Raw genomic sequence first — 133,834 nt, 5'->3', positions numbered from 1 at the left:
ATAATATATCTAATTCTACCATACCCCAACATTAAAAAGGGGGTACAGTACCCACTAGTAGATAATCTGTTATACCATGTTACATTTTTCTCACATTTGATAGTTGCATCCTCACATTGTGCAGTTCCAACATCACATGTGACAGTTCTTTTGTCACATTCGGTGGTTCCTTTACTTTTTTCTCACACTTGATGGTTTCATCCTCACATTGTGTAGTTCCAACGTCACATGAGACAATTCTTTTATCACATTCGGTGGTTCCCTTTTTTTTCTCACATTTAATAGTTTCATCCTCACATTATGCAATTCCAACATCAAATATGATTGTATTTTGTCACATTCGATAGTTCCTTTATTTTTTTTCTTACATTTGACGGTTTAATCTTTACATTGTGCAATTCTAACATCACATATAACTGTTTTTTTGTCACATTTGGTGGTTCCCTTTTTTTTTTTTTTTTCTCGCATTTGATGGTTCTATTGTTACATTAGGCAATACTAACATCACATCTGTCTGTTCTTTTGTTATATTCAATTGTACTTTTTTTTTCCCTCACATTTGATAGTTCCATTATCACACTGTGCAGTACCAGTATCACTTCTGACAGTATTTTTGTCACAGTCGGTGGTATCCTAATTTTTTTCTCATATTTGACAGTCCTATTGTCACATTGAGCAGTACTAATATCACATATGACCGTACTTTTGTCACATTCAATGGTTTTTTTTTTTTTACTTACATTTGACAGTTTTATCTTCATATTAAGTCATACCAACATTACATATGAGCGCAGCCAACCCAACCCAACGCCACTGAATTACCTAATAATCGACAAATATATATAACAAAAATACTCCTAAAGTTTCTAAAATTCCAAAATACCCTTAAATATACTAAAATTACTAAAATGCATTCAAACAATTAAAAATTACCAAAATAACCTTGAAACTCTCAAAAATTATTGGGATATCGTTAAAACTTAAAAAATGACTGAAATGACCCTAAAATCTAAAAAATAACTAAAATACCCTTTAAACCTAAAAAATAATCAAAATACCCATAGATACTAAAAAAATTGACCTAAATGACCATGAAACCTAAAAAATGACCGAAATGACCTTGTAACTTAAAAAGTGACAATAATGCCCTTAGAACCTAAAAAACAACCGTAATGCACCTTAAACCTAAAAAATTACCGAAATATCCATAGAACCTTTAAAATTACCGAAATGACCCTAAAACCTTAAAAAAAATTGAAATACTCTTGAAACCTACAAAATACTCCATTAAACTTGAAATGACCAAAATACCTCCAAAACCCTCAACAATTACTAGAATACCCTTAGAACCTAAAAATGATTAAAATACCTTTAGAACCTAAAAAATGACCAAATGACCCTAAAACCTAAAAAAAAAATTGTCTAAAATTACTATAAACATTAAAAAAAATTATCAAAGATAACCAAACAACCTAAAACAATGACCAAAATACCTCCGAAACCCTTTAAAATTACTAGAAGGCCCTTAGAACCTAAAAAATAACTTAATGACATTGAAACCTAAAAAATGACCCTGTAACTTAAAAAATTACTTAAATACGCTTAGAAACTAAAAAAATGACCTTACTTTTGTCACATTTGGTGGTACTCTAATTTTTTTCTCATATTTGATAGTTTCATTGTCACATTGGGTAGTACCAACATTATATCTGATTGTACTTTTGTCACATTTGGTGGTACCATTATTCTTTTCTCACATTTGATAGTTCTAACGTCACATTGGGTAGTACCAAATCATATATAATCATACTTTTGTTATATTCAATAGTTATATTATTTTCTTCTCATAAAAAAAAATAGTTCTATTATTTTTAATCACATTAGGCGGTACCAACATCACATATGACTGTACTTTTGTCGATTTATAACAATCTTGGTAATAATTAAAATGTTAACAATGAATTTTCCCAAATAGTTATAAACTTGAAAATTAACAAAAATACCTGGAAATTAAGGATTTCAAAAAATATTCCTAAAAATATATAGAATTACTAAAATATCCCAATGCCTCAAATATTACCAAAATACATTTTTAAACTTTCAAAATTAATAATAAAAAAAAAACACTAAAAATGAACAAAGTGTGCTAAAATACCTAGAATGATTAAAATACTAAATATTATGAAAATTCCATAATAGCATCAAAACCACTCAATTTGGCCATGTTAGAGTGATATCTTGGATTTTTTTTAATTTTTAATTTTTTTTATAGTGATTGTAAAGATATTTTGATCATTTTAGAAGTTTTCAAGACAACTTAGTGATTTTTGATATCTCATGGGTATTTTAATCAAACACATCTCAGCTTTTTTGGTGTCTTTATGGTATTAAATTTACTCAATGAAATAAAAAAGGTGACCCAAAGCAAACGTTATTTGTGAGGAAACATTTGGTACTCTCAATGATTCCAAAGAAGCTATATTTAAACCATACAATGATGTAACTGTGAACTCTAAAGAAGAAGAAAAAATTGAAACCTAAAACAATTTAGGCCTCAATGTGTTTTCTTGAAGAACTTGAAATTGAAACCTAAAACAAATCTAGGCCTTAGAGCGTGTTCTTAAAGAACTTGATAACCCCTATAAGAGGGAAAGGGGTTGTAAAATTGAGAAGCAAATAAATTATGCATTCTAATTAATGAAAATAGCTAATGATATTCTTGTCAGGAAATAACAAAATGAAGCAACCAACCAAAAGCAAAAACACATCAAACCAGCAGCAAGATATAACAACATATCAAAATAATTTTAGATTTCAAAGTCTGCCAAAATGCAATGTATCAATAGTTAACAATTACATTCAATATATCTGCAACAATTTTCTCATCAACTACTTGGTAATTTTACAAATAAAGATCATAGTTGTAGCCAATTAGCTCAAATAGTTGCTCAAAAGCCATAGAAACTTATTGAGATTTGACTAAATCCTTTCTACCATACCTACATTTGTGGATTGAAGAAGGGTTCTTGCCAACCGCTCATTACAATAGCAATTTTAAAAAAAATTCATAGCTGTAGCATTTTCCTCCTTTTAATAGATATTAAAAAAAAAAAATAGATCTAAAATCTAAAAATAAAAAATAAAAAATAAAAAAAAAAACATCCCAAAAAATTAGCCCAACCACAATAATTACTTTTGTCCACAAAAAAAAATCAGCTGGAATTATCTTGGTTTCTTCCATAAATATTTGAATATATCAATTAAATTCCTATGTATCTCCCTTGGTAGCTCCCATCATGTTCAGGGCATACTGCCCTGTAAAATAACATAGTTGATGTCACTTTCTTGATGTTTATATTTTTCTAATTAACATTAATGTGTGAGATTAATAGGGATATATTATTTATTTATATTTATTGATATATATATATATATATTTTAGGATATACTTTACATAATCTGGGTTTTAACTATTGTTGTTTCCCTTTTGTATTGCTGAATTGTTTTTATTTTTTATTTTTTTCCCCCTTTTGGTTTCACTGGGTTGCTAGGAACAAAACTCAAAAGCTTCAATTTTTCTATTATTCTTTTTGGTTCCTAGTAGGTGAGAGAATAAGTAATTGTATATATGCAAACTTGCTTGGCCTATGGTGGTTTATTATATCTGGCTTCAAAGAAATGCGCTTGTATGTAGCAGCAATGTAAAGTTTGAGGAGGCTATCCTACTTTTGATTAGAAGAGAGATTAAGGCATAGGTTGAGTTTGTAATGAGAATGAAATATTTGTTAGTGATCTTATGTTGTAATTCTTTCGAAGAGAGGGAGGGGGGTAGCATATCACTATCTTGTATGATAGCCATAATTGAAGGTTTTTAGTTTGATTATTTGTAAGTTTGGTTTCAATTGCTAACTATTTAGTTGTTGCTTGCTCTGTTTGTATAGTTTGTTTCTCAACCTACAAAATCAAGTCAACAATTAAGGATACAATTGATTTGATTTTGAAATTTGAAGGATGAGATTGACACAATTAATAGTCGTGGGACCCTTATTTTAAAATTTGAAGAACAAAAGTGACAATTAAATTTGTAGGGACAAAATTGACCCACACTTTTTTATTGTTCACATTGCTCATATAATTACCTTTTTTGCTATTTACTGTCTTTTCATTTTTGGTTTTACTATTGAGAACTTCTAGATTTGGACAAAATGTGCAAGACAATGCAACTCTTGACCTGAGATATGTCATTCAATAATCAAGGTTTAGATCCTTTATGAGTTAAAAGACAGAGGTGATTGACATTTCTATATGGTGTGCAATTGTGTGTGTGTGTGTGTGTATATATATATATATATATATTTTTTTTTTTTTGCTTCTTTTTTGTCAATTTTATAGTTGCTTTTATATGGTCTTGATATTGTTGGGCTAAGATAGCTTGACCCTAGTTAATGAATTTAATTATCCAAGTTGGTTAATTAGGTTAAATGCAAATTATGGAGGCACTAACAAATTACCAATTAAACTGAATGCAGCGAAAATTAAATTGACACAGTGATTTGTTGACAAATGGAGAAAACCTCTCGCAAGGCAAAAATCTCACCGAGTGATTTTAAGGTCATCACTTCTAAGAATTCACTAATCAACAATCAATTGGTTACAAGTATAAGGAATCTTATCATTACCCAAGCCTATCCCGAAATACTAACCTACAGTTAAAACCTTTTCTCCAATACCCAATTGGATTTGATCTTGTAGTAGCATTCTTATCTTTGTTGCACAAATCTCCAATTTGTGACTAACCATTTTGCATAGATCCCAATACGTGACTAACTCCAGCAACTTGAATGGATATTGTTTGTGACGACTTTTAAAATAAGCCTTATATATGTCTAGGGTTGACTAACTCCAGCAACTTGAATGGATGTTTTTGGCTATAAAGTTTTTCACTTCATTAACAATGAAGATCAGGAAGCACTTGGTTACAAAACCCTATGGTGTACAAACGCAGTAGTTTCTCACAGAGAAAATAAAGCTCTTAATCTCTGTTTTCATTTTATCACGGCTCTTAAAATAAGCCTTATATATATCTAGAGTTGTGAGAAAAGAAACTCTAAACAAATACATCAACATGGGCCAAAATTCAAATCTAGAAATTCTGAATTTGTAAAGCTCGATAGATCGAGTTGGTGTCGAGCTTGCCCAGTAAATTTCGATAAATGTCATCTATCGAGCTCTCTGTCGAGTTTCAGTAAAACAAATTTTCTTCACTTATTTCTTAAATCAATCTTTATGTCTTTAATATAACCACATGTTGTGTATTAAACTCAACTTAAATATACTCAAATTACAAATAAAGTGCGTTTTAACAAAGGATTAACCAATTATATATAAAATATGACCCTAACAGATATTAGATTCAATGATGAGACAATTTATGTTTCAGGTTCAACTCTTGGAGACCAAAATGCAATAGCTCTATCAAGGTAGGTTGAATGATTTAATGCTCAGAATGGTAAAATCTAACGTACTATTAAATGTTAATCTAAAGGTTTGGCTTTACTGTGTCATTTTTCTTTTTAGGTTGTTTAAAGTGTTCATTGCAGTTTAATGTCATAATTTTTGTTCAATGCTCTCCACGTCCTGGTTTGGATGCTTTGCAGAGATCTCCATTCTCATTTCTTGACTGAGGATGAAGTTGAAGAGTCATAGTAACTTGATAACTTGGCTATAAGACGCAACAGGTGCCTTGTTTCCAAGGAAGTGCTGATGAAGATGATTTATATAGTTAGGTTTTATATGTATTAAATCTTTAGTGACAAGTCTGTTGAACTTAATGTGGGGGGTAAAAACTCTTGAATAAACATTTGGACTTTGGGCCTGATTGGCTGGTATCAGTTTGTTTTGATCAGGGCCTTTAGGCCCACAAGTCAGTTTGTACTGTAAAGGTCCGAGAAGGTGTCCGAGGAGGTATGTCTCATCGGATAGGCCCAGCAATGACCCTGGGACTTGCTAAACGGGTTAGAGGCAGAATTCTGGAAAAACTGATGGGTAAGAGGGTGATCCAAGCACCCTTTAGAAGCAAGGATGTGAGAGAAATATCTGAGAAAAAGGCTGCTACCTCCGCATTAAAGACCCTGCATCTACCTCTCTGGCCGCATTAATGGGGAAGTGACCTATGAATAGTAGAATTCAACCTCCCTACTATTGTTTGAAGACTTCAAGAAGGCGGTGGATGGGACAAGTATCCAAGGAAAAGATTTGTACGACACGTGGATAAACCAGTGAAGAAGAAGAAGTTTATAAGGAGAAGAGAGAGGAAAAAGAGGGGGATCTGCACCTCCTGCTGAGAAAAAGAGGAACTAAGGATTGTAAACGTTGGCATAGAAAGAGAACATTTATACAACTCGTCCTCGGCTCACGTCCGAGGAGGTCTTTTTGTCATATTCGTTTATTATTTGCACAGATAGTGGCACTCTAGCCTGTTAATTAAACTTCCTACATCCCGAACCTAGATTTCAAATCCATACTCTACAAATTTTATTACATAAGGCTCATTGGGGTTGAGCCCAACATTTGTTTTTGAGTCCGGGTACAATTGTGCGCTTACACTTAATGTATGCCTTTTTGGGTCACAATGGGACAGGGCTTTCGTGTCCCCCGTTATTGCATTTGCCATCTGGTTTTCAGTTCTCAAACATTGTCATTTATGGATGAAAACTTAAGTAATGAATTGGAAAAAAAAAAAAGAAATCTATGGGCCTAATAGGCTACAAATGTTCAAATTTATGCATGGTTATTTTTACTACTACTACTTCTAGGTAACCCTAATGTGGCATGGAATTTTTCTTTTTAGGTAGGTCTAGTTCAATAAACAAAGCCAAGTTTTATGATTGCTTAAAGCGTAATTTGATATTGTCTTACGACTCTAGGTCACTAGGTGCACCCCATAACTCTGGGTTAAACATAATTAGATTTTATCTTTTTGAATCCAATTATGATATAGATAATTGGATAGTATAGGTATGAGTTTTCATAATAACTCGTGATAGAATTTCAATTTTAATTAATAACAATCAAATCTAAATTATATAAAATTCCCCCACCCTTTACCATTCATTTCAATAATTCTATGAATAAGTTTTTAATTTGGCTTATGTTTAAAAAAAAAAAAAAAGACATTTGTGATTCATTTATCAAAAATGGGTTTTACAAAATTCCTTTTATTGATCAATTCTTTCTAAATATTTAGTTTGACCTCATTTACTATTGATCTTGCATATGATGGAAGATCACCATGTATCTATCTATCTATATAACAAAATTTGGTTTTAATAATTGATTTATAATTAGTCTTTTATTTAAAAATTTCTAGTACACGACTTTTGTTTGATTAGTTATGTTTATGACCAAAAGCATTATACTTCAATTAGTGGTAATAGAAAAACCCATACATGACAATCAATTTTGTCTCAAACAAGGGTATATGCGTTTCTAGTTGACTACAATTAGTCTACAACTTATGATAGAATCATTAAAAATAAGTTTTAAAAAATTATTAAAAAAAAATACAAAGTTGATGTTCACTTATGATAGTCGTATTTTTTATTATCAAACCAAGACATTAATCGATTTTTGGAGCGAGAATTAAACTCCAAATTGTCCACTTCTAATGACTGTGCTTTTAAGAATCAAACCAAGACATCAATTAGGCCTCGTTTGGGAGGAAGGAATGGAATGGAATGAAAATGAATGAAAAGAATAATTTTAGAATATTCTTCCCTTCTCTTGTTTAGGAGTTTTAATGGAAGGAATAAGTCTATTCCCTTGTTTGAGAGTTTAAAGTGAGAGGGAATGAAATGGGTAGGAGGGAACACTCATTCCTCTCTATTCCCTTAAAACCTCAAATTTTCATTCTCCCCAAAATTGAGAGGAATGGGAGGGAATGAAATTAGATTTTAATGAATTTTTTACTAAAACTCCCAAAATACCCTCATATATTCAATAATTTATTTTAAAATAGGGATCTAATAGGAATATTGTCATAAAATGATTTCATTCCATTCCCTCCATGTTACTCCAAAACAAAATTACTTACATTCCATTCATTTTCATTAATTTACATTCTTTTATTTTAAAACATCCAATCTAGGTTACTTAATTCTATTTCATTCCATTCATTTCTCTTACTTAAATACATTTCATTCCCTTTTCTTATGAACTCCCAAATAGAGGGTTAGTGTTTGGTAGGCAAGAATTAAACTTCAGATTATTTAACAATTAAAGACTTAACTAGTTGAGATAACTGAAATTCACACAAGTTAATTATATATATATATATATATATATATATTTTTTTTTTTTTTTTTTTCTCTTTTCTTTTCTTTGAGATTACGGATTACCCCACAACCAGAAGCTCAACTTATTTATTAAAGTAATTAAAAAAAGATTAATATAATTAGTTACTAATATTATTACAATTTGGAAGCAAAATTGTACACATAAAATATTCTCTACACACTCAATTTCTCCAAATTGGCCCTAGAGAGCCCCTTAACCTCAACAGCCAACCTCTCTTCCCCAAGCCTCCTCAACCCTTTACTCAAAACCTTAACCACATACTCATCCGCCTCAAAAGTGGACCCCCACCCACTCCTCTTCATCATCTCGTAAATCCTGACCGTCGATTCCCTCCTATCAGCACCAATCACCGCCTTGATCAACCTGATGAGCCCCTTGTCGTCACACTGGATCCCACCCCCCCCACAATCTATCTCCAAGTCATAAATCAGACGGTCGAGATCTTCCACCATTCTGTTCCTGGCGAGAGCGGCGGCCACGTCGGCGTAGAGGGACAAGTCCGGGTTGTGATATTCAGATCGGACGGCGGAGAAGGCGTGGAGAGCGAGGGCGCAGTGGTCTTGGCGTAGGAGCTCGCGTAGGGTAGCGAGGAGGTCGGCTTTGAGGAGGCGGGAGAGGATGGGGGAGTAATCGGGTGTGGTGGAGGAGGACTTGTGAGCTCGCTTGAGAGTTTGGATGGCGTTGATGGCTTCGATGCTTAGGATGCGGCCTTTCATGAGGGGCCCACGGTTGGAGCGTGGACCGCAGCGTATGGCAACGTAGGCGGTAGTGGTTGTGGCTCCTGTGGGTCTGGGTCTGGGTCTGGTGGTGTAAAGTGGGTTAACGGGTTTGAGGAGGAAGGGGAGGTTTTGGTAGAGAGTGGAAGAAGCCATGAGTTGAGTTCACTGAAATGGAGTCTCGGGGAGTGACCTTTGGACTTGGACTGTCTGCCTTTGGATGGGATAAGACATAAGTGAGTAAACCTGGCCAAACGGGTGGGGCGGGTTGGGTTGGGTCGGGTTGTTTTCACATGATTTTTTAATAAATACAGAAGAACATGGATTTGTCATTTGGTAACTCATGCTCTAAATTAGTGATTATGAGATTCATTATTTTGAACTTACTACTCGTGTCAACAAAAACACAAGTTTCACTTTTTCACAATATCAACGTTCCAAAATATAAAGTAAAATTACAAATGCATAATTAGATGGCTAATTTGGCAAAGAATAAAAACATATAAAAAATTTGCAATCTTGGAAAATAATTTCATGATCTAATATCTTGAAAAGTAATATAATAGTTGTGTTTAATTTTAAATGTAATTTAGTTGACACTATGTTTCAATTTGAGTATATACATCAATTTGGTATATTTATATATGATTTTTTATATATAAATATCATGTCATTGTTAAGTAATACAAGTTTTAAGAAATATCATCTTTTATTTTGAAAATTATTTTCAAAAGTCGCTTATTTTGGCTAGGGAATGTTAAAAAATAGATTTAAGCCTCCATAATTTATGCCAATTTTATTAATATACTTCGACTTCACTCTTTTCACATTTATGAATGATTTTCATACATATTTTTAATTTCAAATATAGTTTGAACCTACAGAGTCCTCTTTTGATGATTGTACTCTTTATCATCAGATCAAAACACTAATTAATTTTTGGTGTAAGTCAAATATATGTTTATATATATATATATATATATATATATATATATATATATATATATATAGTTCCAACCTAAAACATCCGTTTTTGATGATTATACTATTTATCATCAAATCAAGACACAAATCAATTTTTGGAGTAGGCAATAATTAAACCCCAAATCTTTTATGCCAATTTTATTAATATACTTCGATTTCACTCTTTTCACATTTATGAATGCTTTTCATACATATTTTTAATTTCAAATATAGTTTTTTTTTGTATATATAGTTTCAACCTATAGCGTCTGCTTTTGATGATTGTACTCTTTATCACCAGCTCAAGACACCAATCAATGTTTGGTGTAAGCCAAATATGTCTTTTTTTTTTTTAATATAGTTTTAACTTAAAGTGCCCGCTTTTGATGATTGTACTATTTATCATCAAATCAAAGCACAAATCAATTTTTGGAGTAGGAGACGATTGAACTCCAGATCTTTTATTCAATTATTAGAGATTTTACCAGTTGAGCTAACTAGAACTCATATACATTTTTAAATCTATTGTAACCAATTTATCTTAGCTTGTACGTTGTCATTTGATATTTAAAAATGTTTACTTATTGCATTATTCAAGTAAGAAGAATGCCTTAATCATTCATCTTTCAATTCGTTTGCATGCAACTAGATAAATGTCTCAATTGTTTTTCTTGAGACCATTGTATTTGAATATATATATATATATATATATATATATATATATATATATATATATATATATATATATATATATAAGAAATTTGATTTTTTTTTAAATAATGATCATGGGCATTATTTTGTCAATTAAGTTTGAGTTGTGCATTGTAAAGCCCACAACAAACAAATAAATCAACCATGTCTTAATTTTCTTAATTTTTAGCATATATTTTTTTATAGGGTTAGGTAATGGGTTAGCGTGGTCGGGTCGAGTTAATGTGCAAAAAAATGGGTTAGGTAACGAGTCAATCCATTTTTGCTTTGGGTCAACAAATTTGGGTTTAGGTCAGGTCAGCAAATTCCAACTTGTTTTTCCAAGTATACATAAGAGTAAATAAATAAATAAATAAATAAATATATATATATATATATATATATATGCAAGCATTTTTAAAATATTAGTGAGGATGTAATTACAGATAACCCACTTGAGATTAAGTATGTTTTTACATTGGCTACCCATGGTTCAAAATTTGGCACTTTACCCACCTAAGGTAAGTTCTATTAGACTTCCGTAACCTACACATTTCCATTAGAAAAAACATAACATAAAACATATTAAAAAGCTAGTGTTTAAAATTTTGCATAAATGGATAAGATCAAATTTTAAATAAATATTTTGATATTTCAACAAGAAGATTCAATAAAAGAAAACTTGTATTATATACAAAAACTTCATACGAAGCATTAAAAAGTTTAAACAAATAAAACCCAAGTGAGACAATACAGAGAGAAAGTGGATTGCATTCAAATATCAGACTATTCCTTACCTATCGATTCTATCTCAAATGTTTTGTATATTGTTTTTGGACCTGTTCCGATTTTTTACATTGGAACATAACATTTCAGTACCAACTTATTTTAATGTACCACCAAAGTTCTATATATTACAAAATTTATATACCAAAGTCTACATAACATAATACTATATAATATCAAATTATTAATTCAAAATTAAATAATATACATTGTTAATATCATCATTATATATAATATAATATTGGGTAAAATATTATATATTTTGGTCTCCAAATTTTGGTAAAAAATCAATTTTCATCCTTAAACTTTACAAAATGTTCTAAAAGTTAAAGAATCTTGTTAAAATCCATAAAAATCTTATTAAAACTAAAGAATGTTGTTGAAATTCATAAAAATGTATCATAAAAATTTAAAGAACATGCAGATTCTACAATTTTGTTTTTGGATAAGTGCAGAAACTACTCATTTGTTGTCCTTGTATGAAGAAAATTTATCAAATGGGGTAATATTTTCATTTAATGACTCGCACAAGTAAAATCTCAAAGCAAAATGTTAGAGTTACAAATTATTTCACAACATTTTTTATAAATGGTTGATGAGGTAAGTAATTATTGGTAAGTGAAAAAAAATGATATTAATAGTGTTTCCAAGTGAAAACTAATAAGAATTATTCACAAAAACAGTTTGTAAAAATATTATTAAAAAATTTGTGACTATTGCATAATTCAAGATCAAAGTGGGAAAGGTTGGGACATTTTCTCGAAGATGTGTCTAATACGGGGAAAAAAAGGAATCCCCACAGTAACTTAGGTAGAATCGGGTTGATGATAGGTTTTGGTTTTCAGACCTAAACTGAACCGTACGATCCGACCCAGTTAACCATGAACCTCTCACCAATCCAGTTCTTTTAACCCTACAAACCGTTCTACGCATAACAAGCATGAAACTGTTCGAACCGTAGTTGAACCGCTTGGGTCTGAAAACCGTCCACAGTTTTGACGGTTCAAATCAAAGCATTAAAAAAATTTGTCGAACCTCCTTCTTCTTGCGTGTCTCTCTATTACTCTTTGCATTCTTTCTCTTTCCACTCTCGGATCTTCCATTTCGTGTCTCTTCATAAAGTTTGGATCTTTTTCCTCAAGTGATAGAGAAGAGAGGGCAAGATGAAATAGAGAAAAATGAAAGAAGTTGTTGACAAAAAAGAAAAAGGAAGAAGGAAGAAAAGAACAAAACAGAAATTCATAAGCACACGGCGGAGAATGCTCAAGTGAAGAGAAGAAAAGAAATTCAAAGTTGGCATCTAAAACTTTCAAAAAAAGAAGTAAAAAGAAGTTTTGAACCGTAAAATGCCAACTTTGAAGCACTTTGCGTGGAGGATGTGCTGCCAACGCATTCTTCGAAGTTGAGCACCTTCATTTTATATTAATACTCTTTACTTTTCTTTATTTGCTTTATTGGTCTGTCCTCCCACCAAAACAAGAGACTCCTTACTCCTTTTTTTTTTTTTTTTTTGGAGAAAGTAAACAAGAGACTCCTTGGCTAGGAAAAAAATATCCCAGACATAATAATGGGTTAAAAATTTAAGACTATCATACTTTTTTTTAAAAATAAAATTTGAATATTTATTTATGTTTGCTTAAAATTTCAAATTTCTTGTTTTGTAAAGCAGATTTTTATATTTATTTGGTCTATTTTGGTCAAATTTTTAAATTTATTTATATAAAATAATTATTATATTAATTATGATGTCATCAAAGTTCGACCTCGGTTTGATCTCAATCCGACTTTAAAAACCTTGAACCTCTTCCTTTTACGATCTTTTAAACGGCTTGGGTTTGAAAACCATTGTACTCTCATTGGAATTCATACACGAACGTGGCCTTATAACTTGTTACACAGTATACCTACAAAGGAGATAATTTTTGTGCTGATTGACTCATAAATCAGAGCATGAACCATGATTTCGATATATAATTCTCCATTGACATATTTAAATTTCTATTTGTTTTGATTTTTCAGGAGTTGCTTAGAAATATAGAATGTTGTAGTCTGTGTCTGACTGTCTGAGAGTTTTGCCAAAGAGATAAAGGAAAGTTGATTAAAAAGTGAAAAGGAGCAACAAAAAAAAGAAGATTACAAAGAAAAATGCGTCGACAGCAGGATTCGAACCTGCGCAGGCAAAGCCCAACAGATTTCGAGTCTGTCTCCTTAACCACTCGGACATATCGACAACTTTTGTAGGGTCTTCTCAGTATTTATATTTAACCTATGTTATAGAATTACTTTAATATTTTAAAATTATATTTTCGGGGCCTACATGATTTTAATACATACTCTACTACTACTACAGTGCTACCCTTATACCCGTGAATTGGGCTCTGAATAAATATAAAATCAAAAGTGGGCTTCTAATTAAACAAGTAGACAATTCATGAATGCTCCAATATGAGTATAGTTCTTTTATGGATCTTATGACATAGTACCTATGCTATGCGGCCTTGTAAATTTCAGTGCAATAGGGCCCAATTATTTATGATCCTCAAAGTTGTGGACCAACAGGCTTTCCTTTCACACAAGGCATGCGAGCTCGTTAGTATTCAAGCAGGGTCATAATATTTGCTGCTAGGGAGTGAACGCTAGCTACCTTAGGCTTTAGAACATAAGCTAGAATGGTGTAATAATACCCACATGTTTACTGCTTAAAGATTCTACGTGACATTATTGATTAGATGACAAAATATTCACATAGATGGTATCTGTTTCCTTAATTTCTCGAGCAGGGAAGAGTGACAGTTGGACTTGGAGGTGTGTTACTGTTTTTAGTCCAAGGCTATTTGTCATACTACTTATTGTATAGTTATAATGTTAAGTCTTTCAAAACAAGAGGAACTATTAGCAATTAAAGCAATGTCCATTAGTCCTCTCATGTTCTAATACATATCACTAGCAACAATGTATTCCCTGTAATTGGTAGCTCATATTCAATGAATTGGATTGATCTTTGATTGATCTTATCATGAAAATTTGATCTTGATTGGCCTCAATAACTTCCACCAAGTAAGTTTTCACTTGTAGTTGAGTAGAGGCATCTCAGATTCCATCTTAATGTTTGTAGAAACATGATAAGGACCATATCAATCTCTTCCTTTTGTGATGTAAAAGCAATAAGGATGGTTGCATATAGGAACAACAATGGTTGTCAACCTTCTCCTATGCTGTTTACTGGAGAGCGGTAAGAAATAAAATAAATAGAGCTGCCCTCATGATGGACAACATGGTGTTAGCTAAGAGTACACTATCAGATTTTCCCTCAATTTTATGTGTTTTTTGAGGCCAAAATGGCAGACAACAACATGGAACTTTGGCAATAGAGCGTTCATGTGTCAATGTATGCTGTGGCTTAAAACAAGCAGCAGCAGCTAGCATGTGATGACTTGAGGGGAAATTAGTCAATTGTATATATGAGCAAAATCAAATGAAGTTTGTCTACATGCTGCAATTCAATATGGATGCTGCTGGTTTAATTTCTGAGATTAGTTAGCAGTATACTTAATGACCTGTTGAAGGAAGGAGCCAGAAGGCTTCAAGTTGCAATTAATCAACTAGCACCACTTGCAAATATATTTCACGTGTGCTATTTGGATATGAATTCTCAGCTTGATCAACAGTGCAACCATGATATGTGGTTTAAATTCAGGGCTCATACATGCCATAACTTGCTTTCTCAATGTGCTATGATTCTTTTCACATCATATCTGTTAAGCATTAAGGAATACACATAATATCTCATATAAATTCTGACCACTTCACATGTTTCTTGTAGGTGAGTCTTTTTGATGATTATGTTGCAATACCTGATTGGGAAAACAATCAATAAGAAATCTATAACTGATTTCCATTTTCTTGCACATCCCCTAATCTCCTAAATTTGTGGCAAGGTGTATATCCTAAGCATTATGACAGAAACTTTAGATGCCATATTTTAATGTTGATCTCCATTATTATTGCTAGTTATAATGCAGCATTGAGGTAATGCTCCAAGTATGATGCTTTTGTCAAAGAAATACTTTCTTCAATAGCATCATTGCTATTTATACATAATATTCCGTATGCAATACTTTCTCCCATACCATCAATGCTATTTATACTTAATATTTCGTATGCAATCTTAATTCCAATTGTGTTCAGCAATACCAAGCACTTCCATTATTCATCAAAGTGAAAAGCCTACGTCTTTAAAGTGATTGGCAGCTCAATGCCCAACATTATTTGTATTGATAATCAATCGATTATATTGGGAAAATTCGGTACTCATGAACATCTTATTCTATGGCATCATTTTTCTTTTTGACACTCTTAATTTGCAACGTAAGATTCGAAAACTATCTCTGCTGAGCATTTTCACAATTACTTGATAGAAGGGGAATAGGTTTTTTCTTTTAAGATAAAGAATCAAAGCTGCTTTTGAAGGTTCACTCAACAAAGCTAGCTCCTAGCCATTTTTGTCCTTTCTTTTTGACAGGGAAACTAGCTTTTAGTCAAGCCAATATAGCTGAATAATATTATTCAATAACTTTTAATACGTGTCACCTAACCGCTGAAGGTTAGGAAGAAGTGTGCTTTATGAAAAAGATCTCCCTGACATACCGTGCAAAATACCAAATTCTGTTTCTATTCACAGTTCTTACATATCATTCCAAATTTGCAGACATTTCTGAAAAAGTTAAACCTTTAAACCCAAATGGTATTTTATAAAAGTATTTTTATTTACTGCAAAACTTAGTACAGTTCTTTAGATAGCTGTTGCAAATTGAATGTCTCTCATTGGCTTTGAGAAAAAGCTCATGTAGGTTCCCATATATTAATCAAGCGCGCGATAAAATTCAGGATAGACCAGCTCAATTTGCTTAGTGTAATTTGGTCCTTTTTCTTTTTGCATGACACATTGGAAACCACAGTGTTGACTCCTTGAATGAGAGTCTCAAGTCATGTATACCTTTGATAACCATAGTAGAGGGACAAGAACAAATTGAAGGTAATCCTAATCTAATTTCTTAAACACAACATCTGATTTGGATCAATCCATGTATCCATCAATACTCTGAGGAATTCAGATGTCAAAAGTCTGTCTATTTCAGGGCAAATGACTAACCATACAGCAAAACATTAGGAGAGAATTGACAAGAATGAACTAGAAATTATTTTTTTGCAACACTTCATCAATTGTAACTAAAGATCCATCCAAATTTTAAGCCTTGCAAAGGATTTAGGTATTTCCAAGGCCGGCTCAACAAATTTGGGGCCTTAGGCGAAAATTTTAAGTAGATCATTTTTTAAACTTTAAAGTCTAAACCTGCACAAATAAAAATTAATTTATTACATGGTTCAATAAATTAGTATCAATATAATAGAAATGAGTTAATATAATATACATCAAATTATTAATTAGTGTGATAATTTATAATAATTGATAAAGTAAGAATTTGCATTAAAAAAAAAAGATGTGATAACCTATTAATTAGTGTGAGCCATGTGGGGGTCAGCTGTGAAGTCGGTAGTGTAAAGTATGGGCTTAGCTTAAGGCCTTGTGATGTGTTACGGGTTGTGGACAAGACTACACAGTACACATAGTACTGTGCAGTCTTGTCCTATCAAGTTGTGTGCACTATTATTGTGTAGTATTCTGCATTTTAAGATACAATGTGACATTTTTAATGCATTTTATTGACCAATAGAAGTACTTAAAAAAATTTTTGTAATTAAAAAATATATAAATATATTATATATATATATTATTTTTTTTACAAGTAGAGACCTTTTTTTTATTTGGAGGCTTTAGGCGATTGCATCAATTACATCTATTGTTTAGCCGGCCTTGGACTTACTTATTTCTAATAAGTATTTTGCACAAAAATAAAAAAGGAAAAAGATTGATTAGAGTATTGTTCTGATTCATAACTCTTCTATATAGTTCATCACTATCCAAGCTCATTAGTTTACCCCTAGTCTATCTATAATGATTGGCCTCAACTCACAGGAACAAATCCTAGGCCTCACCACCTAGAATCTTCCTGCAAACCCTAGGCTTCACCACCTACGGGTGTTTGGCATTACCGCCAAACAAAGCGAACAAAGGAGGGGACAAATTCTCAACTCATCATAAAATTATTCTTATTCCAATTTTACTACTTTTCACCAATACAAGAGTATAATTAAATAGGTTTTAGGGATTATTCTAACATGAAAAACATCTAATCAAATTCCTTAAAACCCTCAATATTAAAACCAAAAATAATTTTACATTCAAAAATAAAATCTTAGATGATTTTAATGCTCCCTGCATCAGTATAGTGATGTACTGATATGTTATTGAATCACTGTAATGTTAAATCTATATCAATTTATTAAACAGCCTGTCATACAGATAAACAAACAATCAGAATGTAGTCCGACCTACTGACATGTACATGCCAGTTTGTGGTTTAGCCTGCTTGATATGCTTGGCCATGGTTTTCATCCTTAATTTGTTGCAACATTATTAGGTTTCCATCATTATCATTTATCAGAGAAGCATACCTTAATGAATAAACATGTCATTTTAATCACACTGGCGCTTGTGCTTTGAGGAATGTTTTTCTTTATCTTGTTGCTCATTGATTGATCACATCAGATGAGCAAGATACTCTTTATCTTTCAACAAGGGCAACTAAATATGAAATGCATGACAGTATAATATGAATTGTACAGCAATGCTTAGTATCTAAAAAACTATAGGTCCTCTTTTGGACCCTACTGAGTACTGCCTACCATCATGTTGTTTAGCTACTAGCCAAAAGACCCCCCAAAAAAAATGTGAGGCCAGGTCTTGCTAATGATCTGTGTTGGAGTGTTCCAATGTCAAGGATTCTACACAGTTTGGTATCTCCCAATAATTCATGTTCTGACAATACAAAGCAAAACCAGATGAAATATATATTTATATATATATGATCAATCAATCCTGTGGATTTCATTGATGTTGTTAATTAGGACTCAAAATGGCTAGGTGGAAAATTTCCATTTTGGGTTTGGTAAGGATGTGGCCTTCATGTCCAAGTTCATAATCTCAATGTAAGGCGGCCACACAGAGTTTGTATAATTACTCATTGACTTGATGAATATATTCATATAAAACTTCAAGTATGGTGTGCTGCTGTGCTGTATACTTGAAACCTTGTTCTTACTAGCTCCTCAAAGTTTGGGTTCAAGCTTGACTTTACCGTCAAACATTTGTTATATTATATTATAATCGGGAAAGCTCTCTTTAACTCTCAAATTGCAATCAAGCAAGAAATATTCCATTTGATTTTCTTGATAAAGTTACTAATTAGTCAAATTCTAAAGTGAAATGGATATCATCATATAAGCAACAAACCCATTAAATGTTTGCAAACCGCCGACTAAAAAAACTATAGAAGAAGTTGTACTAATTTTTTTTTTAATTTTTAATTTAAAAAAAATGAGTTCCATGTGCTTTGAAACCAAATGGGGCTTCAAAACTATAATCCCCCATGTTAAGATAATTGTGGTTGATATGATATACGCATCTTAATGGAATAGAAGCACCTTATCCAACGGTGTGGATCAGGTTTAATTGGTCCATCAAAGTTTGGTGGACCACACATCTTTAATCTTTAGGGAAAAGTGAGAGTCAGAATGTTGAAGATGAACACCGTGACAAAATAGAATTGGATATTGAGGAGCAAGTCGTATCCCTTTCTTATCAGGTAGCTGCAACTTGTGCTCCCACTGTAGCAATGGTGCGCGGCAAGTGGGACCCTTTTACTATGTATCACACACTCTTAAAGCATATATGATCCAGATGAATATTGATGTGAATTGGACATGAGCAAAATGGTGAAACAAAAAAGAGAATAAAGAGAACTTTTTTTTTTTGTGGTAATGAAAAGAAATTTTTAGCAATGTACTCTTTTTTCTTTTTTTTTTCCCCGGGGTTTTGAGTGGGATTGGTTCCACTGATGGACACCGCGTGACAACTCTAGTTAAGGCCTTTTTGGGACCCACCAACCATCCATCTCATGGCAAGTACTTTGTCAATTGGACCCACTTCATAGATGGTCCCTCACTTCCTTGACTATGCTCATAGTCAAATAAAACTGCAATGTTTTCCATAATTAAAAAAAAAAAGAAAAAAAGAAAAACTAAATTATATGCTCTTAAAAATGAAATTGTTGTATTTACTATTTACTATTTAGCATATGATTTAAAAACCAAATTAATTATTTTTAAATGTCTTGAACTTGCTTAGCACTAGCCCAAACTATATGAGTGCTTATCAAATTTTACCACAAAAAAAAAAGTGAAAAATTCATCTTTAATTTTAATTAAAGAGTAACATTAGTCCCACAAATTCTTTCTTATTTCAAAATTTCTTTTCCTATAATTTTTAACCTTTTTTTTGAGAATTCTTCCATTTACTCTTCTACCTCATCTGAGTAATATTTTAATTAGTATTGTGTTACTCTTCTTTGACAGGAAAATATGTAACATAAGTTTAGCTGGAACCTCCTCCATTTATAAGTTTTAGATAGAGGGTGTTGTCGTGGGTTTAAAAACTATTGAGTACATGTGTAACTTATCAATAAAATAATTTTTTTTAAAAGAAAGAATATTATTCATTTAACCATCCACGTAAGCAAAAGTTTTAATGGAAGTAGAGGTTTCAATTAGTTATAATATTTGTTTATATTTAATAATAAAAATTTTATTTCCTTAATATATTTAAAATTTAAAATTTAGGCAACTCCACACACATTGATGTAACCATATATAATAGCTTGTCATCATGTAAATCCCAAGCATGTAAACTAATGTGTTGACCAATAAATCTTTAAATTAAAAGGTGTCCAATTAATATTATCCAACATTCCCAACTAATAATTTTGTACCACAAGTTTTAATTTTAAGCTGCAATATTATAAGGTTTTGCCATGTGACATATTCCTTGAGAATGTAATAGAATAAGTTTTATTTCATTCATACTTCGGGTGGATTTTTCTTTTTTAAAATTGAATAATTTCTTAAGAAAGTTTGGCATGGTGTTGCATATATTCCAACTTTAAGGGATGAGTACTATTTATACAATCCTTTAAGGAAATTGGTGTATTTTACTATTTTAATAAAAATGAGGGGGTGTTAAAATCCATTGCAAAAATTTAGCATGTGTGCAAAATTTAGACCAAAGAAAAGTGTAAACCTAGATAGAGTTCACTGGCAAGTAGCTTGGAATTGGATAGCCACCAATAGTTGCTACAAGTAGATTATATTACTTATCCCCTAAATAAGTAAAAACTAAAAAGAAGACTGGTGCAATAAATATATTATTAAAACAAGTGTCTCGAACAAGTAGTTTTGCCAGTGGAATTTTTCACGTGAATACACATATAATGAGAGAAATATCTGACTTATCAAAGTGGTACTGAGTATTTATTTCCCTCTAAAGTTTAAATTCTCAATTATCTTTTTTTTAAAAAAAAAAAAAATTCTTTGCTCAAAAAGATGAATTTTCTTAATTGTAGATTGATGTTCATTCTTTTATTTAAAATTATTGAGCAACTGGGATTAGTAGGTCATTGATGCATATTTTAGTTTGGTTGTTGGGAAATAGAAAAAGAGAGAATTATAGGAGAATCTAAATGCTAAAATTAATTAGTTCTAGCCTTCTCTTTTTCTCAATATCCTCAAGTTCTATATAGTCATCAGCTGCACCAAAAAAAGCATAGAATTCCCATACATTTTGGAAACCAATCAATTAATGATCGAGTACAACATGAAGCAAAATACTCAAATGAAGAAGGTGAATCTTCTTGAAGGACTGTGTATTTAAGGACTGATGAAAATTTTCTCTCTAATAGAGAAGTCTTATCTATAATAATAATAATAATAATAATAATAATAATATAAAATTTTTATCTATTAAGAAATTCATATAGGAAAAGAGAAAGTTAACTCTATGTTATAATCTTAATAATATGAAAAATCATCTTCCAACTTTGTCCAAAATGGCATACCGAAACAAAGTTGTCATTTGTCAATAATGAATTTTCAAAGGAAAGAAAAAAAAAAAAAACAATAATAATAATAAATGAAACTGATAAGAAGGACATTTGCATTTTTATTTATCAAAATGATATTTGTATTCTTGAGTAGGCATGAAACATGTTTATTTACACCAATCACTATATCATGCAATTTTTGATTTTGTAAATCATATAGTATGATCAAATCACTACACGTTACTTTTGAATCTTATCACCTTTATATTTAATCTCTAAATATAACACTTACAAATCTAACAAGGAAAATTACTGAGATACTGGAGTAAACTAATAACAAATTAGTAATATTTTTTTTTCATGAATAAGAAATTTTCATTAAAACAACAAAAAAATTACAATAAGTTTTAGCAACTCGAAACAAATAGCAAATAAAAGCTGCAAACATGCCGTTGAAACATGCCGTGGGGGTGACTTCTTGTTTCCTTGCTGAGCTTTGGGCCCTCTGTGATGGTTTGAATCTCTGTCTTAGCCGTAACTTCACTGCCGTTGAAATTGAGATAGATGCTAAGTCTATTGTGGATGCTTTGAGTAACCCGAATTATGCCAATTTATTTGTATCCTCTCTTATTGATGACTGCAAGTGCCTAATTTCACAGATTCCCCAGATGCGTTTTAGACATTGTTACCGTGAGACGAATAGATGTGTGGATGCTTTAACCCATAAGGGTGGCTGTCTAGCCGCTGATTTTGTTATCTTTGATAGTCCGCCTGTGAACATCACTAATTTATTAGATTTTGATCTTAGTGGGTTGTATCTAAACAGGCTTTGTCCTGAGATGTTGTTTTCTTTTTAGTTTAATGCAATTTCCTCTTAACCAAAAAATAAAATAAAATAAAATAAAAGCTGCAAACCTTTCTAGCACATAATTACACAACAAGTTCCCTGAATAATCAGTAATAACAGTTTGTAAACCAGAGCACAAATAAAGGTGATTAAGTAACAAACACGCTCTGAAATAGCTAAGCTACAACACAACATACACAACATACACAACATACACAATACAATTTCCTATAGATACCTTGCTAGAAATAAAGATATATGCTCTCCATTTAATTTCATTCCCATTGCAAGCTAAAAAATCTGCAATTATTTCTCTATCTCCAGATATGATACACAATAGTTGAACAGTAGTTGCAATAATTAAGTATTCTTAATATTAGTGTTAAGTATTTTCAATTATTTGTGTTATTCTGATAAATGGGTTTGAAAAGACATTGATAATGATTTGATATATATTAAAGTCTTAAATGATGGGTGGCTTGAACTAGATTCCCCTTCTTTTTTTTTTTTTTTGAGACGTGTTGAAGTCCACATTTTAAATCTGTCTTAGCTTTGCTCTGTCAAAGTACAGAGCAGCAGTTAATTATAGATGATAGGCTTGAGGTATTTAAGGAGGTGCTGGTGTCCTAATTTCCTTATCTCACTCTTCTATTTTGAATAGTATTTTAGTCCTATACATATGTTCCCTCTTCTTCCCATCTCTTTTATATTGAAGTTGATTAATTAAGGTACTTTTTTGTTCTCCCAGAATAAAAGTTCAAAGAACACTTTTTGTAAATGACACTTGTTTAAGGTTTGGTTGAATGCTTTATTATTCTTATTTTTTCTAGTGTTCGCTGCAAAAAATTTCTTTTTCTTCTTGTTAATGAGAATGGTAATTAAATTTTTGGTCTTGTTTAATGTGAATTGCTAGCTTAAAAAAAAAAGTATTCTTAATATTGCAATGTGTTAGGACATATATAATTCATGTTAGGAACGTATGTTATCATGTATTGGCTAATCCTTTGACAAAACGCACTTTACTTATAATTGGGTAGATCTAGGATGTGTTTAATGCTTCAAAAAACAAAATTTCAAGTTCAATTTTTGAAGCCATGCAAATCTGTCCAAGAAACAAGTAATGAAGAGCTGGTTTTTAAAGCTCGACAGCTAGTATCTATCGAGATTTAAAAAGTTGTATAAACCTGAATCTCGACAGCTGCTCGACAGATAGGGTATTTATCGAAAATTATGAAAATCAGATTTTCAGCTCTGATTTCATTTCAATCCGTGAGTATGTGTTTAAGTTTTTTTTTCTCACAACCCTAAACATATATAAGGAGTATTTTAAAGGCCGTCACAATGAGCACAATTGCACAAGTGTGAAGTAAAGTGTTGTTCATGCAAATTGTGACTGAAAACCTAGTTTGCCCTAGTTCATCTTTCTCTTGACGAAGTTGCTGTGTTTGTACACCGTAGGGTTTTGTGACCAAGCAATTTCGTGATCTTCATTGTGTGATGAACTGAAGAACTTTACAGCCAACATCCTTTACAAGTTAGTGATCAAGTCGCGTACTGTGATCCGTGCATCTATTGGTTAGTCACGTACTGGGAGCCGTGTATTAAAATGAGAGATTGTCACTACTGAACAAGTCCAATTGGGTATTAGGGTAAGGGTTCAACTATAGGTTGATATAAAGTACTGTGATTCCTTTACTTGTAACCGCTTGTTGTGATAATAGTGAATTCTCAAGAGTGGTAACCTTAAAATCACTCGGTGGGGTTTTTGCCTTGGAAGTTTTCCCCATTAAAAAACAAATCACATTGTCAAATTTATTTTATACTGCATTTTATTTTAGTTGGTGATTTGTTTGCGCTGCCATGTACATTGCATGTTAATTTGATTAATTAATAAACTTGGTTAGTTAATCAATTAATTCATCACAATGGGTCAATACATTTTTGGCCTTTCAAGTGGTATTAGAGCAGGCATACTCTGATTAGGTTTTAATCTTTGCTCTGTGATCCATTGACCCCTGTTTGTTATGGATAGAGGAGAGTCACTTATTATACCTCCTTTGTTTGATGGTACTAACTATGCATACTAGAAAGTATGCATGAGAGCTTTTTTGCAATCTTTAGATGAGAAAGTGTGGCAAGCTGTGGAGATAGACTGGACCAAGCCGAATGATGTGTTGGCCGATTGAGATGATGTTAAGATCAAGATGGCAAACTTCAACAGCAGGGTATTGAATGCCTTATTCAATGCAGTCACAAATGAAGAGTTCAAAAAGATATCCTCCACCGAAACTGCAAAGGAAGCATAGATCATTCTCCAAACAACCTATGAGGGAACAAATGCTATCAAGGACTCTAAGTTTCAGAGGCTCACTACTAGCTTCGAAGAGATTAAGATGGAGGAGGATAAGTCATTTGATGAGTTCTATGCCAAGCTCAAGGACATAGTAAACTCAGCTTTTAATCTTGGAAAAATCATTCTTGAATCCAAGATTGTGAGAAATGTACTCAAATCTCTACCCGAGAGATTTCACACCAAGATCATGCTATTGAGGAATTAAAGGACATTGACAAGATTCCTCTGACTGAGCTGGTTGACAATCTGCAAACCTATAAATTGGGTTTGACAAGGATTGGAAAATTAAGGAAGGGCAAGAGCATGTCACTGAAGGTCAAGAATAGTGACACGGATGATCTGTCGAATGATAAAAATACTAAAAATGAAGTCTTACATCACCAAGAAATTCAAGAAGTTCGTGAAGAAAGCCAATGCGACGGGCTTCAACAAGGATCATAGGCAATCTAGTTCTTCTCAGTCGAAGCGCCAAGACAAAGGGAAGAATGACGCTAGGGATGGTGGTCAGTACATTGTTCCCTTAGGACCTAAGTGTTTTAGGTGTCGAGGCTTCAGTCACATAAAACAAGAGTGTCCTACTTATCTCAAGTCCATCGGGAAGAGCAAGGCACTTGCTGCTACTTTAAGCGACACCAAACATGAGGATGATGGAATCCTAAATGCCTCCATTGTTGCCCACCAATCATGAAATGACATCTGTATGCTTTGGTATAGTAAAAGTGCAATGTCAAAAGTTTAACATAATTGAGTATTTCTTTTCTCTCTTTTATATGCCTATGCATGATATGCTTAAAGGAAAATATGCAAAGAAAAATTAAAGCAAAAAGAATCAAAATGTTTTAAAATATGATTGCAAGCATGTATTCTAGAAGATGTGGGAGTTATAGGCTGTATCTCGAAGATGATAGTCCCCATCAAGCAATTATGATAATGTGTGAGTTAAATTGATTTACTTATATCTCAAATCGTCATAACATACAGAGACTAATGCAATCTTGCGATGTTTTTCACACAGAACATGCAGTATTCTTTACTACTTTTGATACATGTGCAGGTACAATGTGATTTGGCCATCACAAGGTATACTTGTGTTAGTGTATGCCCACTAAACTGTCTTGACTTGTTTTTGAAAAATAAAATTGGTTAGACATGTTTAGTTTGTATGTGTGTGTGTATGTGTGCTTTGGATCTAAATACATGTCATTCTTCTTGATTGAGATATGTTTTTTAGGGCTAAAATTGTTGTTTGGATCTTTGGTTGAGTAGCATACTTGATTGCATTCTTATCTGTGTTTTTCTCTTCCTTGAAAAATTGTTTTAAAGTAATCTCGATAGCTTCTCAATAGCTCCTCAATCCATCGAGAAAGTTTATGTCTTCTCGATAGATGCTCGATAGCTTCTCGATCCATTGAGCCTCTTTGCTGTGGAAACCTTGGGACAGATCCTCGATAGCTAGCTTGATAGCTATTTCCTGCCTTTTAATTCTCGATAGCTCTTGACACATTTTGATCCATCACGAAATATGAACTTCTATTTAAAGGGTCAGCGTGATTTCAATTCATTTCTCCTCGATCTCTCTCGATCCTTTCTAACCTTTCACCTTCTCTAACACCTCTCTCTCACTCTAAACTTCTTCCCCACTCATTTTTCAGTCTTAAGAGAGATTTCTTCCTTTGGTATGATCTTATTTCTCTCATCTTATCATGCATTTCATCTCTTTTGATCTAACTTTTTGGGGTTTTTGAAAAATTTTGGGGTTTTTCAAAATTGATGAAGTTTTTGTGAAATTTTTGGGATGGGTCTTGTTTAAATGGTTTTAAATCATCATGCATTGCATCACATTTGCATTATAACAATGTTTCATGCATTTTAGATATATGTTTACCTTGTTGCAAACTTATGTGTTGGTAGGTTTGGATTTGGCTGAGCCCATGATGCTTTTAAGTTTGCATGTCACATGTTCATGCATTTTTCATGCATACGTACCTTTATTCCTTTATATCCATATATTGAATTGTTTTGGTTCTCTTCTGTTTCTCTTTCTCTCTCTCTCTCTACATCATGGCGCCCAAGCTTAAATCCACTCCGTCTTGGAACCCTCTTCATTTCGGGGCATCTTCCTCTAATCCTACTCCTTCTCATCTTCGGTTTCGTGATGAGAAAGCCCGTAAGGACTTCTCGAAGAACTTTTCTCAACGAGGCATTCATTCAGAACACCAAGTCATTCTATCGGACTTCTCTGATACTGACCTACCCACTGTCATTCACAGTAGGGGTTGGGAGTAATTGTGTGGCGTCCCGATCACTTGTCCCTCCGTGATCATACAGGAGTTTTACTCCAATATGCACAGATTCGATTAATCAGTACCTCATTTTTCTACTCGCGTTCGAGGTATGCGCATGACGGTTACTCCGGATATTGTATCCGAGGTGCTTCATGTCCCGAGGGTGTTGCATCCCGACTATCCCAGTTGTGAGCGTCTTAAGACTGTGTCTAAAGACGAGCTCATGTCTTTGTTCTGTCAGACTCCTTCTGATTGGGGTAATAGTCAGAACACTCATTGCTCAGCCTTTGCTAAAGGTTCGAGATTCCTTAATATGGTGATGACTTTTGTTTTACATCCATTGTCTCATTATAACTCTATCACAGAGCCACGTGCTCGATTTTTGCTTTTCCTCCTAGAGCATCTTACTATAGGCTTCCATTCTCACTTCATCCTCTCCCTCATAGATGTCTATAGAGATATGACTACCCATGATAAGCTCATCTTTTCTTCAGCTTTCACGAGGATTCTACGCAATTTTTCTATCTCCTTTCCTGTTTCTGATCATTTCTCTGTCACGTGTGCCATTAATGCGGCGACTGTCAGACGGAGTGAGGCCAACTTTGATCGAAGCGGCCACGGACTGAGACGGCAACACCTCCAGCTTCTTCAGCTCCATCCATATCTGCTCCTTCTTCTTCTACGGGCGGTGTTACTCGTGATGCGATCATGGCGCAGCTTCAGTGCATGGATGCTCATCTTGACACTCTTAGTGATGAGTTGTGTCAGGTGAACACTCGTGTCGGCTGTATTTCACGATGACAGGCACGCCTTGGTGGCTTCATTGAGTTTCCTACTCCTTCTCCAGAGACTTCTAAGGATGAGAACGACGATGGTGGTGATGATGAGGATGATGGTGCTAGCTCCTCTAGCAATGATGAGATGACTGCTTGAGTTACTTGCTCTTTGTCATTTGTGACAAATAGGGAGAGTAGTTTTGGGTATGAGAATAATCATGTATTTAGGGAGAGAGTTATTACATAGGTGATTTTTGTTAAGGGGAGTGTCTATACTTTGAGGGATGTAGTGAGGACTTATATATCTTTTCTTTTCTTTATCTTTTAGATACTTAGTTCATGTACCTTTGGTCTTATGACCACTTTGTGATAGCAAACCTTGTATTCATTGTTGATATATATATATATATATATATATATATATATATATATATATATATATATATATATATATGATGAGGTTGTTATTACAATTCTTTCACCTATCTCTTCATGTGTTGTTTCTTTTCTCTCTTTATGCACATGCTTTTTATATGTTTGTATGCAATCTCTTATTTCTGTTTCACATTAAGATGCTTTGATAAGTTTTGTTTAAAGTGTTTCAAAAGTATAGGTTGTCAAAGTCTTCCTTGCCATGAACTCTCTTCTTGTAAAGTTTTTCAAGAGTTTGTGTTAGAATAGATTTTATTGTATTCAACAAGTGAGTATGAGTTGAGTGATTTATGACTTCTCTCATATGCTCATTTGTTTGTTGTGGTTTTGTCACAAATTGCCAAAAGGGGATATTGTTAGGACATATGTGATTTATGTTAGCAACATATATCATCATGTATTGGCTAATCCTTTGACAAAACGCATTTTACTTGTAATTGGGTAGATCTAGGATGTGTTTAATGTTTCAAGGAACAAGGTTTTAAGTTCAAGTGTTAAAGCCATGCAAGTCTCTCCAAGAATCAAGTAATGAAATGTTGGTTTTTAAAACTCGATAGCTAGCTCGACAACTAATATCTATCTAGATTTAAAAAACCGTCTAAGCCCGAATCTCAATAGATGCTCATCAGATAGGGTATCTATCAAAAATTATGAAAATTAGATTTTCAGCTCTAATTTCATTCCAATCCATGAGTATGTGTTTAAGCTTTCTTTTCTCACAACCCTAAACATATATAAGGATTATATTAAGGGCTGAAAATAAAGTGTTGTTCATGCAAATTGTGACCGAAAACCTAGTTTTCCCTAGTTCATCTTTCTCTTGATGAAGCTGCTGTGTTTGTACATCGTAAGGTTTTGTGACCAAGCAACTTCGTGATCTTTTTCTTGTGATGTATTGAAGAACTTTGCAGCCAAAATCCTTCTCAAGTTGGTGATTAAGTCGTGTACTGGGATCCGCACATCTATTGATTAGTCACGTACTGTGAGCCGTGCATTAAAAAGAGAGATTGTCACTACAAAACAAGTTCAATTGGGTATTGGGGTAAGGGTTCAACTGTAGGTTGGTATAAGGTACTGGGATTCCTTTACTTGTAACTACTTGTTGTGATAATAGTGAATTCTCGGGAGTGGTGACCTTAAAATCACCCAGTGGGGTTTTTTCCACGGAGGTTTTTCCCATTCGAAAACAAATTACCTTGTCAAATTTATTTTCCGCTGCATTTTATTTTAGTTGGTGATTTGTTTGCGCTACCACGTACATTGCATGTTAATTTGATTAATTAATAAACTTGACTAATTAATCAATTAATTCATCACAATGGGTCAATACATTTTTGGCCTATCACAATGACAACAAGTATATCAAATCCCATAATGGAAGGCTAAAGAATGAGGTGTGCTTTGAGCATAGACGGAGGTATTCTTGGACAATCTTGAAGAAAATGATTAGAGAGAGAGAGAAAAGACAAAAATGAGATTTTGAGGAACATGGAAATGTAAGAGTGCTTAGGTTTAATTGTTATATTTCAATACAAAAGTTTCATAGTAGGTATCAATTTGCAAGTTATAAAAATAAAATAAATAAATGTAGTGTTGGTAGGGGTGTGCGCAGATCGGATTAGGTGGGTAAACGCCAATATTTCTATCCAATCCGTCACTAGTGGGTTGGGAAAATTCCAATTTGCTACCAACTCACCAAAGTTTAAATCTGACGGATTGGTTACAAATTTTGGTGGTTTCAACTCGGCAGGTTAGGCAAGTTTGGGTGAGTTGGCATTAACAACATTTTAAAAAAAAATTATTACAAACTACAATTTTTTATTGAATAATCTCAATATATAACTAATGCACACAAAAAAAAGGTAGATTTCATGGAATAATCTCAATTCTAACATAAACATAGGGTCAATGAAAAAGAGATATATCATCTCTAGCAAAATTAGGCTCTGCCTTATAACTTAGGAAATTAAAAAATAGTAGGCTTTGCCTTACAACTTAGGAAAATTAAATCAGCAAACTCAAAGTCTTAACATTTCCAAAGTCATATCAAGGATTAAAAATAATAATAAAAAAATTAGACAAAGACAAAGAGTTAGATGAACTATATTCTTGTGTAATATATAACATATTTAACTTGAATATACAATGAACTACTTAAATATACAATGAACTTGCTTGCCAGAATGGCTTTACTTGTAATATTATAACACATTTTATAATATATAAATGGATCAAATGACATAAACTGAAATAAAAAAAAAATAAAAAAAATAATTAAACAATAGAAGACAATAACGCAATTACATAACTTTGTGATTGTCGGTGAAGAATTGAAATGATAAGAAATAAGCTTCAAAAAGGTTAAAGAAGAAAGAGGATGGGAAAGGCAGTGGCCGAAGGTGAAAGCCAAAAGTAAAAGGTGAGAAGAAAAAGTGAGACCTAGAGCCACAAAGTATATATTGTATATACGGTTGAAGTAAATGGGATGGGTGGTAGGTAGGGGTGTTTAGGGTTTCAATATAGACTTTTTAGATTTTGTTTAAGGAATTTTTTGAAGGCTAATTCTGTTTAGGGAATTGATCATTGATTAGTTGTAAAAATTTATTAGGTAAATTGATTAACTTTAAATACTTAGCAATCTGAGCTAATATATATATATATATATATATATTTTTTTTTTTAATGTATGTATAATTAAGCGGGCAAGTCGGATTATAGCGGGTTGATAATTTTTCAATCCATAACCCAATCCAATCTGCAATTTTGGGGGTCTAACCCGCTTAACCCAAACCGCCTAACTTAATGACCCGCACGGGGCGGGCGGGTTGGGTGCGGGTGTGGGTTGAGCGGGTTGGTGGGTTAAGCAGATATTTTGCACACCCCTATGTGTGGGTAATACATTATTTTATTGATTAGTTGTTACTCTTAAGTTAAAATTCAATTTAATTCCTTAACTTTAGTTCCATTATCAAATTAATCCTTAAGATTTAACTATTATCAATTTAGTTCCTCACTTTGTTGAAATGAGCCAATTTGATCCTTTTGCTCAGACATTCTTACAAATGAAGTCATTAATTTTTTTTAAGTTAAAAATAAATACACAATTTTCTATTAAATTATGTATCTCATATTCTCATTAATGTTCTCAGTTAATTTTTTTAATTTTGTTTATCAAATTTTTTTAATGATCTCATTAATTTTTTATATAAAAATGTTAGGTTCTAAAACCTTAGGGACTAATGTATTAGAACTTCAATGTGTATTGTGTTGGCAAATCATGATCAAAAAATTTAGTCTAGGTTTAGACTTGCTCAAAGTTTGGTTTAATGTAAGTTTGGAATCGAGTAGTTGCAGAAAATTACTGTTCTATTTCTGCAAGGCTCGATCGATCGAAAAATAGACTCGATCGATCGAGAATCGTGCATCAGGAATTTTCTGCAGAATTTTAAGTCGACCCATACACAGTTCAAGCCCATTAAGGATTAGAGTTTCAGATCTACTTCTCCCACTATATAAAAGAAACCCTAAGCACATTTTTAAAGACTTCTAAGAGAGAGAAGAGGGTGCCTCTTTTTGTATCTAGGGTTTGCTCCTAAAAGCTCTCTAGAGTCTTTGTTGCTCATATTGCTGTTTGTGTGAATCTCTTTTGAGATCTGAGAGGTGCTTGCCTTCACACAAGCTTAGGATTATCAAGAAAGAGATTGCTTCAAGAACTTGATGATCATTCAGTTGCTGCCATAAGAGCTTAAAGATACACAAGCGGGAGTGCTTGTACTTGCTGGAGAATCCAAGAAAGAAAGAGTCCGTAGTCTCGGAGTTTGCACGTAGTTGTGTCAGTAAGTTCTACTGGTGGGTAGCAATAGGTTGTTAGTGGTCTATGTCGCAATTGTACAACTTCGATTATTTCACAATGGATTCAGGTTTACCTTGAGGATAGCTAGGTCAAATCCTCCTCATGTTTTTTACCGGTTTGGTTTTCCTGGGTCATCATATCTTTGTGTTTTTATATTCCGCACTTTGCATTGATATGATTATTTGATTGTGTTAACCTAGATCTGGAATTTGGACTAAGTACTTAGCTTATTAACTAGGTTAATCCAATTGTGGTTTAAGGGGTCTAAATAAACTCAACAAAAGATTTAAATGGCGTTATCAAACAAACATTGTTTGATAACGTATTTGAACAAAAATAATAGACTGATTCATTTTCATAGAGTAACGACTAAATTGACAAAAATTAAATTACAGGGACTAATTTGACAATTGAAGTGAAAATCAAGGGATAAATTAAATCTTAGCTTAATTTTTATTAGCATCGTGCCATCATCATGACACAACCTCATTAATTGTGAAAAATATTATGTATCTAGACTTATTGTTAGTTAATTATATGGCTATGTGTGATTAATTTGTTAGAGGAGATATAAATATAGTCTCTTCTCTTTGTTTTTTTTACCAAAACTCAAAAGAAGCTAGTAAATAATACGTATAAGCAATGGCGGGTTCAAGTGTTACCTCAACGCTAATAACATATTCAGTAGTACATTTCTCTAGTTTGAATCTCACCTTGCTTGTCAGTTATATTTAGGGGCCGTTTGATAATGTTGTTTTAATAACATTGTTTGTATTTTTTAAAAATACATATGGGTGAAAAAGTGTGTGAAAATACATGTAATGTTGTTTAAAAATTGAAAACATATGTTTAAACGCATGTACTAAACAGAACTTGTTCAAAAACCAAAAAAACAAAGAAAAAAAAAAACCTAGCTATCAATCATTGGTAGGCCATCACTGAAGAGGGCGATATGTCATGATTTTAGGATGAGGAAAATGTGCCACTCAACGCCATTTGAACAGTGTATCTCATAAAAATTCGATATACATAGTACTACTTTGTCCTTCATCCTCTCAAAAAAAAAAAAAAAAACTTTATGTCCTTGAAAGTATAAGGTTGGATGAACAGGTTGTTGATTTATTAGTATTCTTCCCACTTGGGCTCTATGTTCTCTATCTGAATTTTGAATATATGAGAGGCCTAATCAGTTATGCATAGTCTCATCAAACATTGTTATATTTTCCCATCACAAAGTGTCTATAAGAATTCTTGAGATTGAATGATTGGCAGGATGAACTCGAATATATGGATATTCATATCAATGAACTCAATTAAACACAAGCCACAACAAAAGAAAATCAAGACGTATAATGTTAATTACTACTATTGTTAGCAACAAACATGTTGATAATTTTGTCTTTAAAAAGTAATGCCAGGAGAATAATGAAATCATCTGTAATTATTTAGGGAAAAAAAAGGTGTTATTCTTCGTAAAAGATGCCATAACAAAATTAGTCCTTGATGCTGTTCTCAAATGATTTCCGTCAAAAGAGCATCAAATTCCATCACTAAACTATTGATTGGTGTTGGTGATGTATCAGATTTAAATACTTCTATATATATATATATATATATATATTGCTCTTTGTAGTACCACATATATATATGAATTGAGAGACCATGCATTAATGATGGCCTTGATTGCTCTCATTGTGGTCCTAATATCAAGGTTATCTCGAGGGCCCTTTCAGTTTAGTTGAAGGCGAACATCCTTTAGCAGCTTCTTGTGTTAATGCATTGAACACGAGTTACTTTCACATATGTTTTTGACCTGCTTTATATGAGTGCATGTTTTAATCGATTGATGACTTCTTCTTTTTTTTTTTTTTTTAATTTTTAAAATTTTTTTAAGCTAACAACAAGAAACGGAGGATTCGAATATATATAGGTTCTCCTCATGTGAAGAATCGAATAGTGGCAGGGAGAAGTTAATAATATGAAAAGACAATATCTAAGCTTTGAATAAAACAAGAGGTTTCCTAGGGTTTCTATTTTTTGGATTTTGGTGAAAAATGCTTATTAATATGAATTTATAGAATGATATTATTGCATGTGTAAGAAAGCTTTTTTTTTTTAAATACTAAATATTTTAACACACACATACAAAAAGAAAGCAAAGAAAGTTTTAAAGAAACTAACAGTGATGTATATTCAAAAAGACCTTATATGTAAGAAAACTAATTTCGAGTTTTACTCTTTCAACAAACTTTTATTCAATTTTCATTTAATGTGCATGCCAAAAGTCCATGTTACAATGAAATTATCAAATAAATTCTTGGAGAATGTATTAATAGATATACATACAAACATACAATATATATTTTGCATGGCATAAATTATGTACAACACAACTTAAAATGATACCAAATGTTACAATAGTATTGCTCTGGTTTGATAGGACTGGTGCCTGGTGACCAAGTAATGATAAAATGAACTTTTTCTTCTTTGGTTTATACTTTATAATGCAATACAATGTGACATCTAAGTGGCAAAATAACTTTACCACAACCATTTATTTAATATGATTTGAAATACTATAATCTTCCAGCCACAAATGAAGTTATGAGCATGAACTAGGTTAATCTTTTTTTCTTTTCTTTTTTAGCTTTGCTTTGCCTGCTTTATCCAACCAAAAGGTTTTTAGATGAGATCAATTGCGTATGAAATGCACTAGTACCAATCAGTAGTTATCCATGGAGGGACCATGCTCTTTTATATTTGCTAATTGAATTGTGCTTTGTGCTACATAGTCATATACATACCTCCCCAAGTTCCAATCCTTTGCAAGCACCTTTAACATTGGCGTGGGGAGCAACTGGGACACCCCGACCCATGCTTAGTCAATTAAGTTGTCGAACCCCTTTCATAATTTTATCGTCAAAAAGCATCATTAAAAAGAAACCGATGAAACCAGCAACACATCCAAAGCAACTGATTGGAACTTAGCATGAGTGAAAGAAAAAAAAAACATTGCTGTTATAGAATGTGTGTTAGTACTCATCATGAATTAGTACATCACAAAAAATTATGGGTTATGCAAGATGGTGACATCATAATCAAGAGAATTTGAGGTGAATAATATACATATATATGGAATCATTAACCCCTCTTCATTTCAAACGAAATAAAGAGAGTTCGTGTCACGGATCAATAAAAAAAATTGTATATAAATGACATGGTACTTAATATACTTTTAGATTTATGGTATTTAGTAATTTGAATCATGAAATAGAGAAGATTTTAGTAAAAGAGTAATAACATATTGCTCACAAAAATAAAATAAAAAGAGTAATAACATACAAATTGACAAATGTTTGAAAGGGCAATGATAGATTTTCCATTTAATTTTGAGTCAATTCAAACCTTATTAGTATGTAGAGACTATTATAGTCATATTCAGTTAGCCCCCCCCCCCCCCCCCCCCCCCCTTCTTTTTCTTTTCGTGCCCTAAGGAAAGAAAACAAAAAAAAATGTTCTAACTCATTAGTCATTACAAATGTTCTTTAAAAAGTGATGTGATAGCACTTTTTTGTTATGGCATGTATAAAATGTACTAGGATTATGACAATTGCTATAACATGTATAAAATGTACTTTGATTACGACAGTTTTTAAGTGTGAGATTTATCCATAAATTTCCTAATTCCCCAACTTTGGGGGGAGAGAAGAAGATCAATGAGAGAATAAACAAGGGGTAAGAGATGATTAGAAAAACTCGTAAGATGGAAGACCTATTTCTATATATTTCTTTCAATCAAAGACACTATTTTGATGACATGAAATCTCCCAAGGGAGAGTTCTTTGAATCCATTTCTAGAGAGTAAACCATAGATACACAATCTTATTTTACCTTCTAGAACTGTGTATTAAGTAATTTAGAAAAACTTTTTTGTGGGCCTCAAACCCTAGATATCTAAGTCTAGAGCTCATCCTCAAACTGTCAACCATTAAATTAATCTACACCCTGACGGGATCTTTTAATCAAAGACACTCTAGGTGGATATATGTAACTTTATCAAAAAATTTAGATGTTTTTTGTTTTCTTTAAATCATTTTTTACCCCCCCCCCCCCCCCCCCCCCAAAAAAAAAACACCTGTATAGGTGGCCGGATATGTAATTTTGTCAAGACGAAATAAAAATGCTAGAAGATAGTGTGATGAAAGAAAATCCTAAGGGGTGTTAAAGTTAAGAACAACAAATGGAATATATATAATTCACTTTGATAATTGACGACTTGAGTACTTGTTTATTATGGAGCTTTCAAACAATAATATGATGCTGATGTACGATACAAGGAACCTTAACGTGCAGCAAGAGAAAATTCACAACTTCCATGGCAAAAGAGATTCGTAAATTCAAGTTAATTAACAACTTTCTTGCAGGTCAAATGCAGCACTTAAAATTAACTAAGGGTCGTCAAGAAAAAACAAGATCGGAGATCTTCTGCGGAGCTGATTGAATAGAACATCGTGTTCATCAATATACTGAGAATGTTAGTGGCACATTGTTTTATATTGTGCATGGTACGAGAGGGGGTGAAAAAGCACAGAAGGATTGTTATAATTAAGGTCATGAGGTGATAAGAAAATTAACGCACACAGTTTAAGCCTCAGTATGTCATAATTATAATATTAGAGAAGTAATTTCCAAAAGTATTAGAATATATTATAAATAATTAAATTTACCATTTTTTTTATTAAGTTTTGAGAACAGTACGTGATAATTTATTAAAAAAATTACTTTTTTTTTCTCCAAACAAAGGTACCTAGAGTTTGTCATGTACCTAATAAGTACTATTCCTCTAGGTGTGTAATTAAAAGAAAATTACACTTATTCACGCTAAGCTTTCGCCCTATTTATAATATCTTTTCAAATTATCAATTTGCACAAATTGACACTCCAATTTGAACTGTTTTATTTGGGGATTAAATGAGATGAACATGAGATATAATAGCAAATTACACCAACTAATTGTGATGAAAAACCACCATTTTTGTCTCATCTAACACTTGGTTTAGATGGCAGGGTGCATTGATTCAATTCTCTTAAAAATAAGGTATCAATGAAGTAAATTGATAGATTGGAGAGGAGACATTAAAAATGAGGTTAAAGTTTAAGGTGAAAAAATTATAATTTATCCTTAAAAAATAAATATTAAATGATTTTTGCTTGTCTAATACATGTTCATGGGTGTCGTAGATAGTTGGTTGTTTATCAAAACTCGAGTCAGCTTGTGGCCAAAGCCAATATGAACAGTTGTGTGAAAGGTCTAATTGAGCAGTTGAACTTGGTTCTAATTCAAAGATGGAACAACCCCACCATATTCATATCAATAACTTTGTTTGTCTTAGGCCTTCTAACCCTTTTACTTATAATCCTAGCCATTACATCAACTTTTTAGCTATAAACTAAAACCCTACAAGGCTCGAATAGGCTCATCCAAAGTCCCATTACTGAGTAAAGAAATCAAGGTTCTTATAGAGGCATGCTTAGCATGGGATTTGATTCCACTAGTCCCTTCTACTTTTAGTCTTTTATACCCCAAAGATGACAGTTTCCTCTTTAGAGATTTGATACTGAAAAACTTTGGCTTGCTTAATGGACTCTCATTTAAAGTTATTTGAATGATATTGGCTAGTTTAAAGTCTTGTTTAGGGATAAGAAATCAAGGATAGAGGCATATAATCATAGCTCAACATGGAATTTTCTTTCTCAATTGGTTGTTATGATATCACTTTTTCTCATTTGTGGATGCGACAGAATCTTGTATGTGGAGATTATACGCGGTGTGCACACGTTAAAATACTAGAAAAACTTTTAATAGGTTGATTTTTGAAATGATTAGTATATATTAGAAAATCAACTAAGAGATTATGATAGTGAAGAAGCAGCCCTAATGATTTGTTAAAATATATATATATATATATAGAGGAATCAACAACAATAATGCTACCTACCAATGGATGTATAATTTTATTGAGGGTATGGGTGGACTACTTTACAAGGGATTCAATGTATTGATCCACTAATTATCAATTAAAAGATCCCATGGCTACTTTTTGTTGATTTCTTACAAGATTTAGGAGAAAAAGAATGTTAGAGAGAGAGAGAGAGAGAGAGAGAAGAAGAAGAAGAAGAAGAAGAAGAAAGAAGTTATCATGAGGGTTTTCTCTTCAATTTATATCTTTAAGTGCTTTCTTTGTGTAGTTTAATTCCATCACAAAGAACAAGGACTGTGTCTATCATCATGTATGGATCTATATGTGGCCTCTACTAACATAAGAAAGTCTTCTTTCAGAATTAAGAGTAAAGACTCAGCACACAAATTTTGATTGTTTTTCAGGTTATTTTATTTTATTTTTAAATATTAAGAAACGAATTTAGAGTTGATATATATATTTTTTGATAAGTAAAAACAAATTACATCAATTGAATATATGCATGGTTTGCAATGTGATGTGCATCGAACCACTCTTAAAAAATTTTAAAAAAAAAAATTAGAACCGATATATAATAAATATGAAGCTGGCTTTATTCTAAGTAATGATAAAAATAATAAGATATTATGTGATTGGTAATATGAGTAACATATCAAACCTCATGTATAACAATGCACATACGATTCACACTGCCATAGTATTCAATATATATCCGATTCACCAAAACAAAAGGAAAGAAAAAAAAAAAAAAAAACTTGCATGGGCTACAAATTCATCAAATTTACAGAATTTAGTGATTTGAAAAAAAAAAAAAAAAAAAACAAGATGTAAAGAAATTTTGCCAAATTTAAAAAGCTGGAGAGTCTACATGGTAGAAAATAGTACGTATTAAAGAAAGATGGGAGAAAAAGAAATACAATTTTCTTATAAAAGAAAAAAAATAATGAAAGAAATACAGGTGTTAATTGTTGAACAATAGGTATCTAGCTAGCAAAACTAAAATAAAAAAAATATTTTGAACAATAGATCACCCAATTTCCCCCAATAAATCTAGTACGTACGTACATATATATTTGATACTAGGATTACAACTTATTGCACAACTTTTATCACAATTTATCATATAACAAGTTATGAGTGGTGGAGAAAAGGTGATAGGTTCATGTGGGTCTACCTCTCCACAACTTACATTTTATCACATGACAAGTTGTGACAAACGTTGTGCAATAAATTGTGATCCTAACATTACTCTTTTTTGTTTGTCCATCACTTTTTATTAGACTCGTAATTTATATAATCAATTACTTCACTAAATTGTACAATTATATGTAAAAATTAGGTATGTTGGTTACCCCAACCAATATTATTTTATTTTTAAATTACTGAAAAGGAAAAAAAATGGTAAAATACAGTCAACACGTCTGAGGATTGGGTTAATGACTTAAGGCTAGTCAAGTTCTAGACATTTCATAACTAATCAACTCGGTCCCTAAAAGTTACCATAACTTTTGAGTGGAGTTGTGGTGTGCCTTGGTGTTAGAACCTCTTTTCCTCTACCCTCTGTGTGTGTGTGTTTATTTCTCAAAAAAAGAAAAAGAAAAAAAAGAATGACTAATTGTTCTACATTGCTTAAAAGAGTGTGTTGTGTGTAGTATAACTTGCCCCACTCTCCCTTAAAAGTTACCATGACTTTTGAGTGGAGTTGTGGTGTACCTTTGTGTTAGAACTCATTTCCATCTCCCTAGTGTGTGTGTGTGTGTGTTTGTTTCAACAAAAAAAAAACTCAATCCCTAAATCGTTATTATTTTTCTGCTTTCTGTTACAGTGATTAGGAACCAAATTGATTAGTTTTGAAATGTTTAGGGCTTGTTTGTTATACCATTTCAATCTCACATTTTTATATTTTAAATAATATTACACATATTTCCACACACTTTTTCACCTACACGTATTTCAAAAAACTATAAAAATATTATCTCAAATTACTCTACTAAACACCCTCTTAATCTCTCTGGCATTAATCCAAGCCTAAGGAGTATTGATGGAATTTTAGCCCAAAAAAAAAAAAAAAAAAAGAGGAAGAGGAATTTTAGAATGTTTCTCAAATTAAAAAAAAAAAAAAAAATTTAGAAGACCTATAGGGTAAACGGTCACAAATTCCGGTATTAACTGGAGCAGTCAACAGAGATCAGTCTGTCAGAGTCAATGACCCAATCATAATCATCGCGTTTACTTCCGTCAACCCCATAGCTTGAACGTTGTTATGTCCCCTAACTACCACTCTTAATGACGTGGGCGAATCTAAACCGTTCTAATCCAGCACTTTTGCTGGACCGTTGGATCTCTCTCCGCACGCGTTCCCACTTTTGGATTACACAATAATGATGCACAGATATGGGCATGGTGAAAATGAAGATTCACCCGACAAAGCACCCAGCATCGGACAGTAAAAAAACAATATTGAGTAAAAAGTAATTAAGGTGCTAGACTCTTATTCATATCATCTTATCTAATTTATAAGTACTACTAGACTACTTTCTTTTTTTTTTTTTTTGGGGTGTCTAGTTGAGTTAAAGAAACAGTCATATTGCTTCTCAAAAAAAGAAAAAAAAAAAAGAAACAGTCATATTCATATCAAGTCACTCTATATGGTTCCTTTAACTTTTTATATTAGCCATTCAGCAAAAAAAAACTTTTTATATTAGCCTACTATTTATGGTCCATGATTGGAAAGTTAAATTTGTCTTATGGATTTTGTTCTATTTTTCTTTATAGATTTTATTATTATTTATTTTTAATCTCCACTTTAGTGCTCATCTATTATTGTTAAAGAAGAATCTATTCTCCTTTTTTTCAAAAGAAATTTAGAGTATATTTTGGTTTTATTTGTCAACTTGGGGAAAAAAAAACTTGATTTGAGCTCAAGATAATGATATACATAGTTTAATTAAAAATGGCTTGATAAGCATATCAAATGTTTGATTCAGGCCTTTGCACATATAATTACAAAAGATTAAAAATGCTAATTTTTTTTTTTTGGGTTAAACCACCCGGTGTCCGGAACCACAGGGGCTCCGACTAAATCCGGATTCGAGCCGGGTAGGACCACAAGGGCGGCAAAGCTCTCCCAACCGAGTTTTAACGCAGCTGCATGCCCAAGGCTTGAACACGAGACCTTGGTTAAGCTAGGACAACCCCTTACCAGTTGACCAACGCGCTCGGTGGTTAAAAATGCTAATTATCTCATGCAATTGACATATCATCTTTTTCATCATATGTATGCCCCATAACTATATGTATATCCTTGATTCTCAAAAGGAAAATTCATAACACATATATTTTTTAAGTGAAGGCTTATTTATGACTAATATAAATTTTTTTAAGCCTTTTTATTCATTTAGAAAATAAAAATTGATATTTGTACTCTTTTTTTTTTTTTTTTGGTTCCTAAGTCAAGAAAACACAGATTCTTTTTATAAGAAAATAGGAAAATAATACAAAATTACAAGACTCTTTACGGGAATTGCCCACATACTCTATTTACAAATTTATCAACTAGCCTAATCTAAATTATGTAATTTGAGTTTAATCCAGGTGAGACAAGTGGTAATCAAAACCATCTCTCTCAAAAATAAAAAATAATAAATCTAAAGTTTTGTTCAAACTTAACTGATTAATATATTAATGAATTTAAGTAAGTCTCAAAATTAATGAATAATGAGTTTTCCTTTTTCGATTGAGATTTGGCAATGAGTTCGTACATTGGATAATGTTACTTAAATATATCTATGTATATAATTACAAAAACTCGAGTTGTAGGTAACCTGAGCTTCTGCAGGATTATACTTTTGAGGAGATATAAAATACATGGGCCTCAATGCTCCATGGCATGGCACAACCTAATTTCAAAAATTAAAAATATTTTCTTTAACACTAATTAAATGATTAATAATAACATTAACTTAGTATGTGTAAAAAAAAAAAAAAACTTAGCATGTGTAAAGACCACTTACTATGCTATTATTAACTCTTTAACTTTTGTTCCCAATTCATCCTATTAATCTCACAATCTTTTCATATAATGTTCACTTCATAGTTAAATTCTAAAGTATTGTCTAGGGTCATTTGGTTTCCTTCAATTGTAAGATTCTTCACCTTTCTTGATTAAGATTTTGAAACGGTGTTTATAATAGACAAATTATTGCCTGTAAATTATTTTCAATGTATGACTATATCCCACTTGAACCTTCAGCGGATTATTAGCTAATTAATTTAAATGAACAAGGCTTCCATCCATTATTTCAAGATACTATTCAAGATACAAATTTAACACGTAATGATCATTAAACACGTGTTATATAAGTGTCGTATCTAATGAACTAATTAATTTTAATAAATAAAGCTTCCGTCCATTATTTCAAGATACAAATTTAACATGTAATGATCATTAAACAAGTATTATATAAGTGTTGTATCTGATGAACTAATTAATTTTAATAAATAAAGCTTCCGTCCATTATTTCAAGATACTATTTAAGACACAAATTTAAACGTGTATCATATCAATGTCGTATCTGAAGAACTAAACATGAAAGGTAGGTGAAAACTAACATAAATAGTGCTGCCAAGAATATCACTCTCTACTCGTACACCATGTACCAATATTCCAAACTTTCCCTGCAATTTTTCAAAGTTCTCAGGCATTTTTTTTGGTTTTATTTTGTTTTTTTCTATTTAATTCAGGAAGAGGAAAATCTTCAAAGCGGGATATGATCACAGATTTGGAATTTTGTCCCCAAGTTGAACTAACAATGAGGACAGTTGTGCATTTTCGTCCAATCACTTTCTGGTCATGTTGCACTTTTTTTTTCCCTCTCTCCTTTCCCTTTCTCCCATTCTGTGCTAAATTTACTTTTGCCTTAAAACTTGTACAAATGCAAAGTGTGGGTATTTTTATAGTCTATTTTTAGGGGTGATGGTGGTGGTGGGTACAAAAAAAGTAATGGACCAATTGGCATAATATAGGAACAGTACTAAAAGGTTGCCGGGAATACACAGCGAGCTGTCGGTGCAATTGCCGGGTACATACCTCAGAAAATAAAAAAGAAGAAAAGAAAAAGGTTCTCATACCAATATATTATATATATAAAAATAGCAAAGTAATAAACTCTTCTGGTCCATCATGTTCTTTCTTACACTCTTTTTTTTTTTTTTAATTATTTTTTTGCTATTTGTAGATTGTGTGATTCTTCCATTAGGACCATTACACAACTTTGTTTGTCCACCTTTTTCTATAAGCAATAAATAAATAAATAAAAGCTTTGTTTGTCCACTATTGATATTGCCAATTGACTCTCGAATATTCTTGCAAAAAATAAATAAAAGATATTAATCATTAGATTATAAAATTATTTTGTCTTGAAAATTAGTTCAAATTATTATTTATTTTTTTTAGTTCAATTGGTTTAATTATTTTCTGTCAATTGAGTCTGAAATTTTTTTATTTTAAAGAACAAGAGATACCATTAAGTAGTCAATAGTCAATAGTACAAATTGCATTATTTTTTTTGCTGAACAGTACAAATTGCATTATTGTACCAAAACATAAGATAAGATTTTACTCAAGATGTTTTGTACTTTATTAAAAAGATATACATTTATGGTATATGGTTATTTTGAATAGTCAAACTTCATAGATATCTCTTTCTTTTTATGTTTTTCCCACTTTTGGGGGTAAAACTTTATCACTCAAAGTATGTTTTGGTATAAATTTTTATCGAAAAATGTGTTATCTAAAAAGATCTTTTAGGATTTTTTTTTTCGAGTAGTTGGTTATGTTTTTTTTAAGTGGTCAGAAAAACAGTCTAACATTTATTTTTTGTTATTTTTGGTAAACAAATAAAAATTTTGTTAATGTGTGCCCTAAGGGTACATAATAATTATTTATTTTTGAAAAAAAATTTCTTAAAAATTGATAAAATATTGGCAATTTTTTTAAATTTCGAGAAAATTTTACCATAAATGAATGGTTTAATATGTGTCCTAAGGGCACACATTAATCGAACCTAACAAATAAAATGGTTAGGAGAGAGTGACTAGTATAACTTACTTATCTAAGTGTAATCATAATATCCCCTAACCGCTCTTAAGTAAAGACCTCAATTTGATAAAGTATAAGAAACATCAATGCGTCATTAGTGAGACCGAGATGACTCAAACCTAAGGCACCTCACATCGTAGAGTTTTGTTGGCCCCAGACCTCAGCCACTAGGTCACCAATAGCATTAATACTTTATGATATTTCGATAATATGGAAATCACAATTTCCATATATTTCATATATATAATAGTATAACAGCTTTAATTCATTGCTTTAGAAATATCGATTCAATACATCTAAAATCAACCTAAAATATTATTATTTTTTATATAATAATCCATTTAAGTTTCAATAATTGCTGATCAAATTTTTTGTTATCCATCTATACTTTTTTTTTTGGCTGAGAATAAAATTTTTATTAATAGAAACTAAGATACAAAGGAAGTATCATCCTTAATTACATCCAAAACAAAATGAGGAGTTGAACTGGAATCAAAGAAGCCAAAAAAAAAAAAAAAAACTATTATAAAAGGACCAATAGCTGTGAACATGAGTAGCCTTGTTAGTCTTCCTACAAACCCAATTAAAAGGAGTTAAACTTGATAAATACTTCATTTCCAACTAAAAAAAAAAAAAATTAATTCTCCATGGAATAGAATCACTAAAGGAATCCAAATATTGGATGCAAACCTAGCAGTAACTTTCAAAACTTACATTCACAAATTTGTGCTTCATAGCAATAGAGACAGCTTGCCTGAGTGCCTCAATCTCAGCTTGGACGGGAACGTTGGTGTTCACTTCGATGGAACAAGCAAACACTAAATTCTCTCAATTATGGCAATAGTTGAGTCAATTTTTCCCATAACAGCATGGCAATGAATCTTAATTCTCTCCCTTGTTGGATTACTCCAACGAGTGACTTAAACTAGGGAGGAAGGTGGTTTGTCTCTCAGCAGATCTTTGGGTAAATTAACAAAAAAATTAACTAACTGATGTGGAGTAAAGAAATGAAGCTCTACCACTTTTAGCCCCCCAATAGCTCCGAAACCACAACAATTGTGCTACATGACACCTTTGAAATAGATGTATAGTTTTTTTTTTTTTTTTTTTATATTTATTTATTCAGGTTCACAATCACAGAAAGGGCATTTTACATAAATTTTAGAATCAAACCTGGATATAACAAAAAATAGAATAAAATAATTGCATACATCTAAATGTGCTAGACTCATAATGGTCAAAATAGTTCATGATATCCATCCATCTGTCCATATAAATATGCACAAGTATCACACAATGACCAGTAAAAGAACATATGGAAAATGTCCACATTATGTTGTCCAAATTTCATAATTTACTAAAATCCCTATGACACATAAGAGAATAATACTATCACAAACTTGCTACCCAAAATTCATTCCATCAAACAATATACCAATTATCGAAACAAATTATTTTCTTTTCACAATATTAATAAAACTATACAATCAAAAGAGAACTCATGAAACAAAGAAAAAGAATTGATTTTTACTCCATAGGCAAAACAAATTTCTTCATGAAAGTACCCTAAATATCTTAAGTAACGAATAGGCAATTGTGGTGGTGGTTGTGTTGTGTAGGTAGGGGTAACCGTGGGTGGATATTGATTCGTGTTGTTGTGGTAGAGTAGACTACCTATGAGGGGTTTATTATGTTGTTTTTTCATTTTTTTTTTTTTTTTGATGGAATTGTTTTTTTGAAGTATTGAAATTATTTTTGGTTTGACCAACTTATTAAACTACCCGAAAGTTCTGGAAAATATTTTAAGTAAAAAGAAATGAAAGTAAATAATGAAAATTATATATAACAATAGTAATATCCCTTAATATAAATCATATAAAATTGGAACATTAATAAGTTATGTAAGTGCACAATTGCACCTGGACCCAAAGAAGATTATGGGCTCAGGCCCAATGAGCCTTAAACAATAAAATTTGTAGAGTGTGGGCTTGAAATCTAGGTTAAAGGTACTGAGAACTTGACAACAGCCTGAGAGTTACAAACACTTGTGAATAACAATTGTTAATTGCAAATAGTCCTCCTCGAATGTAAGCCGAAGACCAATTCTGTATTATTTCTCTTTCTTTCTTACAGGTTACAGTCCTTAATTTCTTTTCTTTTTCTTTAGAGAGAGAGAGTAAGCGAGAGAGAGCAAGAGAGATCCCCCATTCTTTTGCCTTCCTCCCCCTTAAATACCCCTTTCTTAGATGCCTTTTGGGACCCTGACTAGAAGTTTCTACCCTACTATTCAGGGGTCACTTCCCCATTAATGCGGCCAGGAGGTAGGTGCAGAGCCTTTAATGCGGAGGTGGCAGCCTTTGCTCTAGATATTTTCCTTAATACTGGTGTATCGAGAATGTTCAGAGTTTCCCCCTTTAACCATTAGTCTTTCTAGAGTTGTGCTTTGACCTTCATAATGAAGCTTTGAATTCTCTTGGGCTTGTCCGAGAAGAAGGGCGTCTTCGGCTGCACCCTTGGACCCTCGGCGTATTGGCCAATTCGTAGAGTTTAATTTTGGAACAGGTCGGCCCTTCGTGCTACAGTCCAAAGGCTCATATGCCCATTTAGGTCCTTTTACTCCCCACAAGTTATTTCATTTAAAGTGAAGGTCAATGGTTTCTCATGGATTTTTTTCCTTTCTTTTGCTGATAAAAAAAAGGTAGAGTAGCAACCAGTCCTATAAATTTGAGTGAACCTACGTCATACTTCAAAGAATATGAATTAAGATGTTGAATGCCATCAAATTTCATGAGAGTAGTTTTGTCACTAAGATCTCATTTAAAATAATATTTTCAACACTATAATATTCTGCGCACACTTTCCAACCATAAAAGAGCATCGTCAAGTTACTCAACTGAAAAAAAAAAAAAAAAAACCCTCTCAAAGTTTATTTAAATTTCCTTACTTTTAGCTCATATATATTTATTTATTGATATTGATAAGTAGATTCACAATACATTATTATCTTTTTTTTATGGAAACAATACATTATTATCTATACTCATACAGTTAGCCATATAATAATTTGGAGCATAAATTTTGTATTCGAATTGACAGGGCTCTCACAGGAGCTTTGATAGAGAGTCATCATACCATCTCCATTTAAAATCATCTCCCCTTTGCAGCAGGAAAAAAAAAGGGTTAGAATTCCAAAACATAAAAGAAAAAAAAGAAAAGAAAAAGGTGGTATTTCTTTTTATATTTAGAGAAAAAGTAAATTAAAAAAAAAAAAAAAGTGGCTACAGAAAGGCCAAAGAAGCTTCTTTTCTGCATCAACAAAACCAGACCAGCAGAGCTAAACCAGAGTGTTTATCCCACAACCTCTCTCTCTTACTCTCTCTCTCTTACTCTCTCTTTCTACCTTCTGTTCAAACTAGTTGTATCAAACAAGCTATCTCCTTCTTCTTCTTCTTATTCATACACTTCTTGAGGCTTGCCTATTTGAGTTTCTTGCATTGTGTAACTTTCATGTCTATACCACTGGAACATGATTACATAGGCTTAACAGAGACTTCTTCAATGGAAAGAAGCTCTGAAAAGCTTTCATCTTCTAGTTCCTCTACTCTCTCTACTGAGGATGTGAAGAGTTCTGCTCTCAACCTCAAGGAGACTGAGCTCAGACTTGGCTTACCTGGGTCTGAGTCTCCAGAGAGAAAAGTTTCTCTTTTTGGCAAGGACTTGGAGGATAAGCATAATGGGTATTCCCTAAGCCCTCTCAAGAACCTTGTGTCTGGAGCTAAAAGGGGTTTTTCTGATGCCATTGATGGGTCTTCTGGGAAGTGGGCTTTCTCTATGAGTAATGGATCTGATATTGATATGGGTACGGGTGCTGTCTTGTTCTCTCCTAGAGCTGGAAATGGTGGTGGGAAAGCTCTGGGTGTTTTGGAAGGTAAAAGCAATATACAACAGTCTTCTGTGTCTGCAACACCAACTTTGAAAGAGGCTGGTTGTGTTCCACAATCTCCAAAGCCAGTTCAGGACAAGAAGCCTCAGGTTCCTGCTGCAAATGAACATAGTAGTGCTCCTGCGGCAAAGTAAGCTTCCCTTTCTAAGCATTTGATTATTTTTGTTTTCTTCTCCTTGTTGAGTTATGCTATTGTTAGTCCAAAATTGTTTACTGAAAAATTTGAGAAAAAGTCATTGAAAATGGATTTTAGTTTTATGTTGTATTGGTTTTTCCATAAGAAAGTGAACACCTCACCTCAAATCAATTTAATTGTTTTGAGCTCTTTTGTGTGTGTGTGTGTGTGTGTGTGTGTTATGGAGATTGAAAATTTTTAATTAAGGCTTCGGATAGAGCATTAATACTTGCTGGTACTAGGTTCAGCTTCGGTATTTATTTGCTCATCTCCTTTTTCTTTTTTCCTTATTGTTTGCCTTTTCTTTGTTGTGTTGTATTGGTTCTTATTGACTTGTAGTTTTTTTTTCTTCATTTAATTAGAGGCTCTCTGTTTTGGCATGCACTTGGTAGATTCATGCATTCTTCCTAACATACACAGTATGTGTTCAGCTTGGATGCATAGATTTTGTTGATTGTACTAATTACTTAAAACATTTAGTCTGTAGTATTGGTAATAGTTTGGAAAATTGTGTTCAGCTATATTATCTCTTTAAAAAAAAAAAGGCTTTTGTAAGGATGATAGTTTTTGTGGGCTATTGATATCTTCTGTTTCAATCTTATTATTCTTTCTTTCTTTGCAGTGTAAGGTTTTCACTTTTTTGTTTTTCTATCTTTATAAATTTAACTCTATATCTGTTGGATTTTTAAATATGTACTAATAGTAATACTTGAAGGTGAATCATTGAGCATAATTTTTTTGCAACAGGACACAGGTGGTAGGATGGCCACCAATTCGATCTTTCCGAAAGAACACCATGGCTTCAAATCTTGTGAAAAATAGTGATGAAGCTGATGGGAAGACAGGATTTGGATGTCTTTATGTAAAAGTTAGCATGGATGGTGCTCCATATTTAAGGAAAGTTGATCTCAAAACCTACAACAATTATGCGGAACTCTCAGCAGCTCTTGAGAAGATGTTCAGCTGCTTCACCATTGGTACTCTCTCTCTCTCTCTCTCTCTCTCTCTCTCTCTCTCTCACATACACACACGATAATTTGAGGTTAATGAGTATGTGTCTATTATTTTCTAGTATAACACATCCCTTCGGTCTGTTTAGTCCCAAAAATATGAAAAAAAATGTGTAACCTATATTAAAATCCTTAAAACGCACCCTTTCATTTTGATAAGTAATAAATGGATTTTTCAGATCCAATAAATCATGGTTGAGAACCCTCTTGCCATATAAAGAAAGCCTGCAAAGGAGCTAGTGCTTAGTGATATATATTAACTATGATATTGAGGGAAACATTTCCCAATCATTTGCAGTTCTTCTTACCGCTACTAATGAATTTTATACTTTTTTTCCCTTGTGAATTGTGATTCTTATATAATATTATATTATAGTATATATATAAAATATAAGAATCACAATTCACAAGGGAATAAAAGTGTGTGTGTGTGTGTATATATATATATATAATTTCTATTATATACATGCTGTGTTTTGTGGTAGGTGTGCTTGAATTTAGGAAATTTAGACTGCTTCTTTTAACATATATTAAAAAGAGTGTTTTCTCTCTGCCGTTTATCCTCAAAAAAAAGAAAGAAAAAAAGAGTGTTTTCTCAAGTTTGCAACAAAATTGCGTGATGAGATAATTACACCTGTTACATTATATCAGAAGGGTCTTTACTCATGTTCATGAATGACTGTGATTCAGGGCAGTGCAGCTCTCATGGGCTTCGAGGGCAAGATGGCCTGAACGAGAGCCGTCTGAAAGATCTTCTCAATGGTTCTGAATATGTGTTGACATATGAAGACAAGGATGGGGATTGGATGCTTGTTGGTGATGTCCCCTGGGAGTAAGTGCTATCCTCCTAAATGTGACATCTGTTTCATTTGTTATCTTTTCTTCGTTTTTTCATTTTCTAGTCATGCATATACACGATTTCAAATGTTGTGATAAAAATCCTAGATTATTTCTTAATGTGATGTGGTTTGTCTTACTGAATTGCATGGTTTTTGTTATAAACTTTGAGTCCAGGTGATTAAATTGACTAAAATCTTGTATCACAATTATATGTAGTGGGGAAAACACTAAAGTAAAACATTGATTGATATTGATCCCTCATAATTCTGATTCAAAGATGATATGATTTGACTGTCCATCACAGTTCAAGAACTAACTACATAAAATTTTCTTGACACCAGGCGTGGCATTGAATTCTCTACTTTTATTTAGATATTGCCAACTTGATCTAGATGTTCATGATATGATATCTTACTTTAGATTATTGAAGATTTGTCATTTTCAGCCATGAATATATTCCCTTATTGTTTTGTTGATTGTTGTCACAGAATGTTCACCGACTCCTGTAGGAGGCTAAGGATCATGAAGGGCTCAGAGGCAATTGGGCTAGGTATGTATTACCGTAATATGTTCAGTGTGATAATTGGTCAGCTTAATATATAGTGTGATTGAACATGGACTTTTTGTCAGCTTAAAATTTGTCTCTGTAGTGAAAATTTAAGTACATTCAAAATGATCTAAAAAATATGCTTGATTGCAGCTCCAAGGGCCGTGGAGAAGTGTAAGAACCGTAACTAAAGTGGAAGTATCTACAAAGACCAAAGGGAGGTGTTTCCTGGCTTTGAAAGAATTTGAAGTTTGGTATTCTATTTTAGAAACCTATATGTGTTTTTGATATGTATTAGCTTTTGTGTAGTTAAGAGACTGGAAAATTTTCATGTAAGGTAGAAGATTTTAACTGGAGACATGGATTATTATATAATTTCTTTTGTTTTTCCATATGTATCTCTGAACTCAAAAGTGATGTGTAAATGGATTGCTTAATGTTTGTAATTCCTCTGCCTCTACAACTCTATTTTTGGTAAATAACAAAAGTTTGTTTACTCAATAATTTGTATTTTGAAGAAAAATGATCAACAAAGGTTGGGATGCCATAAGCCATAACAATTCCGTTTCCCTCAAACCAAGAATGCGTTGAAATTGGGCAAAGGGCAAGAAAATCAGGGATGCCACAAGAGTAGAGGTGTGCGAAAAACTGAGAAACTGACAAAACCAGCCAAAACTGACCAAACCGAGTCCAATTCTTTGGTTTGGTTTCGGTGTCCCGGCATTTTTTCAGATTTAACTACAAAACTCAAACTATATCATTAGTAAGCAAAGGTTTGAAACAAATTTGGTTTCTAACAAATCGAGTTTATTGGACTCGATTTTCGGCTTATTTTACTCCATCATACCCTTGGCTGACCTGCCGTAGGACTAAACGCTCGGACTGGCGGTCCACGTAGGCACGAAATCCGAGTTCATTGAACTCGATTTTTGGCCATAAAAAATCGAGTTCAATGAACTCGATTTCTTTTGCGAACGAGCGGACGACTGACTTTAAATAGAAATCGAGTCCATTAAACTCGCTTTTTATGGCCAAAAATCGAAGTTCAATGAACTCGATTTCTATTTTGCACACACCGCGTGACTTTAAATTAATCAACGGGCTCATTGGTCACGTGATCAGTTAAAGTAAATCGAGTCCAGTAGACTCGATTTTTGGTCACCATAATTTTCGGGCACGTGGACGTAACTCGAGTAAAGGAGGCTTGATTTATTTGCTTCTAAAAATCGAGTCTCCTGAACTCGATTTCTGTGAATGGTCCCCAACCCATCCACGTGTCATGTGGGTCCCACGGGACCTTTTTCCCCCTTACCCGGCTCACACCCTCTCTTATGCTCTCATTTCTGTTCTGCTCTCACAGCAACATCACTCACACAACCCTCATCACTCACACAACTTACTTCATCACTCACACAACAATTACACTCAACTTTCATCAACTCTCAGGTAATGTTTTTTACAATATTGATGATATTTTTTGTTAGTATAATGGTTATTTGCTAGGTTATTTTTTTTAAGAAACAATTAGAACATATTAGGAAAATTTTTGTTTTTTTGTTTGTTAGTGTAAATATTGTGATTAGTTTGTTTGTTTGTTTGTGGGTAGTTTGTTAGTATATTGTGATTATTTGTTAGTTTTTTTTTAATTATTGGAAATATTGTGATTAATGTTATTACAACATATTTGGGAATTTTTTTTTGTTAGTGTAAATATTGTGATTAAATTATTTGCTAAGTTTTTTTTAGGAAATTAATATTGTGATTGTAAATTGGGAATTTTTAGTACCAAATATTGTGATTAATTATGTTATTACAACATATTGGGAATATTTGCTTATTTTTTGTTAGTGTAAATATTGTGATTAAATTATTTTCTAGGTTTTTTTAAAAAATTAATATTGTGATTAATTATTGGGAATATTTAGTATTGGGGAAATATTTAGTACCAAATATTGTGATTATGCTAGGTTTTTATTCAAAATTAATATTGGGAATATTTAGTACTAAATATTGTGATCAATTGTTAGGAATATTTAGTACTTTTAGGTTTTTGTCATTGGTATGAAATGGATTATGAGTTTGATACCTAAGACACCCATTACAGTCTTTTTAGTATAAATTATTTCAAGATATAGTTGTTTCAAATTTGTAACAAAAATTTCAATGGGTAACTAATTGCTATAATATTTTTGTTCATCATATCTTATTTGAATGGGTTTTGAAAGTCATGCCTCTAGAATGATTTGGATGTGAGTATATGCAAATTTACCATAACAGTTTGGAACCCATCACAAGTAAACAGATCCCACAACAAACATAAAATTAGGATACAACAAACCCATTAGGGAAGCCACCCTCTCCAATTTCCAATCATGATTGGTGATTACCTAAATCCTTGGAATAGCACTAACTAAATGAGAACTTGTCCAGGCTTCATAATTTCCTAGTTGTTGTTTTCATTAAGTCCCTTGGTATGTTAGTCCTCAAGAACCTCAATCAAAAATATTCAGGACTAGTGTAGCATAAACATATAAAAAGAGATAACATAAACCCTCAAGCATATTGATAAGCCTTACAAATCTTGCAAAGGGTGGTGAGTTGGGCAAAATATACATGCTGAATTGAAGACCATTTGTAGGCAGATGGGGTGCTCACCCTATGGCACTTGACGCTTACGCTGTTTCTTGTATAATGTACGAGTATGTGGGGGAGGGGGTACCGCATCTCCGAGTCGGGCTCCTTGCCTTCTTGCAAAGACGCAGTTACAAAGAAACAATGGATTAAATGAATTTTAATACCAACTATGGCAGCGAGTCACAGAAGTATTCAAAGCTAGTAAATGACCAATGCATACCCGTGGGGCCGGCCTTGTGTCTGCTTTGTGACCACTGTCCCACGAGGAGGTGCTTTTCTTGTGCGTTTAGGCCGACCTTGTGGGGAGGCGTAGATCATCAACTTGCTCATTCTCGACATGCACAAGCTGGTTGATTTGCTTGACTCCCAACAATGAAGATACTACAAGCGGGGGAGGATGGTGTAGCGGATGGAATGTGAGTGAGGCTCATAGTCATAGGAGCTGTATGCAGTCCAGGAGTGGGCATGAATGACATGGAGTCACTATGGGGTGGTACATGGTGTATATGACCAATGCTGTACGAGGGAGATTGAGTGTGCATGACCTGAGGGGTATCATTGAAATCAATGCCGAGATCAAAGGATGGTGGAGTGAGGGATAGATGCGCGGGGTCAGAAAATGTACATAGGGTGGGTGAAGGGAGCTCGGGGTGAGAAGATGCATGTGCAGTGGGTACAGGGATGCAGCCAGGTCCTGGAAAGGCGGGTGTACTACGAGGTGGGATCTGTGGGGATGTAGATGCATGTGGGGGTGGAGGGAACTCTGGGGCCGGTGATGCATGTGGGGGTAGAGGGAACTCTGGGGTCGGATTGGCAGGTGGGGGTGGAGGGGGTTGAGGTGGGCGTTGATGGGGTGCAACACTCTGGCGATGGCTTGGGCTGGCGGGAGTGGAGCTCGTGCTTGGTCGTGCATTATGTTCTCAGCGATTTGGATTCCTTTGTATCCGCATCTTCCAAGGGAAGATGGGCGACTAGACGGTGAAGGCGATCCACTTCCTTCGGCATAGGCTGCCAATCGGCTTGTGCTCGGAGCTTGTCTACTACATAACGCACCAACATCTGCTTGTGCGTGGCGACCTGCAATTTTTGTAATACAATTAGTACACCTAACGCAAAAATGGTAATACGCAACAAAATTTGGAAAGAAAGGTCAAAGCGATTACCGTAATAAGGAGAGAGGCGCTAGTGTGGTCGACAAACCTCCATGTGACTTTACCATACCAGCCGAAGTATGGATGAACACTCGACATAGCACCCTAGTCGTGCTCCATGACATAGTTTACGTACTCTCGTATTCCATACTTGGATGTGGCTAAAATGTCGACCCTCCAATCCACTTCAATCTTCCCCCTCAAGTCTATCTTATGAAGGGCATCGTCGGTATCAACATCTTCGGGAATTTCTTGCACCATCCCAGGCGACGAAGAACACGATCCGGTGTATGTTTCTCTACTAGCGAAACATACAAGCGGCACCGTCGCCGTCCATATGTCCCGATCTGCTACACGGGAACGCGGCAGGTGGCCTAATTCTGCTTAATATGTTTGCCACACCACCTGTTGTAGTAAAAAAAAAGCGCAGCACATTATGGAATGTTCCATTATTTTGAATTGACATATTTTACGGTTACCTAACGTATAGACTAAGATAACATTACAAGAAACACAATTTGGATACCTGGTTGGGATACATAGAATCTAGAAGCGACGGTCAGGAAACCAAACGGATTTCGGCGGGGCTATTCTTCGTGCTCACGACCCAAACCAACCTACAATGAAGAAGAGGAAATCAATATCTACCAAATATGCAATGTAATAAAAAAGAAAAAGGATATGTATGTTGAATAATGCTAAGTTCAATGTGTCATATCGTTTAAAATGATGGATCCAAAAAAAATAGAGAAAATCGGTCAAGGAAGAGACTTACTTAATAGACAATGGCGAAGATGGTAATGGTGGACCATATGCACCATACGGTGGGAGGTCCATCCTTGGGCACAAGAAAGGGAATACGGACCATGCCCAATATTGAACGAGTATTAAGGCCCCACCAATCGACTAGCGTTTTTGTCGGTTGCCCACCGCATAACTCTCTCTACAACCATGCAAGGCAAGCGCTCCCCCAAGCTGTACCGAGGTGGATTGTGAAGATCCTAAACATCTGCAACCACATCGTATGCACCCTATCGCCGGACTTGTCGGCGAAAATTGTGTCCCCTAAGAGTGCTAGAATATAACACCGTGCATACCGGTGCACAACAACCTCTTCTGCACCATCGGGCAACCCTTGGTCAATTTTTTCAAGTAGCTTCTTGATTTGGATCCTCTGTCCTTTAAGCACCACGGAATTAGTAACAATTCCAAGCATTTCTTGACATTCAACGGCCCATTTCAAGGCACAAGTTCCAACAATTGCCTCACCATCGATTGGAATCCCCGAACGAACCTCCACGTCTTGTAATGTGATCGTCATCTCACCATGTGGAAGGTGGAAGGTGTGGGTTTCGAGGCCGCCATCGCTCGAACAAAGGCCGTTATCAAATTATGGTCAAGCTCTCTAAATGGAGTCCTATACGGCCCCTACTAATCCAATTCTCTTGACAATGTCGAGGACGCGATCATCCACCATCGGGCTTCGTTTTCGAAACTCCCTCATTACGACCACGACATTTCAATACCCCCGCATCCTACACATGATAGAACCATGGTGATGAGATGTAATATGCCATAACCTTTGTATAAATGATTGTAGCTATTGTTGGGAAAATAGACTATAATTTCTTCAATAGGAATTTCCATGATTTTATGACAACTTATTTAATGAAGGTTTTGTAGTCTTCTTATTTTTTATACAAAAACCAAAAATACAAAAGCTATATATCAAGATTAAGGTTATGCTCAGAAGAATTAGATCAACAAAATCAGGAGTATAACATAAAATTAAAATTATAAGATGTATATAATTATTTAGATACCATTTTTCAATATCATTACTATGCATTCAAAGCTAGTGATACCATTGACAAACTTAGGATTTTAGAAATGAAAAATAAGAAAAATCAACATAATGTCAAAGTATAAGAAAAGAATATAGAAATTTAGCAGGTCGTCGATTTTAATTTTACCTGGCCTTCCCAAAACGGCAGATGATCGATGTTACGTTAGAAACCTTAACACCGAAGGAACCACAGGGACCAGGGACCGAACTCATCATCCACCCCGGCAACGCACGGCCATACTACATATTAAATTAGAAGAAAATGCATCAATTGCCTAAAGCTTTATATCTTTGAAGTTAGCATGATTTCTTTAAAGTAAAATCCGTCCCCAAGTCTCATTTCCCACAAACAAATACATACAAGGAATTTCTGTGCAGATATTACCAGGATATTTTTTGGCATGACCAAATTTGTTGGTAGTATTCTGCTGTTTCTAAAGATCTGAAACGTGTCTCATTAAATTATGCCTACTCTTCCAAAATGGCATGATTAATTCAGCCCATAGTTTGTTCTTTTATTTTTATTTTTTTGAATAGAAGATAGAACCAACCCAAAGTTTATGATTGCAGTAAAGTTGGCAAGTAAAGCTGGAATTCTTTTCCTCTATAAAACGTTATCGGAATAGATTTTAGTTGTAGGAAATCATTCTCTTTTCTCAGTTTATGCTTTGATGGATGCTTGTAATTTGTGTACTTCATTGTATTGGTCCCCAGGTGTATACAGGATGTAATTTGTGTACTTAATTGGATGACTTTTTTTTTCTTAGTTGAATAAAATTTACATTGCTTATCCGCTAGGGGGGGGGGAGATGGAATTCTTTTCTTCTGTCTTTCCTACTTTGTTTTTTCAGTACAGTCAATATTTGGGGACTGAACAGAACACATTGCAAGTATATAACATGTCATGTATTTATACGACTGTATGCCTACCATCAAGTAGCCATTGTTTCTTCTCCTGGAGGCTATGCCCGAAATGGTACCTGATCAGATTCCCTATCTTAGCTCTATTGTGGGTACCGATCTGTCCCCATCATTTCTACTTGTAGAGTTCTTCATTGTGTGCAAAAATTGGATAAATTATTGCTAATTTAACAAATTCACTATGGCTTATGACTTAGGAATAACGCATATTAAGTAATTAATTACTATGGTCTAATAAATATGAATTCCATTGATGTGATCCTCCCAAACTAGGTCCCCATTCCGAACTGGCGGTAAGTTCCTTTTGACAACAATGACTTAACCCTCTCCAAACTTCTCCACATCCATGGTGCTTTCTTTGTTGAACTTTTCCTCAACTAGTTACTTCCCAACCTATATTTTGCTAATAGGATTCTAACACGAGTTATCCTTACGTGATAGCATACCAAGCAAGTTTGGCAAGTATTGCTATATTGTTTGTAAAGAACAAAAAGCCTAAACCCTTGTCTCCTTCAACCAACGGCTTACATAGGGATGAACATACCAAAGGTACGAGATGGTTGGAGGACTATTTTCGTTGACTTACACCATAATCCCCTAAATATTACATCCATATATTCACACATGCTTTTGGGGATTGAAAGGCTAATGTAGTATCAATTGGGGTGGCCTAGGCCACTAATTTAGTAAGTGTAGCCTACCTATGATAGTTTTTTACTTTTCCAACCACTAGTTTTAACTTAAGGAGCCCCTAATATTTGACCCCATAATGTAGCTTAATTAGTGCCAATTGGTTTTTAACTTGCTTTAGAAATTTTTAGTGTACTACTTTGAAGGGAACCCCCCCCCCCCCAAACTTTTCCAAGTTAATGGCTGACATGACTAAGCACGATAGGTGTTTAAGCACTTCATAAAAGTATTAACCTCATCCATGTGAATAGCTAGTTAACTATTAAGTAAATTTCTATATTATCTATTAATTTTTCAAAGAAAAATCCTCAACTAGTTCATTTATGAAATTGAAATCCCATGCACACTTACACCATCAAACTAGTTGAGCCTAAAAGCAACTCCTGTTAGAGAAATCTCTCTTAAAAATGTGTGATAATATGGTGTCAAATATGATCATAATAATGATAATGATTTTCAAGGGTGCTAATTTTCACTAGTTGTGTCTCAAAGTTATTTGTCCTAAGTAGCTAAATTCTCTTGGTGTCAAGTGACCCTCCTTTATTAAAAACATTAGTAAATTATATAATCCCCTATAATTTTCTATTTAATTTAATTGTATGGTTAAAATATTTGTCTCTAGTTTATATTATAATTCTTAATTAAGTTGTTCATCATATGAACATTATATTAGTTTGAAGGAAACAAGCACAATTATTGTTTCTAAATTAAAAAAAGCACAATTACAGAAAAACCATAAAAGAATTTATTTATTTATTTTTTACAATTTTTTTAAAAATGAGTGATTTTTTAACCAATAAGAGGATGGATAATTGTTAGTTTACATTTATTGTGCACATTTGCATAACATTGTATAATATTATACAAAGTTCATGCATTTGTTTATGTTAATCTTACATATAGAAGGTAAACTAATAGTGCTAAATTTTCAACAAAAAAAAAAAGTGAAAAAAAAAGAGTACCAAATGGGCATTTGACACCCATTTTCAAACATAAACGTTAGTTAACATCGTTTTCAAACTAATTAGCAAAGTAACATTTCGAGTTTTTTGGACTCGATTTTACTGTGATACAATAATTGTTCAACACCTATAGTATTACATGCAACAAAAACAAATTCTTATATTTATATATATATATATATATATATATATATATATATTATCTACTTCATTAATTATTTATCCAAATTTTTATCAACTGTATTTCTTTTGTAAAATAACCCTAAAACTAATCATAAACTAGGACATATGCAAAAACCAAATCTTCTTGGACTTTGAACATATAGCACAGGATTATCCTCCTCCTCAACAAATGCCCTCAAATTTCATTAGCCAATTAATAGTAAAAATTAAATTATGTAAATACAAAATCAACCATTTATTAACACAAGAATAAATTAAGAACCAGAAAAATGAAGGGGAAAATTAGTAAAAACTTACATTGCAATGGAGATGGTTTGGGTCTTTGGGTCGGATTTGGGTGTGTGGAGAGACGGTGGGAGAGTGTTTGAGAGACGGCGGGTGTAGTGACGGCGGGACGGTGGAGAATGAGAGAGATTTGACGGTGGGAGACGGTGGAGAAACGGTGGAGAGACGGTGGAGAACCGGTGGAGAAACGGTGGAGAGACGGTGGACAGCGGTGGAGACCGAGAGATTTCACGGTGAGAGACGGTGGAGAGAGGTGGAGAGACGGCGGAGAGGCGAGAGCTTGACAGTGAGAGACGGTGGAGAGACGGGGAGATTGACAGTGAGAGACGGTGGAGAGAGGTGGAGAGACGGTGGAGAGACTGAGAGCTTGACAGTGAGAGACCGTGGAGACTCAGAGAGATTTCAGAGTCAGACTGAGAGAGACGGTGAGAGTGTTTGAAATTGAGGGATTAAGTGGAATTAAGCTTCAAGGAAATCGAGTTCAATGGACTCGATTTACTACATTTTTAATTCGAGTCCAATGGACTCGATTTCTAGCCGACGTGGCCTCCCTCTCCACGTCAGCTGCTGGCAGATGAACAAATCGAGTCCATTGAACTCGATTTCTTTGCCCAAAATCGAGTTCTCTGGACTCGATTTGTTAGAAACCAAATTTGTTTCAAACCTTCGTTTACTAATGATATAGTTCTGATTTTATAGTTATTTAAAAAAAAAATTCCGGTGTCCCACACAAATTATAGACCCAACTGAAACCGAACCAAAATATATTAAATATTAATATATACAAGTTATGTCAAGATTGTTCCTAGTAGCATAGTGGCAAGGACATGCGTTTTCACATTTTTAACTCAAGTTCGACCCATAGTAATTAATGGTGCAGTATTTTCAGCACAGAAGGAATCGGGGATTGGAGTTATTATCAGGGTTTAACTCAGGTTCGATCCATAGTAAATGCAATTTTATTTATTCTCTCCTTATTTTAATGGTCACAAAGCTGCAATTTGAATTCCCTATAAACCAGAATAGAATTTGATTGAGTGTTGGTCACAAAATTTGATTGAGTGTTGGTATCTACCTAAAGGAAGTTTATACTAGGTTAATGTTAATGGTGCAGTATTTTCGGCATAGAAGGAATCGGGGATTAGAGTTATTATCAGGGATGAAACTGGTTTGGTGGTGGTTGCGATGAGCAAGAAGGTAAAAGCTTCGCTTGGTCCTTTGGAAATTGAGGCAAAAGCTTTTGAAGTTGGCCTTCAGTTTGCAAAGGATGGGGGATTACAAGAATTTATCTTAGAAGGGGACTCTCTAAATGTCCGTTGTGCTCTTGTTGGACTATCTCCATCCCCTGCCGTGGTAGCTCCTATTGTGTATGGTATTTTAGACTCTTGTCAAGAGGTCCAGTATGTAAGCTTTTCTCATGTGCGTAGGAAAGGAAATAGACCAGCTCATCTTTTAGCTAAATATGTTGTTGGCATAGTTGATTATTTTGTTTGAATGGAAGAGAGTCCTTGTTTTTTGGAACAAGATTTTCATCGTGATGTATTATCTTTTGTTAATTAATAAAGTGTTAGTTTTCCTATCAAAAAAAGAAACTTTAGCCGTTCTCCCCTACAACCTTCTTTCTTCTCCATTTCTTTTAATCTCTCAGAAACAAAGTTCAAGAATATCAAAAATGTTTAACCAGAAAAAAGAAAAAAGAAAATACAATCTTCTTGATTCTGAGTATATGTTTCTTGTGTTTGCTTGGTGCTTGGTGTTTGGGTGCTGAGAATATGTAGGAAAGTAAAGGGAAATAAGTTTTTCCTTATTTTGGTATGTTCTTTAAATGTATACACGATTTTGAGTATATTTTTTTGTGTTTGCTTGGTGTTTGGGTGTTGAGAAAATGTGGGAAAGCAAAGTGAAATAGGTTTTTTTTCTTAGATTTGTTTGGTTTCTAAGAAAACACAGCGTGATGTTTGCTTAATCTTTGTTAGTGTTTTACGTTTTTTTTCCTATGTTGCTTTGTATTTTGTGTTGAAAACAGAGTCTATGTTGGTTGCTTTTCTTGTTAGTTTTTGTATTGATTTTGTCTTCCAATAATGTCTTTGTTTGATGAAAAAAAAAATTTTTCTTTTTTATTTTATTTTCTTGCTTTTTTTTTTTCTCACATACCAAATGTTGAAACCTGACCAAACGCTTACAAGTCGGTTTCGGTGCTCAATATGTTAAAACCAAAATTCTCGATTCGATGCAAAAACTATCTTTAACACCGACCGACCCGAACTGATTACACCCCTACACAAGAGGAATGGGAAAAATGGAAAAGAACAATAGCACTTTTTTGGAAAAACGGAAGGGAAATGAGGAAAATAAAGGAAAGGGAAAGGAGAATAGTTTTCAGTATTTGATTTGCAAGGTAAAAAAAGAAGAGAGAGATGAATTCCATGTGTAATTCTCTCTTTCTTTCTCATTTATTTCCAACTAGATGATATCCCACACGATGCACGGACTACTTTACAATTTCATTTGAAATCATATATATATATATATATATATATATATATATATATATATATATATTAAAATCTGCATATAACACTTAATACTTATTTTGTTGTATAATATTTATGTTTGCTCACAATATTGTTATATGCTTTGAAACTTGATTTTTTTTTTAATTCTTAATTTATTTTAAAGAATTGTATAATATTGTAAGATTATAATATATTATAATATTTACCGTAAAAAGTAGATTTTATTTTCAAACTAATTAAATGATTTTGAAATCTACAAATAAGAATTCAAAATATAAAATACTTTTATATCCTAAAATTACATAAATTTAAGCAACTTACCAAACACTTTCTCAATCACTCTATTCTCACAACCAAATATGGAGACCTTGATCTTAAACACCCAATTAATTATCTCAATGGAATTAAGGAAATCATTTGTAAGTATCAACATAAAGAGAACATGATTAAACAAAGAAAAATTTGCTAAAAACACATTCATTTATCAAAATTCAATTGACTTTAATTGAGCTTCTGTATCCTTTAAAAAAAAGCAAAAAATACCTTTGAGTCACCATCGATTTTTGTTTTTACCACTATGGCTACATACAAAGAAACCTACAAATTATGAATTCTAACACAATTTTTTTAATTAAAAAAAATCTAACTTCATGAATAATTAATTAGAATGTTTCCTTTTCTTTTTCTTTAGTTCTAAAATAAAATACATTTATAACTTTCCCAAATCAAAATTTCAAACACCCAAAGATTTCAAGCGAATCATAACCTTCACAAAATCTACAATGTCTAACTTCAACATCAAAACCGTAAGCTACTGTCATTGAATAAAAAACGCAAACCTCCTTCCTTGGTCATAGCCTACTGATACGAATTACAATCAATTGATACTGCAACGTTAGAGTTATGTAGGTGTCATTGAAAGGTTGAAGCTAAATGACATCATTTTTTTCTAAGTGTATTTGAGATAGGATGATGTTATGGACATGTGTATATAAAGGAGTAAAAGTGAAAATGATGAATGGAAATGCAAAAAGTTTTGTGTGTGTGTGAGAGATGGAAGGTCTTGAAACATTGAACCAAATGAAATAAATAGTAGTCTTAAAAAATTGAATACAAAATGTAACAAGAATTAATCTTGAAACATTGAACCAAAGGAAATAAAGAGTCTCCACTTTTAAATTTGTTCTTATCTCTAATATGGAATATGGCTTAAAGGTATTTCAATTCTCTTCATAAAGTGCATCATATGGCAAAACCTCATGCTCTCTCGCATGAGGTCTCTGCTTTTCTATATATAAAATATTGATTTGAAAGGAAAGAAAAATGGTAGTCTCCATGGAAATCAATTTTCTTCTCGCCTTATTTTCTCCCATACTAGGAAGCAAACCAAAACATCATTTAGACCGGTAGACTAGGCTATATATGAAAAATGTACTTATCAAAAATTTATATAGAGTTGGGATCAATTAATTTATAAGTACAAATAACTTCATACCAGCTATACTTTTTTTTAAGCCGTAGATTTTAACGGATTCAAATGGTGAATGAGACTTTACCTGCCATGTCATCAATATGATGATTAACTACTACTTGCCTTCACGACATTTATATCTCCATTTTCCAAAATTCCACACTGGCACGGTAATGGCTTCCCTTTCTCTTTCTAAAAGCTCACCTCCTCTTCCACTCATAAACCAAGTTCGCCACTTTCCTCAACTGTCTAGTTGAACCAAGGTACACTAAAGAAGAGAATCGAAAGAATGGCATAATTGGAGTCAATAATCAAAGACAAGAGTAGACAATCCTGTTGCCACTGGCTTTTCTACATTGAATTTTGACACGCACCAACACAGACAATCTTACATTTGCATCTCAATTGACTGGTAGCATCTTGTATAAAATATATCAGGTAAGGTTTCTGAGCTTATACTGAGCAAGTTGGACATAACGTGAAAAACATGTTGCTGTGGCACATTTGTGTACCACGTACTTTTTTACATGTGACAAGATTGTAGAGGGCCACAGATAAGATAAATGAGGGCACTAATAATAGTCCACAGAGAAGTGAAAAAACTGATGGTCGGTCATTGCTACATTATGCTTAACAGTTGACATATACTAGTCTTTTTGGTGAGTACACAAACAAGTTGTCACTATCAGGGATTCTGACAATTGATAAAGAAAAAAAAATTCTGAAAAAGGTGAATGAAAACACAAAAACTACCAAGAAAAAATTCATGCATAATATAAACAGGTATGGGAAACTAAACAATGCATTCTCATCAAGACTACTCTAAGATTCTTGTTCAGATATGTGAAGATAAACCATCTGGGTATACCCATTAAATACAGATGTCTCAAGTCCGGTCAAACCAAGACGCTGGAATAAGCGATACCGACCATCTTCAACAATGGGACTGGGTGCACGAGCTGGGTCATATCTTGTTTGATGAGTGAGAGAAGGTCCAGCCACAGGAGGGAGTTCCCAATAAACATCAAGAATTGATTCCAGAAAACGGCTGTTCTGAAAGTGGTCTGCATAGGAGATTGGCTGATTACTGTGGTTGAAGTCATCTCGCATGTACCCTCTAACACCCCACCACGCTTCATCTGGGCCACAAAGTTCTTCTATATCGACTGCTTTCTGCCAGAATTTCCTCCTTTTCGATCTAATCCTAGCTTCGTCACTGTCTTTAAAACAGCTATGGCCACCTCCTAATTAACAAAATAACCAATTGACCATGAGTGCTTCTTGAGGCAGTAAGCCAGTACCCAAGAGCCCCAAACCAACAGAACAAAAATCTTATTGAAGAAAAACTCCACATGGGAAAACGCAAATACTACAGCCAAACCTATAATACAAGTCTGGCTACAATCTGATGGCTCGAATCATCAGAAAACTAGAAGATTCACAATTTTTGAAAATGAGATTCACTTTTTCTTCTTAAAATCCTGTTATTCTTGAACAGAATATTGCTAGGTGTTGGGCATTAATGTGAGAGTTCTAAACACCTAAAATTGGATCATCCAAATTCTAAGACATAAATGCCAAAAAAAAATTCAGGCCAGCTGAAAGAAGACCAAATGCCTCATCAATTACCAATTAATACAGCCACCAATAAGGATCATGGCAGGGAATGACATAAGTATAGATATATCTATAGCCTACCCAAATGCTTAGGAGAAGATTTTATTTACTAAAATTTGGGGGTGCTAGCTAGAGTAAGACTGATGGATGCACTTGAACCTTCTTAGCAGAAAGGCATACCCAAAATTTTTTTCCATAATCTCTTCAATTATAACACATGATTTCTCTACTATGTAAAACAACATATTTACCAGTAAGCCATCAATACAGCAATCAACATGACAATCTCTCTCTTTTTTTTCTTACCAAAAAAAAAAAGTTACATGGGCACCTGCTGGGTCTTGAACCCAAAACTTCATCCTCCACCTTGCTCTTATTACAAGGGAAGGAGGTGCCACTCGCGTTAAAATAAACTTTTCAAAATAAGAGACCAAAATTCTCAGTTAATTCAAGGCAAAATCAATGTACATATAAATGAAAGGTAACAGAGCGAGAGCAAGCACCTCTTATATAAAATTGATCACATATCTGCCTTACAGAATAATGATCTCCAGTTCCAGTGTCATAGTTATCCTCAAAAACAAGATGATGGAAGCCCGCTTTCAGAGCCTGCTTTATTCTGCTCATGAAGGTATACAAAAGGAAAAAATTTAGCAAAACAATCCCAACGTAGATCAATAATAAATGAAGGGAAAAGTGTTACTTGAGAAATGGTGATTACCTTTTCAATTCATTCTGATGGTCATCGAAAAAAATAAGAACCCGACTGAGATCAGTAATCCCATGTTTCTTCATTACACTTCCCCAATCAACACTTCCAAAATCAACAAAATCTTTTCCAGCAAAGTATGTGCAGTTTCCATCAACATAAGCAGGCCCCTTCTTCAGATATTTCTCAGGATGCCGTGGCGAAAGCGACACAATTGGCGTATCTGGCATTGCTTGTCGCAAAACCCAAGTTGAATGTCCCTTGAATGCACCACTCTCAATCATCAAATCTGGCTTCAGCCATCGAGCAATGAACCAAAGCCCATAACTGTGGTCAAAACCCATCCCATACATATTGTTTTTAATTGGCCGAGTTTCATATATAGGTACAAACTCTTCCAAGCCTTTAATTAAATCCTTAGATGTCCATTCGACCGTTTTTCCATGTTTCGATCTGCCTTTTGCCAAAAATAAGAACATAAGAATCAAAAAATTATTGGATTATAAAACTTAATGATTTCACATTCAAACCAAGGATTTCACACTGAACATAAGGATTCAAATCCCCTCATGTTCATTTTATGAAACTCGTGTTAATGAAATCTCAGCCATACCCAATTAGATGTATTGCCATAATCTTACAGAAATATAGCACTGGGACCAATTTGCACTCAGGTTGGTATCATTTTGTATCAGCAGGATCACAAGTTCACAGTCAATAACAACTTATGGTTGAAATTTCACCAACACAAGGCATGCTTTACCGCCATGAAAATGACAGAATCTATATTCCTGTACTCTATATTGTCTCTGGGAGTGTATGAAATGCAAGGGAAAGGAATGGAACTGAATTGTAGACCCCACCATTCCACTGTATGATAATAGACATTCCCATCAATTAGGTAGGGGATATAAATAACTCTTTTGCTCTTATTTGAAAAGCCTACGAATAAAATATAAGTGGTATAATATAGTAAAAACTTACAATGCATCTTTCATTTCCTTTCCATTTCTTCTTTTATAAACTCCTAAAAACAAAATCCTCTCAGCCAAGGCTCAAATCCCCCCTTCCCCTATTGTACATTGCATCTTAAATTCACTCCATCCTTAGTATTTCTTTCTTTTTATAAACTAACTTCTAAACCTGACTTCCATTTTTTACTTGGACCCCATTAAAGACCATAAATTTCCACAAGGTTCAGCAATTTCCTAAAATAAGCAACACAAAAGAAAGCCCATTTCCCCCATTAATTATTTCCTTCACTTATGTTTCTAAAGCAACCAACCAAAGTCTTTTAACTTATCAAATTTAAACATTTCTCACTTCCTTAACAACCCCAAAACACCAAATCTAGACATCCCAAATTCTAATCCATTTCCTCCAAAAATCCAGTACATTTTCTCAGCAACCAAACATAGTCCCCAATTAGTAATACTCTAGATCCTAATCAAACATTCACAACCCATAATCTAAATCCATCAATGCCTCACTATACACCAAAACCAAAATATACGAACTTTAATAATAACACTTATAAAATTAATTACAATTTACACTAAAATAAAAAATTAAAAAAAAATTTGAATCGGATCCGGGTATTGAAAAAAGAGCAAGGGGCTTACACCAAGGGACGCCGAGAGATCCGAAATCGGATTCAAGGCCATCCAACCCGAAGAATCCGGAGCGGGTAATCGGGTCGTAACTGGAGACGCAAACGAAGGAGCGGGAGTGGAAAAGGTACAAGGAGAGAATGGAGAGGAAAGCGAGGGAGAGGAAGACGAGGCAGAGCCCGAAAGGACCCATCCGGGTCAAGTAGTTGGCGGCGGCCCGGGTCGCAATTCGGAGCTGCTGGTGCTGCTGCTTCTTGGCCTTCTCGTCGTCGTCGGCGTCCGCCGTCGCTTCGTCGTTGTCGTTTTCGAACTCTGCCGATGACGTGGCGTCGCTGCGAGGCGAAACGGCACGGCGCACAGAGAGAACTCGCTCCAGCATTTTCGAGGGCATTGAATCTTTTTTTTTTTTTTTGGGCTTCGGTTTTGGTTTTTGTTATGAAGTGTGAGAGTTTGTGGGAGTTGTGAAATTGTGAGAGAGTGTAATGTGAAGGGGAGAGATTAGGAACTCAAAAAGAAAAAAAGAAGAAGTAATGTCATGTTTCTCTCTTTCTCTAGAAGGGTATAAAGATTTTTTTATTTATTTTTTAATTTTGGAAAAATTTGTTTTTAATTGTTGTTTAATAAATTTACCATTTATTTATGAGCTTTATATATATATATATATATATATATATATATATATATATATATATGATTTTGCGAAGTATTAAGAATTTAGGATAAGTCCCATTCTTCTTCTTAGTATAATTCTCATTCCGTTTATATAGATAAATATTTGCTTTGTTTAGGTGTTACTTAATGGCCTGTTTGGGAGTTTAGAGAAGGAGGAGAGTAAAGGGGAGTAGAAGGGAGGGGAGTAGTGGGGAATGATTACCCTCCACCTTGTTTGGATGTTTTTATAATTAGTAAGGGGGAATGGAGTAATTAGCTATTCCCCTTGTTTTTAACATTATAATTTTATAAATATAATAAGGGTAAATTAGGTAATTTACTTTATCAATAATTTTATGTGCTCTACTCTCCCTCCAAATCTCTCTAATTTGGGGGAATTAAAAATGAGGGAGTTGGAAGTAGTTGAAACCCTTCAAACCCCTCCAAACCCCCTCCTTCTTTAAAAAACTTCCAAACAAGGTAATTGAATTACTCACCTTCCCTCTACTCTACTCCCCCTCCTTTTTTAAACATCCAAACAAGCAAATTATGAGGAATTATTAGGTCTATCATAAGGATTGTTGATGTGGTCTTTTTTGACATCTCAACTAATAAAATGTTGTTATTTCTGTAAATATGACATTACCTGATAAAGTTTTTATTTTTTATTTTTTATTCTTTGTGCTCATTAGAAAGTTTATTCATATATTTGTATAGATGATATCATCTCATTAGTCGAGAGGATCACATCAGCAATCCTCCAAGTATACTTAATAATTAATTAGTTGACAGCAATAGAAAAAGTTATTTTAGGAACACATACCTTATTGTACTGCGTGAATTTGGTGAATCTATGTGAAAGTGAAAAGTAATTGGCTAATCGATCTAATCAACCATATAAGAGATTTGTGAGGAAAAAGTGTGGAAAAATATAAAAAAAAGAAAGTGTAGTATAAATTAGTAAAAGTAATACTTAATTGTGACTTGAGCTAGCCATCATTAGCACTTGAGAAAGCAGACGATTTGTAGCAAATTATTTATTACACCTAGTATAGTATACTCTCCTCTCACATAAATGCGACTCTATACGCAAGATATACGTGTAGGAGATGTATCTTTATATGAAAAAAAGAGGATGTAGTGCATTAAAGTGCCGTGAATAATTTCAACAGCTTCATTACAGCTCAAGCCACCTGATTTCTACCAAGATTGGTTCTGGACATTCCACCTAGCCAAGTTGCTTAATTAGTCACCGCCAACGCATATCGAATTTCCAACGTGGTGAGAGAGAGAAGTTAATCCCAATAAAACTTTATTTCCCATGTAATTGAGCTCTTTCAAGGTGACATGAATACACGTATTCCATGAGTTAATTAGATGATGACAAAGCTAATACTGAAATTTGTTGGAGAAAATAAGGACTGAATTGACATTAACGAATTGTTGAGTAGAAAAATAAAACTGGTAACCAAAAACATACTTAAGAATTATTTATTTTATAAATTTTTAAGTCTTATATGGAGAAAATCTATTTCAAAATACTTTAATCCAAGATCTCAGTCTCAACCAATATATAAATATTTTATTAATTTGATATTTCTAATATATTTTTCAACCTTTTTCAAGATTTTGACAAAAAAAAAAAAAAAATCGAGATTTCAACCAATATACAATTATATTGGATTGATGATTCTTAGATTTTCCATATTTTTCATTGATATACAGTAAATATTTCCGATATCTCAGTCAACATATATCTCATCTGTAATACAAGATAACCTTTTCAATTTTTATAATCAAACCTAGATCTCACAAAAATATGAAGTGGAAAAGTTTGGTAAAGAAACAAGTGTGAATATATTTTCTTTTAAAAAGGAAATTGTCTAATCATACATTGGAAAACCTGTGTTTTCTTTAAACAAATTGTTCATTTTAATTTTATAAAAAAATAAAAATTAATTTAGGAAATTTTGATAGAGAATATTTTGAATAAAAAGTAGATAAAAATACTTCTTGATATTTCGTTTAATGCACTGCATAATGTTTGCTTGTTATGCAAGAATGGAAATAAAAGATAGGAATATGCAAGTGCTTTTTGGTGTCTTTGTTAACAGCTTGGTGTTATAGTTGGGAGAGGGACAAATGGTAGTAATAGAAAATGTTTGTTGAAATTATTGGTTAGAATCTTAATTAAGTACTGTAACTTTGACATAACTGAACTTTGAGATTATTATTGTTATTGGACGAGAGATAAAGAATCCTAAGATGATTGAAGCTTTTTGTTGCATGCATGCAATATTTTTAAAATAAATTTGATGAGTCATATAATGAGAGATGGCCCTTGGATTCTTACATTTTTTTTTTTTTTTTCCATTCTTTGATGAAAAATTGCAACTATACAATTCCCCAAATTAAAGGGTAGAAGGAAAAACTGCAACCAATTCTGCAGTAGTGCATTTATATACTTCTCCTACCAAAATCAATACACATTATGCATCAAAATTTGTAGGAGAGCTATATATAATGCATTTAAACACAATAGTACCCCACCAAAAAGAAAACCATTACACCATACGCACCATCACCACACCGGTCCTCTTCTTTGCATTGAGAGATAGAAATGGCCTCACTAGACTCCTCCAATTCCCCTCCAAACCCATCTTTTGCAATAAGAGGAACAGCCACACAGAACAAGTTCTTAAGAAGCATTTCAACCAAAGAGCCTTCCTTTTCACACTTTCCTTACACCCCACCAAGGCTAAGCTCCCCTAGTCTCTCCCAAAGTCTCCACACTTCACCAATCTCTTCACCTCTTCACCCCCTCTCTCCTTCCAAGCTCAATGACCTTTCCTCCACCTATAGGTGTGTCTCTTCTGTGCTCAAAAAAGATGGCCAAATCTTGTCCATTGCTGTGTCCAATAGCTTAGTCTACACTGGCTCTGATGCCAATGTTATAAGGATTTGGAAACTGCCTGATTTCAGTGAGTGTGGACAGCTCAAGACTAAGGCTAGCACGGTGGTTGCATTGAAAGTGTCAAATGATAGAGTGTATGCAGCTTATGGTGATGGCAAGATTAGAGTGTGGCGCAAAACATGGGATGGGTCTTTGAAGCACATTCGATTGGCAACAATCCCAAAATCTGGAAGCTATGTTCGGAGCTACATTGGTGGGAAAGACAAAATGGTAAAGTTTTTGAGGGGTTTGATTTGCATTTATGACTTCCATTAATTTTGTTGTTGTTACTTGTTAGCGTACAACTGCGTGTTATTGTGTGGATTCATTGTGTATTTGTTTTGTGTGAAAATATCGTTGGGAGGTGAGTATTGTGTGTGTGCACTTAGAGGTTCTTTAGGGTGTGCTGAATGAGTGGCATGCATTCATAGGTTGGACTTGGAAGAGAAATATTCTAGTAGTCCTTTTTCACAGGTTCATGTGGTCTAGAATGATTTACGTGGTGGTAGCACTATGGTGCTTGAATTAGCAGACCCAACTTTCACGTTTTGAGCTGTTGGAATAGTTAAAATATTGACCAACCCAATCTTAGGCTACTCATAGAAGATAAAGCTTGAGCTCAAAACTCAAAAGAAGGAAGTGATTTAGAAGGTTAACTAGCCCCATTCTAGTGGGTTTCATCAAATTTTTGTTGAAAATTTACACTAGATATAGATATAGTTTGTATTTAGTGCACAAAATTCTCAATTTTGTTTTAAGAGGTTAATTTCTGGATTCGAACTAATAATTAATCGTTTTTTGTGCAAATAGTGCCGGCTGGACGATAGAAGTAATAGATGCGGTCGCTTAAGGCCCCAGATAAAAAAATGCCCCCAAATTTTAACCAATAGGATTATTGATAATCAATAAATAAAATAATATTTTTTTACCAAATAAAAAATAAACAAAAAGTGAGAAAAATGTTATGTTCATAATATTTTTCACAGTATATTTACAACAAATACTACGTAGTAGGTTGTTATAGCTTGTTATCGATGACAAAAAATAATTATAGTGGCGTTTTCAAATAGAAAACAAGAAGCAACTTAAAACTAAGATTTGTTGTGAAAAATATTGTGAATGTTGCACTTTAAAAATAATAATAATAATAATAAAAGTTAAGTTAGCAAGGTTTTACTAGTTTTCATCTAGATTTACCACTAACACCACTTTACTTATCACTATCAATTTTCCACATCAACATTTGTCAAATTTTTTGTATCTATAAAATTTTTAAAAAAAGACAAAAAATTCTACGTAATTCATTTTAATTAATAGTAATTTTGCATTTAAAACAAGATAATCAATTATCGTCTTAGGCCCTAAATGCATCAAGCCGCCACTGGGTGCAAAATACTTTCATTTATTCCTGTTGTTTTCTTTCGTTTGGTGTACGTTTGTATGAAATTTGGTCTTGATTAAAGCATTGTTTTTTTTTTTTTTGGATGGGAAATCATTGTTCTTTTACTGCTAATGCTTTAAATATCGTTGCTAATGTGAGATGGGTAAACTACATAGGATGTAAGAGGCATAGAATGTCTACGGAAAATTATTTACACGTCAAGAGAGGTATAGAATGTCTAAATTCTGAAGTATGTGAGATGGGTGAACCCTCCTTATGCAATCCCCATTAGATTAAGTGATATAAATCCCCTTCTATGGAAGAATCTACCACGTTGTACCACAATTTTTCCCCCATATGAAGGTATGATTTCAAGATTAGGGATAACTCTAGTATTGGCACATTGGTACTATAGTCAGTCACTAGGAATATGTCTTGGTGAGACATACATATGCCTACTTTAATGAACCCATAGGCATTGGTGTTGCTCATTATTACAAAGAAAATATGGAGCTGCAAATGAATTTAGTTTCAGAAGTGTTGGAAGAAGAACCTTTACTATAATTAGTAGATATGGTGCAGTAATAATAGCTTCAATATATACTATGTCTACTTTTTGGTATTCCAGACTCAATGGCATGCATAGCTTTACGAACTTTTCCGTTATATATGCGCACAATCTTATGCTCTTTAATGTAGGCACACAACAACCGACATTACTTTAAATTTTCTTTCTATATAAATGTCAGGAAAGAACTAGCTGGAAGTCTTTTCCTAAGAGCATCCAAATTAAAAAGCATTGCATGAATAAAATGTTTGGTGAACATTTTTGCTTAGCGATTACTTCCTTTTCACTGTTTTTCTGGTGAACTGATAGTCAAAGTTGGTAGACATATTTATAAAAATAATAGCACACACCTAATTATATTCAGTCTATTAGCAGAAATATAGGTTATGTATATTGAAATTGGCGCCTAGTTCTGCCTTTTCCAGAACATTAGGTAGGATAACATTTTGAGCATTAAGTGTAGTACTGAACTTTTTATGATTTTTTCTTTTTCTGAAACTAAAACAATGTACCTTGTTATTAATATCATTGTTTGTGATTAACAAGAAAATAATTTCATTATTCATGTTCAATCAATCTAGCAGATGAAGCATACTGGACCTATTACATCACTAGCGATGAATGCATCAGACGACATCATATATTCGGCTTCCCTTGATAGAACAGTGAAAGTATGGCGAATTTCTGACCAGAAATGCATTGAGACCATTCCAGCTCATTCTGGGGCTGTCAATGATATTATAGTCACTGATGACGGGTTACTTTTCACAGCCTCGGATGATGCCACTGTCAAAGTGTGGCGCTGCAACTTTTTTAGAGGGAATCAGTCTCACTCACTCACTGTGACACTCCCTGCAAAGTCCTCACCTGTAAAGACCTTAACACTCAACAAAGAAGGTGGAGTATTATATGGTGGGTGCACAGATGGTTACATACACTATTGGTTCAAGGGTTGGTACTCAGGCCAATTACAATATGGTGGTGCACTTCAGGGTCACACACATGCAGTAATGTGTCTTGCTAGTGTATCAAATTATGTTGTTAGTGGATCAGCTGACTCAACAAGCAGGGTTTGGGTTAGAGAACAAGATGGGCATCACACATGTCTGGCAGTCTTGGTAGGTCACAGAGGGCCTATTAGGTGTGTCACTGCATTTTCTGGGTCCTTAGGTGAAGAGAGTGAGGATGGTTGTACAATTTGTACTGGGAGTCTTGACGGAGTCTTAAAGGTGTGGCATGTGACATGCAAGAACAAATCAAGCCAGAGTTCTGCACAAAATGTGTGCGAGTATTTTGAGCTTTAGAAAGGACTTTAGGGAATCTAATTTGGGTAGCCAGTGTACATATTTCTAGTCTATGTTCTAGCTCAATTTGTTGTCAACTATGAAGCGATGACAAGCTTGAGCTTGTAATTTTGAAGTGATAGGTAATCATGTACTAGATTAACAAGCGCCATATATGGATGGGTACTCTCTAACCTTTCAATATGCATTATGCAGTGTATCTACTTTGCTGGTACATCTTTAATTAATAATTCTTTTGAAGTAGACCATTTGATAAGATTGGTCATTTTTCAAATGTTCCTATGTGAAAAGGAATAAAAAATAACAAATTCGGTCTGATTAGTTCTTTATAATGCAAAATGTTCCTTTGTGCTATGGCCTTATGTGCCAATTTAACCAGAAACTAAGATAATATACATAGCGCGCGGCATGTTCTCATTCATTGAATGGTTTAATGTGTCAAGCTACGATTAATATTCTACAAATTATGATAGTAGTTACACATTTTATACAAGTCAACTAAATAGCAATTTTTTCCTGTAGGACAATACAAGAATGTTTACAAGAAATTTAATTGACATAAATGAAGGAAATCATAAGAACTTGAACAGCCACTAATTAGTAATTATGGTTGGCCTAAGATGAAATACGTTGAGTTATGAATGAAGCATGACCCTCTCTTTTTAATATCAGAAACTTGCTTTCTGGCAATGCTCTCCTTAGAGAAATCAGATATGCATGGGGTGTCCTTATCTCTGACTGCATTTCCAACCCATTGTTTGAATGTTCCTCACTGTTAGGGTGCTCCCTCTTTAACAACCTATAAATGATGCGACAAAGAATACGCAAGCCGCAAAGAATGGCTATGATTACTAAAGCAGATAGAATGTAAGCTTTGATGGAATGTGATCTTTTGCATCCAGGCAGAAATCCTAGACACACCATGGCTAAGGCTATAAGCATGAAATGTCTTAGAAGGTTAAGTAATAGAGGAGAACATATATATTTTGCTTGGGGTTCCTTCCTTGTTCAAAATGTAGAGAATTTTTGGTGTATGCCGTATAATACAAGGTTAATTTCTAGGTGTATTCTTGCCTTCAATGTCAATGGACACTGTTTCAAGCATAGAATATGTAAACAAACGTTTGCATAAAAATTACTATGGGAATCTCCTCCTTTTGTGGCATTCCTAGATCCACATTTGTCTTTCTTTCTAGTGTTGCTTTCTACCTCGGCCCAACTTGAAATTATCATTTCTTTTTTATTATTTTTTTAAGTTCTCTTTTGACTACACTTATGACATGTATTCACACTTTGACATAAATCCATTTACATTAAACACTAACACACAAAAAATTGTGACCTCCAAATCATGTCAAATATTGTCACCTCTAAATCATAGCTTAAAATTTTTTTATACAAATTGAAACAAATAAAATTTCAAATATAATAACGATACAATTTCCTCCTTATTAGAAGTGTTGGATCAAACAGGTAAGCCGAGACTAAGTACTTTATATTCTAATCTCATAATAATTTAAACTACCCTTTCATGCAAATGGTGTTCACAATCTAATTTTAATTGAATCTCATTATTATTATTGCAAGAGTAGGCAATGTATCTAACACAGTTTTGCTATCAAGATGCTTCCCCATCTTCAATCCCAAGCAAGACGCCCAATCTTTGCACCATTTAAAAGATGCCACCAACATTTGTGATAAAAAAAAACAAATAGTGTGGATCCTCTCTACTGTAGTACTACCCAATACCTGCTCCCTCAGGATTGCCCTCTAAAGTCTAAACTGATGTTTATATTATTCTAACAAAGTTTTTTCCCTTCTTGTCAAAAGAAAAAAAAAAATACTGAACGACATTTAAATTTTTATGGTGCGGATTTGACTAAACAAGACTCTATCAATGACTACTAGGAACAAAACCACCATAAGTAGGTACCATATCACCAATTGAGCAGCGAGTAAAAGAAGGATGAATAATTTTTAAATCAAATCAGATTCAAAATCTTACCAGATTAAACTATAAAACATTTGAGATAAAAATGAAAGAAAAGTCAATTCTTAAGAGAGAGAGAGAGAAAGAGAGAACATTTTTGGCATATGCAAAAGAGAACAGTTGGTGTTTGTCCTTGTTTTGGATAGAATGGTGAAAATGAGTTTTTCACCATGGTTAGAAAGTTAGAATTTTAGAGTTTGGTGGAAAATTTATCAATATAAGTATATAACCATTATCGATCTTGTTAAATTCACAATTCAAATGTAAATTAGATTAAAAATAAATAAAAAAAGACTTCTAGCTATATGTGTTATATGATTTTTCTAATTAAGGTAATGTTGACATTGTCACCCCTAGTTTTAAAAAGAAAAAATACTAATTTTTGATAAGTAAAAGAAAATTAGAGACATTCAATCAAAAAGTAAGGATGATACAATGCCATAATTAGAAGTGTTGGAACACACAGGTAATCCAAAATATGACAAGCATTAATCTTACAAGATCATTTTACTTCATATTCTAATCTCATAGTAATAACTTAAGCCACCCCTCCATGTAATTGGTATTCCCAATCCAATCTAAATTGAATCTCGTAACCTTTTGGAAGGGTGGGCAATGATCTACCAAAGTTTGGCTATTATCAAGAAGCCTCCCATCTTCAATCCCAGCAAGACTCCCACCTTTTAAATGATGCCGCCAACATTTGTGATCAAAGGCACAACAGTTGCATGGATCTTCTCTACACAATAGCTTCTCACATGGCACCTAGAGTTCAAGAAAAATGAAATAATTAGTTCCAGCAAGAGTAAATTTTTTTAAGACAAATTTGATATATTCTTAATTTCAAGTAATTCTATCTACTTTTGTATTAACAGGACATCAAAAGTATGTCAAAACTTCAGCAGAGGAATCAGGGTACAAATCATTTAAAAAAAATTATTAGTATTAATTTAGATTTTTCATCCTATGTGTGCAATACCAAACCACTGCTAAGCCATAATAGCTTATTGCCTTCTACTCAAATACTAAAAATAGAAAAAGAAAGAGGAAAGAGGCTATATTTCACTTGGAACTTGCAAACTCTAACGGGGGTGTAGATGTCATGCAAACTATTATCAAGCACTTCACTTCAGTAACTTTTAATTCCCCCATATTTTAATCACCAGACTTACATTACATAATTGTATATATTCATCACCTGACATGCAATACAACTCCAAAGCATCCATCAACTAGGGTTAAAATGCATTAAATAACAAACAACTCAAATCTAATTAACTTGTCAAATACAAATTAATCTGATAGAGACAATCTAAAATATTGTAAAAGAACAATCATACCATTATGTACTTCTACTGGAACTCCAAACCTGTTGACAAAGAGATAAACTTCGGATGACAACTCCAAAGCAAGCCATCCATAAAACTTCCATGATCTATTGACAGTGTTCTGCTGCATACATTTAGACTCAAAAGTTCCAGTTCAAATGGTGGAGAAAGGGTCATTTCTCTCAATTCTTCAAAATTATATGTAACCTTCATAATCCAAGAAAAGTAAAAAAAGATCTCACTAAACAAAAAGTGAAATTGCAAAAATAAAAAGACATTAAAGAAAATACTTGGTGAAAATTGATAAGTTGTGTTAATGGACAAACCTTCGGACAAATGATTGTTAGCCTCAAAACTTTTCTTCAGTTTGACCTTACTAGAAATTCCCTCAATTTAAGGAACCAAAGAGTGTCCATTAGATGATTGGTATAAAATGTAAGATCAAGTTCAAAAGAACATGGAGCATTCTTTAAAAATATCATAGGAAATTTATTGCCGAAGCCATGGTATTGGATTGACAACAGATTTGGAGCATCAATTTCAACCTCTAGACTATGGCATTTATCAATTGTTAACATCCTAAGCCCCTGCGCAGAAATCTTGACACTTCTTAACTTATTACAGCTAATGACCTGCAAAGTTTCAAGGTGGGGAAATCTAGAGATAATGAAGTGAAGATCCTGATCTGCAATGCTCACACCTCTTAAGTATAATATTTTCAAATTATGACAGGCAGCGATGTCCAGATGTTTCAGTCCCTGATATCTAATAAGAGCAGAATCGGAGATAAAGGGGTAAGTACAGAAGATATCTTGGAGAGTCACTTCACTCACATAAATATCCTTAAGCCACAGCTTTTGTAGGGAATTTAACTTCACAGCACTCCTATAGAATGGTTGCTCATTCTTGCAACCACTAGTTGAATTTGTAACAAGTATTGTTCCAGGAAAAGTATACCATGTATCCCCTTTTGTTTTATTCTTAAGGTCAATCTCTTTGGCATTATGTTGCAAGGCCAACTGTATTCATTTATCAGCTACTGAAGCCCACTTCAAGTCAACAAGGGTCATGTGAAGTTTAAATTTCTGTATCAGCAACTTATGCTCATGAAATCTACTTGTCCACAATTTTGATGAACTCTTCAATTCTATGTGTATTTCAGAAGAGAAAACGATCAAAATCAAGGTAACAGGTTTGATCAAAATCCAAGATGGGGAATGAACACCATACACAATTCCATTTCTTAGACAAGAGACTAGTTTTAGCTGCATCTTTTCGGGGTAAGAAGGACAATGTGCGATGCATGATCATCTCAGGCAAATCAGATATCCGATCCATGGCATCAATTTTTTCATCCATCATGTGTCTTTCTATGCTGGTCTTCTGTGTCATTGTCAAAAATAAAATATAATAAAAAAGAAATCCAAGAGAGAAAATCGAAGCAAAAAGTTGATATATCCTCTAAAATAGAAGCTGGTAAAAGAAACACATCTTCTTCATTCTAATCATAAAAAATTGGCAAAAATGCAAATTGCATCCTTTAAGTTTGGCTGAAATTCATTTCAGTCATTTAACTTTACTTTCGTTTAATTGAGTTTTCTAAGTTTTAAATTAATTCAATTCATATATTTTGTCCAATTCCTTTACAATTAACTAATGAAAAATGAATTTTGAAAAATAAATTCTCACATGAAAAATCTATAAAATATTTTTTTTAATGGAAATTTTTTAACAAAATTGGATGGAATATTTGAATTGAATAAATTTAAAATTTAGAAAACTTAATTGAACAAAAGTAAAGTTGGAGGGTGCAAGTTACATTTTAACCTTAAAAGAATCTATAAAATAAAATAAAACTTAAAAGCTACCTCCATCATAAAAAAACTCATCAACAATCAACCTTGTATACCTCAAAAAGACAAATTTAATATCTTTGCCACTAAACTTTGAAGAAGACAAAAATAAATTTTTGGGTTTTCAACCCAACATGGTTTCCCTCGAAATAAGTCGAAAATATAGCCAACAACAAACGGATTTTCTACATACACGCCGCAAATCAAAGTAACAACAATAATACTATATATATATATATATATATATATATATATATATATATATAAGTAAAACTAAAAAAACTTATTGCACAGTATCTCAACTCTAGTCAGGAGAGAAAGTGTACTTAAGACTTTGGAGACTGGGAGTATGAGGCAAAATTTGGTAAATAGTACATTTTTAGGAAAAAATTTAATGATTAGCCTGCATTTGAACTTATTTAGTTAGTTAGACTATTTTTGGAACTCGACTCGAGTTTGGCAAACTCGAGTTCCAACCCAAAATCAACTTTACTACACTCGAGGTCCAACTAGCATAACTCTAATGTGTAAATAAAATAAAAAAACACGTGGTAAACTCGAGTTCCATGCGGTTAAAAAAAATCTACCTCGATGGAACTCAAGTGTACAAAACTCGAGTTCTATTTTTTTTTTTTTTAAAATGGAAACCGAGTGTAGTAAACTCAAGTTCCAAGGCAGTATACATCTTGCGATTTTTTTTATTTTTCCTAGTCATAGCATTCCTCTCTCTCTCTCTCTCTCTCTCTCACACACACACACACACACAATACAGTGTCTTCCTTAGTAACTCGTTTCAATACATCGGCATTTTCCTCACATTCCAAAACTCTGCCAAGGGTAATTACTCAACCCAAGTGTTAGGCTTATCAGCTACAAAAGCCCTTAATTAGTGTTCCAAGCTCTTATTGATCACCTCAGTTTGGCCATTAGTTTGAGGGTGGTAAGAATAAGACATGGTCAATGTTAACCTTGCAATATCATCAATTCCTTCCAAAAAAGAGAGGTGAACATAAGATCCCTATCACTAACAATGGTGGAAGGCATACCATGCAATTTGAACACAAAATGCAAATAGAGATTAGCAACCTTGGCAGCAGTGTAAGGGTGAGAAAGGGGCATGGAATGGGTATACTTGGTGAGCCTATCCACTACCACAAACACTACAGACTTCAAATGAGACTTTGGCAGCCCTTCAACAAAGTCCATGCTCACATCCAACCATGGTTTGTCTGGGATGGGCAAGGGTTGCAACAACCCAGCAGGAAAAAAAGTTTCATGTTTAAGTTTTTGGCAAACATCACACTCCCTCACATATTGCTTCAAGTCCTGCCTTAGTCCAGACCAATAAAAGTCTTTTTGAAGCCTATGCAAAGTCTTTAAGTAGCGAGAATGACCCCCCAAAGGACTATCATACACCTGTTGTAACACCATAGTCTTTAAATCCTTACTAGAATCACCCAAATATAATCTGCCCTTGTAAAATAACAACCCACTACAGAAGGTAAAGCCTGGAGGAGCATTAGAACCTGATTGGATAGCCTGCAGAATTGCTTGAAGTTTGGGATCAGAAGTATAGGTTTCCTTAAGATCAGATAACCAAGATGGAGTAGGGAAGGAAATAATGCACAAAGTACCCTCAGAAGCAGTTGGAACACTTGAAATAGTTGATACACTTGATGCAGGAACAGTTGAATCAGACTGGACAGAATCAAAATAGGAAGCAACAATTTCATCACTTTGCCTCTTTGAAAGAGCATCAGCAACCACATTATCCCTACTTTGCTTGTACTCCACTATAAAGGCATAACCAAGGAGCTTAGAAATCCACTTCTGCTGAGCTGGTGTGCCCACCCTCTGCTCTAAAAGATATTTAAAACTATGTTGATCTGTTTTGATAACAAATGGCCTGCCTAACAAGCAGTGGCGGAGCCAGAATTTTAGTCTAGGGGGGGCAAGATTTAAAAACAATATTAAAATCTAAAATCTACAAAAATTAATCGATATTAATAATGAAGTAAATATATATTGCAAAAAATATGTAGAATTTAACACTTTTGTTCTATATTCTTCAAATTATTTAAATCTAGGTTCATAGCAAAAATCAAGAGTTCGAAATTGAAAGGTCAATTGATAGAAGATAAAAAGTAATTATAATAATAATAAAAAATAGAAAAAATAAGAGAGGCTTTAGAGTTTGAGTATGGGGAAATTAGTTAAAATATAATACACACAATCAATTGAAATTACATCAAATAAAAATTAAAAAAAAAAAAAGAAGATAAACATTCAACATGTCGTCCATCAAATAAGAAAAATGATAAGCATTCAAAATGTCGTGACAATGAAATGCTGAAATAGAGGGACAAGATAAAAGTTTTTTCTTTTTTTGTTTGTTTAAAAAGAAATGGGATATAAAAGTTTTTATTTATAAAAAATGGGAGATAAATTTTTTTTATTCCACATTTTGTTGGTGTTACAGCTATTTTCTTGCCAACAGGAATTGCCTTTTGGTCTTTTTCTTAGGTGAGAGGGGGTAGGGCATTTAAGTGGGTCCTATATACTAGCACATATAAGCACTTATAAAAGGAGTCGCGGGGGGGAGGGGGGCACTTGCCCCCTCTCGCCCCCCTTGGCTCCGCCCCTGCTAACAAGTAAGGTCTCAATTTCTTCACTGTCACTACCAAAGCTAACAATTCAATTTCTTCACTGTCACTACCAAAGCTAACAATTCTTTTTCATAAGTAGAGAGGGTGAGCTTATTACCTTTCAAAGCTTGGCTATGATAGGCAATAGGACTGTGGTCTTGCACAAAGTACCCAACTATAGGAAATCTCCGATATGAATTTCATTAATCAATCAATTTCTCCTTTAAAATACAAATAAACTGGGGGCTTATATAGAGCTAGAGCTTCCGGGAGATGAAGAGATAAATAAAAGATAACAACGAATGAAAATTAATCCTAATTGAACTTAAATGCCAATTCCTATTTGAATAGAAGTCTACAATTATCCAATTTCTTATAAGATAAACGCAAATCTGAAAATCATTTTGGTTTTGCTCCCGCATGATTAAAATGATCATATCATACCTATAGCCCCCTTTTTTATATACCTTACATTTCTAAATTTTAAAGTGTTTATCAATAACTATAAAATATAAATTGAAGTATTAAATGAGACCATTTTTAACGTTAAATGTCAAGATTGCACGTAACATTTGTGGTTGGGGGAACATGTTTCAATTTCTATCTTTGGAACACTGGTACAACCAGGATTTCTTCACATCTCTCCAAATCAGAGCTGGTCACTTGTAGGGTTTGATTTCTTCTTTTTCTTTTGGAGAACTTTTACTCCTTATATTTGCTATCGTATTTTTTCGAACACCGACTAAATTAAAACATTGATGATTTAGCGATACTGATACCAACATATAGCCTCAGGTATCACATTAGCATTACAAGAACATGTTTAAATAAGCCTGTCCCATCAATAATTACTGTTTGCAAAGAATTTATTTAGACATTAAAACTTAAAAGAACTAAATTAAAACAATTGATAGTTCAAGCACAAACTTGAAATCTAACACAAAATTCTGAAAATAAAATCATATTTCACCAAAATTTTACTACTTAAATTACTTCAACAAGAGTACTTGGTATGAAGAAATCTCGAAGGCTTGACAAAATTCACACCGATACAACTGTCGTTGCAAGTCATGTGGACCTAAGGATAAATTAGGATATCTGGCTAAAAGCTTTACTAACTAAATTTACACCTGACACAATTGACGCTGCACATTGTTGTAGCGTACTTTAAATCCCAAAATTTGTGATACAAACTACAAAGTTGAAGCACATCTATTCCAGATCCATAAAAGCTACAATCTCTCTACATCAGATTTCCAACTTCTGCATAACATCAAAACTTCCAGTACCCACCTTCACCGGCAACCCAAGAATAACCCTAGCAGATGGAGACTCCAACTCATCTGTCTCCCCATGACTTGCAGCTTCAACAATAAATTTAGAAGCTGTCTCAAAAGACATTTTACAAAAAGGAGATATCGAGTTAGCTATTCCCCCAAGTCTGTTCATTGGACGATACCCTCCCGAATGAGTCATATAGTCAGCAATAAGTGTTAGATGCCGCATATTGACAGATATCCCATAAGAACCGAAAACATGTTGTATTTCCCTGATGATAGTTGCTCTGGCGGCTTCCACACCATATGTGTTTAGCATAGCATCAACACTGTTGGAATATACGCACCTGACATCAAGAACATCCTGAAACTGCCAAAATGTACCGAAATCCACTCCGGTGGCTTGCAGTGCTGGAACTTTTTCCTTTTCTGCAAGCGAGATATCCTTCCTGGCTTTGGGATTTTTGCCATAGAATATCACTTGCTTTTCTTGGCATGTAACAACTGTACACCCGTCAATTTTGCCAAAGCTCTGGATGTAAACCTTCTTGGCTGTTTTTTGAGCAATCTACACACACACAAAATTAATTAATTAATTAAAAATTAAATTTCATATTGAGAAATATTTATAAGAATGTCAATACTAATTAAACACCAAAAACTCCAAATCACAAAATCTCACATGAACAAGAACAATTAAATTGACCTTTTGACAAAAAATCAAATAACAATGGTTTGTTATTAAGGAGCCAATGGTAACCCTCTATTGAGTGATTATTTCTAGGACAACAAATATTTGACACTTACCAGAGAGAAGACAGCATTCAAGCTCTTAGAAGACTGAAATCCATTTCTTAACAATACATCCAATAGAGTGAATCGACTCATATTAAATACAAGCTGGCATGTTCCGACTTCTGATTATGTTCATCAGCACAAGTGAACAAATTCAAGAAAAAATAATTAACATATATTTTAGGGTAAATTATCCTTTGTATTTCATAAATGCTACTCACCTCCAAACATTTTACGAAATGACACTCCTCTCACACACTGACTTCCCTAACGAAATATTTCATTTTTAAAAAAGATATTCATTTATACGAACCTTAAGAGGGGGGGGGGGGGGGGGGGTGTCATTTCATCCATAGTTTGGGTAGATATATTTTTTTGAAAATAAAATATTCTGTTAGAAAAGTCGTAGTTTTAGAAGGAACTGACTTATCTATTGCTTTTATACAAACCACACGAGAGGAGTGCAAATATAGATTCAAGTGCCCTATTAACATAAGAAATCATTGAACAATATGATGTCTTTCCTTATTATTTCCAGCTACACTCTTGAATATAAGAAATCATGACTCAGAAAAATGCAGACTACTGAACAATAAGCCAAATGGAAAAATGCAACAAATGTTCATAAAAACAATATTCTCAACTTCGCAACAAAATTGAAAGAATAGAGAAAGCAACCATTCTAATAGCCCATAAGTCCACCAATTATTATTTCTTCCAAAGAAGGGCAACAGAATACAGACACTACAATTAATTTCAAGTTCCAACATTACCCCAGCATAAACATGATAAGAGGACTTGTACAATAGAGGTGATCTAGGAAAGTGATAAGATTATTGTCATTATTATTCAAAAAGGGGCAATAAACTCAGGATAGACGAGGTTAAGGGAGTAATCAAAGAGGGTGATGTGAACTGAAAAAACAACGAAAAACTTCCCCACACTCTCCCTCCCCCCCCCAACAACAACAAAAAAGAAAAAAAAAAAAAAGAGGGAAAAACATAGAACATATTTGCAAAATTTAGTAAGGTTGATACTATTATAAAATGGAAAAGAAAGAGAAGGTGAAAAAACCTGAGCCAGTAAAATATGAGGTTCATTAGTAAATCGAAAATGGATCTCAAAGTGCATTCCCTTAGCTTTCACAAAATATGCTCTATCATACTCCTTTTTCACTAGTTTTCCCCTGGATCTCTTCTTTCTTTTGGCTTTTGATTCATTCTTTTTGTCCTTTGATTTATGCTTAGAGGATTTTCCTGATTGTTCATATGATATATCTTTGGCATCAAGTGGCTCAATCGCATCATCCTTAGTAACTTCAATTTCATTCTCAACATGATCAATTTCACTTTCAGAGCCAGCTGATAGCTCCCCTTCATTTGGTTCCTCTTCAGAAGCATCATCATAATCCATCTCATCTATTAATTGCTGTTTTCTCTTTTGTACATCCAAACCCAGATCATCAGACACTGCACCATCATCAGCATCTTCATCAGCATCAGCATCTTCCTCACGCTGTGATCTGTTGCCAGATACATCATCATCATCTGTCCCATTTGACGTATTTGATTTTGAATCTGGCATGAAATTTTTGATGCCGCTAATTTTAGAAAGCAAGAGCAGATGATTTTGTATGGCATCCTCCAATTCCCTCACAAAAACAACCTCTAGAGTTTCCTCCCAGTCTTCTAATGAAATATCAGTGTTTTTTGGATAGTTTTCAGGTATGTATAGCATCATCTCAAGCTTGTAAATACTGCAAATCTGGTGATCATGAACAGCAAATGGCACAACTGATACTTTCATACTCTTTATTATGTCTGCTACAGTTATCTTCTTCAACTTATCAGCAAGACAAGAGGCATCTTCCCTGTAGATAATAAGTTAAATATCAACTTCTTTTTCTGCATAGCTAATAGCTATGTACATGTGTGTTCATTACTATAATGCCTGACTATCAAACAAAGACAGGCAATGGTAACTAGCCAGTGAAAAATAGAAAAGGAGAAAGGAAGGAAAGGATAATATGGAACTGGGAAAGAAAACATTAACATAAATGTTAACCAGTTCAAGACCATTGATTGTGTTTGTCACTTGCCAATCGATAAATAAATAGAGAAATCTACATTATAGTATTTGACTATCAAACTTTAAACTTAGGATGCACGGACATGGACATGGGTATAGTTACAGGTACGCTATGGTGACACGAACAATTTTTGAAAAATTATAACATGATACGGAAAATTAGACACTGTTACGACATGGGTACAATATCACAAATGAAGTGTCCATGCACCATAGCTCTAACAAATGGATGTTTTTGCAACCCTAAGACACAATACTATTCTCCAATAATCAAGCATTGTACCATAAAACACAGGGTTTTCCTTTTTCATTTATTGGGCGAAAAGGAGGGGATAGGGCAGAAGCAACTTTCAAAATAATTGATTCCCGTGTTACGAGAATATACATGAGCCCTAACCTTCTACCTAGTTTTAACCATTACTCCAATCCTATAACCTCTACAGTCTCTGTGTAGGTTCCTTTCTTGGAGAAACATTGTGTAAAACAAAAAAAGAAGAAATATTCTGCAAAACATTTGGTCACCATTCGTCAGAACCAATGCAGAAGTAACTTGACACTTCCAAGAAAGTAGAAAAGAATGTAACCAACAAAATGGATTTATATGCAACTTACTTTGACCTCCCAACTTGGAAAGGGCATGTCATCACGGGTGTCTTAATATCTCTTGCAGCAGTCATCAAAATTTCCTGCAAACGTGGAATTCCAAGTGTCACATTCATTTCACCTCTCCCAGCAAGATGGAACGTATTCAGCCTGATAAATAAAAAACATTAGACAACCTTGGACAAACTAAAAGCTCATCTGAAAAATGTAATGCATGCTCTAATAAAATATAATAAAAGGAAAAACTAAGCACTCCCTTTTATTTACAACAAAGGTCAAAAGAACTACAAAAGATGCTTCATGCCTCCAATAAAAAAGTTTTAAAATCAGAGGGTTCATATGACCTCCTAAATTTTAATACACAAGCAACCATGCATCAACCTCAATGTCTATCTTAACCTTCAACAACTAAAATCAATCCTTTATGAATTCAGCATGATTGTTATGATAATTTGATTGCACCCAGAAAAAATGACTTTCATTCCCCCAGTAAAGGTGATGAGAGAAGAGGTTATGGTTCTGGGGGAGCTAGACTACTTGGTCAACCCTACTAAAGTGGAGAATGAAAGACATCAGCTACTCATAGTGACAATGTAAGGAAAGTCACTGCAGCTTATCTCAGAAAGCAATCAAAGAATGCATGTTCAGGCACTTCTTTTTTAGTTTCAGAAATACAGGAAGCAAAATGAGGACAGTGACTGTATGAAGGGTAAAGGTCAAGTGCCCTATCAACATTTTACGTTTCTAAAATGTGAAAGCATAAACTTCTATTGCCAATTTAATTTTACTTTTTTTTTTTACAGATTATTTTACAGCTTAAAAAAAATCACTTAAAATCATTAGGATCGTTAATATGTGGAACTAAATGGTATAACGTCTTTATCCACCAATTTCAAGAAGTTATTGAAGTTTAAAGTCATGAATACAGAAACTGCTACACTATACGTAAAACCCAATCCTCACACTACCATAATTTGGAACCACCAGTTAATACCAATTTACCCATTCTCTAGTCTCCTTGACTAAAACTATATTGTGACACCAAGAAATTCCAGACATAAATGGGGTTAGGGAAATAAAAATGACACTGACGGTCAATCCCATTATAATAACAAAATAATAACTCTTTCACGATGATTATAACGGCACTGCTCCTGTTTATCACATCAACATATCTACCTTCTCTAGATCTACCTCAGTTTGTTTGCTACTATATGTAATGGAAAAAAAAAAAAAAAAAAAAAACAAACAAACAAACAAAAAATTGCTTGTATAGGACACCCCTTTAACAATTACACTTCCTTTTCCTAATGTTTTCTAAGAACCAAAACAAGGTAATGTCTAGGTAAGGATCAATACTTTCTGTAAACCATTTCATGATTTGAAACTAACATTCTTCATAGACAATCCTTGCTTAAGAGAGTTGTGTATATATTACCTTTCCCTATCCCATTGATGTCCATGACTAGTTATAGCAGCTTATTAAGAGAGAATTCTTCAATAAAACACTTTATTTATCACCTACAATACAATCAATTTTATACTAGGAGAAAATTATAGTCAATGATAACTGACCCAATCTAAATGATATTGCATAATAATTCTCTATTTAAAGAATTTCTTTTGTGTTTAAAAAAATTCTTAAATATGGGATCATAATTTCTAAAATGCCATCTCCTTTCTCTCTCTATCCTCCCCTTCCACCCCTGCCCCCCAAAAAAAAAATCCTTTAACTATATATATATTCAACCAATCCACATCAACACAGTTATCACTGATATTTACTCTCCTTCCAATGTTTACAGATATGATCAATCAGTACCTACATAAAATTATCATTTAATGGCTGGTGAAGTCCGACAGATATTATATATATGTTAATCATTACTATTGGATCCTAACACAAAAAAAAAAAAAGTTTGGTTAAAATTTACCTGTTCTCTATTTTTCTCAGTCAAATTTGAATTCAAGAAATGATAAATAACTATATGAATGAAAAGGAAAATCTTCTTCATCTTCTTCATATACTCTATTACTTCAAAATTATTTGAGATGGTGCCATCTCAAATCTGAGGAAGGAGCAGGTTTATATATATATATATATATATATATATATATATATATATATATATAACAAAAAACACCTTAAAGACTATAAAAGGGAAACTACTAAATGAATACTAAACTAAAACCTGCCATCCTTCCCAAATATTCATAGACAAACAAAAGATTGTTCTTTGGAAGGCAAAAACATGCATGGTGATATGCAATTTAACAGTTCAACACAGGATTTCAAACAAGTATTCTCAGAAACTATCGGACTATGAAAGAAAATACCAAAACATAAGTGAAGAAATGAATATATGACCCCATTGGATCACTCATGGACAAACGTTGACCATCTACCTGCACAGGCAGAGTCAGCTCCCTCAAAAATTTAAGTGCTTTAGTTTGATTACAGTAAAATTACTTAACACTTCAAGTAGAAACTGTTACTAAGCATTGATATACCTTAATTTTCTGCTGCTATAACTCCAGGATAAAAACACTAAAGTTAAAACAAAAGCAAAAGATTTATGGGCATCCACCAAATGTCACCAAGATCGTATCACCAATAGTCTTATGAACACGCAAGATGCACCACCAATCTAATATAAAATATATATATACATGGGCAAATTACAATTTACCCACCTGTAGTTTAACCAAAATTTAAGTTACCAAACTGAAACTTGAAATTTGACACTTTACCATTGAAATCTAAGTTGCCTACCAATGGTTCGAAATCTCACGATACAAGTGCTCCGCTAGATTCTTTTTGATCTTATTTGATCTTGTATTTTTATGCTTTTTGTGTTTTTGGAGGAAAGAGACATAAAAGTAAAGGAAAATTACATATTTAGTCATGTAGCCATGTTTTTTAACAAATGCGAGTTATGAAACTCTAACTGAGCTAATCTTAAATGGGTAAAGTGTCAAATTTCAAACCACAGATAGGCAACTTAAATTTTGGCCAAAGCACAAGTGGGTAAACTGTAATTTGCCTTATATATATATATATATATATATATATATATATATATATATATATATATTTATATATGCAACTGCACTCAAGCAACTACTACAAGCGAATATTTTATACACTATCATATAAAATTAAGCAGCATTTATGGAAACAAGTATAAATAATTAAATAAGAGATCCTACGTCATCTGAGTTGATGGCTCTCCTACAGACTGCGCTGCAAGCACACCAACTGGTTCTCCAGGCTGTGCAAGACTTGAGATGTATTTGTGTTCCATTAACTTCAAAAAATCCTTTTCTTTTAAAATATCAGGATTTTTCTCCTTCAAGGTAAGCTTATGCACAAAGTCCTTTGCTTTTTTTTCAAGAGAAGAAGGCAATCCCTTAATATAAACACTGGACTTGTGAAGCCCTTGTCGAAATTTTTTGGAAAAAATTTCTTGATTCTGAAAATAAACAAAAAAGAGATGTTGGTTGTAAGAAACTAGTTTTTTTTTTTTTTTTTCAGAATAACAATTCAGAAAATCAGGAACAATTACTCACAGCTGCTAGTGCTTCAAATTTAGCAATGAAACTTGTTTGATGGACATCTACACCATCTTCTCCATAGAAAAATTGAATAATGGAACCATCAGCATCACGGACAGTATGATCATAACATATTTTTAGGCACTCAAGATTTTTTATTAGGCATCTTTGGAGGTATCCACTGCGAGATGTCTTCACTGCTGTATCAACCAACCTGTGCCACAGAGAGACCATAGTAGAAAAGTTAACTTTATGATAATTATAAATAGTCCATGCCTTCCATATAGATAAGAATAAATACTTAAGACTTTATATGTATGTTTAGATTAGCTTATTTTGACCACCGCACACCCTTGGTGTGATGGTCACTCCACAAGTACAATTGCTTGTAGGGTGTAGAGGGTAAAGGTCATGATTCAAGCCTCCAGAAAAGAGTTTCACACACATATACACTTAGATTAGACTAGAGTAGAATTTTATCTTGCATCAAAAATAGATTAGCTTATTTTCATCATCTTATGTTGTTTATATTGTCTATTGTGTAAAATCAAAGTTTTACTTTGAAAATATGTTAAAAGGCTGTATGTTCCCTTTCAGGATGAAGGTGAGCTCAACAAGACAGGCCTTCTTAAAACTGGTCACAAGACTTCAATCCAAAAAGTATATGCGAGTGTGTGTGTGTCAAAGAAAGCAATGTCAATACATAGACACTAGCCCACCCACACACAGCATGCATGCATCCACACATACACTAGCATTAGAGCACTGCAATCCAAAACATTGATGTCTATCATTCCTACATTATATGTTTCTCGCTTTTAAACTTACTTAACCTAAAGCCTCTAGATTGTAAAGCATCCCAGATTAGTGTCAATTTCATATCTAGGAAGCACAGACACAGAAAAAAAGGCCACCCCATCTGTGTCAAATATATAATACTTTATTAAAATTAATAATAATAAAAAGAGGCATTTTTGACAACCTAGCACAATCTGAGACATTGATAAGGCTAGGTTCTCAATGATTAATATCTCCCTCTCTCTCTCTCTCTCTCTCTCTCTCTATATATATATATATATATAGTCACTCTCACACTTGGGCGACACTCATCAGTCAGGTACAATGATCATTTCTATCATCAACAGACATTTTGATCTCTGTCATTTTCACTCTATTTTATTTTCTTAACAATGTAGAGAACTCTCTCCGTCTCAATTAAGAATATTTCACTCATTTAGCCTTTTTTCCTCCTTTTTTTTCAATTGTAATTCAGTATGGTATACAGTCAATAGCGTAATACTATTTTTTGGGGTTGAATGTCTGTCAAACAACTAAGGGTGTATTTAGATACCGTTTATTTTGCTGAAATTGAAAAATTATTGCTTAAAATACTGTAGATAAAGGTAGAAGTTAGTTAAAATAGTACAATGGACTCATAAATAGTGTCAAAAAGTGCAGTGAGGCCCATGAATAGTAGCAAAAATAAGCTGAATAATGAAATAATTTTAATTTTTCATCATCATCCATACGCACACTAAAAGTTAAAAGTTGTTAATTTAATAATTTATTTCGTAGGTTATTGATATATATTTTTAAATTATTACACTAATCATTATCACTCAGTTATTATAATAGGAGAGCACATAGTTTAAACCTAAAATCAACATAAAAAAACTTCTAAAAAACATATGAAATATACTTTGAAATATCAATTAATTGTCATGTCTCCACCATGTTGTGTCCTAATTTTGAAGTTAGCCACATCACTTGTCTCGTGTCACCTATACTTCTTGACACTTCTTCGCTCTACGTTTTTTTTGGTCACTAGAACTATATCTTCTACAAAAAGCATACCTATAGAAAACTTACTTGTTGTATCTCTACTTTTTTCTTGCACTAGTTAAAGTTGATCCTTGATACGAATAAGAATAATCTAAATAAACCATTTTGGTCATTCACTACTTGCCTTAAGGAATTTTGGCATTCCATAAAAAATAAAAAATAGTTATAGTGCTTCACATCAGCAGAAGATATCAACATCCCTTTTTACAAGATCAAAATTGCCCCCCAAAGAGTCTTTCATTAATCACTCATTTAAAAAATAAAATTGGCATCTCACCTGAACCTTCTTCCCAACCAAAGCCTGACTCAAAGACCATTGCACCTGATTTATTTACCAGCAACCACCACCACCCTATAAATATTACTGCAAACATCCCATTATATAGTGCTCCAATAGTAGTACAAACCATTGCCCCCCAAGATTTTTGGCTACGATATCTGCTGCCACTATTTCATTCCCCCCCCCCCCCCCCTCTCACTCTCTCTCTCTCCAAATTTCAAGTTTCAACACAAGACATGGAAGAAACATGTCTTACAACAAGATCACAAAATATCAAGCAAGTAGTCATCTCCATTTCTGGATACATGAATCAATCAGAAGTATAAATGTAATTAATTAAAATAACTACTGAATAAATCACTATTGATACAAAGAATTCCACCTAATGAAGAGCTCAAAGATATATAGTGCAATCCAAGTGCATGAAATCAGGTACAAGCAGCATGAAGCTTTTGACTAACAAAACTGAAATCACATTACTTCTTATGACAAGTTATTATATTTGCACCATTTATCAATTCACCATTTTAAATAAAAGTTAAAAAAAAATATTAATAAAAAAAACCACTTCCTACTAGAAAGAAAGATTCATGGATGAGGCAAAAATTTCACTTACCCTTCACGACCAGCCATGCAATGGAAGTAATATTCTTGAGGATGCAATCCAGTAAGAAACCGATCAATAATAAAGCCTCCAGCTCGAGCTGCACAATCCCATGGAGGAAAGCAGGGTAAAGTCTTTCCAGAAACCATTCGAGGGACTCGTTTTCCTTCTAACTCTTGTTGGCCTAAATGAGAAGATATTTGTTGGAAATTAACCTGTTCAAAGCATAATGCAGTCAATAAAGAGAGCTAAGCCTATATGTACTGTTTCTAAGAAGTAAAAAATTGCTGATAAATTATGATACTAGAGAAGTTCAGGTTAAGCATGTTTTACAAGGAACACGTGGGATTCAATACAGCAGAACCGTCTCCTAAATATATAGACGGTACAAATCAGATCACTTTTACGTCAAAAGTAGCATAAACAAAGTTCGAACCTCTAATTTCATAAAATAATAGTTCTAAATGAGTTCACTAGGGCATAGAATTTTATACAAAATCTACAAAATAGACACACTAGATGCAACTTAAGCTGACCATTTCATTGTGATGACTCATAAAAATCATAGGTTGTCTAATTAGAGAAACAACTACGAACAGCAGTTCCAGTACCTCTATGCGATTGGGTAATCATAAAACTCACGCTCAGAGGCAATCATAAACTATGCAATATAATTATCTTGGGTAACCATTTGATCATATTTCTTAGTCCTATACATAATCTTTGATCAGCATACCAGTACCTCTGTATGATGAGATGACTAAGCTCTTTAAGCAATCCAGTGATACCTCGAACAAATGAGGAATATCCTATGAGGAATGTTGGCAGCTATTGCAGTGTTTCCAATAACATTGGTGGTTGTGGGGATTGGAACAAATGTATTTCACAATAGAGGTGGAAAAACATAATTGTAGGTGGATGTGCTAGTGATGGAACTATCAGTAGCAGCATAATATACTAACATCCAAATATTTTGCAGTCTTTTTTCCAGACTAGTGTGTCACAAAGAAAAGGTATACAGCTAAAGCTAAAATCATGTCTCCTTACCACATTTATTCACTTATATTTTTTTTAGATAAAATTAAAAATTATAAACTGAACTTTCTGATGAGTGAAAAGAATGAAAAAACTAGAGTTTGAAATTAAAGGAAAAAGAAATTAGAAATTAAATTAGGAGCAAAGAGATACAGTGCAACGCAAATGAATAAGTTCAGGTAAAGTGCCAAATAAACAATAGATTCAGGCATATGAAAATTTCCACCATTCACAATTGACCAACAATCCCCAGTATTGCCATATAAAAACACCAACATTATAGCAAAAAAAAAAAAAAAAACAAATCTTAGCCTATTCAGATCAGAGGGCCAAAGCGGAGTGCATTACTTGTTTTTTTGATAGGTAATCAGAGAAATATTATTAATGAAAATAGGAAGGATAAATACAAGTTGTTCATGGTGATGAACAACAAGAAAAGGATAAAACAAACAACAAAACACGAGGGAAATCAGGAAACTAATATAAGAGAAAACAGAAACTCAGAGAGAGGAACGATTAGCAAAACCCCAACAATGAGACCACTCAAAAAGACTACACTGGCATAAAACTTTTAACTCTTCCAACATCTTCTCAATATCCTCAAAGGAACGATGATTTCATTCCAAACAAGCAATCCACATCAAGCAACTTGGAATCAAATTCCAAATATTCGAAGTATGATTCTCAAGTCATGGATGCCAACAAAATAACAATCCCGCCACCGATTTTGGCATAATCTAATGAATACCGAAAGCTTGAAGCATAAAAGTCCATAAGATATATGTAACAGGACAATGAAGAAGGAAGTGGTCCACCAACTCCCCATCGCATCAACACATACAACATCGATTTGCCAAAAAGCAACCCCTAAGCATGAGCTTATCCAAAATAAGAATGAGCAACAGTCCACAAAAAGAAAGCCACTCGCTTAAGAACCTTTGATTTCTAAACACCCTTCCAAGGAAACAAAGAATTTTGAGCACCCCGAATCGCACGGTAAAAAGACAATGTGTCAAACTAACCATCTCCTTTGAGACGCTAACAAAGAGTATCACTTCTTTCACCCCAAAGAATACGAGATTGAATAAACTCTCAAGGAGAGAATAAGATGCAGCTAGCTCACAGCCTTGAAATTCTCTATAAAACCTTAAATCCCAAACTCTAACAGTACCCCCCTCTGGAAGCCACAAAATCTCAGAAATACAAGCATCCCTATCAGCTGAACACATGTAGAGCTCAAGATAGAGAAATTTAAGGGTATTATCACCAATCCACCCAGCACGCCTAAAGTGGATACGAGTACCTTCACCCGCTACAAAAGACAAATGCTTAGAAAAGCTCTCCCACCCTTCATGAGTGCTTCGCCAAAGACCATATCCATGAGCCCTCCTACATACTTTAGTACCCCACCCCCCTTGACCCTCACCATATTTTGTGGAAATAACTCTCTGCCTAAGATGGGTAACTTCATGACCATATCTCCACTACCATTTTCCTATAGGCAGTTGTACTTAAGAATGGTGACCGAAGAACTGTATTGGGTGATGTGGAGTCTTCTAGGATATCAAAGGAGGATGTTGTTTGGCTTGAAAGACCTTTCAATGTGGATGAGGTGTATGGGGTGAGCAAGGGCTTTAATGGTGACAAGGCTCCAAGCCTGAATGGTTTTTCTATGGCCTTTCAAACTTGTTGGGGTATCTTGAGACCAGATATTATGGATTTATTTCATAATTTTAATACTCAAGCAGTGTTTTAAAAAGATTCTTAATGCCTCTTTTCTTGCCCTCATTCCCAAAAAGGTCGACACTATGGACGTGAGGGATTTTTGACCCATTAGTTTATTTGGTTGTGTCAAGTGTGTAGAAGATTATTTCTAGGGTGTTGGCTAATCATCTTCAAAGGGTGGTGCATGGTATTATTTGAGACTCTCAAAATGCTTTTGTGAAAGGAAGACAGATTTTGGATTTTGTTTTAATTGCATCTAAGTGTTTAGATAGTAAACTAAATACAGAGGTACCGGGTGTGTTGTGCAAGTTGGACGTAGAGAAAGCATATGATCATGTGAGTTGGGACTTTCTCATGAATATGTTCTAGAGGTGTGGGCTCTCAAGAAATGAAGGAAATGGATTATGCTTTAAATCTCAACTATCAAATACGTCATTTTGATTAATGGCACCCCAATTGGTTTTTTTGGGAGTTCTAGGGGGATTCGTCAAAGGGATCCTCTCTCCCCATTGCTATTTGATATTGTTATGGAAGCTTTGAGCCATATGTAGGATGTGGCTGCCACAATTGGTCAAATTTTGAGTCTCTCCATAGGCACCTTGGCTAGTACCTTGACAATGGTGTCTCATCTCTTGTTTGTGGATGATTGATGCAGGGAATGATGGGCTATTAGTGTATGGTTTAGAAACAATGAAAGGGCTAAGTTTCTTAGAACACATTGATAGGTGTATAAATACCTCTGAAAGAACACAGTTCCAAATAACACACAACGCCTAACAATATATTCACATACAAAAACTGATTTACAAAGAGCTTACATTTCACTACTTATACTAGTTGTTTGGCAATGGCAGCCTCTAGATGGTTAACAAGTGTCTAAATCCTATCAGCTAATGCTTAAGAAATCATCTAACTAACAAATTAGTTACATGAGGATTAGGATATAGCTACTTGAAATGCCCTGCATCAATGCCACTCTTATGTTCTGCAATGCAAACTCTAGCCAGATAGCAATTTTGACTTTCATTCCAAGTTTGAAGCAGTGACTGAATTGAAGACTAATTTGGGGAAGCCAGAGTTGGTTCCAGTTGGAGATGTGCATAGTAGGGAGGATTTGGTGGAGATGATGGGCTGAAGACAGTCAACATTTCCGTAGAAATATTTGGTCCTCCCTTGGGTGCTAAATTCAAGGAGAAGACAATAAAAAATCCTATTCTAGAAAAGTTGGAGTGAAGATTAGCAAGATGGAAGAGATTGTATTTATGTTAGGGGGGGAGGGGGGGTAAGGTAACTTTTTTTTTTATGATAGGTAACAGAAAAAATTTATTAGGAAAAAAAAATCCTAGTACACAGGCGGTGTACTAAGGGAGAAGTATAATCAATACAAACTACAGTGTTGAAATAAATTTAAGAGAGAAACAATGCAGGGAAAGAAAGAAAGCACTCTTATTAAAAGTACTCTTTTCAATTTACCTACTTATTTTCTCTCTCCTTCCTATTCTGATGGAGGTGGATATATATATATATATATATATATATATATATATATATATATAAGTTTTGATAAGTCATAGTATTGACAATTTTTACACACACACACACACATATATATATATATAAGTCATAGGATTGAGAAGTTATGAAGAGAATTTCTCTTTGGAATGGTATTAATGATGAACCTAAATTCCACCTGGTGAAATGGTCCCAAATTTGGGAACCAGTGCAGTGTGGGGGGCTAGAAATTAGGTTTTTGAGAAGATTTAATCAAGCCTTGTAAGGAAAATAGTTATGGAGATAAGGGACTGAGAGAGATGTTCTTTGGAGGAGGGTCATAAAGGAAACATATGGGAGTGATTGGGGGGCTAGTGCACCAAAGTGTTTGGAAATCCTTCAGAAGAGAATGGTTAACCTTTTCCAAATTTCTAGAGAATGGTTGACCTTTTCCAAATTTCTTTGGTATGATGTGAGAGTGATGGTACTAAAGTGAAGTTCTAGCAGGATGTGTGATTTGGATATTGCCAACTCAAAGAAGCTTTTCTGGAATTATAAAGAATTAGTCAGGATAAGGAGTCTTCTGTTGCGGAGGTTTGCATTTCTCTAATGTGACACTGCTGGGATGATCAGTTCTCTCACCCAATGCCTGATATGGAGTTGGAATCATTGGCCTTGTTTATGGACATGATATATTCCATGCCAATGCGGGGTGTTGGTTTTGATAAAATATGTTGGAAGCCAGCTAACTGTGGAGGTTTTGAGATTTGAGGATATTATCACTTTTTATCCCCTTGTAATGCCATGTTGTTTGGTTTCCTTGGAAATTGGTGTGGCAATCAAAGGCTCCTCCTAGCGTAGCGTTCTTTTCGTAGACCACTGCTTTTGGCAAGATATTATCTATTGATAACTTGCAGAAAAAAGGGCATTATTGTTATAGATTGGTGCTATCTATACAAAAGGAGTGGGGAATTTGTGGATCATTTTCTTCATTACCCTTCAATGGGCTCTGGCACAAAGGGTCATTGACTTGTTAGATTCATGGCAAGGAAATTTCAACCAACATCACAATATAGCTTTTTGGAGGATTGTGCCACATTGCATAATGTAGTGCCTTTGGCAAGAACGGAATGCTAGATGTTTTGAAGGATGTGAACTATCTATTCTCAAGATTAAGTCTTTGTTCTTTTATACTATTCACGTGTTTCTCGTACTAATTTGATTGACCATTGTAATTTGAGATCCTCATTGAATTGCCCCCATAGTACATTACCAGTGTACTTTGATTTGCTTTTTTTTTTTTCAAATAGAATTTTCATTAATTACCACCAAAAAAAAAAACTATGCCTTGAAAGGATTTTACAACAACTTGCATGTGTGTGTTCGTGTGTATATTTATAAAATTTTATTGTTACAAGTGGGGGAGGGGGATTTGAATCTTGGTTCTCCTTATAAAGGAGACCAGGCATTGCTTTTTTTTTTTTTTGATAAATAGGAGACCAGGCATTGCTATTGAACCACAAGAATCCTGGATAAATAAGATTAATAACTTCAAATGGTCCATGAGAAATTTTATAGATAATTTTACTCAGATAACATCCACAGCCATATAGAAACTATAATAAAGTTATACTCATTACACTATTGCTTTCTCCTAAAACATAGAACTCCAAAAAAATGCTTAATTAAACATGGAACTTCTACACTTAATGCCATATAAGATTATCGCCTTGCCAGTAAGAATTTCAATTAAAGCATTGTAGTAAAAAGGATACTATAGCTATCCTGAGAATGAAAGGAGCTTACCGAAGCACCCTTAGCCCCTGATGTAGTCATGAGAGAAATACAGTTCTTTCCAGAGGGTTTCAATAACCCTCTGGACAACAGCTCTTTGAAAAAGTCCTTGCTTACTTCTTCATTCAATTTACTTATCATCTTCCGATCCAAGTCTGTTAAGGCAGATTCTCCGTTACTGCGTATTTTTTTTTCAATATTCAGTTGCAGAACATCTGCATCTGCACGTAACATAGGTCAAGACATAAGGTATCCATCACAACAAGCAAGTTAAACAAAATGATACAAAATAGAAACATAAGTAAACACAGAGATTTCTCAAGCAACTCTCTGTGGTTGAACATGCGGCCAATCTTTAGTCATCCAAGAATTAATATTTGGCCTAATACTGATTATTCCTAGTTATCAACCACATTAATCAAGCTAGTAACCCATTGGCAGAGGAAACAAGAAGTTTTGATATAGAGCTTTCCGAATGAACAATAGAATACCTATTTTAACACTACCCTTGTCATTAACAAACTTAAGATGAACTTCTTCTCCAACTTTCGCACAATCTTGAAGTTTTTCTTCCCTCTCATTGTCTTTCTCTTTCATTAACAAAAGATCATCTACTCCACATGTGAACCCATGCACCTGAATCATACAGATTATATAATGCAAGTTTAATCATCTGTCAAAACAAACTTGCCACAGAAATTGAGAAAATTCAATGGGGAGTTAATTTGCAAATGAGGATCAAAGCTGGCTGACCTGCAAGAAAGAAGTAAATAAGCGACTTAACGCAGAAAGCAGGACACCTGCAGTATTTGAGCCATAGAGTTCGTGCACTGTATGAACCAAACCATATTCAGCAAACTGAGCCTTGTCAATCACGCCACGCACCAAATCATTCTTATGTATCAACAACTTATCTTCATCAGGCTCCTTCCTCGTCGGTGCATCTTTGTCTGCCTTTTTCCCTTGACTTGTTTTCTTTATATCTAGCTCCTTTTCCTTTGATGCATCTTTATCAGACTTTTCTTCTTTGTTCAATTTCTTTTCAATTCTATTACTCTTAAAAAAATCATGTGGAAGTTTCGCGTCTTTTTCAACATTAAATGGTGGGCGACCCTTTGTAATATGATTCAGCAAGGCACTGATTACCTAGAAATGCAAAATTAAACAAAACGATGTTTAGACTCATCTACAATATGTCACCAACTCTTGTTTGAAATCGTGAACAGATTTGTCATATTCAATTCGAAGGTCTAGGAACATCAAACATAATCATTCTTCAAACAAAATCAGCAGAAAGAAAAATCAATTGTTAAACTTTGAACTAGTCTTTACATTCTGTTTGAAACAAAGAATTCTTTAGAAGATTTAACTAATGCTAACCTGTTTCCCTGTCCAAAGAGGCACTGGTTTACATATTGCAGGCAGAAGGGGCTGCATCTCACAGTCAGAGTTTAATATGCAAACTTTCTGGCCAAATTTTCCATTAAAAGAAACTGGACTTGCAGTTGAGAGGCCGGCACAATAAAGAAGTTGGTTGAACTCATCAGCACTAAAAAAGGTATCCTTCTTTGTAAGAAGTACAGCACTTACTACATGATCCTGAAAAATTTTAGAAAATAAGGGATGAATTTCGGACACATTATAATTATTTTATTCAAAAATTTACACGCACTCAGTGGGTTTAATGACTTTACCCTTCACCTTTCTCATTGAGAGAGAGAGAGAGGGGGGGGGGGGGGGGGTGGGTGAGGTGCCATTCAAGCTAGAGCTCATTAGCAAAAGTTATTATATTATAAAACAAACAATAAAAAAGGCATCCGATTACTGGAGACTATATTATTCGGAATAATATACTGATACCTGAATCAAGGCTCTGATGGGTTCACCACTTGTGGGCTTGACATATTGATTATTTGCATTTACAATGTTGTACGCTTCAGCACGAGAAATTTCATCTTGTGGGAAATGAACATTCATTTCATCACCATCAAAATCAGCATTATATGTACTGGAATAAAAATTTAAAAAAAAAAAAAAAAAACTATTAATCACCACATGCTTGGAGGAAAAACACAATAGTTAACCATAATAAGAAAAAAAAAATTAACATATGGACATACATAAATATGTCCACATGGTAAATCAACCTGCAATTGCCTAGTACCTGCAGTTTGCGTAGTGCATACGAAGTGTTTTCTCCCCCTTTAACACTCGAACTACATGTGCCATTATACTAGGCTTGTGGAGAGTTGGCTACAATGAAAAAAACAATTAGGAGAACCTTCCCAACAAATTAATAACAAGTAAAAAATCCAGAAGAATTCCAGAAATAAATATATAATAAAACCTAAGTCTACTTAATTAAAAATAATAGTAAGCTGCTTCACATTACCATCATTATATCGAGCACACAAAGTAATTCATATATTTGCATTCGTATTAACAATAATAATTTTCACTGTACAATAATATTAGTCTTACTTTGGCAGGCCCCACGCACACACCAAAAAAAAAACAAACTTTTCTCCTACTGTTTCCACTGTACTTTCAGCAAAAAACCAATCAGCAAAGTGCATCCAAACACAATTCTTGACAAGATCTGGAGCAGCAGAAAATGCGTGCTTCAGAGGTTTGTCCCAACAGATGTCATTCCAAAAATGAAAACAACTACCTTCACCAACCCCAAAGAAGACATAAATTAAGAAAAATCCCATCACTTTTGAATGGAATGCCTTCTAAAATTCAAGCAATAAGAAAATAAGAACCCAAATGCAGCTGCTTCTTTGGGGCCTTAAACAGAATCCCAGATCACATGGATTTTCTATAATGGCCATTAGGAGGATAATTATTGAGAGATGGGCTGGGGTACAGTTTACACAAACCTAGAATTCCAACAACCCCCTTACCATATTCCTACTTCAATACACAACTCCAAGGAATCTCATTGACTGTCTTTTTCAAGGGTGTGCCCACGGCATTACTCCTACAACAAAGAAAATTGCAGGTCTATTTCCACTCTATCTAGGATAGTTCTAATTTTTAATCAAAGGAGGCCAAGTTTCATCTGCCTCTGTCAAGAGGGCTGCAAAAAATAAGGCTGAAATTATTTGCACATTGGAAAACCAACCTAGGGAGTCCAGCTTCAACGAAAAATGGTTTCCTGTTAAGGGGTCAAATGATGGCAATTTGACCCCTACACTCCCCACCCAGTTTTTCCCCACTCTGAAAAGGTGGAGTGGGGTCAAGGTAAAACCTTTGCCCCTGATCACTGGGGGTCAGGGCAAGGATTATTTTGGTTGTTCTACCCTGAGTGAATTTACTAAAATGTCATCATTTTTAAATAATAACAAAATCGCCAATAGGGTTTGTGTTATTATATTGTATACATTGAGACTTTGTATGATTCTCTTATGAAAATTTTCAATTTATGTTAGCGTTTAAGATCTGATTTATATTATAAAGTATTATTGCTTCGTAAAGATGATTTGTGTTATTTCCGGAATATTTTTGAGCTTCCATTAAACTATTATCGCATTTTTCTCTATGAATTTTGTTTTAGATTTTGCTTGGACTTTCGGACTTTCCTTTGTATATTCCATGTGTACTAGGGTTGCGCCCCTCTTGCAGTTTTTTCAATGAATTTTATTACTTAGGAAAAATAATATTTAATTTGAGTTATTGAATATCAATTTTGGAATCATATCATGCTTTATTGTATGTCATTACCCAATTTAGGTTTAGAGCATTAACTTAGTTGACCTGCCCAACCCCTTTCTTTATTGATAAGTTACACACATCCAATCGGGCTTGAACCCACATCCTCACCTTCCATCCCATTATCATGGAAGGAGGAAGCGCCAACTGAACTCAGCTCATTGACCCATCCCAATCTATGAAGGCATGGACATGGACACAACACAACACAAGACATGGCAACACATTAATTCATAAAAAATTAGGACACAACATGGTAGGAATATTACAATCAACTACCATTGGAATATCAGTTTTATTCAATCATAGCAAGATTGGGAGTTAGAATCGGTTGACTCATTTATGGACCTTATACATTCTGGATCTTTGAGAAGGAATAGATTGGGAGTTAGAATCGGCTGACTCCTTTATGGACCTTTTACATTCTGGATCCTTGAGAAGGAATGGGGTGGATAAAATGTGTTGGAAACTTTCTCCTCAGGGTGTTTTCGATGTTCACTCTTATTATAGGGCTCTAAAACCTCCAAACTCCTTTTCTTTTCCATGGAAACCAAAATTTCCTACAAAGGTTAGTTTCTTTATTTGGGCAGCGTCATTGGGGAAAATTTAAACCATTGATAATTTAAGGAAGCAAAAAGCGGTGATGGTGGTGGATTGGTATTGCATGTGTAAGAGGAACAGGGAGACTATGGAGCACTTACTCCTACATTGCCCAGTAGCTCAAGAGTTATGGAATATGGTCTGTTCACTATTTGGGGTTTATTAGGTCATGCCACATAGTGTTGTTGGGGAACTTATAGCAAGTTGGTCAAGCAACATTAAAAGACTCAGAACTAAGGTGATTTAGAATATGATCCCTCATTGGGAAAGGAATACACGCACCTTTGAAGGGGATAAAAGATCAATTCATGAGTTTAAGCATTTCTTCTTTCAGACTTTTTTTGAATGGCCAAATGCTTGGGTGTTGTTACTTTCAATACTCTGCTTGATGTGCTTCCTTTTTGTACTTTCATTGTTATTTATTTTTTTATTCTTTGTTGCCCCTTAGCACACTGCATATGGGCATTGTTTTCCCTGTTTTTTCAATAAGAACATATCTATAATTAAAGAATTTTTTTTTAATAATTTTTTTTTCGCCCAACAAAATGAGGACATGAATGTAGAAGTGTCCCCAGCATGCATGTCCTACAAGGACATGCCAGGGGTTTTTAGTGTCTGATTGTCTATGCTTCTTAGACCCCATCTCTCTCTCTCTCTCCACACACACCTTCATTATGATGCATTTACTCAACCTCAGTCCTCATCTTCACCTCCACCACCTTCCTGTGAACTTCACCACTAAAATTCACCTAAAAATACACAAAGGGAGGTATCATGGGCCTAGAAGATTGGTTGAGGCATTTAGAGGCTACAGTGGACTGAAAGAGTAAACTATGGTGTCACAAAGCTTTGGAGATTTTGGAAAAACATAAGAGGGAAATGATGTTAGGTGGGCAGAAAAGTAGAGGACAGATCCTTGATGGTAAAGAGGAGCAAGGATGGGGAATTATGTCAAAATATGAGTCAGGTTGGAAGTGGGGGCAGCAAAGGGTATTCTTCAGCTGGGTAAGAGGAATGAGTGCCCCATACCAAACCATTGCCATCCCTGTTCCTACCCATTGACCATTTTGAGGAATATAATCACAAATGAACAGCATAAGCCCATTTAGCACAAGTTTGTGGCAGATTTCCTCACCTCACACTGATAATGTCAGCCAAGAAAGTAAGAAATTATCACATCTCATTTTGTATAGATATGCATGAGAAATAATATATATCAAATCAAATAAAGTATTACCTGTCTATTGACAAGCACAATATCCCCATCTTGCAAGTGACGGCGTACAAATTTTCCTTCAAATTCATAATCACTGCCTTTTCCATGTTGTGTGAGAAGACCTCGTGAGGATGGTAATTTCCTTGATATTGAAATGCGTTCTTTTAGGTGTTCTTTTCGCAGTTTCTTAATACCCAGCTTATCAGCATAGTGTGTAGCTCCAGGATGAATTTCAGGACCATTGATGATAGCTTTCCTCAGCTTGACAAGATTCCAAGGTGTCACCCTCTGCAGAAATATCAACATCAAGAGTAAAACAAAATAATGAAAGTCCAAAAGTCAAGGAATTTTTATATTGATAACATTTTCACACCACCTAAAGGCACACAATATGTAACTAGAAAATATCATAAATGTATGCATTTCTGTCCATGCATATAGCTATATTCATCAAGAATCAAAAAACGAATAATTTAAAAGTAATATCAAAAGGTATAAAAAGAAGGAAAAGCAAAATGGCCCATCTGAATGTCATTATTTTACCATATGTCCAGGTCACACCGCTCAGACCTTAACTTTTTTACAAGTAATGGTGTTTTATTAATAGAATAGATTTCTTCGTGCTCATGATGAAGAGCATACCATAACCTTAAAGAATTACAAAGAATTATCCTGTGAAATCTAATTCACAAAGATTTCAAATCCTCCACCATTTTGTACTCCAAAAATCCAGTATAAATTATTTGCCAACCATCTATTTGGAGCTGCACATCCTTTTTTTATTTTTTTATTTTTTTTGATAGGTAATCAGAAAAATAATATTAATGATAAAACAAAAAGAGAAAAGTGCAAGATGTTCATGATGATGAACAACAAGAAAAAAAAGAGCACACAGCACAACACAAAGAGGGAGATCAGGAAAATACCACCATAAAATTTAGATACATCCAGCATCAAAGATAGACCCACTATAACTTTTTATGTGTTCCATTTTTTATTATTTATTTTAATTATTGTGTTCCCAATTTGTAGTCCATATTTCCACCAAAGACAAGAAAACCAAGAGTTGAGGATAAAAATATGCTGTGAGTGCAAGACTGGCCACAAGAGTACATACAGCAAGAAAATACACAGAAAGCTAGTAACAACTATCAGAATCCATACCGAACCTTATTACTAACCAGTATCTAAATATAAAATTAATAATAAGAGTTAATCAATTTTTCCCCCATCAGTGTTGGTGAGCTCTCTGAAATTTTAAATATTACATATAAAAGATGCCTATATGTTTGTTAGATTGAATAAAGCGAAGCAATAGGAACAACACAAAAAGAAATACAAAAGGCATTTTCCCCTCATATTCTCTGTGCAACATTAAGCAGATTGGACTAAAATTCATCTCCACAGACAATCCACAATTGATTAAGATATAGTAATTAAGTAAGCCATAAAATTAAGCATATTCATTGCTACATGGTGATAATTCAAATTTGTCCACCCTACCTCGGGATAGGTTAATTCTAATGCAAAATATGGAGGGATTCCAATTTCATTAACTGCTAAATAGGGATCTGGGGATATGACAGAGCGGCAAGAATAATTGACCCTCTTTCCCATCATTTTCTGGCGGAACATGCCTTCCTTCTTTTCCAGCAACTGACAAATTCCTGAAGCTATACCTCTTTGACCTTGAGCTAACATTAAGTAGAGAAGGAAAACTGGTTAGCTTCCAGTCAGTGGTTAATTGAATACTGCTATAGCATATTGGAACATGGGACATGCACTAACACGGAAGCACAGACACTAAGCCATTCAATGTACAGAAAACGTATTAACAGTGTAGCAAAATGGAACACCTTTTTTTTTTAATTTAAATAACTCAACCCTAGACCAGTGCCCCAAAGGTACTCAGGAATATACTGCAATACCTATTTTTATACATGGAGTACAAGGGAAAGCACAAGCCACTAATTACAATCATACACTTTAAGCATATACACATCATTATACATGAACTTGAAAGTAATAATACATATGTTGTAACTTGTATGTGTATGCATATTTGAGATAGTTACAAAAAGTGCTCAAACCCTTCCCCCTAGACCCCCAAGCACTTTGTGCATGGGGAGGTGTCAATTAAGCTTCAAGGCTCTTGGCATGCATATTTATCCACTGACCATTGTATACAGAGGAAAGAAAGAGGGGAAAGAATGGAGAGGTAGCGATTTTTATCATTGACCAAAGTAAATGCCAATAAGCAACGCATCACATGTTATATAATATGATTATAAATACCAGAAATGCGCAATTACCAATTAAAATAGAATTGAAATAATTTAGTCACATTCAAATGCATAACAGAAATTAAATGTCCAAAACAAATGAAGACAAACCAAGCAGCATCAATTTATACTCACCTGTTGCAGTTTTGCTATCAAACAACACATTTACTGATTGTTGGAGATCCATCCACCGGCTCACTATCTTTGAGCGCTCTAAGTTGTCATCATGAGCAAATCTTAATTGTATATTTGACTGTAGCACCTTATTTAACAAGACAGTTTGTGGATGCTCCATTACCTACATTAACATCAACTACGTAATTCACTAAAGCATCCTTAGAATCAAAAGAATGACCCAGCAGAAAAATAAAATAAAACCGTAACTTCATCATCCCACTCCTACGTTAACACAGATACAAGGTGCCACCACCCCCTCCTACCCTTTTTAACTTAATAAAGGAAATAAATTTTTTTTATAAGTAGGGAAGGTTTTATTAGAATGCTAAAAAAAGGAAGATGCCTAACAATACACAAGCTGCGTACTAGATGGCAGCCTCAAGTACATTACAGCAATCAAATAAATCTTAGAAAGAGGAATGGGAATGGCAATGGAAGTACAGCCATCCAATCAAACAGGGCACGCAAAAAATCAACTTCAGCTCTGCTGTGCTCCATTCCGAATCCTCAAAAGCTCACTTATTCCGCTCCTTCCAAATAGTCCACATAAGACACAACAGGGCAACCCTCCAAAGGACACCTGAACCCCCTTGGAGAAAGTCCCCATTCCAACACTCCAACAGCTCAATCATCCTACCAGGCATCACCCATTGCACCCCAAACAAACAGAAAACGAGGGACCACAACTCCTTAGCAAATGCACAATGAAGCAACAAGTGGTCAACACTTTCAAATTTGCACTTAAGTAATAAAATGAAAGAAATGAGCACCAGGAAATTTCAATTGCAAGTCCAAGAGAAGGAACTGTTTTGACCTCTAGTGGAAACCACATTATTCTTTTTCTTTCTTTCTTTTTTTTGCGACTATATCACATATAATAGTCAAAAACTTCTAAGTACATGATTGGAAAGCACAAAACAAAAAGTAAAAGCAAAATGAGGGCAAAGCCCAGCGCCTCACCCCCCCCCCCCCTCCCCCAATCCCCCAAACAAAAAACAAAGGAATTTGCTTCTAGTTGTGTAGCACTGTTTTGAACATATTGCCCATAATGTATGTTATAATTATTTGAGATACGTCGTGTTTTGGTATAATTACAACTTTACAAGAACCTTCACTTTAATTTCAAACATAACAGAGACCAACCGGTTATAGTTTTCATATCAAACTCACCAATGAATCCAGAAAATACTCAAGGAAGTTATACTCCTCAACGAGTTCAGCGACAAGGAAAGCTCAATATCTTCAAAAGTTTCCAACCTTTTCTCTTCCAATTTTTTCTGAATAGGTAAAAATAATTTTATTGAAGTGAGACTACCTCATGAACATAGACACAATGTAGCCTAAAGAATTACAATTGAAAACCTTTTCTCTTTCAAATACTCCACAAGACTGAGACTAAATTTGCTAAAGTGATTGTCTCATTTTCCAAAAAGTGATTTTACTCCAAATCAAGTTAATTATTTAAAGCAATTTTTTATCTTTGCCAGGAGACAAATTATGCTCCACAGGAGGACATGAAAGCATCTTATACCATAATAGTTCCACAATGCATGCTCCTCACATGACTTACCTTCCAAATTTAACCACTGTTCACTTAAATTGTTTCAAAAAAAAAAAAAAAAAGGAAGAAGACAGAGATGAAATATATGCCAACTAGAATGTGATGAAGGTTACAATACTTAGGATGCAATGAGTGTGTGTATCAGCAAGGCATAAACGCTATTCATATGATAATCTACACAATCAACCCTTTTGGGGGTAACAAACAAATCTTAAAATAAGATTGGATTCACCAACTAAACCAATAGCCACAGAAATATTAAAATAATAGAAGATTCTCCAAAGTTGCAACAATAACAGGGGGGACAAAAAAAAGTAAATCAAGCAGGAAAGGAAGAAAACAAAACCACACTTTATGGAAAGAGATCAAGATATTTATTCTTTAAGCACTTACTGAATCACCTCCCTTGGCTGGGGGGCGGAATTTGATTGGAGGTACAAGAATAGTCTCCAAGAAGAACATGGAGTAATCATCTTTCATTTCACCAACTTTCATTTCAAGTCCCTGATGCTGAATATGACTGATAAATGAGCAGAGTTCAACCTCATTTTCCCAGAGATCCTTCAAAATATCCTTAACCTGTAATAAAAAGAGAATTTTAAAATGCACTTCTAAATCAAGATAGGTTTCTACAGTGGTGGTCTAAATAGCAGAAACCCAAGTCCTGACAACCATACACATAAAAAAAAGGCAGTTATCAGAACCTGTCCCTAAGCAGCATACCTCTGATGGTAATAGAGGTCCCGAAAAAAAATCTTTCTGCTTAACAAACTCATGAGGCACTTCCCCTCCTTTTCTTCTTCCATGCTTTCTTGTAGCACTATCTTGTGCTCTAGGAGAGGTGTCACTGGCACTATCTGTTTCAGCAGAATCAACAACATCACTCCAGGGAGTCGTATCATTGCTATTTTCCACCTCAGGCAAAGCTTTTTTATTGGTTCTACCAGTGATTGACCCTTCCAAATTAAGCCCTCGAATAACATTCTGTCTAGCATCACCTGATTTTCCTCTCTACAAATAACAACCCAAAAGGGAAAATTAGTCATCTAGCCCAAAAAAGAACCATGAGAATTTAATTTTAATTTTAATTTTTATGTAAATAGTAGTTTTTTCTTTGTCATTTTGTTCTCGCTCTTTTTTCCCTTTTTTTTTTTTTTGTCTTCAATGGATAGCCTTTAGTACCTTCTATGTGATAAGGTCCCCCACAACCCTGGGAAAAAAATTTATTTAACAAATTTCTAATTTATCATAGAAATTGTTGATCAAAAAAGACTTCAAATAGGCATTACAAGCTAACAACTAAGTAAAGGCATTCAAGTATTATAACTTTGTGAACTCATCAGCCAATTTTCTCAACAAACCCCAATACCAATCAAATTCTACAAAAAATAAAATAAACACTTCATAATAGAGATGAACAATAAGGAGAGGCGATTCAGGTATGGTAAGGAACAAAGACGTGGTGCATGCCATAAGGTCATATCTACCCAAGGAGGCAAGGACTACCACGAACATCCAATGCTCACCAAAATCCATTCTTGAATATGAGTTCCTCATTTTATGAAAGGAACCTGGCAAAAAAAGCCAGGGGATACACGTGTTTGCACTTTACAAACACACCTAATGGGTCTTGGTCCCACAGTCTCATCCTCCACCTCACTACTGCAAGGGAAGAAGTACCATTTGAGCTAGACCTAATTGGCAGGTATGGCTTTTGAAGTTGATTATAGAGGTATCAATGTATGACCACTACAGTTTGTTCATCATTAGAGAAGCAATATGCCCCGGTTCTTTATGCTGATAGATTTTCATTGATTCAACAAAATATTACAACTAAAATTGAAGCCCTATAGTAACATATTTAAAAAGGCAAACATAATTTCCCCAAAGGCTGCAGGTTCCAACTAATTAAAGACAACTGACTTCTCATTGGCTAATTGAACTGGCAAACAATCAGTTGAATGGTTTCCTTCAAACTTAGTACATGAATACAGGTAACAATTTGTTGATGTAGCCAGCAAATATTTCAAGGAAAAACCATATTAAATACCAAATATCCATGAATTGTGGCCCAGTTCCAATGTGGGGCCTACCTTTCATAAGCTACTTTAGTTACTACTAAGTCTTAATATTAATTTGTTTTAGGTTAGAAAAGTAATGGTTCATTTTTTTGATAAGTACTAGAGGCCCAGGAGCCTTATTTTATATTTTAATTTTTTCCCTATTTAGGGGTAGCCCCTATTGATGAAAAGATGGGGGAGAGTTGCTTAACATGGTTTGGCCATGTTCAAAGCAGAGTGATTAATGCATAGATAAGAAAGAGTGAGTTGATCCAAGTTGAGGGAATGAAAAGAGATATTGGAAGACCAAAAATAACATTAGTAGAAGTGATAAAAAAGGACATGTCAATTAAGGAAGTAACAGAGAGGATTACTTTAGATAGAATAGAATAGAGGAAAAGAATACAGGTTGAACCAAACTAATTTTTGATGTTGTTGTCCTAGTCTTTCTAGGAAAGGGTTTGCAATAGCCTATATAAAGACTTTATTGTGTCAATTTCGAGCTGCTTATTTGAGGACTTGGCTTGTGCCCAATGCTCCCATGCACTAAGCACAATATGCATCCAAAAAAGACCATGTGTCAATCTCATGTCCAATCCAATGTATTGGAGCACTCACAAAAGCTTTGCCCCTTATTTTAAGCTTCAAGTGTGTGATTACTTAGGATTTACCTTTCCTTGTTTCTCATTTTATTCACCATTTTGACAACATAGACAACCATCAAATTCATTCAAGATCCAAATGTTTTATTGATAAACCTTACTTAAACCCTTAAACATCAAACACTATTCAAGAACCCTTCATATCCTCATCAAGAATCCTAATTTAGTGCTGAATTTCTAAAGATCCTAATCAGATCTGCTAATATAAAAAAAAAATGAAGAACAAAAGGCTGGTAAAAAGCTAGTGCAAAGACACCATATAGGCATGGCCATAAGAGCATCAAATAAGAGACATAAAAACTGCTCTTATTTATAACCAAAAAAATTGAAACAAAAATTTCTGTTGATGGACCAGCATAAATTAATTCTATCAACTATCCAACAATAGTAATGTTCAGTAAACAATTTTAAGCTGTTCGCATGGAATAACAAACATTTCCTTTACATATACCACATCAAAGAAATACGCACTAATGAAGTCTAAGACTTGATTGAGGACGAGTGTTAAGAACATATGATTTTGTCTTATTTTAGTCTATGAACTTGATTTAGGAAGAGTGTCATGAGAATATGAGGTTCCCTTATTCAACTTATATTGTTAATTATTGAGTTTTCTTATTTTCTTCTTACAACTGTTATTTCCATCAAAGATCTAGAAGTTACATAAAGCCTCAGATAATTCAAAGTGAAGAAACTTGATTTCAAGTTGCATAAAGTCATACATTTATATACCATATGTAAAATATGGACACAGAAGACCACAAAAACCCAACAGTTTGCCTGATTAGTGCACAGCATGGCATTCAGGCTATGTTTACGTTAAACATACACACACACACACACACACTATCAAATACTGAATATGCTTTACAAGTATTTGAGCAATTTAAAAATAAAATAAAATAAAATATTTTAATAAAAATGGCCGTCTTAACACCCACTCATATTTTGGGGTTCACTCAACTTAAATTTTTTCACTTCCTAAATTCCTAGAGTCTATCCACTTCCTATTGACCCTGGGTCTTGATGGATCTTTGTATCAACAAAAATTGTTTATGTTATTCATCAAAGTTCCTGGCTTCCAAAGCCCCACCCACCCACAAAAATGAACCAAAAAAGTTAGCACAAACAGACAAATAAGTCAAGGCATTTTCACTGAAAGTATGGAAGCTAATCGACCATCAAACACATCATTAAAATTAATTAGCAAATAAGGAAACAACAATCACTGTTCTCATGGACAGTCTTCAAGCTGCAAGGACATTAAGAGACTAACCATATGAAACCATCCAAAAGTAGGTTTACTGATTGCAGGATTTTTGGCTTCACAGTTCTTACAAGCCGGAGACCTCGGCTTCAAAAAAATTTTCAAAACAGACATTGCTTCAGTAAACTGAAGAGAGGTCCATCCTTGCTGCCTTGAATGCCCAACATCATCATATTGACTCCCATCACTGTCATCTGAATACAAGGTTTCACTTGGTGTGTCAGCTTCTAATATTTTGGCCCCAACAATATCACCTTTTGAAATGAGTTCCAATTGAGAAACACATGTCTCAACCTTAAATTGACATAATAATTCACACACAAAAAAAAAAAAAAAAAACCATTAGAAACTATATAAAGGCCAACAAAATATTCAACATATATAAAGTACTTATATATTAAGCTACTAAAGTGAAAATACCTGTTTTCTAGTTGCCCGAAAATGGCGGCAAAAGAAACAAGTTCTATGAAGAATATTGTACAGAATATTGAATAGCAAGGGATTATAGACTGGAGCAACGAGGTCAATATGACCAAAATGACCATGGCAAGGACTATAGTACTGCCCACATGTCTTGCAACTGCATGGAAACAAACAAACCCATCATCCATATGTCACAAAAAAAAATCGCCCCATATTATACACTAAAAACAAATGCACCTCTCAAAAGTTCAACATTATCACCAAATCAGTTTCAAAATTTCCTCCAATGCGCGAATTTTGTTTCTTTCTTTTCATTAGTAAGCAATTAAACACACATCTAGTGGGCTTCAAAACACAACCTCGCCCCTCTCCACCCATTCTTATCTACAATAAAAAGAGAATGCAATGCACCTCTTAAAACATCCACAGAATCCCCAAATTTTTTTAATAGCAATCTTACTGACAAAATTGGGCCTTAAAGTTCAGCTAATGAGCAATTTTAGTTTCTAAAGCTAAAAGTGATCGCTTTCCGTCGCTTAATTACTTCATAGGAACTCAAATTGTTCGTTTTAAGAAGTAAGCACCACAACCTCGCGTCTCCACCGGTTCTTATTAACCAATTTTGTTAACAGAATGAAGAATCCAATTGAAAAAGGTCCAAGCTTAACAACAACAACAACAACAACAACAACAAAAGGTTCATTATACTCTAAAAGTTAACAAATTAAGCACATGAGAGAGAGAGAGAGAGGAGGTACGGGACGGTTTCTTCGAGGGGGCCCAAATGAGGATCATACAATCCACCAGGCTCAGGTCTGCCCATGGCATCAAGATACTGATCTTTTGTAATCTTCTTAACGCTGATTTTTCGAACATCTTCGTTGCTGAAGAAACTGAACTTCACCGATTTCACGCACTCTGTTGGTACCTGCAAATAACCCCAAGCTCTCAAAGCTTTGTTAATTACAATTTCAAATTAATAATAAATAAAACTCTCTATTTCAAAACACACGCACACACCAGAGAGAGAGATACCTCTGTGTTGTCAGCCATGATTGAGTAAGGAAGCTATTGAAGAGAGCGAGAGAGAGAGAGAGAGAGAGAGAGAGAGAGAGAGAGAGAGAGAGAAAGAGAGACAAGGGTTTGGAGTTTGGCGGTGAGCTTTGTTCGGCTACTGAGTCTTATTTAAGCCCTTTGGCCTTTGGCTTTGGCTTTGGCTTTCCAGGTTGCCCTTCTCAACTGGGCAAAAACCTCTCGCCAGGGTTTATAAAATATATTTTTATACTTGCTTTTATGTATGGCTTTTTTATTTAAAATTAGTCGCCATGCTATGTACGAGATGTTATCTATTTATAAGATAGATTAAAGTAATTTTATAAAAATTTAAATTGATTAAAAAGCTACACCATTATATGGCTTATATGACTTTAATTTGTGTTACAATTTACTGAAAAAGTTATTATTTAAATGTGGCTTACAAAAAATTTGTCAACCAATCTCAAATACTACAAAAAATAACTTTAAAAATTAGATATAAAAATTTTGAAAGACTAAAAAATACTAAAGAATCAAATGATTTACAGTTTAGAAATTATTGAAACAAAGCAAAATATATATGACTAAAAAATTGAAAAATATAAGAAAAAGATTGGGTTACATTCAAAAGAATAATTCATAACTATAAGTTTGCACTCTATCATAAAATATCGCGTTACTGAAGTAGAGAGATAATAATAATAATAATAATAATAATAATATCAATGTCTGAGTTTGGGTTTAAGTTGGACTTATTAGAGAAATATAGTTTCAATCCTTGTTAAGTTTGGATTAAACAAAAATAATTTTGTTTAAAAAATGATGAGTTTGAGTTTAAGTTAGACTTGTTAGAAAGATAAAGTTTCACTCCTTGTTAAATTTGGACTAAACAAAAATAATTTTATTTAAATAAAATAATAATTTTATTTAAATATTGAGCTAACGTGGAAAATTGTGAGAGTTTCAAAACTTCCAATTATATATATATATATATATATATATATATATATATATATATATATGTACATATATATATAAAAGGGAAATTGCACTTTACCCACTTATGATTTGGCCCATTTTAACAGTGTCCACCCGTGATTTAAAAGTTATCACTTAATCCACCTAAGGTGGCCTCCGTTAGACCCCTGTTAGAAAATCCCCTCTATTATATAAGCCAAAATTAGAACCTAAATAGAACCCTAAAAAAAAGAACGAGCTATCTCCCTTTCTCTACCTTAGAATCCCTAAAAATCCTCAAACTTATAATCCCTTTCTCTCTTTACTTAGATTGCCAAAGTGAAATCTGAACACTTGCAAGCAAGAAGGTATACTGAAACTTGGGTTTTCCTCTATATCAGGTATGAATTGACTTTCTAGGGTTTACTATTGTTGTATTTGTTCTTTTTCAATGTGTAACGATTTATGAAGGTGATTCGGATTAAAGGTTTTCTGTCATAAAATTAGTGGTTTTTGGTTAAATAATTTCTTGATTTTATAGTTGACATTGATGATTGTGGTCCTTAAGAATATTTTGGGTAGATGCATCTTTAGGTTGTCTATGGTCCCATGGAGACAAATTGTTTAGTTGGTTGTGTTTCTTGTCTCCCCTGACCCCACGTTAAATGATATTTTATGTTGTATGAAATTATTTTGTTTTTGTCAATAATTGATGTTCTCTGTGCATGTGTTGGTTATGTATTTAATTACTATTGATATGCATGTGTTTTAACTCCTGCAAATGGTTGTTGAAATTTGTTTTGACTTTACTATTTACCATAATAGGAATTTTGAGTGGAACCCTAGTTTAGAATATGTAGGTGGTGAGGTATCTGTAATGGGTAATGTTAATCCAAATCTACTAAGTCATTTTGAGATACAAGACATTTGTGCTGATGTTGGGGGACCCATTAATAGTAGGATTTATTATTTAATTTCTGGTGGTGACTTAGAGCAAGGGTTAACGTTAATTACTTCAAATGATGATATAACCTACATGCGTGAACTACATGCTGAATGGCCAACAAATGAAATCACACTTTATGTAGGACCTGAAGTTGAACCAATTGCTATTGAGGAATCTATAGTTGAACTAGGTCAACCAATTACAGTAAACCAGCCATGGGAAATGAATGATGAAGATGATGATACTGATTGTGAAGAGGTGACCAATATTGTCTCTCTTAGATCATCCGTGGTTGACCAAAATGATGTTAGTGAAGAACATGTTGAGTGTTTAAGGGATGATAGTGATGGTGGAGTTGTGGATGACAATGCTGAGGGTGGGCAACTAGTTGGTCATGGAGAAGTGCATGTGGATGGTAGTGTTGGGCAGAATGTGGATGACAATGCAACCCATGGACGAACTGTTAGTAGTGAAGATGTTCATGTGAATGAACCTGATTGGTTAGATGAAAGGTATGAAGGACCAGATCATCCTGATGACATATTTGGTGTTCAGAACAATGAGGTGCCTAATATGAGAGAGCATCAAAGAGATACTGAAAAGGTAAATGAGGAAGAGCATTTGAAGGAGTAGGTTATTGATAATGGGAAGAAACTAGAAGCTGCTGTCAGTGATCAGGCTCTTGATGATAATGATTAGGCTAAAAAAGCTCTTGATGATAATGACACTAGGAGCATTAACAGTTCTGAGGATGAGGATGAAGGGCAAGTTTGGACATATATTATCAACAACTACAAGGGATAGGAATGACAATATTTTCCCTATTGCATTAGGTGTAGTTAAGCAAGAAAACAAAGATTCTTAGATGTAGTTTTTACAAACATTTGTAGATGATATTGGGAGGCCAAATGAGCTAAATTTGGTATTCATTTCAGATAGGCAGAAGGTAATACAATTCACTTGCCTTTTGAGATTTCTGTTTGTTCTTAGTCATTACATTTTTGCTTTTTGAAAGTTCTGTTTTTGTTCTTAGGCAGATGGTGCTCATTTTTGTTCTTAGGCAAATGGTGCTCATTTTTGTTCTTTGGATGATTTTTTTATTTTATTTATGATAACTAGGGATTGATACTTGCCATGGAGATGTTGTTCCCAACAATTGAACACAGATTCTGTGTAAAACATATTTACAACTTTAAGTTAAACTTCAAAGGTTTAGAATTGAAGGCTGCATTATGGAGGTGTGTTGCAGCAACAACAGTTAGGGAGTTTAAGAAGAGAATGCAAGATATGAAGGACTTGGACAAAGAAGCATGGGAGTATCTAGCAGACATCCAACCAACCCAATGGACCAAATCACATTTCACTCCAATGGTCATCTTTGATTGTTATGTGAACAATCTTAGTAAGTCATTTAATTCTTTGATACTAGACGCTAGGGATAAGCCTATCATTGCCATGCTAGAATGGATTAGAGTTAGGTTGATGACTAGAATGTACAATAAGAGGACTGAGATTGAAAAGTTCACTAGTGACATATGTCCAAACATAGTGTAAAAGCTTGAGTAGTTGAAAGTTGATTCTAAGTTATTTTCTACTGTTCCATCAGGTTGCTTTATATATGAGATTGATAATAAGTATAAGAGGCGTGTGGTTAACCTTACAAGAAAGTGTTGTAGTTATAGAGTTTAAGATTTGACAGGAATTCCATGTAGACATGGTCTTGTAGCAATATATAAGAATCTGGAGAGGCCTGAGAATTTTGTGCATGCATGCTATAGAAAGGATGCCTATGTGGCTAAATACAAGGAAATGATTACCCCACTGCCTGGCCAAGATGAATGAATTGAAACCAACCGACCTACCTCTGTTGCTCCAATTGTGTACAAGCCTCTAGGCAGGCTACCAATGAAAAGGAAGAAAGATGCAGATGAGCCAAACAACCCATGCAAAGTTTCTAGGTCAAATAGACTTATAAAATGTGGGTTTTGCCCTAAGGAATGACATAATTCAAGGAGATGTAAGGTTGGAATAACTAGTGAGACACCATGGCAATGGAGACAGAAACTTAAAGAGGCAAAAAAAAATTGTAAGTAAAGCAAGAATGTGTTTACTATAACAATTATATTACAAATTTATTTATGATGCAAGGCAATTCTTTTTGTAGGGACAAGAGGGACAAGGAACAAGCATTGACTAGCCAAGTCAGGGTGTAACTTCAATATCTCAACCAGCCAGCTAGCAAGTCAACCACCTAGGCAACCACCAAGGAAGTTTGTAAGGTAGCCACCCTGGTTTGCAAACAAGACAGCCAACCAGCCAGCCAGCCAACTAGCCAGCCAGCAAGTCAGCCACCTAGCCAACCACCAAAGAAGTTTGCAAAGCAGCCACCCTAGTTTGCAAACAAGGCAGCTAACTAGGTAGCCAACCAAATAAACAATCAGCAAGTAAGACAGTTACCTAGATTAGCAAACAAGGCAGCCAACCAAGCAACCAACCAGCAGGCAAGGTAGCAACCTAGATTTGCAACCAAGGCAGCCAACTAGGCAGACAACCAAGAAGCAAAACACCCATCTAGACTAGTAAATAAGGCAGTCAACCAGCAAGTAAGGCACCTACCTCAAACAGTAAACAATGCAGTCAACCAATCAAGAAATAAGTGGGGTAGCTAGCCATTCAACAAAAAAGCTAACCACCCATCAAGCAAGGCAACCAGCCATAAAAGCAGCTACTGAGACAGCCACTAGGCAAACCTTATACACAGCTAACTGAAACATGCAGCTTCAGCTTCTAGCAAACCACCACCAAGTAAAACACTCACTGCTCAATGGTTCTCATGCAGATAGCCCATCTCTCATTCTCCTAAGGAAACATGGGACACAAGAAAACCTCTATCTTAGGTATATACACAAACACCACCCTTTATACTTACATAAAACACTAGATTAGATCTTGATATGAAGTTGCTATATATTTTGCAGCCTTTAAAAGGGTTGGTACCACCAAGTCTACTTAGGAGCAGTCATCTGTTCTCATATGGAAGAGGTGAATTAAGAGCTAAGACATTTGGTGTAATGTTCTCAACAGGGGATAATATGCAAGGCAAGAATAAGGATAAGGGCAGCAGGGGCAAGGGCAAGGGCAAAGTCTTTGGGAAATAAAGATTAGAATGTGTTTGCAGAAACTTTACTTTACTTTTTTGTTATTGTGCATGTCTAATAGTGGCATGTCACCACTTTTTTATTATTGTGCATAACTTTCAACTGTAAAGTTATTTTGTGATTGTCTTAATGGGGACAAAACCACCTATTATTGAAGTACTTTGGCATTGTTTAGCCATTAATATTAGGTGGAGTTCACTTGTTTTGAACAAGGCTTATTATATATGTATGGCATGGTACTCTTGCTTTAAAACATACTTCTTTATGCTTCTTCATTTGATGTAAACAAAATCTTGTGGGGTGCATGTGCAATTTCCCTTTATATACAGAAAAACAAATTGCATACTCTATTCAAATTACAAGAACACATTACAAGGCAACATTACACATTACATAAACAAGGCAGCATGCTCTATTCAAATTACAAGAACACATTACATAAAGAACACATTACAAGGCAGCATTACACAAACAAGGCAGCATTAGATAAACAATAACAGATTACATAAAGAACACATTGCATACTCTATTCAAATAAACAACAATATTACATAGTGTCAAATATATGGAATACACTTGTCAAAAGTGGTAGTACCCAAAATTTTGCAATATCTACAATAGCTTGCCTTCAAGGCAGACTCAATGGCTTTGTTCCAAATTCTCCCATCCTACTAGAAAACATAAAAAAATAGTAAAAAACTCCCCATGACACAACAACTACAAATTTGTACTTCTGTAACTTCTCTTTAGCTATCCTTTCTTTCACCTTAGCTTTTTCCTTCCCTTTGTCTGACTACTTTTTCCCTTTCAATAGCTGTTTTTTCCCTATCACTAGCCTCCTTTTCCTTTTCCAGTGCAACTTTTGCTTAATTCTTGTACGTATTGATTCTTGTAAGGACAATGGGTGCAACTTCAAACCCACGCTTACATATTTTTCCATCCAACCACCTAAAGTATTTACAAGTAGGTTCATCATCCTACAAACATAAAGCCAACAAAACCAAAAAAAAAAAATGAAAAAAATCTGAAAAGCAACTGTTACTGACCACATCACAGTAGCAACACCCATAAAACCTTCTCCCAAAATTGCTCAAAGTCAAAGCAGTCCGTAGCTTACAACGGCCATCAGAACATGAATGGTGACTGGAACCTGAGTAATAACTTGAAGAAGACATGTTCAGATTTCACTTTGGCAATCGGAGTAAAGAGAGAAATGGGTTTGGGGATTTTTAGGGATCTTGATATAGAGGAAAACCCAAGCTTTAGTACACTTTCTTGCTTGCAAATGTTCAGATTTCACTTTGGCAATCTAAGTAAAGAGAGAAAGGGATTATGAGCTTGTGGATTTTTAGGGATTCTAAGGTAGAGAGAGAGAAAGAGCTTGTTCTTCTTTTTAGGGTTTTATTTGGGTTCTAATTTTGGCCTATATAGTAAAAGAGATTTTCTAAAGGAAAGGGCATAGGTGGGTAATAGGGGTCTAACGGAGGCCACCCCAAGTGGGTTAAGTGATAACTTTTATACCATGGGTGGACACTGTTAAAACGGGCTAAATCATAGGTGGGTAAAGTGCAATTTTTCCTAAAATAAAATAGTAATAACAATATTATTACCATTAAAATTGTTCTTGGTTTGTTGTTCTTGGTTCTTTTCAGGGCCATCACTAATATCAATTTTTTTCTTATTAAAAGTATTAATCATTTACCATATCAGTAATTTGTAAATATTTTTTTTTAAAAGTTTGTAACTATGGTATTTTCCATATTAGAAACATTTAACTTATTCCCGTTTTTAAAAATAATATGTTACTTACCTTTTTTTTTCTTTTTTCCTTATCATATAATTAATTATAGTGTGGTTAGAAAAATTTTATTTTGGATGAAAATTTAACATAAAAAATGTATTTTGATTCAATTTAGCTAGAAATATAGAAAGGATGGGGGAAATTTGCAAAATAGTATCATTATAAGGTTAATTATTTAAGTGATATTTAATAATCATATACTATATATATAGTAGCAGAAACTGAGAGAAAGTTGGTTCCTACAATTAAGGAGGTGCTGTCATGTAGGAAAAATGCCCATTTGAAATTCTGACACATTTAAGTTAAAAAGCGATAAATTACATTGTTTGATAATGCTACACCACCGTATAAAGAGATAGAGATAGAGAGGCGATGAGTACACGGAGAAAGAAGCAGAGAAAGAGAGAGGCGACGAAATCAAAAAGTTTCAAAAAATGATTTTACAGACCCAAAACCTTGGCAGAACGGTAAACAGAGAACGCACGGAGTGGGGATTGGGGAGAGGAAAATCTGCCACCGTTAGAGAGACAAATCGTGTACCCATAACCGGTAAAGTTATTGTTATTGTTTTTTTCATTTTCGTTTTCAAATATGGGAAATAAAAATAATTTAGGTTTGAATTTCTTGGTTGGATTGGTTTAGATTTAGATTTTTTTAATAATTTACTCATACGCTGCACATAACCTATCCCCTCTCTCATCCATTTTTCTTCTTGCTGCCACTCTCTAATATGCAAACGCAAATCGTGAGATAGAGTTCGTAAGAGGGATAATCATTTCGGTACAAATCAAAAGAAAAAAGACTGTGATAGAAAGAAGGAATTCACTAGGCTGTATGCCCGCCAAATAATTGTACCTTTTCGTTTGGTTCTTTGGTTTTTGTGGTATTTTGATTATATTGGATTTTGACTAAGGAATTTGGATTAGAATAGGTTTTGTTTTGTCTATTTGGGTTGCATTCGTTTTGGGAATCTGCCTACATGCGCATTTCATTTACGTTTTCTTTATTTAACTTTTGTATAATTGATAGATTTCATTACCTCTTCGATATATTTTGGTTTCCTATGTTCTCTTTGTTCGTTTTTGTAAAGTTATTTGAGTGCTTTTTTTAATAATAAAAAATAAAAATAATAAGTTTTTTCGGCAGTTGTCAATAAAGGCTATGGCGTTCATTGATCATAGTGATTGAGGTATGAAATGCATTAGAATTAGTACCAAAATTAAAGGTAAGTTTTTATGAATTTTCCCCTTTATTTTTCCGGTTCTTAATTTATACTTCTGTTAACAAGTGGTTGATTTTGTCTTGACATTTAAAAACATCGAAACATTGTCACTTTTCGTTGGGTGCATTAAGGAAATGTTTCAATGATATCTCTCACATTTTAGTGATGTTCAGTCACTTCGATAGGCACCTCTTCTTTCTCCCACCATTTTTTACCTAATTTAAATGGTTAATTCGACATGCTTACTATTTTTTTAATCTCTCTTTTCTGTTATTAATTGTTGTGTTTGGTTTTAGGGACACAATTTCAAAGCATAAAAACCTAGAACCATCTGAAAACCAAAACTACAAAAAAAAAATTTATTTATTTTCATTTTACTTTCTGCTTCCAATTTGTGTTCTATGTTTTCTTTAATCCATATATTTCTTTCTTTTTTGGCTTTCACTTTTCAGGGAACATAGGTCTCTTCTCACGAAACCTTGTAGCAAGTTGTTCTCCCAGGTTCAGCACAGATTTTGATGTGTACCTCTTATTTCTTTCAAGACTTTGTTTGCTCAAGTAATCCAATTTATTGCTCTCCTAACTCATTATTATTCTCAACTTTATTCCCATCATCTATTAGAGTTTCAATTTTCACTTGGTTTGGAATTTGTTCTCTTTAGATTGAAGTTGCTGATTTATGCCCAATATGTTTAGAATGAGAATTTAATCTAAAGTTAATTCATATGCACCTGAATATTGTCCAGGAAAATTTGGTTAGATATGAGCTCAAATTGCAAATTTGGAAGTACTAATACATGTGTTTAGGAAGTTTTTTTTGTTACATTTGAATTTTACTATGATTCATTAAGTGTTGTTTCTTTTACATGTACACAAGTTGCTTTGATAAAATTCTTAAGTGATGTTTTGTTGGCCTTTTTTATTCTCTTCCCCAGTGATACTAGTAGCCCAAAGCACCAACTCCTTCAGGGTCACTCTTTTCCTCCCTTTCCAACAAATTTGCATCATATAATTGTGATTCGTTTTAACTTTTTATTTAGTTTTACTAATTTTTTTTTTATCAAATTGCTTTTAGTTCAAGCATTGTTGATTTCAAAAGTCAATTTGGATTATAAGACTAAAATCTGCACCTAAGAATCAGTTAAATTGTTTGTTTGTTTTTCAAATTTCAATTTGCTTCCAATAAGGTTCCATCTCTTTATTTCAGCATGTTTTCTTTCCTCCCCCCCCCCTTTTGTTGTGTTTGGCAACAGAGAAAGTCTCAGATATTTTTGATGGAAATATACATATACGCAGCGGAAAAATAATAACGGATCTACTTCATTCATAAAAGTTAACATGTACTATATAAGTTTCAAAATTTGAGAACAAGAGAGTGTACCTTGGAGCGGTGAATTTCAAAACCGAAGATTAGAAGTACTTGGGAACACTTTCAATCTTCACTCCAATTCACTAACGCCCAAGATGTGTGGTCTCTTAATTAGTTCCAAATGGAGAATGTCAAAAAGTGTCTAACACTTCTTACACCACTTTGCAATAGTGTTCTTACAATTTTCTTCAAAAAATTCTGTATGTTTCCCCCTTTGTATCTAACTTATTATCTAATTGGGCTGGCCTTTTGGACCTTTCCAATTAGGTTTAAGTGTGTGGCTTGGAGTAGAACCAAAAGGGATCAATAAGACACTAGTTCCAATGAGCATTGGGCTTTTCTGTCAACTCTTAACAAGTCCAAAGTTACCATTAACTATATTTAACACCACTATATAAATATAGTTGCACTCTAAGCCTTATTTATAAATTATATCCCAAGACTTTATTGTACATACAACTCTTTCATAAAATATTCGTAGTAACACAAAGTCATAAATGTAGACTGCCACTTTGTAAATTACTACACCTTATCATTGAGTACCCAGTTTAATCCTTTAAAGTTATTCATTATATATGAAATTCAATTCCATAAATATGTACTTTAGTAACTTCTTACTAAAGTGGTTATACTTAACTCTCTGAATAACTGAATTCATTAAACTTATCTCAAGAGAAAATTTTGTATCTCCGTTAAGAGACTATGAATTCCATCTTAAGAATATATGTTCTATCAACACTAAATGTGATTGTCCAACATACTGAGGTTTTGACCGTTACTTTAAATCTCACTCCTAATATATCAAAGCAACCTACACTTCATAATCATGTCCATTATTCTCTCAGGATTAAGAATTCATGCAAATATAAATCGTGAGTTTATTATTCATTTGACAGTCATTAGGAGAATAATAAAACTCATAGCGGTCCAGTTCAATATATTCTAACTCTTAAAACATATTAATATACCAACTAGAAATCTCTATTTCCATGATCAAGATAAATCATCTTAGTTGATATATTATAGTCTTTGCAGATGAAATACCCAATTTCATCACCGACAACGAACTATATTGAGTTTACAAGGAACTTGTGATTTACATTTTTTGTGACTAAATCACATAAATCACATACAATGCATCTCATGGACTATATGATAATGTCCTAATATTCATGTTACCATTATTTTAGATAATAATAAAACAACTTTATTAAACACAACATTAAGTCATACATAATGTCATACATAGCATCATACAATAGGATTTAAGGGTAATAATCTTAACAATTTTCAAAAGTATAATATGAGATTTTTTTATTGGTATGTGGTTGACAACTTTCATTGTGATTTAATGGTTGGGTTGTGTACATGAAAGCTTCTTAGAGAGCAACTTGGCTATTGTTGGCAGTAGTGTACAGTTAATGAGGAAGGTTGTGACTTGTGATGCGATTGGAGTAGCGGTATTCCATATTACCCTTCTGTCACTCTCAACTTCTTGCTCAAGGTAATAAAAAGTTTCCACCTTTTCTTGAGTGTGAAAGGATTGTGGGCTATTTTTTATTTTTTGGTTTTTATGGGTTTTTCTAATTCTTTCATATTAAAATTTATTGCATTGATTTTAACAATGCTAATGAATTTTTGGGGGGGGGGGGGGAGGGTTTATGTATATAATGATTGATAAAATTCCTCAATGGAGGAGTGGTACTGGCATACTATATAGATTAAAAAAGAGTAGTAGCTATAGTTTCCTTTATTTTAATTTTTGTTTGTTAGCCCACCGAGGAGGTTAAATTTAATCTCAAACTATTAATATCGAACTGTACTTTTATATTGTTATTTTGTTGTGAAAGTTTAATACGTAGAACAAGCTTCTTCTTCTTCTTTGTGTGTGCATATTATCCAATTTATAAAATCTACTAAAAATTGAAACTATCTATGTTTGGTATGGTTTTTGGAGCTTAGATAAGCATGTTGTGAGGTAATAACTTAAAAAAAAAAACATAAAACAGTGAGAGTTGCTTCTATCATTGATGATGGAATTTATATAGCAACTGATATCTATTGGTAAGCTATCTTGGTAAGTGAAAAAGATATTACAATACATAGTCTTCTGTCATATAATTTACAGAAACTACAATTGCAGACTACAACATGAGAAAGCATGGTTTATATATATATATATATTGTAAGAGCCTATTGCATTATCAATAGAGTATTTGTTGTGCCAAGGATATTTAAAAAAGAATTTCGGACCCATTAGATTGAGAAATCTTTTTTACTTATAAGCCTAACTTTTAGTTACTTCTTGAAGTATTTTTTTTGTAATGCTTGGTTTTTATTTATGCAGTAAGTTTTGGATGTTCTAAAAGATGTTTTCAAAATAAAATAGTCTTGAAGATGTTAGCACTATTTGAAGAGTGAATTGCACTAGAAATAGGATTGATAGAGGTGTCTAGTTTGTGTTGAAAATTTAGAATTGGGTATTGCTTAGAGTAGTTCATCTAATGAGGAGAAAGAATAATCTATTTAGGTAGTATATCTGCACTAACAAATGCACTTAAGAAATGAGAACCATGAGAATGAAAAAGAAAACTTGATACTTCACAACTACTAAGTTCGGTTTAGGACATCAAATTTTAAGTCCTACTGTTATTGGCATCATAAAGCACAAAACAACTTACTATATTCTATTTTCCTTGAATACTTGGTACCATTTAGTTAGGAAAGATGATTGTTAAATCTTATTAATGTTATAGGTTATAGCATCTTATAACACTGATCTTGAATGCCATTTGATATTCTATAATGAATTAAACTATCAAAAAGGGTTAGGATAAGTGTATAAGTCAATAAAAAAAAAAAACAATGAAAACAAAGATATATCATCTATCTTAACATTTATTTAGAGATTGTTTTTGTGTAATGTGTAATGAGCATTGACTTTACTGTGCGTTTGTTGAGTTTGCAACATCTTTACCTATTTGATAAAATGTGTTTGAAATTGCAATTTATTACTGTCATTTTTTTTCCTCCCAAATTTAAGACTAATTGGAGTGCAATTTGTTGGGTCTAAATTTATTGAATTATTTGTTGGGTCTTAATTTCACTAATTTTTGCATATAGGCTCATGCTGCTATTCTTCCTATTAAATAAGTAGTGTTGTACTCAAAGTTGTTGGTTTGTAAGTGAATGGTTTGATTCAAGTGCAAATTTTAAGGTAGATCAAGATTTTTTATTATTATTATTTATAATATCTATGTGTGAGTAGACTCAGGTTTGAATTGGCTTTTGTTCTGGATTCAATTGACCTAAAACACTATTATGATTCCCTTAATCTTTTTCAATCTTATTCCGATAACCAAATAGATAGTTAGAGTTCTCTTTGATTTTTTTTTCTTGCTATATTTTGTAATCAAGTTGGCTTATTTGTGTGTTTGTGAGGTTTTCCAATTCAGTCTAACTCAATGATTACATTGCCTTGCTTTTAAGGGTTTTGAGTTCTATAGGTGATTATTTTGTAAGTGTTGAAAATGCATGATTTATGTTTTACGAAAAAATTTAGTAATTCCCACACATGAAGTGCTGTTTATGATGGAAAATATGGTTTTGTATCTCATACAAAACACACAGCAGAAGCGAAAACCATGGATCTATTTCATTCATGATTGATAACATCCACTATGTAAATTTCAAAATTTAAGAACAATATAGCGTACCTTGGTGTGGTGAAATTCAAAATAAAAGATTAGAAGTATTTGGAAACACTTTTAATTTTCGCTCCAATTCCATTTTACGCCTAAGAAGTGTGGTCTCTCAATCAGTTTCCAAGTGAGAATAAAGGAGTGGCTTCATTCGCACAAACACACCATTTCATAATGATGTTTCTCTAATAAAAAATTCATGTTTCTCCCTTTATATCTAACTTATCGTCTAATTGGGCTGGCATATTGGGCCTTTCCAATTGGGTTTTAGTATGTGACTTGGAGTGGAATCAAAAGGGACCAATAAAACACTAGTTCCAATGGGCTTTGGGTTTTTTTGTTAACTTTTGACAATTCTAAAATTACCATTAATTATATTTAATTCCACTATATAAATATAATTGCACTCTAGGCCTTATTAATAAATTATATCTCAAGACTTTATTGCAACCCCTTCATAAAATATTTGTAGTAATACAAGCCATGAATATAGACTACCACTTTGAAAATTAATACATCTTAATTTCTTGAGTACCTAGTTTAATCCTTTAAGTTATTCATTATATATTTATGAAATCCAATTCCATAAATATATACTTTAGTAACTCTTTACTAAACTGGTTAGGCCTAACACTTTAAATAACCAAACCCATCAAACTTATCTCAAATGAACATTTTATATTTCCATTAAGAGACTATGAATTCCATCTTGAGAATATATGTTCCATCAACACTAAATGTGGTTACCCAATATACTGAGGTTTTGATCGTGACTTTAAACCTTACTCTTGATATATCAAAGCAACCTACACTTCATGATTAGATCCATTATCCTCTCAAGATTAAGAGTTCATGTAAATAGAAGTCATGAGGTTATTATTCATTTGATAGTCGTTAGGAAAATAATAAAACTCACAGTAGTCCAGTTTAATATGTTTTAACTCTTAAAACATATCAATATACCAACTAAAAATCTCCATGTCTATGATCAAGACAAATCATCTTAGTTAATATGTTATAGTAGTCGCAGATGAAATGCCAAATTTCATCACCAACTACAAACTACAATTCTAAGTTTACAAAGAACTTGTGATTTATATCTTCTATGACTAAATCACATACTATACATCTCATAGATTATATGATAATGTCTCAATATTCATGTTATCATTATTTTAGATAACAATAAAACAACTTTATTAATCACAATATTAAGTCATACACAGCACCATATAATAGGATTTAAAGGCACACATCCTAACAATCTCTCACTTTTTCTAAAGACTATTGTGCACTAATCTAACTCCAATTTCTTCCAAATGTGACTCAAAAGTCCTTTAAAGCAAGGTTTTGGTAAAAAGATTCACTAGATTCTTTGCACTTTCAATATTTGCTACTACTACATCTCTACGAGCTACAATGTCTTCAATGATGTAGTACTTTCTTTCTATATGCTTTCCTTTCTTGTGATTCCTTAGATCCTTAGATTGTGCAACTGCTCCACTATTGTGATAGAATAATGTAATACGAACTTGCTCAATTCTCACAACACCAAGATCAAAAAGGAATTTCTTGAGCCAAACAACTTCCTTTGCCACTTCACAAGCAGCAACACATTCAGCTTCCTTGGTGGAGTCAGCAATACAGGATTGCTTTGCACTCCTCTAACTTATGGCTCCACTTCTCAAGGTGAATACACAACCTGAAGTGGACTTTCTGAAATCAAGATTTGATTGAAAATCTGAATTTGTATAGCCAATGGGAATCAAATCCTTCTAACGGTAAACAAGCATATAATCTCTCGTTCTCCTTAGATACTTGAGAATATGCTTTACAGTTTGCCAATGTTTAAGTCCTGGATTTAACTGATATCGGCTGACCATACCAATTGAATAACAAATATCCGGTCTAGTACAAAGCACGACATACATGAGACTTCCCACAGTAGAAGTATAGGGAACTTCTCTCATCATGTTTTCTTTCTTAAGAGTCGTAGGCCTTTGGTCATCAGACAAAGGAACTCTATGTCTGAAAGGAAGTAATCCTTTCTTGGAGTTTTGCATGCTAAACCGTTCTAGAACCTTATCTATATATCTAGCTTGTGACAAACCTAACATCCTATTCTTTCGATCTTGCCAAAGCTTGATCCCTAAAATATAGTTAGCTTTGCCCAAGTCTTTCATATCAAATTGGCTTGACAACCAAACTTTAACCGATGACATTACCCTTACATAATTTCCAATTAGTAGAATATCATCAACATAAAAGCACTAGGAACATTACTACTTTATCTCAATGTCTTTTATACACACATGACTCATCAAGATTTTGTTCAAAACCAAATGACTTGATTGCTTGATCAAGTCTGATGTTCCATGATTTAGATGCTTGCTTAAATCCATAAATGAACATTTTCAACTTGCATACCATATGCTCTTGGTTCTTTGTTATGAAACCTTTCGGTTGCATCATGTAGATTTCTTCTTTAAGATTGCCATTAAGAAATGCAGTTTTGACATCCATTTGCGAAATTTCATAATCATAATGAGTAGTAATGAATAAGAGAATTTTGATAAACTTAAGCATGGCTAATAGCAAAAAATTTTTAGCATAGTCAATACCTTTTTTTTTTGTATACCCTTTCGCCACTAGTTTTACTTTGAAGGTTTTAACCTTTCCATCTATCCTTTTCTTTCTCTTGTAAACCTATTTTCAACCAATAGGTTTAATACCGTTAGGCGCCTTTACAAGATCCCATACATGATTGGAGTACATAGATTCCAATTCAGAGTTCATAGCTTGGACCCAATGATGTGCATATATATCATTCATTACTTCTTCATAAGTGTAAGGATCAGATTTAGTCTCTCTTGAAATAGCTTCATAAGCTTCTCCTAAACCTATAAATCTTATAGGTGGCCAAACAATCCTCCCACTACGACGAGACACCTGTGTACTAGACATCTCATGAGTAGTATCTTGTGGTGTATCTGATACAACCATATCATCCCTAGTTTCGTCAATTGGTTGTTCAACTACAGGTTCATCTATTTTAGCCAAAACAACTTTGCTTCTAGGATTAAAATTATTCACATAATCATCTTCCAAGAATTTGGCATGAGTGCTAATAAACATTTTGTTATCTTTATGAGTATAGAATAAATAACTCTTAGTTTCCTTTGAATACCTTAAAAACATGCATGCTTCTGTTTTTACTTCCAACTTATCAAACTTCCCTTTTAACACATGTGCTGGACATCCCTAAATGTAGAGATATTTCATACTAGGTTTACGCCCATTCCACAATTCCTTGGGTGTGTTAGGAACATATTTTAATGGAACCAAATATAAAATATGCATTGCAGTTTTTAGTGCATATCCCTAAAAAGAAACTGGTAAAGTTGAATAACTCATTATAGACCTAACTATTTTCAAAAGAGTCCTATTCCTTCTTTCTGCTACACCATTTTGTTGAGGAGTTCCAGTTTCAGTCAATTGAGATACAATCCCATTTTACATTAGATAATCCTTGAAATCTCCAAGAAGGTATTCGCCACTTCAATCAGATCGAATGACCTTTATGCTTTTACCTAATTGATTCTTAACTTCAACCCTAAACTCTTTGAACTTTTCAAAAGTTTCAGACTTTCATCTCATTAGGTACACATAACCATATATTGAGTAATTATTTGTAAAAGTGATGAAGTACTCATAACCTCCTTTTGCTTGGGTTGACATAGGACCACATACATTTGTATGAACTAATTCAAGTAACTCTTGGGCTCTTCTACATTTTGCATTAAAAGGTCGTTTGGTCATTTTATCCTCCAAACAAGATTCATAAACTGAAAATTCATCAAAGTCCAATGGCTCTAAGAGTCCATCTTTGATCAGTCTTTAAATTCTATTTAATTAATGTGACCCAAACGCAAGTGCTAAAGATATGCATCATTAGAATGAAACTTACTTTTTAATGATTTTACATGAGAGTTATTATCTAATTCAAAGTTGTATAATTCATGCTTATTAGGAGTTAAAAAAAATAAAGATCATCCAATTTATTGCCAGAACAGATAAACACTTTATCCTTCTTTATTACAACATTGTCTTTTAGGATAACACAATACTCATGTTTACCTAAATAAGTTGTAGAAATTAAATTCCTATGAGCATTAGGTACATATAGATAGTCTTCCAATATTAAAACTCTAGAATTAAAATATAAACTAAACACTCCAATAGCTGCAACCGGAATCCTGCTCCCATTAGCCAAAGTAAGAAACAATTCTCCCTCATTCAGTCTTTTGGTCTCTTGGAACCTCTGCAAAGAATTGCAGATATGATTAGTACAACCTGAATCCACACACCAGGAACCTGTGGTATTTTGTACTAAACATATTTTAAGAAGGAATGAACATTTCATATCCTTATTCTTGGCAGCAATGAATTTTGGACAATTCCTCTTCCAATGCCCTTTCTCGCCACAATGGAAACACTTTCCTTTGGTGTACTCCTTCTTTCCCTTGTTGACAACTTATAAGGAAATTTCTTTACCATCTTGCTTGGTAAAGTCCTTCTTCTTCTTTTTACCTTTGCCTTTCGACTTAGATTGAGAAGAAGAAACTTCACCCAAATTGGCTTTAACACTGGATGTACCAAGATTGTCTTCCATTGCCACTAACTCATTCATTAATTCAGACAATGAATAAATTGTTTTGTTCATGTTATAATTAAGTTTAAATTTCTTGAATAATTATGGTAGTGACTGGAGTATCATATCCACTTGGAATTCTTCATCAATGTCGGCACCTAAAACTTCCAATGTATTCAGATTAGAGATCATCTTAAGACAATACTCCCTCATTGAACTACCTTCAGCCATTTTGGTATTATAAATTTGCCTCATAGTTTCTTGTCTTGCAAAACGACCTTGCTCACCAAATATCTCCTTCAAACTTAGCATAATGTTCGAAGCTAATTCTATATCCTACATTTGATGCTATAGAACATTTAAAATAGATGCTAGGATATAGCACTTGGCCATTTCATTAGATTTCTACCAACGATCATATCGCTGTTTTTCCTCAAAAGGAGCATCTAATGAAGGAAAGTTAGGACATGATTGAGTAAGTATATATTTGTACTCTTCAGTTGTGAGAACAATGTTCAAATTTCTTTTCCAGTCAACATAGTTGGATCCAATCATTTTGTTTTGATTAAGAATAGCAACAAGTGGGCAAAATGATGCCATGATAAAATCTGAAAACAATAAATATGAATATAATAACTAAACTGAACATTATCAATTTAACATATAAGCATATAGTATGGAACCATAATAAAACCATAATATAAAATATGCAACGGCAACCCAATCTTACGTCTATAATTCCTTGGTAGCAAGCTTATTATAAACACTATGGTTGATTGAGAACTATTCTCATTATTAGTGCTATTATGATAACTCTTATCAAATACTAGTAATATGTTGTATTACCTTTACCTGCTAAGTAATAATGACATAACTCTTTTGGGAGGTTAACATTACATTAAGTCTAGTGTACACTATTATCTAGAATCATGTGTAGCCACATTTCATCTCCCTTTTATAGTGTTTAAACTTGCGATACCATGAAACAAAACACCCTTCTTTGGGATTGTAAGACATATATGCCAAGATGAGATACTTGTCCACACTACTTTAAATGGGTTAGTTCAATCTTGTAGCATTATAAAATAAACACCTTCCTTTGGAATCGCAAGGCATATATGCCAAGGCGAGGTGTTTACCCACACTATTATGAACCGATAATGGAGGCTGTAAGATCCAACCTTTGTATCTCTCTCCCATTAGAAATTTTAAATTAAAGGTTTTTATTGTTTAAACATGTTTTGTGTTGAAAAACATGTTCTCACGAGTAGGTAGTTTTAGTTACTCGTTTTGGTGACTCGCCTAGTCACGAAACCCTAGTCGTGAATTCATCTAGAAGCTTTCACGACTCACTCACAACTCATCTTACGACTTGCCAGTCACGAAACACCTAAAAACAACCTTTTAAAGTGCTTTTTCGTGGGAAACCAGTTTTAAACATCTCCCATCCTCTCTTAAACCCCTCAATATACGGATTCAATATATCCAAGGCAATTAACACATGCTTATAAGATGGCCATCAAGCATTAACGTTAAATTGTCTTATTATAGCTAAGCGGTGCAATAACAAAATTCACGCACATGACAGTTATTTCAATAACTATATCCAAAAGATATATCCTTGGCCATAAACTTCTAGATGATTTGTTCAGAAACTTCAATCTATATATCATATATATAAATCATGGCATATGAATTCCAACGCTAATGAGATAGAAAGCAAACTATGCAATCTATTATAGCATTTGCTCAGTAGATTCGCTACATGAAACTTAAAAATACTGTCTAATTATCAAGCACAGTAACTTAAGTTTTTTGAATCTTGATAAAAGAAATACATAAATTCATAAAACCATGTCTACACAATTATACAGAAAATTTTACTGCAAAAAATTAAAACACCAAGATAACGGTTTTCTTAAATTCTAAAACTTAATCACATGTTATACAAGCATGATATTGAAAACC

The 133,834-nt window shown here is 33.7% G+C and overlaps 6 protein-coding genes and 1 non-coding gene across 8 annotated transcripts; 3 read left to right on the top strand and 4 right to left on the bottom strand.

Moving 5' to 3' along the window:
* Window positions 1–8,419: 8,419 nt before the first annotated feature.
* LOC142634017 (protein THYLAKOID ASSEMBLY 8, chloroplastic-like) lies at window positions 8,420–9,333 on the bottom strand. The gene has a single exon (XM_075808280.1). It carries the CDS (start codon window positions 9,225–9,227, stop codon window positions 8,508–8,510), a length of 720 nt encoding a protein of 239 aa, XP_075664395.1. The 5' UTR covers window positions 9,228–9,333; the 3' UTR covers window positions 8,420–8,507.
* A 4,325-nt stretch (window positions 9,334–13,658) lies between these two features.
* Window positions 13,659–13,740, bottom strand: TRNAS-CGA (transfer RNA serine (anticodon CGA)). The gene has a single exon. It is a non-coding gene; the product is annotated as a tRNA-Ser (tRNA).
* Window positions 13,741–22,011: 8,271 nt separating this feature from the next.
* Window positions 22,012–22,422, top strand: LOC142634845 (uncharacterized). The gene has a single exon (XM_075809097.1). The coding sequence runs from the start codon at window positions 22,012–22,014 to the stop codon at window positions 22,420–22,422; it is 411 nt and encodes a 136-aa protein (XP_075665212.1).
* Window positions 22,423–47,511: 25,089 nt separating this feature from the next.
* On the top strand, window positions 47,512–51,153 carry LOC142634465 (auxin-responsive protein IAA27-like). Its single transcript, XM_075808753.1, has 5 exons — window positions 47,512–48,265; window positions 49,058–49,287; window positions 50,011–50,152; window positions 50,649–50,710; window positions 50,861–51,153. Exons 1-5 carry the CDS (start codon window positions 47,700–47,702, stop codon window positions 50,896–50,898), a joined length of 1,038 nt encoding a protein of 345 aa, XP_075664868.1. The 5' UTR covers window positions 47,512–47,699; the 3' UTR covers window positions 50,899–51,153.
* Window positions 51,154–63,960: 12,807 nt separating this feature from the next.
* Window positions 63,961–67,854, bottom strand: LOC142637318 (uncharacterized). Its single transcript, XM_075811593.1, has 4 exons — window positions 67,315–67,854; window positions 65,705–66,149; window positions 65,487–65,602; window positions 63,961–64,610 (listed from the first exon to the last, which is right to left on the bottom strand). The coding sequence occupies exons 1-4, from the start codon at window positions 67,691–67,693 to the stop codon at window positions 64,189–64,191; spliced, it is 1,362 nt and encodes a 453-aa protein (XP_075667708.1). The 5' UTR covers window positions 67,694–67,854; the 3' UTR covers window positions 63,961–64,188.
* Window positions 67,855–70,501: 2,647 nt separating this feature from the next.
* On the top strand, window positions 70,502–74,333 carry LOC142637015 (protein JINGUBANG-like). Of its 2 annotated transcripts, none has more exons than XM_075811307.1 (2): window positions 70,502–71,137; window positions 73,440–74,333. In XM_075811307.1, the coding sequence occupies exons 1-2, from the start codon at window positions 70,574–70,576 to the stop codon at window positions 74,157–74,159; spliced, it is 1,284 nt and encodes a 427-aa protein (XP_075667422.1). In that variant the 5' UTR covers window positions 70,502–70,573; the 3' UTR covers window positions 74,160–74,333. The 2 variants fall into 2 exon arrangements, with proteins under 2 accessions (XP_075667422.1, XP_075667421.1); XM_075811306.1 differs by having other exon boundaries at window positions 70,527–71,137; window positions 73,437–74,327.
* An 8,590-nt stretch (window positions 74,334–82,923) lies between these two features.
* LOC142636028 (DNA-directed RNA polymerase I subunit 1) lies at window positions 82,924–114,277 on the bottom strand. Its single transcript, XM_075810091.1, has 21 exons — window positions 114,062–114,277; window positions 113,785–113,954; window positions 113,024–113,183; window positions 112,613–112,897; window positions 109,338–109,625; window positions 109,008–109,193; window positions 107,012–107,174; window positions 106,098–106,288; window positions 104,616–104,882; window positions 101,229–101,317; window positions 100,925–101,072; window positions 100,445–100,663; window positions 99,818–100,210; window positions 99,556–99,700; window positions 99,077–99,285; window positions 93,032–93,234; window positions 90,309–90,507; window positions 89,949–90,211; window positions 86,748–86,888; window positions 85,122–85,917; window positions 82,924–83,820 (listed from the first exon to the last, which is right to left on the bottom strand). The coding sequence occupies exons 1-21, from the start codon at window positions 114,077–114,079 to the stop codon at window positions 83,224–83,226; spliced, it is 5,130 nt and encodes a 1,709-aa protein (XP_075666206.1). The 5' UTR covers window positions 114,080–114,277; the 3' UTR covers window positions 82,924–83,223.
* Between the last annotated feature and the right edge of the window lie 19,557 nt (window positions 114,278–133,834).

Source organism: Castanea sativa, chromosome 5 (assembly GCF_040712315.1).
Source record: "Castanea sativa cultivar Marrone di Chiusa Pesio chromosome 5, ASM4071231v1".
NCBI classification, from domain to species: Eukaryota; Viridiplantae; Streptophyta; class Magnoliopsida; order Fagales; family Fagaceae; genus Castanea; species Castanea sativa.
Note: the sequence above shows the minus strand (reverse complement) of the source record. Positions and strands in the feature narration are given on the sequence as shown.

What these genes read in the sequence shown, in the direction of transcription:
- LOC142634017 (XM_075808280.1), bottom strand. Translation starts at nt 9,227, where the DNA reads ATGGCTTCTTCCACTCTCTACCAAAACCTCCCCTTCCTCCTCAAACCC.
- LOC142634845 (XM_075809097.1), top strand. Translation starts at nt 22,012, where the DNA reads ATGCCGTTGAAACATGCCGTGGGGGTGACTTCTTGTTTCCTTGCTGAG.
- LOC142634465 (XM_075808753.1), top strand. Translation starts at nt 47,700, where the DNA reads ATGTCTATACCACTGGAACATGATTACATAGGCTTAACAGAGACTTCT. An exon ending in AGTAGTGCTCCTGCGGCAAA is followed by an intron (nt 48,266 to 49,057) that starts GTAAGCTTCCCT and finishes TTTTTGCAACAG; the next exon opens with GACACAGGTGGTAGGATGGC. An exon ending in GTTCAGCTGCTTCACCATTG is followed by an intron (nt 49,288 to 50,010) that starts GTACTCTCTCTC and finishes ACTGTGATTCAG; the next exon opens with GGCAGTGCAGCTCTCATGGG.
- LOC142637318 (XM_075811593.1), bottom strand. Translation starts at nt 67,693, where the DNA reads ATGCCCTCGAAAATGCTGGAGCGAGTTCTCTCTGTGCGCCGTGCCGTT. An exon ending in CATCAGAATGAATTGAAAAG is followed by an intron (nt 65,603 to 65,704) that starts GTAATCACCATT and finishes CTTCATGAGCAG; the next exon opens with AATAAAGCAGGCTCTGAAAG. An exon ending in TGATCAATTTTATATAAGAG is followed by an intron (nt 64,611 to 65,486) that starts GTGCTTGCTCTC and finishes TTTGTTAATTAG; the next exon opens with GAGGTGGCCATAGCTGTTTT.
- LOC142637015 (XM_075811306.1), top strand. Translation starts at nt 70,574, where the DNA reads ATGGCCTCACTAGACTCCTCCAATTCCCCTCCAAACCCATCTTTTGCA. An exon ending in TTGGTGGGAAAGACAAAATG is followed by an intron (nt 71,138 to 73,436) that starts GTAAAGTTTTTG and finishes CAATCAATCTAG; the next exon opens with CAGATGAAGCATACTGGACC.
- LOC142636028 (XM_075810091.1), bottom strand. An exon ending in CCCCTCGAAGAAACCGTCCC is followed by an intron (nt 113,184 to 113,784) that starts GTACCTCCTCTC and finishes GTTTCCATGCAG; the next exon opens with TTGCAAGACATGTGGGCAGT. An exon ending in CCATCAGAGCCTTGATTCAG is followed by an intron (nt 100,664 to 100,924) that starts GTATCAGTATAT and finishes AAAATTTTTCAG; the next exon opens with GATCATGTAGTAAGTGCTGT.